Below are 144,179 nucleotides of genomic sequence, written 5' to 3' on the forward strand. Positions count from 1 at the left end.
AGATCGGCAGTGGACCAGGGTTCGATTCCCGGCCTCAGCGGGACTCGGGCTCAAAAATTCCACGGACTCGACAATTCTCGCTCTGGTGCCTACTCGACTCACGGGGTCACACTCTGCAACTCTGGGCAATAGCTTGCTTAATCTCCACTACGGCCCCTCGCGGCGGGATGCCTGGCTTTCACCTTGTGGATACCCTGCCGGGGTATCTCACAGGGGAATACCAGGACGGGTTCCCTAAGCAAGCGCCTTGATGCCTTCGGGTGATACGTGCGCTATATAAGTCTCAATACATTTACATACATTTACATTTACCTCTCAGTGACCAGATGCTTTAGCTTTGGTGTTGATGAGCATTCAAAGTATCCCAGGCAGAAAGACAGGGTTATCATCCTATAGATACTCACAGTCAGGGCAAACAGATTGCCTCTGTTCCTGCAAATGCCCTTCTTAATATCATAGATTGTAAAATATTGGAATATTGCAAGGGACTGGCTGACATGGTTTGTTCTGTCTCTCATCAGGTCTAAGTTGCCGTACCAGACCCATATCAAGAACAGTGCTACAACCTCAATCCTGGTGATTGGGTCATGACCAAGATGCACGTTCGGAACACTTGTCTTGAGCCCAGGTGATCCTGACTATGCACACTGCTGTTAAATGTGCTGGAGTTCCAAAAGGGATTCATGCTTCACACAACAAAAGAGTGAGCAATCTAGAAAAACTACCATAGGTCTATGATCCTGAACGATGAGCCTTGGGCATTGCACCACCAGTTAAGAGACCACCCAGACCGGCAATTCCGTTGGCAGTCCATCAGCAGGAGAAAGAGAGGGGTGAAGATCGGCAAGGAGAGAGACAAGTGCAAGAACCTGAAGTGACTCAGAGTGACAATGAGTTCCTTAACGACAAAGCAGCAGAGATCGAATCACAGAGTCAAAATGCCATCAGAGGGGTGCATGCAGGTGTGAAGAACCCAAGGGAAGTCACAAGCGCTGAAATAAAGAAAACAAATTGACAAGCAGAGTAGCCACAAAGCTATGAGCATATAAATCCCAGTAGAAGTTCTTCAATAACCTGAATCCCAGAGACTATACCTAAAGAAATTGAGTCTAGTGATGAAAGCAGTATAGATCTGAATCAACAAGTTAAGGGACGATCAAAAAGAGCATGGGCGCCCTGTCGCAGATACTTAGCACCTGATTGGTCATACTATGGCAGTACTGCTTTCAATGTCATATTGGAAAATTTATGCAATGTGAATCCTGAAATATCTGAACCCAGCTGAAAATAGAGTAAGTAAGATTCTTGCTAAAGATATTTTTTTTAACTCAATTCAAGATGAATTTGTAGAAAGAAAACCTCTGAACTGTGATTGCTAGACATGTATTATTTTAGTTCTTTGTTTTTTAGAAGAACAACCTAGGCCTGAGGGAAAGATACAGAAGAGATAGGGAAAATATTTCAGAAGAACACAGAGTAGAGAAAGGGATTGTCTTTTAGGAAATAAACTGCTGAAAAGAATAACTAACTACAATAATTGTAGTTGTGTATTGAATCCTACTGCGAGCAACTGAACGTATGTGTTTGGATCTGACTCAATGAGAATGGGTTGTTGTTGGAACTGGCCCTTCTTGCAGGGTCATCCCCAAACTTTTTGCCTCTTCCTCCCCTATTTTTCCTGACCCGTGGCTGTTGCCAATAGGACTCTGCACACTTTACCACTGCTGATCAGTGCTAAAGTGCATATGCTCTCTGTGTAAATTGTTATTCTGATTGGATATACATGTTTGGCATATTTGTATCACCATGAAGTCCCTAGTAAAGTGCACTGGGTGTGCCAGGGCTGGTGATGACAAATGCTACTAGTGGGCCTGCAGCACTGATTGTGCCACCCACAGGAGTAGCCCTAAAATAGTGTCTAAGGCCTGCCACTGCAGTGCCTGTGTGCAGTTTAGAACTGCCATGTCCTCCTGGTCAGTGTCCCCACTGACCAGGCCTAACCCTTCCCTTTTTGTGCACATCAGTCACCACTATGGAAGGCCCAAGGTACCCCCCTGGGCAGGGTGCAGTGTATGTAAAAGGTAGAGCATGTACTAGTGCAGGTGACATGCTCTGGTAGTGAATGGCAGCCATTTTCGTTTTTCAGTACTCTAAGGCTATCTTGCTCCATAGGTTAACATGGGGGATGCTGGCTACAGTGGTTAACAGCATTTCTTCCCATAGGACCAAGATAGGAGATAAGTATCTAGTATCCCTGAACTCAGAATTTAATAACACATCTTTTAGGAAAGGTTGTTTTTAAATCCTGTGTTTGAGAACAGCACTTTTAGAAAGTTGCTGTTCTCTCGTCTGACCGTTCTGTGTGCATGGGCCTGTTTGTGTATTGACTGTCTGGTTTGAGAGTGACAGGGACCGGGGGATTCCCCAGGAGGCTGGATGAGTCAGCACTAGGCTGAATGACTGCATTTGCAACTGGAGTGGTGGGAGGAGTTAGCACCTGGGCCTGAATAGGGCTGTGCCTGCCTTCCACAATGCTGGCTCCACCTCCTGCTGGGCGGCTGAGGACCCTACCCCTCACTCTGAAAGGAAAGATGCAGCCAGCAAAACAAAGTACTCAGGAACCACCCAGAACTGGTTCAGACCGGGCTCAGGGCCCACATGCACCAAGAGAACAAAGACTTTAGGGGTATAAGTACAGGACCCCTGACAACAGAAAATTAGATCATCCTCGAATCAAGAAGGAACCTCTGCCAAGGAGAAAGCTGAAACTGAAGAAGGAAGACTGTCCTGCTGTTGCTCTGCTGGACTGACCTGTTGCTTTGCTGCCAAGGAGAGGGGAAGGACTTTGCTTTGTGCTGTGTCCCCTTGCTTGAAGGAATCTCCAAGGGCCTGAGAAGAGCTGGCTCCCTGTTCTGAAGTCTCAGGAACAAAAGGACTTCACCCCCAACTTCCCTGAACTCTGCTGAGAGAGTTCTGTCCTTCCTAGAGTGCTTGATCCAGTTGTGGGGCCTGTGGAAGTTGTACCTGTGCTGGGAAGCTTGAAACAAAGCTTGAGAGACTTTTGAAACTGAAAAGTGTTGCATCGCTCACTTGCGGAGCACATCCCCGACAGTGTGAGAAGCTTCAGCATTGCAATAAACTGTCTTGCAATTCAGCAAAGTGAAAGGATTGTGATAGGTTTTCTACTTATTGTGTTCAACATTTTGTCACTCAGAGTTTGACAAATAGCAGACTGACCAAGTATGAACCAATAATCATTGCAGCAGACAATGTCTCCATAAAGCACTGCAATGCCTTGAATCCTACCACACCCCTTTTAATGTCTTGTGATGATTCTGATGAAGGAGACTGTGATTGTGACTATGACTGTATCAATGTTACAGAGGTGTGCACGAAACCAAAACCTGAGTTTCAATATGTACACTTGAATTGGCTGAGTTTGTTTGTAGATGGTTCTTGCCTGAGAGGCCTAGAAAGTGTCTCGAGGGCGGCATATGCAGTTTACCCAATTACATACATTATTGAAGCATTGTACTTGTACAATGTAATATCAGCACAAGTTGCGGAATTAATTGTCATTACAAGAGCATAATGAATATGGTTTTGGAGTGGTTTATAACTTTGGACAGCTTTGGTCTCAAAGTTTTTTTTAACTTTCTCTGGTAGCCTTATTGGAAACGGACCAATGATTGTGGATTTACTTAATGCACTGAAGTTGCTTGGAGAATTTGCAGTTGTAAAATGTGCAGCACATACGAGTGGCAATGACATGGTTATTCTTGGCAGCTGAAATGTTGACGTGGTTGCAAAATCCTTTTCTGTTATGTCCAGTACATTAGAAGCACACGAGAAATTTAACTTTGAAAAAGAGAGTGTAAATTGTTTCTTGTCAAAAAGAGTTGAAACTTGGGAAGAGATACAAGTATTATAGAATAAAGTATCTGATGACAAAAAGAGAAAATGGATTTCAGCAAGCTGTGTTAGAGAGTGGTGTTTGGAAGTCACCTGAGGATGAATGTGTCCTGCCAGATCTCATTTTAAGCTATATGGTTAGGTCTTTTTGTGGCCCTCCCAATGCTGGACATAATGCCAATATATGTATCCTTGAAAAATGCTGGTTCAACCCTCATTTCAGAGCTTCAGCTGAAGATTTCTGCCAGTGTTGCATTATTTGTCAGCAGTTAAACATTGGAAAAATGAACTGTAGCGACTTTAAGTCATGTTGGAAAGTTATATTGTCCTGTTACTAGAACGGAAAGAGATTTCTTTGAAATTCCTAAATGTAATGGTTTGTGTTACTTCCTAGTTGCTGTTTGTTTGTTTTAAAGGTAGATAGAAAGATTTCTGACTAGTAGATGTGACAGAAAAACCTTAGGTAAGCTCTTTCTGATGGAGTTGATTGCTAGATTCAATTTGCTGACTTCTGTAGAATCAGATAAAGGGACATATTTAAAAAATGAGTTGAAACTTCTGTGCACCACTTTGAAGATAGTTCAGAGGTTTCATTTTAGTTATTGGTCTGAAGTATCTGGAGTGGTTAAGATAGTAATCTGCACTCGCAAGTCAAAGTTGTCAAAAATCTGATGAGTTTACAAAGCACCACTGATAAAGTGACTGAACTCTCTTTCCATGAGATCCTAATGGGGACAATTATGTACATTACTAGTTTTCCATTTGCAGCACTTGTAAATATTTCAGATGACCTTGTTTTGAACTACTGCAAGGGTTTGGATAATATGGTATTTATTACCAGGTAAAGTCAACAACACTATCAAAAAGAGTGGAGCAGTATGAAAGATATGGTCCCTGGTAAATGAGTTGTGGTGAATAAGCATGTGAGGAACAGCTGCCTTGACCTGAGGTGGCACAAACATTCCAAGTCAACCTTGTAATGAATACTACTGTGAAGTGTGCAGGTTTAGCTCAGTGGATCCACCAACATGTCACACGAAGAGAGTGAAGCTTCCAGATGAAGTTCAAGTACTGATTTTCACAATGTCATACTTGAGTTCACTACATGGATCCAGAAGTGGGACAGGGAAATTGTGGAGAAGAAGCACACAAGAGCAAGCTGAGCAAAATCATTCAGTGTGAGTGCTAACAAAAAGTGTGAGTTTCAACCCCCCCCTTCCACCAGAAAAGATTAGGATGTTCCAGTTGAAAACTGCACCGGTTAATTGCAAGTAAAGACTAAGAAGCTGCTGTTGTCACAAATACAGTGGTCTCCGCTACAAACAATGGATGGTGGGGCTGCTGTAGGGAACATGAGAGGGGAAGCCCGGGGGTGCAGGGTGTTAGAATATAAAAGAAATGTACCTTAAGGTGCCGGTCGCCTCCTGTGTCACCCTTCCTCTTCTCTTCCTTGTCCCAGCAGACATCAAAACCACGTCACAGACTCCCATCCAATCCCCGCACTGCTCTCCTGTTAGGAGATTAGAGTGGGAATTGGCCTGAGTGAGGTTTCCCCAGCCTGGCTGCTCAATAGAACCTGGCTGGAGAAACCTAAGTGCACATGTGTGTTTTGGTCGGCCTGAGACGGCCAGCCAAACACATATGCACACTTAGGGAGTGCACATAGCACTCTTCTTCCCATGCCCCGCCCCACCCTGCACAATCTGGCTCAGAGCAGGCAAATGAAAAATGATACAGTGCCAAAACATAGTTTTATTTTTCATTTGCTGGCTCTGAGCCAGGCAGTGGGATGACGCTCCTCCGCCATTGCGGAGGAGCCACCCCTGCACATATAGGTCTAAAGTTGAAAACAGGCTCCAAGATTGTTGGCGTCAGAGCATGAAAGGGAGAAGAAGACCAACAAAGGAGAGTTGATGAAATAATAGAAGAGACAAAACAAGAAACAGAGCAAGTAGAGACAGATTTGAGTGACAAAGAGTCAGAGCAGCATGTAGTCAGAAGATCTGCAAAACAAGATGTTTTCAGCACTTGAGTCATCCTACAGGCTATGATTGAGCCCGAACAAAGAGACATTGATTTGAGAGACAATCAGTTCACTTTTGAAGAACCACTGCAAATCTTCTTTGAGAGAAGATTTGAAGAGATTGAAGAAAACAAAAATTAATAATTCATTGATGAAGTGCTAAAGAAACAAATATGGACTTCTAAGTTTTATTATCCTTTAGTTAGAGTCTTATTTTTAGCTCTAAAGCAAACTGATTATGTACTCTGCTTTTAGGTATCTAGTCAAAGATGGTACATTTCTTATGAACCACATTTGAAACGTTTCAAGGCTTGAAGACTCTGAAGATATTTGCATCACATATAGTACATATAGAGAATAGAGCCTTGGGTTCTTTGTTTTTTCATTAGATATTTACAGTATGGACCATAGCTGAATTAATGAAGAGCTTTTTTGAAGCTTTGAAAATATTTTCTGTGGTTTTTCTGAAACAAATCTTATTAGCTACCCTGGTTAGCCTCCGTTTTTCAGTATGAAATGTTTCACTTAAGTCTGAAATTGATTCATATGTAGGTACATATGTGTAGATACATACAAGATTAAGAAATGATAAAAAAGGTTTATTAATGATTAATCAGGGAATGCATAACATAGACTTTTGTAGGAATATTTAATGATTAAGAATAAAAAAAAATCTTTAGCATCTACATATGTTCCAGGTTCTGATAGATGGGCTTACTTATAATCAGTTACCTCTCATTTATTGACTTACCAGCAGCATACGTATGTCAATTCTTTGAGAACAAGGGTTGCCGGAGCTAAATGATGTATATATAGATTTTCCATTAGACCAACCATCTATTGTAGGGAGTTTTGATTTTATTTCAGAACATAATTAGAGCAGTAAACCTATTAGTACAACTGGACAATGGAGAGCTGGAAGCAGAAGTTCAGCTGGACAGTTGCAGTAAGGCATCTGAAGCTTGTTGTGTCCTGAAAACTTCAACAGGAGGTCAGCCTACTCCACCCTTAGAATATCTCTGTGTAGCCTGGAATGAAGGCAAGCAGATCCAGCCCTCCTTCTCCTGCATCAAGGCAGTCCTTCAAGCAGCAGGGTTGTCCTCTGGCAGCAGGGCAGTCCTTCTTCTGAATCTTCTATAGGTCCAAGAGTGTTCTGATGAGTGACTTTGGGGATCCAATATTTATACCTGGTGGCAGCCTTTGTGTGAAGGGAGTTCCTGTCCTACACCCTCAACTGGGTTTGGAAAGTTCTTGCCCTTTCCCTGGTCACGGCTCAAACTGTATGGGGTTAACATAAGGCATGGCAGGCCTTGTGGCAGGTTCCTTTGTGTGTGCTGTAAACAAAGCCCATTGAAGTGTAGGTGAGGCTAGGCACAGTTCCTCCCCATCCATGCTGTCCACACCTTAACCCCTTTCAATTACTTTTTGGAAGCAATGCACGAGCCCCAGCAGTAGAGCCATCCACAGTCATGTGATCCAGGAACTGGCAACAGGCACAGATGGTTGGGACAAGAAAATTCGTGCTTTCTAACAGCAGCATTTTCAGAATTCTAACCTAAACTCCGACTGTACCATTAAAGAAGATTTTAGGTTTTAATTGATTTGAGTGTAAACCTCAATTCTCTATCTTCTCCCAATCTAAAGTTAGCACTTAATAACTGTAGTAAGGTAAGTGTTGGTCAATGAGAGAGATAGGCAGTATGACAGTGAAAACGGCTTTAGGGCTTTCCCACTGCTATAACCTTTTAAACTTTAACAAACATGTCCTACTTTTTAAATACCATGTACCATGCCAAATGAGATTTTAGGCCCCATCTTAGGGGTGGTTTATAATTATTAAACAGGAAGGTCTAGGCCTGGCAAAAGGTTTATTGGCTAGATTGGAATTGCAGTTAAAACTGCACTCCAGGCTGAGGGCATGCTTGAGACATGTTTTGCATTGCTACTTTGGTGGGTGGCACAATGAGTGCTGCTGCCCGCTAATAGCATTTAATTTACAGGCCCTGGCTACATGTAGTACCATTTACTAGGGACTTACATGCAAATTAAAAGTTCCTTATAGGTGTAGTCCAACTTTATCATGTTGAAGAAGAGAGCACAATCACTTTAGCACTGGTTAGAAAGAGTAAAGTGCACAGAGTCTTAATACCAACAAAAACGAGTTCAGCAAAAATCAGGGAGTAAAGGCAAAAGGTTTAGGGGAATGACACACCAAGGATGTCAAGTCTAACAGTCACTTAGTAAAACTTTGAGAGATAAATTAAGATTTCACACCCACAGTTTGCATGGAAAGGTGGTAAAGATGGAGATCTCTTGACCTATTTTATTATAAGGATTCATCTTCTGTCTGAGGTTTTAGGCACACAATGCCTTTCTTCAATCTGCCCCAGAATTGTATCAGAAGGACTCAGTACAACTGCGGTAATGCAAACCAGGATTTGCCTGGTTTAGCAAAGCAAATGTAGCTTTCATAAACCCATTGCAGAAAAACATTGTTACTCATTGAACTGGAAGAATATGAGAAAAAGATGAAACGCATGTTTAGCATACCAAACCATCTGGTTCAATATTTGCAGACTGAAAGGAAACTGCATGATTACTAACATCTTATGCTTTGATTTACATTTATTGAAGGGCTGAGAGACTGGCAGCCATAAAGTGAAATTTTATGATGATAAATTAATACAGAAAATAATCTGACAAAACATAGTGTGGAACCAAGCAGTATCTCAAGTTTAATTAACTGATAACAATGTTTCAGACAGAACAGCTATGCCACCAGTTAAACATCTTCAATAAAAAGAGGCTACCAGTGCAAAGAGGGAACACAATAAGACATAGCTAAAAACAGGTGTTCTGGTAGTAGAACCCTTGTAAAGGACTCCAGTAAAAACAGAGACCATGACATGGAGTGTTCCTGTATCGGGCCTCTTTCCATACATACTGGGAGTTTGCGTTCCTAAAAATGCATAAATGAAAGATCTCTTGTTGTATTTAGGCATTCAGAAATGCAAAATGGTGGCTGAGTCTTCTGGGTATCTTAAATCATAACTTCATCTGCACCTGGGAAGTTCATACTGCAGTTCAGCAATAACCACTGAATCCAATGGTTTCCTTAGAGCAGCTTATGCATTATTTTTAAGTGTCATGCAAAATGTGATGGCTTGTTTAAATTATTAATATTTTTCTATTGGAAACAAAAGACAGATGTAGGGCATTCTGTAGCACTGAATATAGGTGTTCTCTATAAAAAAAAAGAAAAGTAGGCACGGTAACATTGGCTTCATTCAGTCAGAGTGTCGCCCTTATTTTACACATTTGTCAATAGGATGAGTGTTGAAGCAGAATCAACCCCAAATCTGAGGCCTGCTGGATCTGCTACTTATTATTGTATTTTATTATTTAAATGATTATGTTTGACACCACTTCTTTAGGAGGGAAGCTGCATCATAGCACTGTTGAAGACTAAAGACTAGTTCTTGAATAGCTGTTCCCTTCCTCTTCCCTGGAATGACAGTATCTATGGAGGGTTTGGAATCAAATGGTGTTCTTAGTTGCAGGCTTCTTTCATGGCCATGCTGCAGACTTCATGGCACTCCTGGCAGACTGGAACTCCCAGCAAGGAAGTTCAGGGAAGCTGGGGGTGAAGTCCTTTTGTGCCTGGGACTTCAGAAACAGGAGGCCAGCTCTTCTCAGGCCCTTGGAGACTTTCATTTCATGACACAGCACACATCGCAGTCCTTTCTTCAAGCAGGGGGCACAGCACACAGCAAAGTCCTTCTCCTTCCTTTGGCAGAAATAGCAACTGCAGGCCAACCCCAGACACACAGCATGGGCAGTACTTCTCCTTCAGCTCTTCAGCTTTTCTCCTAAGCAAAGGTTCCTCCTTGATTCCAAAAGTAGTCTAAAGTTCAGGGGCTTCAGCTCTCATATTTATACCCCAACAGCCTTTGTTCTCTATTTGAGAGGGGTCCTGGACCCAGTCCAAACCAGTTCTGGGTGCACTCTGCCAGTGCACAACTTCTTTCTTTGTCAGTGTGGGCCAGAGTCATCAGACGCACCACAGGAGGTGGAGCAGCATTGTGGACGGCAGGCACAGCCCTATTCAGGCCAAGGTGCTACTCCTCCCACCACTCCAAATGCAGATAGGTCTATTCAGCCTAATGCTGACACACCCAGACTCCTAGAGCCACCCCCAACCCTGTCACTCTCAAACCAGACAGTCAATCCACAAACAGGCAGAGGCACACAGAAAGGTGGAACAAGAAAATAGTCACTTTCTAAAAGTGCTATTTTCAAATCTGAATTTAAAAACCATCCTTCCTAAAAGATGTGTTATTAAATTCTGAGTTCATGGGTACCAGATTCCAATTTTCTATCTTGCTCCTATGGGAAGATGTGCAGGTAAACATGTGACGCAGCATTCCCCATTCTGTCCTATGGTCAACACAGCCTTTCAATAGTAAAAGACGAAATTAGAGGTATTTATTATCGGGAAAAGTTACCCACACTAGTACATGTCCTACCTTTCACATACACTGCACCCTGCCCGGGGGGTACCTTGGGCCTGCCATAGGGGTGTCCAATGTGTAAGAAAAGGGAAGGGTAAGGCCTGGCAAGTGGGTACACTGGCCAGGTTGACATGGCAGTTAGCAAACTGCGCACAGGCACTGCGGTGGCAGGCCTGAGACATATTTTCAGCACTACTCATGTGCTGCAAGCCCACTAGTAGCATTTGTATTACCAGCCCTGGCACACTTAGTGCACTTTACTAGGGACCTACGTGTAAAGCAAATATGCCAATCATGGATAACCAATCAAAATAACAATTTACACAGAGAGCATATGCACTTTAGCACTGATCAGCAGTGGTAAAGTGTCCTGAGCCCTATGGCCAACAACCACAGGTCAGGAAAAACAAAGGAAGAAGAAGCAAAATGTTTGGGGATAACCCTGCAAAAAGGGCAAGTTCCAACATGGGCCATCAGTAAAGTTGTTTTTCACTTATATCCTGGCTGAGTGTAGGTGATAAATGGGGTTCCAAATAATCCTTGAGGCCCAACCCCATTTCTGAGAAAAGACTACACTGCAGATATTTTTACACTTTATGGAGATCAGGATCCCTGTAGTATGTTGGAAACCATGTATTTGACTGCATTTTAAACAAGCATGTACAATGCAATAGGTCTCGGGTTAATTAAGTTTGGCATGCTGCGCTTTAGATGAATATGTTTGAAAGTAAAGTGCGCCATACTGCGATTGCTAGAATAGTTATTTGTGGATGCGTTAACAAGTGATGTGTGCATTGATGGCTGGTCGTGTGTGTGCCTGTAGAAATTGTGCACTGATGGCTGGTGGTGTGTGTGCCTGGAGAAATTGTGCACTGATGGCTGGTGGTGTGTGTGCTTGGTGGAAGTGTGCACTGCCGGCTGGTGGTGTGTGTGCCTGGTGGAAGCGTGTACTGACCGTTGGTGGTGTGTGTACCTGGTTAAAGTGTGCACTGACGGCTGATGGTGTGTGTCTGATGAAAGCGTGCACTGACGGCTGGTGGTGTTTGGGCCCGGTAAAAGCGTGAACTGATGGCTGGTGGTGTTTGTGCCTGGTGTAAGTGTGCACTGACAGCTGGTGGTGTTTGTGCCCAGTGAAAGCGTACACTGACGACTGATGGTGCCTGTGCCTGGTGTAAGTGTGCACTGACAGTGTGGTTGTGTGTGTGGTTGTGTGTGTGTGTGTGTGTGTGTGCGTGTGTGTGTGTGTGTGTGTGTGGCTGTGTGTGCGTGTGTGTGTGTGTGTGGCTGTGTGTGTGTGGTTGTGTGTGTGTGGCTGTGTGTATGTGGCTGTAAGCACTTGAACTTGTTCGCCAGCTACACGTTGTTCAAATCTGCTCCCAAAACTTTGTAGATGTCAGCTGTAAACGAGATCAGAGCCAACGTTAAGTTTTGATCTTAGCAGAGGCGCTCTTTTCAGGAATGCCGGTTAATAGGGTGCAGTTTCTGATTATTGTTGGATTGGTGTTGAAGGCGACAGCCCTGTATTAGTACATCAGTTACTGAGCGATGCACACAAGCAAATGTTCACAACCAGTCCACAATCTGACGCAGATTAACCAGAAGTGCAATGAAAATATACACGCAAAAGTCTGCAGAATCCAGAGCCCTGATTTCATGGTGGCTGGCCAAGACTTGTCAAAATTAAAGTCACTCTCAAACCACACTCCTTACATACCAGCAACTGGAAAGCAACAGAAAATCACCTCTACAAATCAGCCTTCAACTTGACAACCCCTCAACCCGACTGCAAATCTCAGGGTACACACTGCACTCCCTCATCTCTAGCTAATAAAATGTAAATGCCCATAACCCACTGATTTCATTCCACAGATACCAGTGTAGTGCATTACATTGCACCATAAAAAGCTACACTGAACAAATAAGTTGTCTTTGTTTTGATGTACTAACCCTGGGCGTAGTACGCGTAGTCGCGCTACGCGAAGCTACGCGAAGATGTTCTCGCACTACGCGAGCTTCGCGTAGCTTCGCGAGCATGCGTAGTAGCTTGCTGGTCCCGTTCGCGAGACGTTTTTCTTGCACGGGAGCGCGTAGTGCATGGTCGGGGCGCTGTCTGCGTGTTCGGGGGATTGTAGCGTGCGACCTTACACATGTGGTTGGGCTATGGGCGCGGCCATCTTGTTTTTTCAATTGTCCCGCCCGCCCGCGCCCCCTATTTCCTCTTCCGGGTCGCGAATAACGCGTTCGCGCGGTGCACGTCTTGTTCGGGAACACAACTACTTGTTCACACTGAGAAAGTGTGTGTTCGCGTGAAATCGCGCGCGAACTTACCCAAGTGGTCGCGATGGGCGTGGCCATCTTGTTTTTCACACTGTATGCTATGGTTCTGGGCCTAGTTTTCTATCCACCTTATATCTGTTCAATCTTTTACCTATTTTCACAGTTTTTCTTACTTCTCATCTATTTCTCTCTGTCCCTAAGTTTATATTTTGCATTTTATTTCTACTTTTCCACCTTTCTTTTTAGCTTTTCTACTGTTTTATTTTACTTCTTCATTTAAGCTCCTACTTCTTCCCCCTAACTTTTTTCCTTTTGTTCTAACTTTTCTTTTCCACCTCCACCCCAGAACCATGGCAAAGGGGAGCACAACCGGCTCGAAGGGCAAGGCGCCTGCGCCCAAGAAGAGCCGGCTGCCTTGCGGCAGAATGCGACCTGCAGGGGTGCAGGCCCGGAATCTTTTCGGGGAGGCGGAGGTGGCCGCCCTGGTTTTTTTCATGCAGCGCCTTGGCAGCAGGTGGCAGGCCAGGGTCCGGTTACCTCCCAGAGGAGCGTCACCGCCGGTGGGCGAAGGTGCGCTGGGCAGTGTACCGTCGCTCGCAAATCCGGCGCACCCACCAGCAGCTGGCCCACCGGTGGGCAGACATTCTGGACAGGGAGCAGGACCTGTTGGACCTGCTAGGTGTTGAAGTCGTGGGGCTTGGTGAGTAGCTAGTAATATTAATAATTTAATATATATTATAGTAGTATAAGTATTGTGTATAATTCTTGGACGAATAAGTAACACGGTTACTGGTGCGCTTAGTTACATTGCAGATGAATTCCGTCTCAAATTCTTCTGTTATTGTATGACACAGGTGCTGCTCGCCACTTCTCTTACTGGTTTGTAACTTAGCGCTGGCTTGGGCTGCTGAATATTGATGTTAGAGTTTTTAGAGAACTGAAGTTAGTTGATGATATTGCTAGAGTCTAGTCCTTACATTGTCCTTTAGTGAAATAGTGGTGGATGGATAGTATTAGTTCATATTTTTTTAACGGTCTGCATGACGCCTCCTCGGTCACTGAATGCTTAGTTAGTTCTTATTTACCCCACCCCTCCATTGAAACCGGTTTGAGTTTGTTTACTGAGTGGTAGGCTTAGTAGCACAGCAATAGCATGGTCAGGTGAGTCAGTAGCAGTTCTGATGCAAGCAACCAACAATTACGTGTATGTACAAATTTATGCATGTGTCCTCCATCTCACCATCTATTCATGTTTGCGGGCAAAAATAAAATTGCAATGCCGACTTACTGATCAATTGGCCCGTCTGGATTCTTGAATAGGTGTTGTAGGTCAGGTGGTACTGGCTTCCTTAGTATATTCTGCAATCAGAATGTTTATGGCACATTTGATTAGTGTTCTATAAGTAGACGGTCTGTGGATCTTGCAAGCCAGTAGTCATTTATACTTTGAAGTCAATTTTATTGGAATTGTTGTTCCCTAAAATGTTTGAGAGGATTTTTGAATGAGGTCTTTGTTTCACAGCACTTAATGTTTCTCTTTCTTTATTATTTCTTACATGATCAGCACCACCGAAGGGCAAGAAGACGGGGTCCGAGTTGGCGGGACAACCACAAGAGGAGCGCTCCTCTACCGCGGATCCTGCTGCTGGCCCCAGTAAGTCCTACAGTGCTTATATTTAACAATTATATTTCCCTAACTTTTTAACGCACTTTATTTTTTCCAACCGATTAATCCTCCTTCCTAATTCAATGTTAGCAAAACCTTCTTTGGTCTTAAATTTGTTTTCCAAATTTTGGGTCACTAACTATCCAATGCCATCCCTGACTTTCAGTTCCTTCAAACTGCCTCTGCCCCAAGACTCTCTGTGCTACTACTATTAGACTGTGTGTAGCTAAGCTTGCCCTGTGGGCCACTCTTTAGTTAAGGTATTCTTTTGAATAAAGCTGTGATAGAATAGCTGTAGGCACTGGGTCCACTCCACTCCTGTCTTTTGCGTTGTCCTCTGTAATCTCCAGTCTTTGTCAATTCCCACCAACAAAAATGCACAACCAGATGTTTGCCTACTAATTTTTGTTCAGTTAGTATACTTCTACTACTGTTGTGGTTATTATTCTCTGCACATACACATACAGAACTATGCACAAGAAATTAGGATGTTGTTGATGTTGGTGATAGGGAGGTTGGACCTTACCCCCTGGTCACAGAACTCAGTCAGAAGAACCCATAATCCAATGACCGTCTAGTCTACCTACCTAAGTGTCTTGGTCATAGTCATTTATTTGTCCCACTCCCGACCCCCACACGAAGATAGTTAGATATACCCAATGATTTTATTACACAACCCAGAACAGAAGAAGAAGAAGACCCTTTCGCTCACTCACTCGTTTCACTCCACAACACCCCAGACACTGAAAATAATATACCACAGAGTCTACGTGCAAGTTCAAAAACTTTATTTTTTTTAATAACAAGCTTCGTATTGTTGTAACTTGTAAGTATTTCCATGAAAAACATCCTGCTCCACCATGCAAAATGAAGATTAAATACTGTACATTTTGTACATCTAGTGCACGATAGAGAAATGTGTGAATTGTGGGAGACCTCTCACCGTTGAACGTATACTGTAAGTGGGTTACACATGCATCTTTCGAAAGCTCTGCAAATCCCTTGTTTCGTAAAGCAATCTTCTCTTCTCATCTGCCTATGAGAAAAATGTTGCACGTTAGACAGTGAATAAAACTATGCCAGTTTTTAGCAGTCATGGCAAAAAGTGCAACATTACATTATGGATAAGCAACAGGGACTGACAATACTGGTTTGTCAACTGTATGCGACACTCATGTGGCCTCAATGGTGTCTTTCTTACTGTGCAACAAGCTGCGAGGTAACATGGGCAAAGCAGTAGACACGGATCTAAAAATGGTTATATGGCTCAGGCTAACTTTCCAAAGACTAGAGTAGGAGTAGATTAGATGACCCTAGGGACCATCTAATAAATGAAACCGAAACTCTGTCTAATGTGACTGCTGTAGATTAGGACGCAATTTGGACTAGTTACACTGTCACAACGATTCATGTTATACGTAACTGTTTTTTCAATCTTCCTTCCTGGTTAAAAAAGTACAACTAGTAAAATAGGGGGAGGTGTGCAGGCATCTAAAAAGGTGTACTTGATTTCATAGGTGCACAATCAATACTAACAACCAGTGCCGACGGGGCCAGCGGCGAAGAGATTGCCATCCAGGAGGGGACAGAGGATGCGGCACCTGCAGGAGCATCAGTGGGGGAGGAAAGTTCAGCGGTGGGCGGTGGTAAGTTATATTCATTACTTATTTGCATTACTAGGTGGATGGGGGACATTATTTTCCTCACTGTGCTATGAGACTTATTAAGATAGTATGAATTTTAAGTTGTACTGTACAATATACAATGGTTGAAGAAGACACCCTTTGTAGCATTACCAGTTTTAGTTGAGTAAACAAGGCCTCTTCCATCAGACTCCAACTCAGCTGTGAAACTTATGGAGAAGACTAAAAGTCAGATCAGATGACCTTGAGGCATGTGTTGAACAAAAAGGGAAAGAAGTGAACTAGGGTGGAAGGAGGAAGGGAGGACTCAGAGATGTAATAATAAGACTAACTACCATAGAAAGGATACTTTGGAAGGTGCATTCACATGGCTGATATGAATCGGATGCATGGGTTGTTAAAGGAAGGGTAGAACTGTAAGGTCAAAGAAAATGCAGGCCTGGTTGGGCAAAAGAATATGGGTGCATGGATACAGTGGATAGCAAGAATCATGAGCGGAGTTTGTGTCAATGAAACCCAAGGCAAGGAAGGAGTGGACGCATGGGTGGTTGGGTTGCTGGTGAAAGTGAAACCAGCTAAGCCGATAATAAAGAATGATAGACATTTACTTTTAATGGGTGGATGCCCCCTAAATGTATTTGTATTCATCATAGGTGAAGACTGTCACTAGAAGCAGAGTCTTACTTTGAAAAATAAAAGGAGATACAAAAAAGACTTTTGTTCTTATGTATACTCAAGCCCACCCAGTACTAGGGCAAGTATAATGTCGGAAAAAACTTCAACAAATGCTACAGGCAGGGGAAGCAGGAGGACAGATTAGATAGATACTAAAAGTTGACACCAATTGTATGGACTGCGCTTGATAGTGCTACAAAGCCACTATGTACTGTTGAATTCATTATGAAGAGTTTGCTACAATTCTGTTTCTTTTTTTATAGATACGCCTACTCCTTCCTCAAAACCATCACGGAAGGAGTTGGCAGCCAGGGCCCGGCAAAGGAAACTGCAGGCCATTGTGGAGGAGTACCGCAAGCTGGTGGCTGAGGCTGAGGAGGAGGAAGAGGCGGCGGCAGCAGCTGCTGCCTCCAATGCGTGTGGCTCCAGCAAGGCTCCACCTGCAGGAGTACGGCGCCGCGGCCAGGCAGCCGCTCACCGCCGCCAATCAACATCTGCCACCCCCTCACAGCATGGATGCAAATGTAGGTGCCGTGCATTTCGGCAACAACTTCTCCTCCGGGTGGCCAAGCTGGAGGACCAATTAGAGGAGCGTGTAAAGATTTTAGTGGACAAACACCTCAAAGCCCGCCAATTGTAATGGACCCTGTTGATTTGCCCCTTTTTTAATACTTTTGTTGGTGGGTGGGAATTGGGTGTTGGGGTTATTTTTGTGGGACATTCTTTGGACTTGGACTATGGTTGGGGTTAGGGTGGGGATAGGAGGATATTTTTATACATGAATAAATGTTATTTATTTTCAACTAACACAGATATGATATGATGTTGTTTTGTGGTGGGGTTACTGTTGTACGTCACAAGGTTTACTCTAGATGCAGGGCAGCAGCCAGTGTTTGATTGAAATACTTTATTAACTGACCACATGTGTAACATGCAAACAGATAGATGCTGTGCCCCTCACTCAAAGTAACATTTGTCCTATTAGTACTACCAGCCTCTCCTCCATTAGACCTCCCAGCAAACTGCTCTTCTTACCTGTGATTGATGATGATTACGTTTGGCACCGCAAGGGCTGCATGGTTTCCCAAGACAACGGAGAATATGCCGTGGTTGTGTGATAGTAGTCGAGTAGACTCCTAGTCCTAGACACTGGCACTAGCATTGGAAAACAAAAACAAAGAGACAGTCATTTGCCTGAGAAAGAATGTGAGAGAAGTAGAAAATTACAGTACATAATACGGACCAAAAATACAAACAATATTGCAACAGCTAAACGAACTCAAAGAAATCAATGGTGTCGGGGACTGAAAAAGTAGAAGAAGATAACTGTAGTTGCGTTGGAGTCATTAAAACACAATACAAATCGTAAACGTACATGCTCTAAAATTAAATTCAAACAATGCCAGCAATGATTTACATTTATTCGTTGGGTCACTTTGGGAAATGAATTGCCTTGTACACTATTACATAGAGTGAGCTTGGGTGGGCAAGCAGAAGAAGATCCTCGCCCTGCCTCGTTGACTTTTGATTTTATTAGTGTTGGTTTCACCACATCTGCCCCAGCAAGCGTGTGATCAATTGTTGGTGTATATTTAATGTAATAACATCACACCTCAATAAAAACCACACAGCCCGGGGGAAGAGGGTTAGGGTTTGATGAATGGATGGGAACGGGGCTTTGGGGAAAGGTTTGACAAAGAAAAACAGTACGCATGGAGACAACAAGCAAAACAATGAAGACGATGATTGCTGATCCACAATTCCACAATAAATGTAAAGTCAAGTAAGAACAACGAAATGGATGCACGATGAAGGTTTCATTAACTGGATGGTTAATAAGAAGTGGTAATTAATTAACTACTACTACACAATTCAAAGGAAGTACTTCTTATGATATGAATGATATGAGTTTTGCCTAGGCTGTATGCCCTCTGAGAAACCGTAATACCTGTTGTAGCGGGCTGAAAGCTAGCAAACAAAATTGAGATACTTTAAGTGAACAATCAATTACCAAACACAAGCATAAAATAAATGAAGAGGAAAAAGGAATCAAAGAAAAATATGAAAATGATACTAAAGTTAATGTATTATCCAGGGCCAAATGTGTAGTTGTATCTCGTCATTCATTTTTTCCTCCCTTCCATGGACACTGTTGTGACTGATTGATTGATTATATCATCCTTGGGCGCCTCTGGCAGAATGATGAGGAGGATTGGTAAGGTAAGTGTGAGTTGTTGCTCCACGTATATAGTAGCGTTGGGTGAAAGGCCGGCCTGTAAGTGTTGATGAAAGAAGAAATAGGGTATTACAAAATAAGTTAACAGAATGAAAACATAGAAATCAATTACGGTATAGTGCGGAAAAGACAAGACTCGTGAGCGAGAACATTTTCAGACTGAGGCTAATTGGATACATTGATTAACTCTACTCTTCTAGTTGCACATCAGTCATCAGAAAGAACAAAAAGATAGGAGCCAGCACAGAACAGTTACAGGGCCACAACACCGGGACGTGAGTCTGTGGCCCAAAGACAATTTACCTACATTTTTCAGAGTTTCAGACAAAATGCATATACATCAACCTAGTATTTCCAAAGCAAGTGATTAATGTAATTCTAAATCAATGCGCCAATGTCAATCATACCACTATTCCATTCCACCACTGCGCACACATGTAGCCTAGGTCTGCTGTGCTTCTTCTTGGTTGGTTGTGTGTTTACCTTGTATTCCACTTCCTGAACATATACCATCATTCATCTCTGATCAAACTGACTGACATCATCATCCGGTGTGGCACGTGTACGTGTTCTCCAACTGACCAAAAACAGCAACTAAGTATGTATTGAGTGACTACGATTAAGTCCAGACTGCACCTGCAGTAGTAGGAGTACAATTGGATACATATTATTAAACAACATGGAAACATTGACCATCACGCGAGACACAAGCACTTTGAAACTACTCGACTTCATGCACATTTGCTCTGAGTCAGCAAGCAGCCAATGCAATGTATATTTACAACAAGGGGTGGTGAGGGACAGAGTCTCTGAATTAAGCAGAATACTCTCACCCAGTCAAGAGATCAGGGCTAGATCCAACACCGTTTTTTAGCTCACTGCACCATCCCAGTTTCAGAACCTGGCTGTATGCAAATTAGTCTGTTCCTGTCCCAGTGCATGATGGGAACAGGGCAAACCAAACTACAAAAGCCAATTCTTACACTGGGAAGGAAACAAGCTTCCGGGGACCGGTTTCTGGCATTACAGCCGTCTTCGGCCCGGCTTGCTTGAATCCTGATGGTGCAATGAGCAAGGGACTCATGTCTGAGTATACCCTTCCACGCTTAGGGTGGACAAAAATATTTACAACAAGGGGTGGTGAGGGACAGAGTCTCTGAATTAAGCAGAATACTCTCACCCAGTCAAGAGATCAGGGCTAGATCCAACACCGTTTTTTAGCTCACTGCACCATCCCAGTTTCAGAACCTGGCTGTATGCAAATTAGTCTGTTCCTGTCCCAGTGCATGATGGGAACAGGGCAAACCAAACTACAAAAGCCAATTCTTACACTGGGAAGGAAACAAGCTTCCGGGGACCGGTTTCTGGCATTACAGCCGTCTTCGGCCCGGCTTGCTTGAATCCTGATGGTGCAATGAGCAAGGGACTCATGTCTGAGTATACCCTTCCACGCTTAGGGTGGACAAAAATATTTACAACAAGGGGTGGTGAGGGACAGAGTCTCTGAATTAAGCAGAATACTCTCACCCAGTCAAGAGATCAGAGCTAGATCCAACACCGTTTTTTAGCTCACTGCACCATCCCAGTTTCAGAACCTGGCTGTATGCAAATTAGTCTGTTCCTGTCCCAGTGCATGATGGGAACAGGGCAAACCAAACTACAAAAGCCAATTCTTACACTGGGAAAGAAACAAGCTTCCAGGGACCGGTTTCTGGCATTACAGCCGTCTTCGGCCCGGCTTGCTTGAATCCTGATGGTGCAATGAGCAAGGGACTCATGTCTGAGTATACCCTTCCACGCTTAGGGTGGACAAAAATATTTACAACAAGGGGTGGTGAGGGACAGAGTCTCTGAATTAAGCAGAATACTCTCACCCAGTCAAGAGATCAGGGCTAGATCCAACACCGTTTTTTAGCTCACTGCACCATCCCAGTTTCAGAACCTGGCTGTATGCAAATTAGTCTGTTCCTGTCCCAGTGCATGATGGGAACAGGGCAAACCAAACTACAAAAGCCAATTCTTACACTGGGAAGGAAACAAGCTTCCGGGGACCGGTTTCTGGCATTACAGCCGTCTTCGGCCCGGCTTGCTTGAATCCTGATGGTGCAATGAGCAAGGGACTCATGTCTGAGTATACCCTTCCACGCTTAGGGTGGACAAAAATATTTACAACAAGGGGTGGTGAGGGACAGAGTCTCTGAATTAAGCAGAATACTCTCACCCAGTCAAGAGATCAGGGCTAGATCCAACACCGTTTTTTAGCTCACTGCACCATCCCAGTTTCAGAACCTGGCTGTATGCAAATTAGTCTGTTCCTGTCCCAGTGCATGATGGGAACAGGGCAAACCAAACTACAAAAGCCAATTCTTACACTGGGAAGGAAACAAGCTTCCGGGGACCGGTTTCTGGCATTACAGCCGTCTTTGGCCCGGCTTGCTTGAATCCTGATGGTGCAATGAGCAAGGGACTCATGTCTGAGTATACCCTTCCACGCTTAGGGTGGACAAAAATATTTACAACAAGGGGTGGTGAGGGACAGAGTCTCTGAATTAAGCAGAATACTCTCACCCAGTCAAGAGATCAGGGCTAGATCCAACACCGTTTTTTAGCTCACTGCACCATCCCAGTTTCAGAACCTGGCTGTATGCAAATTAGTCTGTTCCTGTCCCAGTGCATGATGGGAACAAGGCAAACCAAACTACAAAAGCCAATTCTTACACTGGGAAGGAAACAAGCTTCCGGGGACCGGTTTCTGGCATTACAGCCGTCTTCGGCCCGGCTTGCTTGAATCCTGAGGGTGCAATGAGCAAGGGACTCATGTCTGAGTATACCCTTCCACGCTTAGGGTGGACAAAAATATTTACAACAAGGGGTGGTGAGGGACAGAGTCTCTGAATTAAGCAGAATACTCTCACCCAGTCAAGAGATCAGGGCTAGATCAAACACCGTTTTTTAGCTCACTGCACCATCCCAGTTTCAGAACCTGGCTGTATGCAAATTAGTCTGTTCCTGTCCCAGTGCATGATGGGAACAGGGCAAACCAAACTACAAAAGCCAATTCTTACACTGGGAAGGAAACAAGCTTCCGGGGACCGGTTTCTGGCATTACAGCCGTCTTCGGCCCGGCTTGCTTGAATCCTGATGGTGCAATGAGCAAGGGACTCATGTCTGAGTATACCCTTCCACGCTTAGGGTGGACAAAAATATTTACAACAAGGGGTGGTGAGGGACAGAGTCTCTGAATTAAGCAGAATACTCTCACCCAGTCAAGAGATCAGGGCTAGATCCAACACCATTTTTTAGCTCACTGCACCATCCCAGTTTCAGAACCTGGCTGTATGCAAATTAGTCTGTTCCTGTCCCAGTGCATGATGGGAACAGGGCAAACCAAACTACAAAAGCCAATTCTTACACTGGGAAGGAAACAAGCTTCCGGGGACCGGTTTCTGGCATTACAGCCGTCTTCGGCCCGGCTTGCTTGAATCCTGATGGTGCAATGAGCAAGGGACTCATGTCTGAGTATACCCTTCCACGCTTAGGGTGGACAAAAATATTTACAACAAGGGGTGGTGAGGGACAGAGTCTCTGAATTAAGCAGAATACTCTCACCCAGTCAAGAGATCAGGGCTAGATCCAACACCGTTTTTTAGCTCACTGCACCATCCCAGTTTCAGAACCTGGCTGTATGCAAATTAGTCTGTTCCTGTCCCAGTGCATGATGGGAACAGAGCAAACCAAACTACAAAAGCCAATTATTACACTGGGAAGGAAACAAGCTTCCGGGGACCGGTTTCTGGCATTACAGCCGTCTTCGGCCCGGCTTGCTTGAATCCTGATGGTGCAATGAGCAAGGGACTCATGTCTGAGTATACCCTTCCACGCTTAGGGTGGACAAAAATATTTACAACAAGGGGTGGTGAGGGACAGAGTCTCTGAATTAAGCAGAATACTCTCACCCAGTCAAGAGATCAGGGCTAGATCCAACACCGTTTTTTAGCTCACTGCACCATCCCAGTTTCAGAACCTGGCTGTATGCAAATTAGTCTGTTCCTGTCCCAGTGCATGATGGGAACAGGGCAAACCAAACTACAAAAGCCAATTCTTACACTGGGAAGGAAACAAGCTTCCGGGGACCGGTTTCTGGCATTACAGCCGTCTTCGGCCCGGCTTGCTTGAATCCTGATGGTGCAATGAGCAAGGGACTCATGTCTGAGTATACCCTTCCACGCTTAGGGTGGACAAAAATATTTACAACAAGGGGTGGTGAGGGACAGAGTCTCTGAATTAAGCAGAATACTCTCACCCAGTCAAGAGATCAGGGCTAGATCCAACACCGTTTTTTAGCTCACTGCACCATCCCAGTTTCAGAACCTGGCTGTATGCAAATTAGTCTGTTCCTGTCCCAGTGCATGATGGGAACAGGGCAAACCAAACTACAAAAGCCAATTCTTACACTGGGAAGGAAACAAGCTTCCGGGGACCGGTTTCTGGCATTACAGCCGTCTTCGGCCCGGCTTGCTTGAATCCTGATGGTGCAATGAGCAAGGGACTCATGTCTGAGTATACCCTTCCACGCTTAGGGTGGACAAAAATATTTACAACAAGGGGTGGTGAGGGACAGAGTCTCTGAATTAAGCAGAATACTCTCACCCAGTCAAGAGATCAGGGCTAGATCCAACACCGTTTTTTAGCTCACTGCACCATCCCAGTTTCAGAACCTGGCTGTATGCAAATTAGTCTGTTCCTGTCCCAGTGCATGATGGGAACAGGGCAAACCAAACTACAAAAGCCAGTGTAAGAATTGGCTTTTGTAGTCTGGTCTGCCCTGTTCCCATGATGCACTGGGCCAGGGACAGACTAATTTGCATACAGCCAGGTTCTGAAACTGGGATGGTGCAATGAGCTAAAAAATGGTGTTGGATCTAGCCCTGATCTCTTGACTGGGTGAGAGTATTCTGATTAATTCAGAGACTCTGTCCATCACCACCCCTTGTTGTAAATGCCAATGCAATGTATGGCATCATTTATTTCATATACCTGTCTGTCTCTTCTTTGTGACTGTCAGATCACAGATGCAGCAGAGCCTTCTGAAAGTGATGACGAGTTTACTTTAATTTTGGAGCCCTGTTCAAGTTCTGACATTGAAGAGTTGTGTATGCCTGCAGACAGAGGTGTAGCCTTAAGACAGTGATGCATTTCAGATTGGAAACAAAACAGAAGATGGCTTTAGTCACGTATGTTTCAATTGTTATGGAGGGACTGTTAGAGGGTACATTATTGCACTATTGTCCATCTCCATCCAAAGTATGGCAAGATGGAAATGTATTTAGGGTGAGTCAGGAAGATGGAGCAGGACTCTGATGAGTGGAGTGCACAGTAAATGTTCAGATGTCCAACTACAATAGGTAATTAAAAGAGAAAGGAAGATGGAGTTGGTTTTCAAGTTTGAGTCAGAAAGACAGATACACACAAATAACTAAGGAAGGGAGAAATAAAGGAAGGGAGAATGTAACAATTTCCAAGCCTAGTTGTCAGGGAAGAGGAGCTCGTCCTCAAACCCTGGTGGCTCTTCTGACAGAAGTAGGTCCTGTAACCCAATACTTATTTCTTCCGACTCGCTCTCCTCTTCCAGCTCTGATTCACGGACTTGGTAGTCTGGTGGTATCAAGTGCTGGTTCATTTTTATCATGGTTAACCTCTCCACGCTTTTGGGCGAGAGACTGGTCCTTCTCACAGTCACAATGGCACCAGCAGCACTGAACACACGCTCAGAAGAGACACTTGCAACAGGGCAAGCTAGATACTTTATCGCCAGCCTGCTGAGCAGTGGCCATTGGCTTCTTGTCCTATACCAATACACCAATGGGCTTTGCTCCATGAACACCTCTGTTGTGTCATCCAGATAGGCCTGGACCATCCGCTCAATTTTCATTGGTGCTCTGGTTTGCTCGTCCTCTTTTTGCTTTGCGACAGCACCGGACTTCCCCATCCCTTTCTGTAGAAACCAAGCAGCTATTTTTTTGCTTGTGTCTGATGAATCAGATCCTGTTGGTGCGGTTGGTGTTATTGTTTGTGTTGGTGACTGCTGGGAAGCAAACGCACTGCTCGCATGCTGGGAAGAAGAACTTGACTCTGTAGGATGCTCAGTAGTACTTGCACTGTCCTGGGCTGGCACTGGCAGGCCTCTAATTGAGAGCCGTTCGTTTTCTAAATCAGTGGCTTCCTTGGCTATTACAGTTTTGTACTTGGAAACATCCTCTTCTGAAAAAGGAATTACTGCATTACTGTTCACAAATAATTTGTACCGTGGATCCAAAATTGTGGCAGTAATGTAATGTTGATCTGACACAATCTTATTTTGAATCCTTGTATTCTCAGATAAGTGGCTTGCTAAGGACTTCGCTAAATTACATGCTTCACGTTTTCCTTCCACACCTTCGTACGTTTCAGACACCTCCTTCAGCTCTTGCTCAAGCATGTACAACAATGGGATTGCTTGGCTCATAGTACAGTCCTCCCTGCTGACTGCACGTGTGAAGACCTCAAAAGGAAGTAGCATCTCAGTCAGGCATTTAATGAGGTCCCATTGCCACATCTCAACGGTCATGGCTTTAACAGCATTATCCCCTGATCTTCTTGTCATGACATAAGCATTAAGTGGTATGTACTGCTCAAACAGCCGTTCGAGCATGTAATACGTAGAGTTCCAACGTGTTGGTACCTCCTGAATGAGTGCTTTGACTGGCATGTTACACTCACGTTGAATGACCCGTAGCTGCTTCTGGGCTTTAAAAGAATGATTGAAATGCGTGCAGATTCTTCTGCAAATGGTCAGTAAGTTGCTGACTTTGCTTTCACTTTTCAGAAAGTCTTGAACCACAATGTTAATGCAGTGTGCAAACACGGGACCCTGAAATAGCGGCCATCTTACATGGCCTTAACTACATTACTGCCATTGTCGGTGGCAACAAAACCAATATTGAGGCCTCTTGGTTGGAGCCATTCAAAGACCTTGCTGTTGAACTCATCCAAAATGTTTGCAGCAGTATGCGATTTCTCCATAGCAAACATGGCTACAGTAGCATGTTTGCGAGTATCATTAAAAATCTCAGTAGTGTCAATGCCTGTAGATATCTTGTCTCTGACACCTGAAAAAGAGATCCAGTGTGCTGTGATGCACATGTAATCTGTGGCTTGACTACTGCTCCACATGTCTGTTGTCAGGTGGATACTATGCACAGCACTCTGCTGCAAGGCTTTTCCAAGCAATTCCAGCACGTCGTGGTGTAGTGCTGGAACAGCAACTCTGGCAAAATAGTAGCGGCTGGGAACATTCCATTTTGGGCAGAGGGTTGACACAAATTCCAGGAAACCCATCCCTTCAACAAAAGAAAAAGGGAGAAGGTCCAGAGCTAACATTTTTGCAAGCTTAGCATTATACAAACGTGCTATTGGGTGGTTGCGCTCGTACTTCCCCTCCTGCCTAAACATGCTAAGAATGGTACGCTGCTTGCTATTTCTTTCAGATATGCCCGATGCAGTACTTCGTGTCGCAGACTTCACACCCGTACTCCTTGGTGTCTCCGGGTTACTCTTACTCTGGTGCCACTGAGATGTTGCTGATCCGGAGGATCTGGGTTCTACCACTGCAGTGCTGGGGAGTGGGACAGGGGTACTTAGTGTACCACTACCAGATAGAATGTCTCCCTCTTCATCCTGTCTGGTTACCCGTGGACCTTCTACTGCTTCCCCACCAACATTAATGGTTCCTGCTTTTATGTTACGTAGGTGGTCCTCCCACTGGATTGGGTGGTGTTTTTTCATATGGGTCATTTGGCCTCCGGTACCATAGTTTGTGCCAAGCTTACCACGACTAACAGAGGAATGACAAATGGAGCATATAGCAATGTTGTCCTCATTTGCGCTAACTGTAAAGAAGTCCCACACTGGGGAGCTTAACTTTTGTCTCCTGCTAGAAGTGCCACTTCCAATGCCGGATGAACTGGAGGTTGTGTGGTGAACTGCACTATGTGGCTGTGCAGTAGTACCACTACCTCCTTCTGCTGAGGTGGAACTTGTGCTGGATGTAGGACGCTGCCGGCTTTGTGCAAATGTAAAAATGGAAGCTGGAGGTAGTTTTGGTGTGGCCTGTGTTGGTGGTATGCGTGCTACTACATCCCTAGTCGCAGCCATTCTTGATAGGTTTAAAATGTTGGTCTCCATGTCCTCAGGGCCAGGAGTAATGCTTGTGATGACTGGGTCTGACTCATCATCACCATCATTATCCGGCTGCTGAACATCGCACTCCATAAGTGGTAGGCTTCCTGGAACCTTCCTTTTCCCTAGCCTGGTCTTCTTGGGATGTCTCTCCCTCTCATGCTCAGATCGTTCTGGCTCCCAAGTGATGTCAAGATCATCAGAAGGGATGCTTGGCAAAGAACCCAATGGACTAACCCTCCTTTTCCTTGGTGGGGATTTGGAAACCAATAGATCTCCTGCATGATGTGCTGCCTCTTCTTGCTCTGCATCAGGCTCAATTTCCTGAACTGCCCCGACTTTGGGAGGAACAACAACTACTATTGCCAGTGGTGGTTCTTGAACAACTATTGCAGGCGGTGGTTGTGGTAGTTGTTTTTGTTGAACATCTACTATTGCGGGCGGTGGTTGTGTAACAACTGCTATTACAGGTGGTGGTTGTGGTTGTTCTTTTCGTTGAGCATCTACTATTGCGGGCGGTGGTTGTTGAACATCTACTATTGCGGGCGCTGGTTGTTCACCACTTTTCTGCTGTGTTCCCTCTTGCGTGGAATGTGTACTACTTTGAGATTGAGATAAGTTCAGGTCAGGCTCAGTATCACTGCTTTCCACCATTAGGCTGGCTACCTCTTCCCCACTCATCGGCTTGGGCCTGGGGTGGTGGCTTGGGCCCACTGATGCGGAGGTGCTGGCCCCAGCTTGGACCCCGGTCACTGCTGCTGCAGGCGTACTTTTTTTTCTCCCAAAAAAGGTTTTCGGGTCAACACCAGACTTAAGTGTCAGTTCCTTCTTCTGTTCTTCCTTCTTCTCAGCAACTTTCTTGGTCTTGGAGGACCTGGTACCTGCTTTCTCTGGGCCCATCTTCCTCAGATGTCAGCAGCAGCACTCAGTTGCTGAGAATGATGTCTGGTCAGGTTAGTCACTCACACCACACGTGACGTAGTACAGAAGGACGTCCGTCTGGCAGTAGAACAGGCGATGAATGATGACAGACACCTCCTCTTCAGTCTTTTGTGCACCTACAAGCAAAGAAGGCAGAACAACATCAGTCGAATATGGATTTTCTTTAGCTTTAATTACTACTAGAAGTATTAGTACATCCAATAAGAGTAAGAATAGCAAAGAATTAAAATGCAAATGTAGTGGAAGTCGAACTTGTTTATCCATAATTTGTGCATCATGGATGCAGCATCAGTGACCTGCAGCAGATAGCAATGGGGATGTGAACAACTAGTAAGCCAACAGGAACAATGGCAAGACACAGGCTAATTTGTCAAAAACAAAACGGCACACTACTACTACCACCACAGCTCCACATGGGCACTCATCACAGGTACATGGGTAAAGGGCAAAGGCCAGAAAAAAATAAACTCAACCATATCCCTCCCTATATGGCCAGAAAAAGGAGGATGCACATACATCACAGCTTAATGCAAAAAAGAAAATCCCCATGGCTACAAGGTTTGAAAGTTACACAACAACACAAACAACAAAGGCATTTGGAGTTTTCCCCCAAACAGTTAACTACAACCCAAACACCACATTTGAAAATTTAATGCATTGTCACCCATGCCCTAAACGATGTTAAATTCAACAGACAAAATGGAAACCGCTACATCAAGCATCCCCGCTGACTATCTCTGGGACTCTAGGCCTACTGGCAGCAAAAATAAAATCACACAACTTTGTAGGCCTGCGGCAAGCCGGCAAACAGGATGGAAGGTCACACAAAATGGCCGCCCCCACATTGCCTGGCCACCCCCAAAAACATAAAAAGAAAGAGAAGACAGACAATACATTCCTATGGCAAAAGGACAATGCTTGGCTTGACAAAATGGCCGCCACCAAGCCGCCCACATGGTCAGGCCACCGTCTAACAACAAGGTACATAGAGGACAGAAACAGTAAGTGGTCCATGCTCCAAAAACAACAAGCAAATGACAACCTGAGGAGTTTCTTTTAGCAAAATGAACAGCATCTACATTTTCGGGAACGTTTTAGGCAACTCGAGAGATATTGCTCGCGAGAATGCAAATTCAGCGTGTTCGGCGGCGCGAACTGAACAAAACGTCGTGATCGCGCCCCCGAGCACGCACATTGAACGCGCGAAGACAACAAAAACTGTAAGGTCGCGTTGCTGCACTGTGCAAACTTACCAAAACTACGCGAGCTGAATTCTAGGGTTACCTAGTGCGCAGGAAAAAGCCATATTATTCAACACAACCAAAACCTGCAATTCAACACCAAAGACACATTTTTCTAATTAATCCAAAGCCATCCACGACCCACATGATGTTACACTTACAACTTAAACACCCCTATAACAGTTGAACAACTTTCATGCACCCATGATGAGGAGGACTCTAGTAGTACCCTTGGACCTACCTACTGGCACAGTAGGCCACAAGCTTGGAGGCCTATGGCAAAAACACAGAGGCTGCTACTAGTACCTGAAATTAAAATGGCCGCCCCCACATGGCCTGGCCACCCCCAAAAACATAAAAAGAAAGAGAAGACAGACAAAACATTCCTATGGCAAAAGGACAATGCTTGGCTTGACAAAATGGCCGCCACCAAGCCGCCCACATGGTCAGGCCACCGTCTAACAACAAGGTACATAGAGGACAGAAACAGTAAGTGATCCATGCTCCAAAAACTACAAGCAAATGACAACCTGAGGAGTTTCTTTTAGCAAAATGAACAGCATCTACATTTTCGGGAACGTTTTAGGCAACTCGAGAGATATTGCTCGCGAGAATGCAAATTCAGCGTGTTCGGCGGCGCGAACTGAACAAAACGTCGTGATCGCGCCCCCGAGCACGCACATTGAGCGCGCGAAGACGACAAAAACTGTAAGGTCGCGTTGCTGCACTGTGCAAACTTACCAAAACTATGCGAGCTGAATTCTAGGGTTACCTAGTGCGCAGGAAAAAGCCATATTATTCAACACAACCAAAACCTGCAATTCAACACCAAAGACACATTTTGCTAATTAATCCAAAGCCATCCATGACCTACATGATGTTACACTTACAACTTAAACACCCCTCTAACAATTGAACAACTTTCATGCACCCATGATGAGGAGGACTCTAGTAGCTTGGAGGCCTATGGCAAAAACACAGAGGCTGCTACTAGTACCAGGAATTAAAATGGCCGCCCTCCACATGGAAAATGGCCGCTCCACATGGCCTGGCCACCCCCAAAAACATGAAAAGAAAGAGAAGACAGACAATTAGACAATACATTCCTATGGCAAAAGGACAATGTGCTTGTCTTGACAAAATGGCCGCCACCAAGCCGCCCACATGGTCAGGCCACCCTCAAACAACAAGGTACATAGAGGACAGAAACAGTAAGTGGTCCATGTTCCAAAAACTACAAGCAAATGACAACCTGAGGAGTTTCTTTTAGCAAAAAAAACAGCATCTACATTTTCGGGAATGTTTTAGGCAACTCGAGAGATATTGCTCGCGAGAATGCAAATTCGGCGTGTTCGGCCGCGCGAACTGTACAAAACTTCGTGATCGCACCCCCGAGCACGCACATTGAGCGCGCGAAGATGATAAAAACTGTAAGGTCGCGTTGCAGCACTGTGCAAACATGCCAAAACAGTACAGGCCTCCCCCAAAAAGAATATTTAGGAAAGATTAAGAAGCACAGAAAACTGTAGTTAAAAAAAAAAAAAAAAAAAATAACCATTTATACAGTAAAACAATTCTCAATTCTCAAACTTACTTGTGAAAGAAAAGTTCAAATCCAAATTTCCTCAATAAATCCAATTAAATGCTATGATGCAGCAGACAAACACAAAGAGTGATCCTTCCAGCTCCAATTCCAAATGAAAGTGAACACCACATGGACAAAGCACTGGGAGGAGCCTGGTGGACAGGAACAGGAAGCTGGAGACTCAGGGGCACTTCCTTTCTCTTGAAAAAAAGAGTAGAAACAAAAAGAAGACTCCTAGTCCCAAAAAATACAGCCAAATCACAATCTGAGGGGTTAAATGAACATTTTGGAGAAGATTTTAACATGCTCTGGAGATATTCTGTGCCAGAATGCAGTTTCTGCGTGTTCGGAAACGCGAACTTACCAACATGGGAGGATCGCACGTCCCAATGACATGTTCGCGCGCTCAAAGTCGCATAGGATTGTGCGGCCGGATTCCAAACATAGTAGCGAACGCGACCGGGAGAGAAAAGCGAGAAAGCGAACGCAGAACCACGGTAAGTCATTATCGCGCACGCGAGAATGCTATTGAGCGCGCGAGGAAGAAAAACTACTACGCTACGCTGTAGATTGCGAAGTAGGCGACAGCTTCGCGCTCTCCGCGTAGTGCGAAGTTGCTGAAACTTCGCAAACACCGCGAACGGAGCGTAGTTCTCCGCCCAGGCTTAGTACTAATGCACAAATCGCCAAAAGACAAATTGCTTTCATATTGTTCTCAGTCACGACTCTAGGTTGAGACTACGTCCTCTCCTGATTTTTCCATGTCTGATGCTTCCTTACTATAAGGCCAGATTGGAGAGAAAACCCACAGCGGTTGTACTTGTCCCTCGAGCTAAAATAATTCAACAATTGGGGCGGCAAGGGCCTTTCCTATCACATAGGGAGAGAAGAAACCCCCGCAATGGATTAGAGGTGCTGTGTATTATACAGGGGGTTTCAGACAACACAGCAAAAGAAGCGATGTAAGAGGAAATTAATATTACGTGTGTTATCACATACACGTAAGAGTTCAAACAGGTGCCCCATATGCTATAAAGCCATTGAGGTGCTGACCCCATCTTAAATGCCCCTGCGTACCACTAAAGCAGAAACTGCGTAAAGGTCCCTACTGCCATCAAACTAAATAAGACTTATCAATGCAACCCTTACAATAAGCGATTTTAGAATATAAATTAAGAGCATACGATAATTAGGACCTTCCCTTACATTAAAAGAATTCAAAAGGCAGTATTCCAAATCGTATGGGGGCTGTAAGTGTGGAGACATGTTATAAATGCTGATTATAGTGGGGATAATGAAGAGGCGTTTTAAGTTTCCATATCAAACTCAATAAAAATATGACAAAAGTGTGCGCCCAAAAGCCTTTTCTCCTGTGGGGTTAGCAAAGTACATTTCTGTTAATGGCGTACCGTCCTGCTAGACACACCTTTCGCACCCCCGGTAATTGCGGGGGAGATGCAACTTGTAAGTGAAGTAGTAGTTAGACGAGGAGACTGCAGGGGGAGAGAGGCAGTTGCTTCCCATTAACAAAGGCGCCCAACGGATGACATCGGTACTCGTAATTGTATCAGAGGTGCTGTCACCGAGGATTACATTACAGCCCATAGCCCAACCTTTTGAGTCTCCAATAAAGTATAGCCAGTAAAGTATAGCCGGGAGGCCGCGGGCCAGCGCAGTCTAGGCCTGAGTCTGACTGGGAGTGACCGACGACAAGTGAGTGACTGTACTGTCACTCACTGACACTGACGGTCGGTCCCGAGTCGACTCCCGACTGAGGCAGGCCAGGCTGGCAGCCAAAGGAGGAGGCTGTGGCGAAGCTTAAACATTACATTAATGAAGAGAGACACACCTGAGGTCGAGGCGAGGTGGTACCATCCGGACTCCAGAGCAAGTCTGCTGCACGGCCTGCGCTGAGAGGTGCCTGCCAGACGGCTGGATGTGCAGAGCGCCCTCTGACAAGCGAGTGCCACTGCTTGCTGACTGAGTCACAGACACTGGGTGACCAGTGGGCGGCAGTGACTTGTCTTCCTTGCTTGTGGCCTACGTGACCATGATGCACTGGGCAGCCAGTGGGCCAGCAGTGACTGGAGTGTTGACGAGGGCAGCAGAGATGAGGAGATCGACGAGATGAGGACCACCAACAGTTGTCGAGAGACACAGGCAGCACTAATCCGACCACTGGCCAGCCGAAAAGAGAGTGTCACATCACGTCACCTCCCCCACCCCCAGCATATATGAAACCGTGCAGGGCTTGGCAAAAAATGATGCCCAGGGCCGTCATTGGTAGCGCTTCAGCACGCTACAAGATTGGCGGCCCTGGGGACCCCCCCCCCATCAGCCCGCACACATTATATTAACAAGCTAGGTGGTGAGCTGTGATGCAAGCACTGTGCGCATGTGCAAGGTGCGCTTGCACTTACACTTACAATGTTACACAATCATGTGTCGCTCGTGATGGATCTATGCATATTTTGCTTAGACTATATGGGCGGGGTCATCATGTGCTCACAGGCAGGTCCTCATCGGTCCTCCTCCAATGAGCAATTGATGTGCTAACTCACGCATCCGTGCTCTTTTGCCACTGGACCTTCACGCCACTGCCTCATCATGGTCGGCGCCGCCCACAGCCAGTAAATTGCGCACACTACTCTTAATACCGCCCAAAAAGTAGCCCCCGCCAGGTATGGGTTTTTCCTGCACAATTTGGAAAAATGTCGCCCAATTGTGCGGGAAATAGACAGCGCGAGCACAGACTCGACTGCAATACACATGATGTCATAACGAACTCGTGCCGCGTGCGTGCAGGGACACAGCAGTGCTACTTACATAGATGAGGTGCTCCATGAATCGCTTTCGGATGTTTTCAATGAACGCTGCTTCGCTGGTGAAGTTCTCCAGCAGGACGAAGTCTTGAACTCCGACCCGGTCCCGGGCTGTCAGGGCGACGGGCCCGGTGGACTTAAACTCCAGCTCTGTTCCTAACCCACCAAAGTATTATAACATGTGGAGAGGCCGCATCTTATCCATGCAAGCCTGCACACTTGGGTGTTAGGCAGTGCTTAATTTGTAAAATATGAAGTGCAGGTGCTCAAATGTTTGTCAGAGGCCACACCTACTTTTTTCCGGCTCCACCCACTTCATCCACTGGCTCCACCCACTTACTGTATTAGCTCAACCAACATTCTCAACTGGCTCTGCTAAAAGTCAAATATAATACCCGATCTGAATTTCGTTAAGGGAGCCTTCCTCATAATAAGGTTGTGATAGGAGATTCCCCTGCCCTGTGAACATTTTGAAAAAGATTAAACCAAAAGTGCATTTAAAGGACAATTTTGGAATAAATTAGCTAAAATCGCTAATCCATTGAAAAAGGACAATTCCAGGGCTCTATGTGCCGATTTGGGAAAAGGACAGTCCTGGGGTATCATTACAAGGTACCGAGACATCCCTCTCCAGGCAGGTGCAGTAACAGGACATGTTGCCATTGCATTGTGAAAAGTGAAACAGCTACTTTAGTCAGCTGGTCCAATTTATTCCCTAATGTGCGGCTCCATAGCAGGTGTGAGGTCACGGATGCCCGGGTAGAGGGGCAGCGCTTTATCTATGCACTGACCAAGTCTGCACCTGGAGCACTCACTTAACGAGGCCAGGCTCCTTCACTGGAATATTCGGCTGTAGTTTAAATCCCATCTATTTCTAAGTTAATCAGATGCTGATGCTCTTATATCACTCCTTTTCTGGTCGCATGCTCGTGCCAAGTATAAATCTTGCTCTCAGTCTCACTGGCTATGCTGCAGCCCCACATTACCTCTTTGAGACACACTTGTGCATTTTCAGGTTCAACAGATGCTAAATGACTGCTCACAGAGGTAGACCCTGTCAGTGCTAGTGCTCCTACCCTTTAGTCCAACTACAGTTTGTGTTCGGTTACTGCCTACTCATGCAGATGACGGAAATGTCATGATGCAATCTTCATGGGGCTTTTTCTTCACTAAAAATGTTAGCACACTTTGTTTATACCAGCTCAAAACAAGCTCCATCAACTACTGAGCAATAGTAAAATGGGCAGCGAGTGTTGTTCGGATTATAAAAAGTACAAGCAGAGGTCATGAATGTGGAATTAAACACGTGATCAGCCATATAAAGAAACAGTGTGTGGAACGGTCACATATACATGCGTGCTTTTTCAAAACAGAATTCTGTTCCTATTCAATTTATGAATTTGAATGTAATTTGAAAACTATTAACTGGAATATTACAGAAATATATGGTTTAAGTTTAATCGAGTTAGGATAACTTGTCAGTAACATAGAAAGCCACTGGACCATTCCTAAATATACTTTGAGAGCTGCAGTGGGAAATGTTTTCCTTGCAGATCACTCATCACAGCAGACCTTTGACGGATCCTTTAGAAATGTGTTCTTCACTGTGCAAACACTGCTTGAATGACAAAGCAATTTTTTGGGATTCGTCAGGGATCCCAGCCAGCATTTCTTCCCCATGATAACTAATCCTAAATTACATGACAAAACTACATGAAAGGGAAACTGCGCAGCACCTTTGCACACCATCACATAGTCTGCAATGCCATGCAATTCACATTCTTTTAGGTCCTAGTAGGGCCCCAGGCACCGCACAGGCTGCAGAGGTCTCCATCGCGTGCCTGTAACACAGATCATACTGCTATAAAGCAGCACACTGTAGCACAAAAAAACAAGACAGCATCAGCACATCAAATGTGTGACACATTACTCTACATCCAGATTCTTGTTTCCATTAGAAGGTGGTAATTTGGTAAAAGATGTGCACACCAAACACAGCCTCAGTAATCATCCAGTAGACATATACCTGGACAAAAGCACCAAACGATCTCATGGCGCAGCTCTTACCCTCGGCCACTTCGGATCACTCAGATTAATCTTAGACGGCCATTAAATTACTCTCATCTCATAATAGCAGGCACTCAAAATTATCTTTCACCTCTAACGGAAATTTCAGGAACACTTTCCTTACCACAATCCCGTTGCAAAGTGTGCATGACGGGTGAAAAACATCCCTCCGCAGAAGAATCTGGCATCAACTCTCCTAATGAGAAACTCAAACAAATCAGATGATATCAGACCCGTACCACCAGCTTCCACTGGCTATCATCCCGAGGCCAAGATCATCGTTAATATGTGCTTTATAGTCTATAGGGTCTTAGGTTTTAGGTTTTAATCAGCCACCAAACTTGGAGAACAAACTATCCATAGTAGGATCCCACCCCAGCCAAGATGTTCGATGCTGCAGAGCAGACGGTTTAAGACTCACGATTGCTTTGACTAAGAAAAGGGATCGTACTTCCCCAGCACTAAACTCCCATCTTTCGGCAACAATCCATAATACTCATCATATCTGTAGACTTGTGGCCATTATAATATTCATAGATGACAATTGTACAAATCAAACGTTATGTTTAACAAAACTGCACTGTATAACTTGTATGCAGCCTGGGCTTAAAATCCCCTCATGCAAATAGTTTGTATGTATAAATCCAAGGCTGGTTAACAGCGTTACAAGGCATGTGGCCATCTGTCAACAACACATACTAATGCATCAATTCCTACTTTGATTTGAAGGCCCGACTATCTGATCTGCACTCTAGAAACACTACCAATTAAAACGAGGGAGAACACACGTAATCGGTTTAAAAACAGTGCTGTGAGTTGCACCACCACACAGAAGCAATAAAACAGTAAATAATACAAAGGCTTATCCTGTCAACCCGTCCAGACAGCCACTAGTGCTGTCGAAACGAAAGAAAGCACTTATATGTACACTCGATAGAGGGTTGTACCGGTGCACACATGTAAAGTTCGTGGAGTATGGCCTGCTCTCTGATCTGTAATCCAGTTAGTGTTGAGGCGGCACCCGCCCTCGTCTCAGTGCTCTGGCCAGTAACAGACTCCAGCTGCTGGACCCGGTCGCTGACACTAACTTTTACACTTAGCTGAGCAGAATGCCCTCAGCCCACCCCATCAGGGAGGCCTGAGGAGAGCAGTGACGGTACACGCTCAGGCTGACCCTATAAAATTAAATATATTTACACTGCAAGGTGAGTAATTACAGACCTGTATTTGTGAGCCCCGTGGGGATAACCTGTTTCCAGCAGCCCCGTCCGTTTGAGGGCGGCATGGTGATGGGTAGCAGGGGGAGGTTGGTATCATGACAGGCAGTGGTGGCGCTGGCTGCAAAAGCTTCAGAATCATAACTGCCACCTCATTTGCGCCCTGGGCGGTGCAGCCACGTCCACTAAGTCAAGTCTGGCAGGCAAACAGAAGTGAAGTGAAGTGAAGTGAAGGAGTTTTATAGAGCGCGACTGTTGCCCGAGGGCGTCCAAGCGCTAAAAGTAGGAAAGAAGCTCTGAGGGGTGGGAGAAGGAGGGAAAAGGATGAGGAGAAGGTTAATTTCTAAATAAGAATGTTTTCAGTTCTTTGCGGAAAAGCGGGAGAGTAGGGTTAGACCTTAGCGAAAGGGGGAGAGAGTTCCAGAGCCTAGCAGAGTTGAGCGAGAAGGACCTGCCTCCTGCTCTGGACCTTATGATTCTTGGGACTGCAGCGAGAAATGCATTTGTGGATCGAATGGGTTTACCGGGACAGTAAGGGGAGAGAAGTGAGTGATTAATCTCCGGGCTCGCTCTATGGAATGCTTGGTGCGATATACAGAGAGTTTTGAATTTTATTCTCTCTCTGACAGGGAGCCAGTGGAGAGATCTGATCCCTGCCTTGACTGACTGTCTGCGCGGGATCTGGAGAAGGGTGCGGGCAGCACAGTTCTGTGTTCGCTGCAGTTTCTCACACACGTACTCAGGGGCTCCTAGATACAGAGCGTTGTTAAAGTCTAGCCTAGATTGTATGAGGCCCTGAATGACCACCTGCTTGGCTTCAAAGGGTAGTATCGGCAGGATTTTTTTCAACATTCGGATAATCCCGAAGCAGGTCGCAGCTGTTTTTGTTGCCTGAGTGTTGAAGGTGAGTGTCTTGTCTAGCCATACTCCTAGGCTTTTAATGTCTTCTTTCGGAGTTGGAGGTGGGCCTAAACTTGCGGGCCATAGCTGGTCATGGGTGATTAGAGGAGGAGGGCCGAGGATCATTATCTCGGTCTTATCACCGTTGAGTTTTAAGGATGACATTGTCATCCATCTTCTGACATCCTCCATGCAGGCTGCCAGATTGGATTGGGGGAGCCCGCTGTTTTTCTGTGTCAGGGAGACCACCAGCTGGGTGTCGTCCGCATACGAGATGATTTTGATACCGTATTTTCGGACGACCTCAGCCAGTGGCCTCATGTACACGCTAAACAGCGTGGGGCTCAGCGAGGATCCCTGGGGCACGCCGCAGTTTAGGGGTAGGCTCCTAGAGTATGAGTCGCCATCAAAGACCTGAAAGGTTCTTTCGCTGAGAAAGGAGCTCAGCCAGTCGAGGGCGTTTCCTGAGATGCCAAGATCGAGTAATCGGGACAGCAGGGTTTTGTGGCATACAGTGTCGAACGCGGCGCTTAGATCGAGGAGGACCACTGCCACTGACCCTCCTCGATCCAAGATCCTCCTGGCTTCTTCCATGACGGCTAGCATGGCTGTTTCTGTGCCGTGTTTGGGGCGAAACCCTGTTTGGGTGGCGTCTAATAGAAGGTTCTCCTCAAGGTAGTTGGTGAGATGGAGGTTGATGTACTTCTCCAAAATTTTGCTTGCCCATGGTAGCAGGGAAATTGGGCGGTAGTTATTAGGGTCTGAGGGGTTAAGGTTAGTTTTTTTTAACAATGCTCTCACCATTGCTTGTTTCCAGACGGGGGGGCACCACTCCTGTTAATATGGAACTGTTGAGTAGGTCCATGAGAGTGGGAAGAATGGTCTGATTGGCCATGTTCATCATCTTTGGGGGTACTGGGTCGAGGGGGGAGCCAGATTTTACCTGAAGTGCGAGAGATTTGAGTGATTCCAGGTCTAGTAGCGGAAAAGTATTCAGGTAAGCTTGCGCAAGGTGTTCTATGGCGCTCGGGGGTTGTGATATGACAGCCTCTGGGATGGGGGCTGTAAATGATGAGTACATTTTGTTTATTTTTTGGAAGAAAAAGTCAGTCAATTCATTGCAGCAGGAGATGTGATCGTGGTTTGTGGTTGTTAGTGGGGGGATTTTGGAAAGGGTTTTAACTACCTGGTATATTTCTTTAGGTTTGGATCGAGCAGCCATGATTTTCTCACTATAGTAGTTAGTTTGAGCAGAGTTTATTTCTATTTTATAGGCTCTGATGTTTTCTCTGTATCTTTCTTTGTTGGTGGAGGCGTATCCCAGGCGCCACTTCCTTTCCATTTTTCTGCACTGTCGTTTCAATTCCCTGAGTTTATCCGAGTACCAGTGGGCAGTTTCTCGAGCTCTTTTTAGTCTCGTTTTTCTGGCGGGGAGGATGGTGCCAACAGAGTCCTCTAGCCATTTGTTGAAAGTTCTGCTGTCTTGTTCAGGGTTTTTGGAGAGGATGGGTTTGGAAGTGGAGAGAAGATTAGACCACAGCTCTAGCAGAAGTTTCGACCAGTTTCTCATCTTCCGTGTGTTGGGGGGCGGGGGCGGCATGGCTTTCCCCGTAGACCAGTTAAGGGGAATTAGGTGGTGATCCGTCCAAGGTAGAGGAGTAATGGCTCCGACTGTTAGAGTGGGGCAGTTGGTAAAGACTGGGTCGAGCAAGTGACCTTTGTCGTGGGTAGGCGACCTGATTAGTTGTTGTAATTGAATCGCGGCTAGACTAGAGACTAGTTCATTGGCGGTGCAATCGGTGCTGACATCAAAATGAATATTGAAGTCACCCAGCAGCGTGAAATTAGAGGAGGACATGGCGGATTCTGCCGCGAGTGAAGGTAGGGAGGAAGGAAAGTGATTCAGTGGGCCTGGCGGACGGTATATAAGAGCCCCTGTTAGACTGTCGTTCGGAGTAAGTTTGAGGCAAAAAGACATGCTTTCACAGTCCAGAATTGGGTCAGAGGTGCAGTAACATTGATAGATAGATTTATAAATGATAGCAAGGCCTCCTCCTTTCCCACGTGAGCGGTCCTTGCGTTCGATTTGGTAGCCTGGTGGCAGGGCTTGAATTACATCTGGGTCGCAGTCTGGGGTTAACCAGGTCTCGGTTAGGAAGAGGGCATCAGGGGATCGTTCATCTAAGAGAAGCGAGATTTCTGCATTGTGTTTTGGCAGAGACCTGCAGTTTAGGAGCAGTAAGGTAAAATTTTGCTGTGGCTGTTTGAATTGAGCCGTTAGCAAGTTGATATTGCAGTGCTGACAGTAGGTGGGAAGGTTCAGAGGATGGTGTTGATGAAGGCAGCTGTCCTTCGTGGGGGGTTTAAATGCAAAAAGGGTAGCAGAATTGTATTGCGTCCTTTGGGGGGGACCGGGGGGGGTGGCCCCTGTCCCTGGCCGGACGCGGACGGGCGCAGACGGGCTGCGCGTACGGGGAAAGCACATTCTTTATAAGGAGATAGGCTGCGAGGGGCGTGGCCTAGTGATTGTGGGCGTAGCCTCAGGAGGATGGCGGCGAGCAGGTTAGAGCCCGCTGCAGCTAAGTAGTCTGCTGCGTGGGAAAGCCCAGAGCGGAATGTCAATCCCCAGGAGAGGGAGGTATGTGATTTAAAAGCACAATCAGTTAAACAGTTTTTAAGACAAGGTTAAAATCCTACCATCTCCCGGCTTCCGCCTCAGGAGTGGAGTTAGCTTCTGAATGGCGCTCGTATTCAGCGCGGTTTAAAGCCCTCGTCGGGGGGCGTGGCCTAGTGATTGTGGGCGTGGCCTCAGGAGGATGGCGGCGAGCAGGTTAGAGCACAATCAATCAATGTCAATCCCCAGGAGAGGGAGGTATGTGATTTAAAAGCACAATCAATTAAACAGTTTTTAAAACAAGGTTAAAATCCTACCATCTCCCGGCTTCCGCCTCAGGAGTGGAGTTAGCTTCTGAATGGCGCTCGTATTCAGCGCGATTTAAAGCCCTCGTCGGGGGGGGGGGCGTGGCCTAGTGATTGTGGGCGTGGCCTCAGGAGGATGGCGGCGAGCAGGTTAGAGCCCGCTGCAGCTAAGTAGTCTGCTGCGCGGGAAAGCCCAGAGCGGAATGTCAATCCCCAGGAGAGGGAGGTATGTGATTTAAAAGCACAATCAATTAAACAGTTTTTAAGACAAGGTTAAAATCCTACCACCTCCCGGCTTCCGCCTCAGGAGTGGAGTTAGCTTCTGAATGGCGCTCGTATTCAGCGCGATTTTAAGCCCTCGTCGGGAGGCGTGGCCTAGTGATTGTGGGCGTGGCCTCAGGAGGATGGCGGCGAGCAGGTTAGAGCCCGCTGCAGCTAAGTAGTCTGCTGCGCGGGAAAGCCCAGAGCGGAATGTCAATTCCCAGGAGAGGGAGGTATGTGATTTAAAAGCACAATCAATTAAACAGTTTTTAAGACAAGGTTAAAATCCTACCACCTCCCGGCTTCCGCCTCAGGAGTGGAGTTAGCTTCTGAATGGCGCTCGTATTCAGCGCGATTTAAAGCCCTCGTCGGGAGGCGTGGCCTAGTGATTGTGGGCGTGGCCTCAGGAGGATGGCGGCGAGCAGGTTAGAGCACAATCAATCAATGTCAATCCCCAGGAGAGGGAGGTATGTGATTTAAAAGCACAATCAATTAAACAGTTTTTAAAACAAGGTTAAAATCCTACCATCTCCCGGCTTCCGCCTCAGGAGTGGAGTTGGCTTCTGAATGGCGCTCGTATTCAGCGCGGTTTAAAGCCCTTGTCGCGGGGCGTGGCCTAGTGATTGTGGGCGTGGCCTCAGGAGGATGGCGGCAAGCAGACAATGGTGCAGTCCTCCTAAGCCATGAATTCACGTTACTGCTGCCGGTAATGCTGCCGGATGCCAGGACGTGAAGAGCACACCACTCACTCGAGTCGGGTCCAGCAACTTTTTGAATATCCGACCTCACTTCCTTCCAGAGCAGGACGTGAGGTCACAGTCACGACACACATAACCACTGCCCGGGTCTCCATACTATTGGGCAGTGAGTCAGTGACGTGACATCCACGCCACGAGGGTGCGGTATTTCAATTAATGCAGCCAGCAGGGGTAAAAAGAGTAAATATTGTAGCACTAAGCAGCAGCGCCACGGGAGCAGCAGAGCCGGCGCTCAGGCGTCGCTCTTCTTCACCGGGAGTCGGGAGACATCCAGAACAACAGTCAGTGAGGTAATAAATAGCATGTGAATAAATGTGAAATGCAGTAGACACGTAGACCCGGCCCTGATAAGTAAGTGCCGGTGCTAAGCACCGGAAAGCACGGGCACAATTAGCAAAGCAACCCGCTTCTCCCCACGTACCAGCGACCTTAGGCCTGCTGCCTCAGATGCGGGGGCGCGCGCGCAGCCGTGGACAGCGGCTGCGTGCGAGCACTGGCACGCAATCTGAGAGGCTGGGACGGCACGCGACTGGGGCAAGCCTGGTGTGTCCTGTTGAAAGAGGGTGCCCCTCCTTAGACGCTTGGTGACTTGTTGGGGGCCTGTAGACGACTGTGCACCTGCCCGTCCTTGTGCAAGACAGTCTGTCCAGTGCTCACCCTCATTTGGCGAACGTCACCATGGAGCGCGAAGACACGCCGAGATGAGGTAGGAAGGGGGGAGTCTCTGTGTGTGCGTGCGTGTGTGTATGCGCGGCGGCGGGGGGGTGTTCTGTATGTGTGTGTGTGAGTGTGTGTATGCGCGGGGGGGTCTGTATGTGTGTGTGTGTGTGTGCGTGTGAGTCTGCTTCCAAGGAGCCATGGGAGACAGGAAGCGCGCGCGACCTGATCCCAGTTCCAAGGTTGCGCGTGCACCTCACTTGTCTCCTGTCTCCCTTGACTCCTTGAAAGCAAGAATGATTGCAATAGAGTCTCGGAGCGACAGATCGCTTTGCGATCTGTTCGCAGTTCCGAGACCTAAAAATGGATAACTGAACATAACTTCAGTGTTTAATTGTTATATATGTTTAGAGGTGGCAATTATTGTAATATAATTATGAAAATAAAATGTGTTTTTGGGGAGCACCAATGAGGGAGTATGGCTTCAAAATGCTTAAGTTCTTACTCTCTCTCTCTGCTTTCTTGACTGGGTGGGCTGAGGCTTTCTTGACACGTGGGGGTATCCATTAAATGAAGAGCATGCAGTGTTGAGAATAGGCTGGGCAACAAATCCTCACCGAAAGAGACTATTTATCATTTTCAGGTTTATTTTGCATCATGCATCCTGCAAAAGACATCCCATCATGAAGCAGCTGCTTGAAACAGATTGTGTATTTTTTACATTTTTCCAGGTTTACTGAAAGATACAAAAGAAACTTTATATAGTAGTTTTTCCACTGGATTCTTATCCAAAAGTCTGCCACTGGCTGCCAGTCCACAAAAGGGCAGAGTTTAAAGCACTCACCCTGGCTCATCGAGCAATCAAGGGAAAGGGATCCGCCTATCTCTCTTCCTGCCTCCGCCCCTATAGTAATGCCAGACATCTCCGATCCAATTCGAAATGCCTATTGTCCACCCCCAGATTTAAAAAAGCCCGATCTGGGGGGAAAACTTTTCAGGTATGTGCTTCCTCACAGTGGAACAATCTTCCTATCTCCATCCGAATGATTCAGGATGAGTTATCTTTCCGCAAAGCGTTGAAAATCTTCCTCTTTTGTTAACCACCTTGGACAAGATCCAGTATCTGAGCAGGAGCGCCGGGACACCCCATTGGGGTAGCTGCGCGCTATATAAAACACACAAATAATAATAATAATAAAGTCTGATTCACCAAAGGGAGAAAATATCAGTATCATTAAAGGTTTGCATGATATAAATTAAAGAAATATTAGTGAGTGGTACTAGACATATAATTCGATTTTAATTGTACAACATAGGAATGCGAAGTATCCTAGAAGTTCAAGATGACTGCCACCAACTAGGCAGAAAATGAATTTCAATTAATAGTAAATAGAAAAATCTAATAATTTTTATTTCTGAAAATGAATTTCATAATATAAACACTTTATATTACTTGTCATGTTTCTGTTATCCCCTGCCTGTTGCCACCATGAATTCCAGAGCCATGCTGGCTTTTTTGTCCCTTTTTGGGTCTCGCCTAGCGACGCAGCGCATACGCTGTCGCTTGAGAGATCTATTGTCATCGGTTTTGCTTTGGAAGCGCCCCTGCTTTTCATTGGCGTCATCTCACTTTGTGCAAAAGCCTCACTTTCTATTGAAAGCTAGGCTTTTTGGTGACCGCCCTGTGTCCTGTAGGCCCCGCCCTTTCGGACTCATACATGCCACCGTCAAGCAGGATCCGGACTGCACTGCAACGTCACTTATTACCGCAGTGGTGCTTTTTGGTGCGTGCATGGATGGCTCTCCAAAGCAAGTGCATAGAAGAAATATTGTCCTTGTGAGAAACATTTGGTTAGGTGAACAGCTGCATGCTAGAATCTGAGCCCGCACATGGGGGGAACAAATACCAACGTGTTCTAAAATAATTAGCACTCCTAGGCTGGCCTGGTAGGGAGTATTTCATCCTGCAGTGCGGACAGAGGGTATCTGTTGATTCTGTCCCGGATGAGCGTGTTGTTCACATTCTCTGCCTCAGCATGCGCTCTTGATGTCCTCCCGGTACACTCCCAGCAGATGCAAGCTCCCAACTGATAATGGGATTGCCCAGCGGGGGAGAGGTGTGACCTATGCATATCTCCGCCTGCAGCGTGCTGCTCCACAAGCTCAGCTGAGAGGAATAAAGAGCAGGTGCTCCAGGGGTCCTAGTGCGATGCTCGTAGGGAAAATTAAACTCCTTCTCTGTCAGGATGATTCCATGGACTAAGATTCCTTGCTGAGACTTGCTGAGACTTTCTGCAGGTACAGCAACTTCTTTACATTTCTACTGCATTTCTTCAATGCAATAGTAAACAGACAGAGTGAAAGCTATTCGAAATGTCTTCCTCTGCCGATGTCCCCCTCCCAGGGACTCATCAACAACCATTGGGCTAAACAAGCTTCAACCCAGCCCCATCTCTTCCTCGTCAGCTGGGCTGCCAGACTGGAGGTAATGCTCCGGCCCTTTCAAATCCTTAAAAGCTGTGTTTATTGTATCATAGCTTTCTGTGCCTCCTGCGCCCCACTTTCAACCTGGTCAATCTCCTTGCCAAATAACTATGTGCAAAAGAGCTGAAAGACAAAAGAAAAGCGACACAGTGCCCTGCAAGGTCTGTGTCTAACCAGAAATACAAGCTCTCATGGGTTTGTAAATACATCAACACTGTTTGTCTTTGAAAGTAAACAAAGAATATGACATTAGAAAGTACATGTTGAGAGGAGTTTGCTTTCTGTACCTAGTGCTTTGAAGAGGTTCATAACACAAGGCATGATGTGGTGAATTCTGACGTCAGAGTCTCTTGCTCTCATTGGTGCATATGATAAACGTGTTTAAACTGCTTGGTATTTGAAGGCATTGTGAAAGTAGGAGAAACAATATTAATTATGTACTGCTATAATTGAGACGTTCACCACTAACATCTTAATTGTAGCAGTGCATACCTATAGCTTTATTTTCTCCTAGCTTTCATTGGTCGTGACAGCATTGTAGGCTGCATAGGGTGCAGGTGCAACATTTGTTATGCAATAGTTCTTGTATTTGCGAGAGTTTAAGCTATTTGGCATTGTAAATAACAATGCCTTTAATTTATCTGTTAAAAAAAAAAAACAATGTAATTTACAATGCCAATAACTGACTCCTGGTGGACCGCTCACAACTCTTACCTCCACAGGCCACTCCTGGTGGAGACCCTAGAGCAGGGGTACTCATAGTACGGCTCGCGGGCCGCTGGCAGCCCGGCAAGCCTTCCCTGGCGGCCCGTGGACATTGCAGACATCGTACCCGAGTTTTTTTATTTTTTAAGAGTGTCTGCAACCAGAGCGCGACTCAGACTCTGCTGCAGGGGCGCTGAGAGGTGAACAAAGCATCATTAACATACCAATGGTCTTTTAAAGACCTGTGAAGTGCACAGGTGCAGCTGTGTGTGTGTGCCCCCAGAAGCCGTCCCAGCCGCGGCAAACACAGGCAGGGTGAGGAGGGAGAGCGAGGGAGGGAGGGAGAGCAAGCGAGGGAGCGAGGGAGAGTGAGGGAGGGAGAGGGAGGGAGGTCGAGCAAGCGGGGGAGAGCGAGGGAGAGCAAGCGAGGGAGGGAGGGAGAGCAAGCGAGGGAGAGCGAGGGAGGGAGAGTGAGGGAGGGAGAGCGAAGGAGGGAGAGCAAGCGAGGGAGGGAGAGCAAGCGAGGGAGGGAGGGAGGGAGAGAGAGCAAGCGAGGGAGGCAGAGCAAGCGAGGGAGAGCGAAGGAGGGAGAGCGAGGGAGCGAGGGAGAGCAAGCGAGGGAGCAAGGGAGGGAGAGCAAGTGAGGGAGCGAGGGAGAGCAAGCGAGGGAGGGAGCGAGGGAGAGGGAGCGAGGGAGCGAGAGAGGGAGGGAGAGCAAGCGAGGGAGGGAGAGTGAGGGAGGGAGGAGAGCAAGCAAGGGAGAGAGGGAGAGCAAGAGTGAGGGAGGGAGGGGGAGCGAGGGAGGGAGGGAGAGCGAGGGAGGGAGAGTGAGGGAGGGAGAGTGAGGGAGGGAGTGAGGTAGAGTGAGGGAGGGAGGGAGAGCGAGGGAGACAGAGCGAGGGAGAGAGAGGGAGGAAGACAGGAGAGAGAGGAGACCTCAGAGAGAGGGAGACCTCAGAGTGAGGGGGAGGGAACGAGAGAGAGGGAGACCTTAGAGTGAGGGAGACAGAGGAAAGGAGAGAGGGGGAGACCTCAGAGTGAGGGAGGCAGAGGGAGGGAGACCTCAGAGTGAGGGAGAGGGAAGGAGAGAGAGGGAGACCTCAGGGAGAGGGAGAGCTTAGAGTGAGGGGGAGGGAAGGAGAGTGAGGGAGACCTCCGAGTGAGGGAGAGCTCCGAGTGAGGGAGACCTCAAAGTGAGGGAGAGGGAAGGAGAGAGAGGGAGGCAGAGAGAATGAGGGAGAGGGAAGGAGAGAGAGGGAGACAGAGGGAAGGAGGGAGAGGGAAATAGAGTGAGGGAGCGGGAAATAGAGTGAGGGAGAGGGAAATAAAGAGAGAGGGAGACAGAGGGAATGAGGGAGAGGGAGACAGAGGGAAGGAGGGAGAGGGAAGGAGAGAGAGGGAAATAGAATGAGGGAGAGGGAAATAGAGTGAGGGAGAGGGAAATAGAGTGAAGGAGAGGGAAATAGAGTGATGGAGAAGGAAACAGAGAGAGAGGGAGACAGAGAGAGAGAGAGAGAGAGAGAGTGAGACAGTCAGGGTGAGTGAGACAGAGGAAGAGAGGGAGTGAGACAGTCAGAGTGAATGAGACAGAGGGAGAGAGGGAGTGAGAGAGTCAGAGTGAGTGAGACAGAGGGAGACAGAGAGACAGAGGGAGAAAGGGAGAGAGAGGGAGGGAGAGAGGGGGAGAGAGAGGGAGGGAGAGTGAGAAAGAGAGGGAGGGAGAGAGAGAGAGAGAGAGAGAGAGAGAGAGAGAGAGAGAGAGAGAGAGATGTGTGTATGCCGGGTCTGGTGGCTCAGTGGACAAAGGCGTCGGCTGCAGGGACCTGTGATCAACCTCAGGGTCACAGGATTTTTTTGCTCTAGCCCCACCCCCTTCCTCACTGACCCTGATCCCACCGGTGTGGCCCTCGGACACAAACCACACTGTAAATGTGGCCCCCGAGAGAAAGTTTGTGAGTACCCATGCCCTAGAGGGAGAGTCTCTGTACTCAGCGGAATCTCCGCAATGATAATTGTCATTGCAAATTTTCTGCCTTGAGTGCGGAGGCACCCCTACTACTGTGGGGCTTTTGCAAATAAAGCCCCAAAACAAGGCAGGACCACTATCCAAACATTTTGCCAGTGAGGCACTAGTCTCTCTCTCTCTGTGTTATGGCTTATGTGGTTGCTGTTGTTACTTTTAACCAAAGATAAAGAAATGAAGGAAACATAAATCAGTTAACAGCCCACACGTGGCACATATACTAAACAAAAATCAACCCATGCTGAACCTGCACCCTAGGAAAGACTGAATGAAATACACAGGTCATACATTACAACTGATTCTTCCTGAATATTCATGTTTGGGATTATTCTGTATTCCTATCTTTCACAACATCTTATGTTCAAAACCTACACTAGTAAATGCACAAGAAACCTTTTTAACTTGCTGAAAGAAAAATACTTCTTGTTTGGTTTTAACTTATATTTGCAGTCTTCCAATATCATCACAAATAGGCCTGCATTTGATCTAGCAAGTATTTGGTTTGTTAGGGTAAATATGTTTAAAAGTAGGAATTCCTTAGTTTTTTCCACTGTAGTGGAAAACATAGAACATTATTACCACTAGCATGTTGTCTTAGTGGAATTCATTCAATACAGAGTGGCTTACTTACAAGCTCCTTGCACCGCCGCTATATCACGTTGCATGAATCGCCGGTGGCACAACCTGCTGCCCGATATTTACAAGGACATGATGTGTGCTGGTAAATATTGCCCCTTCTCACGCAACACTTTGCGTGTTAAGGGCGTGACATGGCTTTGCTGCGGGTGTTCCCACACAACACCCATGTTTTCTGATGTATTTCCAGATTTACTTGAAATCATAAACCTGGAAATGCATAAGAATGCTAAGCCACCCCTTGTATGTCGTGGCTAGGCGCAACGAGGAAAAATATTTCTCCTCGTTTTTTTCCTCTTTCAATGCGTGCTGCATTCTACAGCACACATATAAAGAGGAAATCACCCCGATTTATTATTTTTGTGCAGGAAGTGGTCCATTCTTGCACAAAAAACAATCTCACCACGACGCAGGCATCCTTGCACCATGGTGCAAGGGTGCCTGCACCGGTGCATGACAGCCGACTGTGGGCCAGCACAGGGAAAGCACAGGGATGTGGCTTATTGTTGTAAATATGTTGCATCCCTGGGCTTTGAAATCGACTCAGTGCAACGCAGTCACATGGCTTGCGGCACGCACTGAGTAACTTTCATTGTAAATATGGCCCTGACTTAAGAGGGCATGCAAATATGTGATCTTAATTCAGTATTAGGAAATGCTCAAAAGCCAGAGATTGGCATTTGGCAACTGAGTATTATACATTCTTCTCTCTACTGGATGCCTAAAAAATTATTAGAAAACATAAAACTACAGAATGTTAGTGTTAAACAGTATCACAGTTGCTATGATGTTTGAAAAATATTATTATATAATTCATGGGAGGCTGCAATCCTTGTATAAAAGCCCCTCTGTAATTTTCTTATTGTAATCGAGTTGTGACTACCAATAAGGACGTGGCTGAACGGCTAAAATGTATTACTATAGCTGAGTGTTACTGTTATAATGCCAGCAGTTAAGAAGAAAAACAGGCCAGAGAGTATCATTGGAACGGAACGTAAAACAAAAAAAAACGGACTTTTCCTTCTTTTGACCTGTTTTTCTAAAAGGAACAGTGACCAGCAGAAATGAGCTACTTTTGGTAACTTTTACTTTTTTGCTTAATATATGAGATAAAGTGCCTGCTTTCATATATTATAAGGATATTGTTAGTCACCAAGGAGTTCCATGGCCCGGTAGAAGAAAGAGGATGATGACTGAGCTCCTATGGAAGGTCATAAAACTCTGAGGAGATCTCCAGGTGGAAACCTTCCCCAAAAGGGGTATGGTCAAAATTTGACCCTACATTTACTAATAGGAGCTTTACACTTATAGTTCTTTTTTTTATTTCTTTTGTTTTTACCACCTTCAATTGTGTCATAGGAAGCAGAGACTTATAAATCCTAGTACTAGGCAGAGATTTCTGCCTGGAATTGGTGAATACCATCCATGTGGAACTCCCAGCCGAGGTCTAGGAGTAACTATATGTTTGCTGAGAACTCAGCACATAGATTTCCCTTCTCTTAAAGAGAAGAAAAGTAACCTATTTTGAAATGTATTATGGCTCCAAAAGAGACACTTGTTAAGGAAATGCTATCTAGTTTATACAAAAAATGGCACCTGTTTAAAACATCTTCTATTATTGGATTAAAACATATGCTAAAATTACTTTCTGTTCTAGTTGCATCCTTCTTAGGAACCTTAGCGAGATATCATTCACTTTAACTAAATATAGCAAAAAAGGGCAAATTAACAGTCTTTTGCCAAATCTGAAACCTTTATTTTTAGATCATTTTATGTCTTGTTTTTATGGACACACTTACACAAACAAGCTGTATTTCAACATGGTGAATAGGAAATTATTGGAAACGCAATGTATATACAAGGTTACGATCATTCAAAACCTAGCACAGTTCACCACATTAAAAACTATGGGGGTCAGCCCTCTGCGGGCCCCCAAATGCAATCCCCGACAGCCTGTGAGTGGCGGTATCTCCTCCGTCCACCGGCTGGTGGGGAGGCAGCATCGTAATATGGTGGACGGTGCCTGCTAGGCACCGCCACCATATTGTTTATGCAGAGATGGCCCACCAGGCAATCGTAATGATTTCCTATGGCGGACGGACTTTGCGTCAACCATCATTCTGCCCGCTATTGTAATTTGGGGGGTGGAGATGTGCTTAACGAAAGTGGTGAAACCGCCACCAGCAGGTTGCTGGTGTAAGTTTCACCGCCATTGTAATGAGCCCCTATGTTCCTGATTCACAAAATGCATTTTTTGTACTACAGTAGTATGACTTACTTACCACAAAATGCTTCAGATGAAAATCTCAAAGCTATAGGTATAATTTACCATTATAATTTGTGCCACACTCAAAAGGTACTATAACTGGTGTACCTCTGTACACAGTGTTGTCAACTCGCTAGCCTCACTACATTACCTATAACTTGGCCCTTCCCTATGCACTGCTTTTACCCTCTTATAATTACTTACAGCATGTTAAATGATAGCACTCAGAACAGGACTCATGACATCTCAACTGATGCAGTGCGAAGCTTACCAAATTTATTTTGACCCTAAAACAACTTTTTCTCACTAGGCCTATTTCATTAACACACCATTGTCGTCCAATGGATCTTTTTGTTGAACAGACAGGGTCTGGAATACTAAGAAATGCGAGCAAATATTTTATGAGGACCTGGAATAAAATATTTGTTACCTCAAACCAAATCTAAGCACTTTCTCAGCCACAGATGCAAATACCTTGAGACAAGAAATATGACCAAAATAAAGAGACAAAATCAATAAAGATAACTCCTGATAAACATTTATCTAAAGCCTCGCATTGAATGGAGAAGTCAAGAAAATACATTTCAATTCAGATTTAATGAAAAGATTATTATTACAAGTAGCCTCACAACATTAAACAGAACATTATTATACAGCTGGAAAATCCTCTGTAGAGAGAAACATGATAACATTTGAGGTTCAGTACCTTCTTATAAATCAAAGCAAAGTTGATTGGTTAAAGTTTGTCATCAAGTAGATCTGGTCAAGTCTGATCTGCAGCACCATATGCAACAGCTAGAGTCACATTACCTCTCAGCCGAAAGGTTATTTTCCTGCACACTTTACCAGCCTGCAAAGGACAGGATTCGAGGTTGCAGTTAGGTATTGTTCAGTTCATAAAAGTCAATTCCACTCAGTGTGGAAAGAAAAGGCATAAGAAAGATAATAGGGATCAAAAGGCTGTCTGACAGCATGCCAGGCAGGAAAGGAAAATGATAGCCAGCCCTGACTCCTCCTCCGAGGAGTAATTATACTTCTAATGTTCCAGGTTTACACCCCTTATTGTAGCCATTCCATCAGTCCATGGGGTTCACATTGGTCACTCATAGTGGTCTGTTGTGGGGTTGTTAGGTAAACACACAAATCCAAGAGAATTAAGTAATCCTTTAGCAAATTTCATTAAGTTCCATTAAGTAGTTTTGTGTTCCCAGTTCGTCATTTCCCTGGAAGTAGGTGGAGCTTTACTTTGCTTACAGTCCGTCCATTCTAAGATACTTTTCCCTGGGTTTGCAACAATACCTTTACACTTCTATCAAATATGCTTCTTAGTGAGAAGTGAGTCCTTTGTTAGCAAATACTGAAATTAAACCCCACAGAAAGTTCTCACAGGGCTTAGATGACTGTCTCACATGATTTTTCAATAACGCAGAGTAAAGGAAGCATTTAAAACCTACTTGAAAATGTAGCTGAATCACTACCGCTTAAGTCTATTAAAAAAAAATCACACATTTCACAAATGCATTTCGATTCTCTCCATTATAGCAGTTACATTTTCTTTCAGGTACTACATCTCAATTTTAGATACTACAAAAAAAAAATCAAAAGCATTAATACTATGTTATCTTTTATCAACTCATATTATTAATGTGTCACTCTCAATACATGTGTTATTAGGTAGACGTTACAGAAGCTCAGATTTGAACTATGTCAAATCTCTCTGGTTTACACAATTTTTAATTTCAAGAACTCTACTATGCGTATATATATTTTCAGTTACAATGCACATTTGACTGTTATTATCACACAACTCTCTATGTTAACAATGTTTTATTTTTTCACAACTCATAAATACGTTCATGTGTAAGTTCTCATGTTACTTTTTTTATTTTGTTTACATTTTCGTATTAGAACACTTGACATGCTTTTACGATGCAGTAGTTTTTCTTCACGTTTTTCAACTTAGCATGTTAACATGTCCTCATCAGGAAATATTTGTTATAATGATCTTTTACAGGTGAGAATTGATAAAGGTAGACATCAGCTAATATCTACGCTCCATCACAACTGACATTATTTATGAAACAGTGTGCTTGGTAGAGGGCACAGTTATAGTTCATGTAGTGTGGCTAATGAGTTAAAAACACTGTTTATGGAGGTATGCGAGTTATAGTATAAATTTTGGCCGGGGCAAAAATCATGACTGTAAGTTCTAACTATAACTTTGGAATTTCTAATATTTGTGACTTAAGTTCGCTTTTCATACAAAAAATTATTAACATTTTCCTAACTAGAACTTATCTTTAACCTTTAGTTATTTCACAGAATTTCTGTTTTAAAAAAAAAAAATGTGTTTCAAATCGTGAAGTGTTGTTGTGTGGAGTGTCATCAAGCGGAGTGGAGTGGCGTGGAGTGTAATTGGCTAGAATATTGTGGAGTGGCATATAGCGGTGTAGAGTATTGTAGAGTGGAGTGTCATAAAATATAGTAGAGTAGAGTAGAGTGGAGTGTTATCATGTGGAGTGTCATAGAATAGAGTGGAGGAGAGTATTGTTGAGTCTAGTCTCATGGAGAGTCGTAGACTGGCATGTCAGAGAGTGGAGTAGAGAGGCGTAGAGTGGAGGGGTTTAGAGTGGAGTAGAGTGTACTATACTGGAGTGGCATAGAGTGAAGTGGCATGTTGTAGAGTACAGTAGAGTGGTATAGAATGGAGCGGAGTGTCATAGAGTGGAGGTCGTATAGAGGAGAGTTGTACAGTGGAGTGTCGTCGAGTGGAGTGTTGTCGAGTGGAGTGCCATAGAGTGGCATAGAGTGGAGTAGAGTGCTGTACAGTGGAGTGGAACAAAGTGGAGTGGAATGTAGTGTGGTAGGTAGAAGTTTCATCAAGAGGTGTGTTGTACAGTAGAGTGGAAGAGAGTGTTTTACAATTGTAGCATTGTACAGTGGAATGTCAAAGAGAGGTGTATCACATTGTGGGGTAGAGTGTAATGGATTAGAGTGTCGTAGAGTTGAGGGGCAAACAGTGGAGTAGAGTGTTCTACAGTGGAATGGCATAGAATGGAGTGCCATCTTCTAGAGTACTGTGGAGTGGCATACAGTAAAGTGGAGTGTCATGGAGTGGAGTGTCATAGAGTGGAGTGTCGTAGAGTGGCAGAGAGTGGAGTAGAGTGTTGTAAAGTGGAATGGTTAGAGTGTCGTAGAGTTAGGTGTCATAAAGGGCAGTATCATGAGTAGATTGGCACAGAGAGGAGTGCTTTACAGTTGAGTGTTGTAGAGTGGACTGGCATAGCGTGGAGTACATTGTTGTAGAGCTGAGTTGTGTAGAGTGTAGTAGAGTATCATAGAGTGTGGTAGATTGGAGTGGCGTAGAGTATGGTAGAATGGAGTGGCAAAGAGTGTCATAGAGTGGACTGGCATCTAGTGGACTTCTGTACAGTGTTGTACAGTCGAGTAGTGTCATAGAGCTGTATAGATGGAGCAGTGTGGAATAGAGTGGAGTAAAGTGTTATAGAGTGACGTGTTGTACAGTGCAGTGGAGTGGCATATAGTGGAGTGGCGTATCGTAGAGTCTGAATGTGGGGAATATCATAGAGTTGAGTGGCATGTTATTGAAAGGAGGGTCAATGAGTGGATTGTCATCCAGTGGAGTGCCAATTAGTGGAGTGTCGTACAGTGACACACAGTGGCATAAAGTGTTCTAGAATGGAGTGGAATACACTGAAGTGGCATAGAGTGGTATTTTGTGGAGTGGAATGGCATGTCGTAGAGTGGATTTGCATGTTGTAGAGTGGAATGGTGTGGAGTGTTGTAGAGTGGAGTGGAGTGGTGTATGGTAGACTGGGTTGGAGTGTCATACAGTGGAGTGGTGTGTGGTACAGTAGAGTGGAGTGGAACGGAGTGGCATGTCATTGAGTGATGTCACGGCATAGAGTGGAGTTGCATAGAGTGGAATGGTATGTCAAGGAGTGGAGTCATACAGTGGAGTGGGGTGCGTACAGTGTTGTAGAGTGGAGTACAATGTTTTACAGTGGCATAGAGTGCAGTAGAGTGTTGTAGAGTGACAAACAATGGAGTAGAATATCATGGAGTGGAGGAGCATAGGGTGCCATAGAGTGGTGTACAGTGGAGTAGCTTGGAGTTGTGTATCATACAGTAGAGTGGAGTGGTGTAGAGTAGAGTGGAGTGGCATGTCATGGTTTGGTGTGTCATAGAGTGTTGTAGAGTGGAGGGGCACAGAGTGGCATGGCATAGAGTGTAGTGGCATGTTGTACAGTGGAGTGGAGTGCTTTAAAGTGGACTGGCATGTTGTACAGTGGATTGGCATGTCATAGAGTGGAGTAGTATAGAGTGTAGTGGAGTGTGTAGGATGGAGTGGCGTAGAGTGAGATGGCATATTGTAGAGTGGAGTGGTGTCTGGTAGAATGGAGTGGCATGTCATAAAGTGGAGTGTGTGTCATAGGGTGGAGAAGTACACAGTGTCATAGTGTGGAGTGGAGTGTTGCACAGTGGCATACAGTGGAGTGGGTTAGTGTTACGTGTCATAGAGTAGAGTGGAGTGATGTGTCATAGAGGGGTATGTCACAGATTGTCTTAGAGTGAACGGATGTGGAATGGCGTACAGTGGACTGGCATGTCATACAGAGGATTGGTGTGTTGTAAAGTGGAGTGGTGTGTGTTAGACTGGAGTGGCATAGACTGGGATAGAGGGCCATGGACTGGCGTGTAGTAGAATGGAATTGCGCACCATAGATTGGAGTGGCGTGCCGTACAATACAGTGGAGTGACATGGCATGTCATAAAGTGGAGTGTTGTAGAGTATCTTGGTGTGGAGGGATGATGAGGGAAGTACCATAGAGTGGAGTGGCAGGTCATAGAGTTGAATGATGTCTGGTAGACTGGAGTGGCATTGAGTGGAGTGTCGTAGAGCAGAATGGCATGTCGTAGACTAGAGTAGCATGTTATATAGTGGATTGGTGTGTCATACAGTGAAGTGCAGTAGCGTGTCATAGAGTAATGTAAATTGGAGTACAGTGGCGTACCGAGGAAGGGCATAGAGTGGAGTAGAGTGGAGAGGTGTAGAGTGGAGTGACTTAGAGTGGAGTGTCATAGAGTAGAGTGGCATGCAGTGATGTAGAGTGGAGTGCCATGTTGTAGAGCGTCGTAGAGTGGTGTAGAGTGAAGGTGCATATAGTGGAATAGAGTGTTGTAGCCTGGAATGGTGTAAAGTGGTGTTCTGCATCGTACAGTAGAGTGGAGTGGCGTGTCATAGTAGTGTATCGTACAGCATCCTAGAGTGTAGGGGTGTAGAGTGGAGTGACATAAAGTGGATGGGCATAGAGGGCAGTACAATGTCATAGAGTGGAATGGCATAGAATGGAGCTCCGTATTATATAGTAGAGTGGAGTGGCGTCATACAGTGTCATGCCGTACAGTATGTTAGAGTGGAGGAGTGTATGTTAGAGGGACGTAGAGTGGAGTGGCATGCTGTATAGTGGAGTGGTGTTGGTTAGAGTAGAGTACGTGTCATAGAGTGCAGTGGCGGGCCGCATCATATAGTGGAATGGAAAGGCATAGAGTGTACTAGTGTGGTGTACTGTAGAGTGGACTGGTGTGAGTGGCATATCACACAATGTGTAAGAATGAAGAGTGCAAAGTGGAGTGGCATAGAGTGGAGTGGAGCGGCATGTCATAGTGTGGAGTGGCATGCAATTGAGTGGTGTGGTTTGTCGTAGAGCGGAGTGGTGTTTCATTTTGTGCAGTGGGGTATCATAGAGTGGAGAAGCGGATCTTATAGTGTTGTAGAGTGGCTTAGGGTGGAGTGGCGTGTCGTACAGTGGAGTGGAGTGGCTTGGTGTGCAGTGTCTTTTATTATATGTAATATTGTTTTTGATTTCCATAGGTACCGCAGTACTTTTGTGAAAATACTATCGTACCCCGTGAACTTTAAAAGAAATATATACATTAGTAAAAATAATGTTCCCTACCTCTACATACCTTGCTAAACTGCCTCACATATTCATATACATTTCCAAACCATGAATAATCTACATTTCACATTAAAACCCACAACAAAAGCAAAGGGCCTGATTTAGATATTTGCGGATGGGTTAACCCGTCACAACAGTGACGGATAACCCATCCGCTGATATATATAAATCCCATTATTTCTTATGGGATTTATATTTCGGCTGACGGGACATCCGTCACCGTTGTGATGGAGTACCCCGTCTGCCAAAATTTAAATCAGGCCCAAAGTGTGGTTTAAACAATATGGTTGCCTTTTTATTTTGTAAGGGTTTTCATTAGCCAATAATACTGGGCTTTGTCATCGCCCTGTACTGTGGTACACCAGGAAATTACTGCAGTATAAAGTGGCCAAATTGCTGCTAAACCAATTCACACCTAACAACAAAAAAGGATCTATTTTACACCATAATCTACATTCTTGCATATTTTTATCTAAATCTATTCAGCCATTTTGTCACTACATCTGAGAAAAAAATCTATGGAAAATGCATTGGTGGAAAAATGTGTTTTGGGACCCTCCTTTTGTCTTTGCGCCCTCTTAATGAATCACTGTATAATTTTGCATCATCAGCCAATGTAGAAAAAAGAATAGATCTCCAACGTTTTTGGGCTGTTGTCAAATGGTGGCATAGTTATTAGCAAGCACAAATCTGAAGGAATTCCTATCTCTGGAAATCCTAACTATAACTACAGAGTGGCAATCGCAACTCTGTAATATAGTAATATAGTGTGTGTGTGTGTGTGTGTGTGTGGATAATTAGGACTTAGTTATCATAAGAAGGGTGCCATGTCATAGGGTATAGTGGCATCTGTTTGAGCGAAGTGGCATGTCATAGAGTGGTGGCTTGTCATAGAGTGAAGTGGTGTGTAGTAAAGTGCAGTAGTGTGTCCCTATAAGTCATCTATGAAGTATGAAATATGATTTCTTGGTGTCCTTTGCCAGTCTAGTTCGACATAAGTCACACATTTCCAGAAACCATTACTATGCATCATGTTTATCCTCCTGGCTTAGCTTATGTAATAAAGCTACATTGTGAACTGATAGACATAAAATAACAATCTCCAAGCATCCTTCTTTACAATCATCCTTTGAATGTACCTTGGATTACATAAATGACATATCATTTTTTTTTCTGTTCCTTTTTGATTACATATATTATGTAAAACCGCCACAAATGTTGTTTTCACATTGATGCATTTTGTTATTTCACTTGCAATTATTATCTACTGCCTTTCAATGACTGCAAGTGTAAGAAATGTTGGCAAGCATTGCAGCTGATTGGTCTGTGAGATCTTGCTTCTAAGTGTTTGTCAAGTGGTGACCATTTTTCACTAATTAAGAAACCCGTTCATAAGATGAGGATCCCAGTTACATTTAGAGTGGAGATGTGTTTGTCACATCACATACAGAAAGTGCTAGGAGGGTGGAGAAGATAAGTTGTTGATTTTCATGTTTCTAGAAATTATAAGTGACTCCTTATTCTCATTACAACCCAGCCCAGGGGGAAATACAAGAAATTACACAGGTAAAGGGAGGGATTAATGACACAAAATGTGCAAATTGATTCAGTTTTTCATGAAGTTTCACGAACATTTTATGAAAATCCACGTTTTGTTTAGTTCAAAATATGGTTTGCCGGTATCTTGCCTACTTTTTTATCGCTCATTGGCATTTTCCAAGTAAAAAAGTTACAAGATTGAACCAATTCACTGGTTCTATGAGAAAATATATTGGTCAATAAACAGTTTTAATTCTTTCATCTTCCAGTACTAGTGTTAATAGTCATATCCGCAGCAAAATATCAAGGGGCATATTATCAAGAGAAGTATTGCCGCTTTTCCGGCACATATTTTCAAAAAAGCTTCTATTTTTCTATTGCACTATTAGCAAGGACTCGCTAACAAGCATTAGCGCTTGTTACCTTGAGTTACCAACCGTTTTTTTGCTACTTTGCATGTCAGTGATATTTATCGCTAATGACATGCAAAGTGGGCGTTCCTTCACACAACGTCATGACAAACACTCGCTAAGACAGCTTCGGCATATTAACAAGGCTGCAACGGACCCGCGATGCGAGAATGAAAGCCGAGCTAAGCCCCTTTATCGCAGGTTTTTAACTCCTGCTAAAAATACGACATCTTTTACATGGGAGGTAGATTGCAAGGCTAAGTCCAAACCTGCCTATTAGCAAGGTTTTCAGTATTGCAGGAAAATTATCTCTTGTTTTCTCACGATAAAGCATGTTCTCACAGCGATAGCTGGCGATCATTATCGCAATCTGTTGATAATATGCCCCAAAGTTCCAAACAGATACGATCCTGGAGGGGCTCGACCCAACTTTTGAACAAATGAGAACAAAAAGAAAGACTTTGGTCTCAGTGTGTTACAAGTGGCAAAGTGTAAGGTTATTATAAATAACCAGTCGACTAGCTTCATATTATCGGCCAATAGACAAAATTAGCTATATGACACTATCTGAGCATGGCAACTTAAGTCTTTAGATCCGAGTTAAATATTCTGTAACGTTCTTCATCATGGTACATAAAATTGTGATAAATGTAAACCTCATTAAAATGTCATGTAAGTGCTAATCAAATAAACTATGTGGAAGAAATGACAGCAAATCAATTGAACAACTTTTTCACTAACAGTCATCTACGTAGAAAAATTTTTAATCAATTAATTTCTTTGTAGCATGCACCTTTGTTTATCTGAAATAGTATTTCACAAAAGTATTCAAACACTTCACTTACACAAAGCATTCCTAATTCAAGAGCTAATACTCTGTCCATTAGAGTAAATTTATCAGTGACAGAAAAATGCTCAGTTTTTTTCTAATTCTTTTAAAAGGTGGGTTGCATTCCTTCAATACTTTTAGCTGATCTTAATGTTACTTCTTGAGATGAACACAGAGTGATTTCTAGGCGTGGTCCTGACAACAGTGGCCCATGAGGAGTGACGCTCTCTTAGGTACAGGGAGGCATAGGACATCCTAGCTCCTGCTGCATGCCGAGAAGGGAGAGCAGCAGAACTAGGAGTGACTCTGAGCTTCCCCAGCCCTTCACTGACAGTGAAAGTGTCCCAGTGCATGGGGATCAACCGGACGGTTTAGAGTCTGCGTGTATGCATATATGTATAGCATTTATTAATTGCACAAATACCTCAGTAAGAAATGTCCTGCTGCAAAAAGGTATGCAATAGCAGTGGAAAACAATCAAATACTATAAAAAAAGGTTTAACGATGGCCAATTCTTAGGAAACCGCTGTGGATTAAATGAGCACGCTGTAAGACCTTGAGGGTCTTAACCTCTTCCGTGCTCAACACGGTGGGCGTGTGCGCACGACGTCCGGGGGCTGTCTGAATCACGCCCAAGAATGGAATGTCCAGCACCGCAGCGGAATTCGTGCAGTAGCCAATGTGTTAACAAAATGTGCATATGTTGTACTTGGCGATGTCCCAGAAGGAGCAGGGGCGCCCCAAGAATGATCCGTCTGTGCTTGGAGCCTAATTAGAGAGCTCCAGGCCCCCTCAAGGAGCCCCACATAATACTAAATTGTGTCAGCCTCTTGGGATCGAAAAAAGTGGCCCCAGGAGAAATGCGCTTATGTCTAGAATGCCTGGAGCTAAAAAAAATTCTCAGAGGTTCCGTTGTGTGCGGATCTTTGTTTTGGGGTTATCTGTAATTGCTAGGTAGCATTATTAAAGATATAGACAAGACTCTTCAATTAAATTTTACTGTTTAGTTCTGTTTATGAATGTCTCAAAGCCCATGAAAAAAAACATGGTAATAATGGAAGGTAAAGAGAGTTTATATTTCTCATAGCATTTGAAATGTTTTACTTTTATTGAAATCCTTGATTGAAACTGAGGGAGGTTTATGTTCTGGTTTTGAATTGTATGGTGACACCCTTGATAAAAGCCAGTATGTCTGAGTTTTTATTAATCCATTTTTCATGATTGCTTTAGGCAAATGTCGGGTATTAGGCACTTAGGGTGGGGAGAATTAAGGTCCACTGGTACATCATTTTATTAGGTTACTGTGATCTTTTCCTAATGTGGCCTCCATAGTTTGTGAACTCTTTAGAAGCTATCCAAAAGGCATTTCCCCATGTCAGCCATGTAAGTTGATACTAAGTTCCAAGTCTCTAGGCACACTTCTCCTGAGCAAGACTTGAACTGCCATGCCTTGCTCTCCTCAGAATCAATTGATAAAAAGTGTACTTGGGTCCCAGTTTGGGTTCCACAATACAAGGGCCCTAGGACATTAGAAATTAATGACCCCATTTGTTACAGTTGGGACAAATACCTTCTGACTGCTAGGAGATCCTCCAAACCGGATTTTTCACGTGAATGGATATACTTACAACCAGTTACCATATTATGGGACACATTCACTAAAGTATCTAGGAAAACTTTGGACTTTAAAGTGGAAAACTGCCCTGGGTCAGACCACCCAGATGCTGACAGTCTATCCAGGTTCTTCACCATAGTGGTAAGAACTCAAGGAGGTTGGGTATTTCTTTCCACTTTGAGCTTGGGGGACACATCTTGGACCTGTCAATCTTAGGGTGGTCTTCCCCCACATTTTTTGCCTACTCCTTTATTTTTGCTGATCTTGTTTTTGTTGGCCTTTGGACGCTGTGCACTTTACCACTACAAATCAGTGCTAAAGTGTTTGTGCTCACTCCCTGAAGCATGGTTATATTGGCTTACACCAAATTGGCACATTAAATTGGCTTATACGTCTCTAGTGAAGGGGCACTGTATGCACACAGGGCCTGTATATTAGCTGCTACTAGCGGGCCTCTAGCATTGATTGTGCCTCCCACATATGTAGCCATTTTAAACATGCCTCAAGCCTGCCATTGCAGCCTGTGTGTGCAGTGTAAACTGTGGTTTCAACCTGGAAAAATAAACCTTTCACCAGCCCTAAACCCTCCTTTTTAAAGCATATATAATAATAATAATAAATCACTGCTAGGGTGGGCCTAAGCGGCCCATAGGGCAGGGTGCAATGTATTAAAAAAGTTGGACATGTACTTTAAACTTTTGCACTTCATTGTAGTTAAAAACTCTCACATTTGTTTTTCACATCACATGATGATAAACTTGTCTGCTGGCAAGCATTGACAGTGCATCAGATGCTGTGGACGGTACCTGTAATCCAGTCTGGATCTTCCAGAGAGCCTGTAGCCATTGTTGTGCTGTCGAAGCTGTGGCAGGGAAGGAGGCCGCCACTCTCCGCCCACTTCAAAGCTTTAACGCCGACATTTTCAACTCGCCGAGTACACGTGGAAGCGAGAGGCCATCACCCCTTGCTCGTTGTTCCTAGCTCCTTGACACGATACAACACACCAGAACTTACGGAAACTCGCAGGAGCTTACCGCAAGCCGCTGGAGATCAGTGGTTGGCAATCAAAGATTAACTACGGCGGCAAATTACCATGGTAGACAGCGGCAGCAGGATCGAGGAGAGTGTGAGCCGCTGTAGATGCAGCAGCAGCGGTAGTGGTCCAGGAAAAACTATAGTGGCAGACTGAAGCAGTGGAACCACAGAGTGAACATGCAGCAGCTGGGCAGACCCGCCTGCAGTAGAGGCTGTGTAAAGCTGGTGACAGTGTTTTTTGTGGCATTTGGGCAGTGAGTGAGGGGATGGTCAGACTCTCTTGCTAGGCCTTTAAAAACCCAGAACAGCATGGTCCCACTGACCCCACTGGTCACATGTCTGCCTGTCCGTCAGCTCTTTGTCGTCTGTTGCACGCTCCAGTCATCGAGCCGACAGTTGTGCTGTGCCCTGTTTGTGCTGCCACCCCCCTCCCCCTCAAAATTTAAGCCAATGGACTGGATTTGTCATGTTGTGTTCTGCTGCCTCCTCGCCAAACGCCAAGAATCAGCGGTACGAGACACGGGTGGTCAGACGTCGAGCAAGGAAACAGTATTCGGCTCACCCTGAGCTCAGTGCAGCTTGCAGGAGGGTCTGGTTTCCGTATACATCTGAGCCTGGAGGGTATTACCATCAAATTGTGTCCCCTCTACGGCCTAGTATGAAAGCGGCATCAGATGGTAGCAGTGGATGGCAAATTGAGTGAACAGTTGATGCGGCGGGAGGAAGAGGCTAAAGTAGAAAAACAAGGAGTAAATAGAACCAAGCGTGACAAGAGCATCTAGAGCACCAAACAAAATATCCATGGAATGAGGCGCCACAATGCGCTTGGGTAAAAAACGATGGATTTGGGCCCAGATTTGGGCCCAGATCTTTTGACTGGGGTGAATGTGTGACATTGATCCACATTCTGTCCATCATTGTTGTGTTTGCAGTAACCGCTCTAAGTGTACTGGGGATGCTCAGACGTGAGTCCCAGGCACTCCACACCACTGGAAGCAAGCTAGCCGGGCTGATGAGAGGTGTTACCTCGAAACCGGGCCGGTCCTCGGATGCTTGTTTCCGTTCTGGGAAGGACATGGCTTTTGTAGTTCGGTCTGGACTGTTCCCATGGGGCACAGGGTCAGCGCTGATTTGCATATCGCCATTGTCTAACCCAGGGTGGTGTGGAGTGGAAAAACGATGGATTTGGGCCCAGATATTTTGACTGGGGTGAATGTGTGACATTGATCCACATTCTGTCCATCATTGTTGTGTTTGCAGTAACCGCTCTAAGTGTACTGGGGATGCTCAGACGTGAGTCCCAGGCACTCCACACCACTGGAAGCAAGCTAGCCGGGCTGATGAGAGGTGTTACCTCGAAACCGGGCCGGTCCTCGGATGCTTGTTTCCGTTCTGGGAAGGACATGGCTTTTGTAGTTCGGACTGGACTGTTCCCATGGGGCACAGGGTCAGCGCTGATTTGCATATCGCCATTGTCTAACCCAGGGTGGTGTGGAGTGGAAAAACGATGGATTTGGGCCCAGATCTTTTGACTGGGGTGAATGTGTGACATTGATCCACATTCTGTCCATCATTGTTGTGTTTGCAGTAACCGCTCTAAGTGTACTGGGGATGCTCAGACGTGAGTCCCAGGCACTCCACACCACTGGAAGCAAGCTAGCCGGGCTGATGAGAGGTGTTACCTCGAAACCGGGCCGGTCCTCGGATGCTTGTTTCCGTTCTGGGAAGGACATGGCTTTTGTAGTTCGGACTGGACTGTTCCCATGGGGCACAGGGTCAGCGCTGATTTGCATATCGCCATTGTCTAACCCAGGGTGGTGTGGAGTGGAAAAACGATGGATTTGGGCCCAGATCTTTTGACTGGGGTGAATGTGTGACATTGATCCACATTCTGTCCATCATTGTTGTGTTTTGGGTAAAAACACAGCAGCACAGGGACAGGGAAAAAAGCACGGAAGTAAGGTATTGAGACAAGACTCAATCAAACTGCATTTCCCTAAGCCCTTTGTGCCTGTAAAAAAAGCAAGAACATCTGAAAATAAAAGAAAAGCGGGGTACAAGATGACGTACTTAATAACAACTGAGATAGTAAATACAAAAAAAGCCAGCACAAGTAACATCAGTCTCTCATCACAGACACAAGCAATAAATCACGGAGAGGCTTCCCCGCTCTTGAAACCGGACTGTGAAACAGCGGAAGAGCTCCAACAAGTACCTGATGATGTTCTTATGAGATTTGGGCAGGACTGAGAAAGTCAAGAGGACTTGGAAGATGTGATAGTCCAGAAGAAGCCTGTCAAAATACATATGGCAAATACATTCATAACTGAAGTAGAAGTTCACAATCACATTTCATATGAAGCTCTTTTTTGTTAAACCTTAGCTGTTGGGAAGAACAGAAACAGATACCCGAACAGATATACAAGACAGCTCAATTAAAGTATTCATCATGTCCTCCAGAATTGGGGGGGGTCAGGAACAATCATTAGTTGAATTATTAGAATGTACAACTCCTGTATTGCTCATAGGTACACAAAGTCTGGCCCAGCCAAGGACGTCCTCTGTAACCTCGAATGGAGCATTTGGAACAGTTAAGAGCATATTAGCGATGGCGTCAGATCAGAGCAAGGGTAAGAGGTACCTGTAATATGGACAAAAATACATAATTGAATATGAATACTCCGATATAAAAACACGCCAGGGAAAGTGAAATTAATCTGCTCTCGCCAGAGAATCAAATAGAAAATATTTGATCAAAATTCATAACGATATCAAAGATGTAGTGGACAGAGTTCCCTCAAGCACATGGGGTGTTTTATTTACGACTCTGGATTCAATCTCGTCAGAAATCTCCCATCTGACCTTCAAGTGGATCTTTTGACTATTATGGGTACCTACATTGTAGGAATCAATAAAAGGTTACAGTCTCTCAATGATCTCATTATGAGAGCCCAGCAGTATAAGTACACGCAGCAAATCAATTGTCATTGTTTACTGCAAGGAGAGAACCAGGAAAGTTTAACATCAAATTTGACAGATATTTTGAGGGAAATAGGAGCACAGGCAGGAAGGTCAGAGACAAGTTATAACTTGGACAAATCCAAGAAAAGTATTCAAAATATTAAAGCCCCATGTGAAAACCCCCAAATAAAGGAGAGCAGTTTTTCAACCAACCGGACCTCTACCATGGAACCTTCAAAGTCAACAAAAACACCAGATAGCCCTCTTAATAATCAAGACAAAAAAAACTGTTCTTCATTAAATCCATCCTGTTGTGTAGACAATCCTCAAGCAATAGGAACATTAGACAGTGTTTTGGATAGTCAAGCCAAACGACTGATCTTCAGAAAATAGAGGAAGAGGAAAAGATGGAGATAGTAGAAATAAAGCCGGGGGTCGCTAAAAGGGAAAGAATTGATAGCAAAAAAATGCAAACTGAAGGAAAATCATCACAACAAATGAAAATATGGCAATTATTCTCTCAACACAAAAATGAAAGGCCTTCTCGTCAGGAAAACGTACATAAGGAGGATTTAGATTCAGTAAGCAAGCAGCACAAAAGTCCAGAAATAGTTTCTAAAAGGAAGGATAACACAATAGTCCCACTTGACTCAAATATAGGTATAGTTCTACAGAGTGGGTCTACAGTCCACCACAAGCCAGTTCCCAACAATCAAATATTAAAAACACCTATGTCAGCAGATTCTCTATACCACAATTTGGTAGGAGAAAATAGTCCTGAGGCTGAAGTGCACAGGAATCCATCAACTAGAGAAACTACATTTCAGTTGCAGAAACAGAGCTATTTATACAAACATCAAGGTGATGGAATATGGTCAAGGCAAAACAAAATACAAATTGGGTCTTTGAGGATCGCACATTGCAAAATGACAGTAAGTTATTTCAGAAGTCTGACCCATATCAAAGGTTCACAACAAATGAAAAACATTCAAATCAGTTAGTATTTCTGTCCAATTAGACCTCAAAATGGAACTTTGACATCTTAAATAGAGGCACAATCATTAAACTGATAAAGGAAATAAGGGATATAGCACCTATTGAATATACCAATTTGTTATCAGTTAAATTTAAAAATCCCCCATTGCTGACAAACAGAGATGCTACAGTAACAAGCTGGTCCTCACCAGACATAGCAGATCAGATCATGACTCATCAACATTGGTTTAAGTCCTGGGGGATTGAGCTACAAAAGTTTGAGGTACTATGCTACCCAGGGCCTCTTATTCCTGTAAAACAAAGAGGAGGATCTATCTTAAGGGGAGCTATTGGTGCAGGACCAAATCAAAAATAATATGAGAACCTAAAAATTACTAGGCCCTTAAGCACAAGTACCCAAGGAGTAATTATACATGGTAACAACAATACCGATTGGGGAGCGGACAACAAATGGATGGGTTCATTCAAACGCCCAGCATACACACAAACCTGAGTACATATGACAACCGTCAAGAAAGTCCTAAAACTCTTAATATCTGCTCCTGGAATACTCATGGGTTAGAAAACCTACTAGAAAACAATAATTTTGATGCAAGAAACATGGAGCGTCAAACCCCTGCCAATCTTAGGCTATACGGATTGCCATATACCGGCAGTAAAATCAGCAAGATTTGGCCATCCACAGGGAGTTTGACTATTTATATCTCTACCAAACTGGACTGGTCTATGGAAGAACATCCATCGGGGACCAAATGGATCCTTGTAATAAAATTGGATACTCAAAAGACTAACATGACACTGACAATAATAATTTTAATAAATATCTATATCCAGCCAATAAAAGTGGCAAAAGAGGCACACATAAATGCCCTGATTAAATTGATAAAAAAAACAATGCAGATAAAATATGTGCAAGCACAGTTCCTTGTCACAGGTGACTTTAACACAAATTTATGCAAAAACGTCAGGAACCATCATCAAATGGGTAATCGATTTAGAAGATGGCTAGAATCCCTAGGTTTAAAACATTTGAATGGGAACACCAAAGAGGACTCTCCGGCATCAATTACCTTTCTGAGTGGGAATAAGAGCTCAACTATTGACCACACTTTTGTGAGTGAAAATGTAAGGCACAAATTTCAGATTATTCAATTCACGGAGAGTGATCATTTTCCACAATCAATACAATTGGAACAAAGATTTGCCTGTCTGATGCCACTAAATGATTTAATCACCTCGCCCTTCGTATATAACCTAAATAGACTGAGATGGAGAGGAAAAGGGACAGAGAATGTAGTGGTTGAGGAATATCTTCAAGTAGGAACAAAAGAAGAAATCTAGAAGGGAACTGGGATGCAAGAAATCGACTATCGGTAAATAGAGAAAGAGTAGAGGCTTGGGTCTCCTTATTCGCCATCTTATTGGAAAAATTCCCACATAAAGGAAAGCAAGAGCAGCACATCTCACACAGGAAGTACATTTTGACAAACAAACATCAACCCTGGTACAGCATGAAACTGGAAAGGCAAAAACGCCAAATTCTGAGGGAAATCTGAATAGTTGCAAAGCAGTTAAAACAGGGAGTAATACCAGACAAACGTAAGCTTAAAAAACTAAGAGCTCAATATAAGAGGAGCTGCCGCGAAGCTAAAATAAAACATCATGCGCTTATTTGGAATAAACCACTAGTGGCAAGTGAACAACCTAACACAAACGAATTTTGGCAAGTGATAAACATGCTGACACTGGGAAAATCCATAACATGAAAAACCTCTGAACCAGAGATCAAGAGCCTAGCTATATTTTTATGATAATATTCTCAACGCTCACTGGGGTTGGAATTGAAATCAATGTATTTTTTTTTGTAGAAAAATATAAAGTGTTCTTTTTCTTAGTGTCCCCTCACTCACCAGGGTTGCCCCACGGTGACATGCTTCATCATAGTGGCCATCCCAGCCCTCTACGGACTGGGGCGTGCTACGACTTGCGAACCACGTAGGAGCACTTAATTCAGGCTATGTGTGGTGCGAGAACTGTGATGTGATGGAGTGGGATAAGTGTAAGTGATTTAAAATACCTGCCTAGTAAGCGACAATAGTTTTATTCTTGCTCCTAGGGGTTAGGGCTTAAAACGGGGTATAAAAATAGGGTGCCTAAAGAACAATGGGTTTAGGTGTACCTATTCATTCCTATCTGTCAACATGTTTCGAGCATCCCCCAAGCTCTTCCTCAGGACTACACAGGGACCAGCCCTGTGTTTGCCACTCCTAACAATGCTCAAATGAGCTAATAATGGAAATAAAGAATCAATTTAATGCTGCAAAAAATATTTTAAGCATGCATCCAGTACCTATGCAAGGGAATAATCACATGGTATCTGTAAGAAAAAACACATGTATTGTGGTTATGGGGTAGCAAGTCCCCTATAGATATGCACATATTTTACACACACACAACATATAATATATGTGTCTCTCTGTCCATAGAAGCCCGATGGCGTGTCAGTTTAAAAAACGTTTTGCTGGAAAAAACGTGTTTTTTTTACACATCGTGAAACATTCAAGCATACTTCTTTCATACAGCGCAGTTCTATTTAAAATCCAGACATCATACCGTAGGTATCAACGCAGACATGTGGGCAGCCTATGTGCAAGCAATGCTTGTCAACAGCAACATTGGAGACATTAACGCGTCAGGATACTGAGACGCCGAATTGGGGATATCTGAATTGACCCTATAGGCAACTGCCGTAAGGAGATAGAGGTGGGACCTTTTGACCATATTCAATGATCGTCCGAACATACGAGGTTAATGCCTTGTACTATTTTAATGCATAAAATTTGGACCGCTATCTGGAAACTATTTGATATATTAAGATCTTCGGGCCCACCATATTAGGATAATTCAAAACAGAATACTCAGGAATACGAAATACATTGGAAAAAGCATCGCGTCTTTGAAATACTAAACGCCTTATACATCGATTGCGCCCTGAAGAAGTTCTGGTGACAGAACGAAACGCGTTGGCTGGTGTCTTGTCTATAAGTGGATTATTAAAAGAACATTGAACGTTGTACATCATGACTCAGCGTCTTTATAAAAGGATATCTTAAGGACTAATTGATCTCCTATGATTGGAGGAGACTCACTTTCGTAGCGGTGCTTTTTCATTTATGACGAAAACTTGTCAACAGCAACGTCGATAGCCACAGAAACTCAAGAAAAATTGTTATGAATAAACATCAAAGCAAAAATATCCTTGAACTTACAGAGACAGAAAAATTAACAAAAATCATGAAGGAATTAAAAACAGAGAGTGCAACAGGACCAAATGGTATACCAAATACTCTCTTTAAGGGAGAGCCTGAGTACTGGGCAGTTTATCTTACACCACTGTTTAAGGAGCTGTTTCTGACAAATAAAATCCCAGAATCATGGAGGGGAAGCATTTTCAACCAATCTTTAAAGGTGGAAATCAGTCACTGCCCAGCTACTACAGACTCAGCACTTTAACAGATGTTGAAGCTAAGCTATACGCTACCTGTCTGCTAGAACAGCTCACAAAATGGTCAGACGACACAAAACGAATACCTCGGTCTCAAACCAGGTTCAGGGTAGGGGCAGGCACACTAACTTATGTTTCAGCTATAACGCTACTAATCGAAAATGCCAAACATCAGAACAAGCGGATATTTGCATGCTTTGTGGACTCAAAGTCAGCTTTGGATCGTGTGCCCCGAAAACAATTATGGAGAAAACTGGCGATGAGGGGCATTTCAAATAATTTACTGAATGCCATCAAAGAACTGTACAGTGATACCTGAACCCAGGTGAAAATAGGCGATGGCAGTTGAATAACAAAGAAAATAAGTACCCACAATCACAATGGATTAAAACAGGGGTGTGTGTTAGCCACAAACCTCTTTAATCTGTATTTAGCTGATCTTGATGAAGCACTTACTGGAATAAACAGCCATCCACCAACATTAGCCAAAGAGGAGATCAGGTACTTGCAGTATGCTGACGACATAGTGCTTCTCAGCCAAACTCCAATTGGGCTACAACACAGCATGAGTACACTACCAAAGTATATGGATCTGCATGGGTTAGAATTAAAATGTATCTAAAACAAAGGTAGTGCGGTTAGTGGATGCCAAATACAAAAAACACATGTGGCTTTTGGACAGAAAAAAAGCTGAGGCCATTGCCTCATATAAATATCTGGGGTTTAAAATCGAGAGTAACCTGAGTTATAAGCATCAGCTTCTAGAAATGAGGGATAAAGCCTAAAATCTTATCTAAGTCTTAAATTTATTAAAAAAGAAATTAAATTGTCCATCGTACAGCCACCTACTATCCGTATGCCAGTTAATGCCTTCTGTCACATATGGTAACGGAATTATGAGGTGTCGTGAAACATCAATCCTAAATAGTATCCAAACGAAGGTTTATAAAAAATTCTTCTTCATTCAGAAAACAGCATCACCGACTCAAGTTCATTTAGAATTTGGTTTGACCAATCATGCAGCCACAATTGATTCTATTGAGAATTTGAGCTGGAAAGAAATAGAAGCTCAGAGAGAGAAGAAAACACAAGGTTCTTGGGGATGTTACTTAGCACAGGTTATAGAGGATCTTTGCGTTCAAGAAATTTGGATCTCAGACATGGGGAAACAGGCCCGTAATAAACCATTAAATCTGTCAACAAAAGTCCTGTTTAACATAACAGATGAAAATAGCTTATTACAAAGACGTCACGCCTGGACGGTGATTAACTTATATAGCACCAGGAAACCACAGGTTTATTTATCAGCACATTTCTCAAAATTTTAAAGGACCAATTTATGAATTTACGCTTTGGTAGGTGGGAAACAATGGATTTGATCCCCTCCTGAAAAATCCAGCACCAAAATCAAGACTGTGGATAGTGCAACTACAAAAATGAATCCCTATCACATATTCTTTGGGCATTTCCGAAGTTATTAAAAGATAGAAAAATACTTTTAAAATAAAAATTTATCAATATGAACATTTGAACATGCAGAGAAGCTGTAACCACCTGGTTAGGTGGGTCTTCGATTCCGCTGGTCTGCAGGAGGGTTAACTTCATAAATTTGTACCTAAAGGAATTAGGAAGAATTGCAGAAGAAATCAAATAATTTAACATACAGTTTTATGGATTTATATAGTTTTGAAAGATGATGTCGATGTTAGGATGCAGCACTTTATGGACAATATTATCGGGTCTTTGATTTTACGAAGTGTAGAACAATGAATGAAGATTGTATTATTTTATTAATGTTCTCTTTTTACATATAGGATACTATGAGTAATGCAAATGATATTATATAGTGTAATGGTTTTGAAAGACTGAACATTTGAATAAAACATTTGAACACTGGTACAAGTTGTACCTCATTACATTTAATAAGTGCAAACTTTCAATTGGGAAAAGGAAGGAATGTTACCTTTGATGTCTAGAGAACTGTACTCGAAAAACCTCTTTAATGGCAAAACGGATTTTAAGTCACAATTATGAAAATGCTACTTTTAGAAAGTAGTTGTTTTCTTTTCCTAACCATTTCCTGCAGCCTGTATCCTGGGTCACATGAGAAGGTGTAGCTGGAAGTTGGACTTTGAGTGTTACTCCCAGACAGTGAGACAAAGAGGGACTAGGTGATGGCATGATGGGTCATCTCTGACTTGATGAGGGAAAGGAGCTGTCACCTACCACACTTGCACATCGCAAAGGCTCTGCCTCAGCACACTCACAAAAGGGTCTCACACCAGTTTATTGTGCCCGCAGACAAGCTGGGGCCAGGACACAGAGGCAGGAAATCCCAAATATCTCTGGGGGTGGAAACCTCCAGAATCCTTTCCTACTTCAAGGCTGCCACCAAGTTTTGTTTTGTTTTAATACTTTATTTGGTACGGCTTTCAATCATAAAAGTACAAGAGACATAGTAAAAAATCAATACAAATTACCTTGTGGAAACATTAACAACTCAAACAACAAATGACATCACAAGTACAAAGTTAAGAACAGTATAAAAATATATTTGAATTCACACTTCATTCACACTAAACTAAAGACCATAGCTGCTGGATGCCTCCTGAGACATAGGATATCACAATGCCCAACTAGTCTCTGTAGAACATAGGAGCAATATGTACAATAATACAGAATAATAAGAACTAGTAATAAACAGACCATACACATCTTCAGTAATACCATATTAAAAATAGAGAGCCCTAGAGGTGCAATTGCTTTTGCTCTGACAGACCAACTCCATTGGAGATATTTGGATACTGAGCACACAATCGTCGGGTTAGATTCTGTGCACATTAGTCTCAAGGCATCCTGATGCTTTCTACGGCCCAACTGTCTTCACAGAGTGATAATCCATCTCTTTCTTGGGCAAACACAAGAAGGAATTAAAAAAGAAAAAATGAGACAGGAATGTGGGACATGTGAGTACTCAGAAAGCTCTGTGGATTCCATTTCGCTTGAAGCGTCTGTAGCGGTAAGGTGCCATATCGAAACTTCAGATAGATCTTCTAAGCGATACATAGTTTTAAAAAGGCTCAAAACTCACATTGCTCTTAAAATCAAAAAAATCAGCTACGAGCTGATCCCACTGACAAATTCCTAAGCTCCTCGGTGTATTTAACGTTCCAAAATGCCTTCTTAAGTGCAGACTTCGGAAGATGCTTGGTAGTGGGAATAGAAGACCAAAGCTCACCAAGACCAATCTGAAATAACATGCTTCTGACATTAGAAAGCCATTTGATTTTAGAAGATGTATCACTAGAGATTACATCCAAAAAGGAGGTGTAATAATCTTCCAGCTCTGGTGAATTCTTAAGCCTGTGCCAGAAAAGAAGTGGATTACATTGGGCCTTGTATAGGGAAGAGGAAGATGGCGGATTGAGTCCGCTGTGGGAGGACGCCGACTGCTACTTCTCCTCAGGGTCCGGCTGAGCCGACGTGACTCCCGTATGTCGCTGCCGTCATTTGCGCCTGGGGAAGCGGTAGGGATTTACCGATGAGGAGGCTGTATTCAGAGAAACCCTAGAGAATCCCAGACAAACTTACGAGGATAATCTGTGAAATCTTATATCCAAAGCGAAACAGCTAAACGCCTGCTGCCGCGACCGGCTTTCTTCTCACAGCTGGATGTGTCGGATCATACAGCTCAGAAGCGTGGTTTATGGCGGCCCCTAATACCCTCACCTTGGCAATTTCAGATTGTGGGCAGTACTGGTTGTCATAGAAGGTCTTCAAGTGGGGTCTCCATTTTGAGAGGGGGATGGCGCCACCACGTACAACACGCCGTGGACAAGAGGAGGAGCTGTTAGAAGCAGGGGCTCCTGTGGAAGCTGTGGCTACTCTGGAGGCACAGGAGAGCAGGGGAATCCCTCTTGGAGAGGAGGTGGTAAGCAACTCGGCTCCCCTAGACACCCTTAATTTAGGCAATTCAGGTTTCTGTACCTCGTCTGTCCCCAAGGTGGGGAAACCAATTTAGAAACTTCTGCGGTGCGGGAGGGCAACAGTACTCCTCCATTCCTGTGGCTCAGAGACTGCGATCCCTGGCTTTCAAATGACTGAGTTCCTAAATGCTGGGGTAGATGAGGGCTGGGGAACTGATGATTTTGATGTACCTACAGCGCACCCTGCCTCTTCCAAACTAAATCTTGGCAGTAGCAGCTGGTCCCCTGCAACAATTCAAGAATTAACTGTGATAGAGTCTGCTTGTCAGGCTCCGTATCCTATACTCCTCGGGGCTGCGATGAAAGTCCGATACCCGCACACCCACAACAACCCCGAAGTCTGATAATATAACACAGACCCCAGAATGGTTCCGAGAGCGCGGGAAAGGAAGGGGACAGCAGGGAGGGAGATCTGGAATGACAAAGACAGTTTGTTTAGAACAACATACCCCACCCCTTGGTATCTTCCAACATTAAATCCCCTCACTTCCTCTATACTCGTCTAAATGGATTTCTAGACCCCTACCTGAAAAGGAAGATAATAGGATCTTTAAACACAGGAGCACAGGCACAGGGTAATACCAGGGGCGGTCACCAGCTAGAAGAAAATAAGGAATACCTTACTACCCAGCTATAGCTCTTAAATGAGAGAAAGAAATGTATGCACCAAAGATCATAAATGACATACCACAATATAGCTGTGTGCTAATCTTGGTCACACGCTCCCTCTGATCATGTACCCCCTGTTGAGTCTCTCCTGATGAAAACAATAACGATGTGCAGATAAGGCAAATAAAAATATGTGCGGTTGAAATCACCAAATCACTGTTCCTTCCCTTAAATAATAAAGAGTCTTTTCACTCCTAAATAAGTGTATTAGTCATTAAACATATTGATGTAACCAGTAGGGACTTTGCCCAACGTTCTGAGCCCAAAAGCGTTATCAGTCTCCAACTGCTCGTGTAATTCAGTCTTAACCAAGCATATACATCAATAGTTTTTTTGTTTATCCAAAGATCGTTTGGCCCCCAAAAATAGCGTTTCCCTCCTGCACTGAGAAAGCGTCTCTTTCTCCTCCAACAGGAAAGAAACTAAACGTATATTTTGCCAAGTCAGGAAATCCAACAATGTTTATACAGCTTACACGCAGCCGCGTGTCTTCCAATTGCCAACAATACGACACCCACTCCTTTCACCGTCCAAGAGCGAGTGTCGTCTATACCACAGTTTCTGTACTCACGATTTCCCAGATAAACTGCTTACCGACCAGGACACCAAACACAGAAGGAATAATCGGCACCGTCCTTCCTTGCCGTCGGTACTAGTTCCTGGATCAGCGCGATGACATCATCAGGCTCTTTTGCCGCTAGGGACCATGGGCAACGTAGTTCTCGATCCTCGGGGCATGGATCTGCCACGCATCTCGCGGACAGCGGCCCCGCATTGCTCCGATCCTGACAGTACATCCCCCCTCACAAGGGGCGCTGACCGGCAGCAGGTTTGGATGGAAACCTGGAATGGAACCGAGCCACGAGCCGAGGCGCGTGAACCGAACCCACCGGCTCCCAGGAGTTTTCCTCCGAACCAAACCCCTTCCAAGCAATCAAATACTGGAAATGCCCCCTCACCCACCTGGAATCAAGGATCCTGCGTACTTCATACTCCTGATCATGCTGTACCCAAATAGGTAGTGGGGCCCTACGTACAGGTGCTAATGAGGGTTTTAACAAAGATACGTGAAAAACAGGATGTATTTTGAAGTGAGTAGGCAGACGCAATCTTACAGACACAGGAGATACTCTAGACACCACCCGATAGGGGCCGATAAACCGTGGGTTGAACACACTATATCTCCTGAATTTAATGTGTTTCGTGGACAACCATACGAGGTCCCCTTTCTTATACTCAGGGCACTGTCTACGATGTTTATCGGCCTGTGCCTTGTACCTCACTTTAGCTTGAGCTAGATTATTCCGCGTCGCCAGAAGTATTCGGCGTATGCGTAACAATCGAGCCCGGACGTCTGGCAGCTTGACTGTATCGTTCGGGAGTACCAAGGGATTCACCCTAGGATGATACCCGTACGAACTGAAGAAAGGCGAGTGTTGAGTGGAAGAATGCTGAGTACTATTATAAGCCATTTCCGCCACCCACAGCCAATCCACCCACGAATCTGTATCGGCCTGCACATAGCACCGGAGATACTGTTTCAGTGATTGGTTTAACCTCTCCGTTTGGCCATCCGTTTGGGGGTGAAAGCTAGTGGACAAAGATGAAGTGACTTGTAAAGCAGAACACCAAACTTTCCAGAAGTGAGCAGTAAATTGTGCGCCCCTATCCGACACTATCACCCTCGGGAGGCCATGTAACCTTACCACATGTACTAACAGCAGCTGGGCTAAGCGACCTGCCGTTGGAACCTGATCACATGCGATAAAGTGTCCCATCTTTGTGAGATAGTCCACCACCACTAGGATGGTGGTCATGCCCTGATCTTTAGGAAGTCCCACTATAAAATCAACAGAAAAGCTTTCCCAAGGCTCTCCGGGTGTGGGCAAAGGTTGCAGATACCCCTGGGGCTGTTGCCGGTCTGATTTCATTCTGGCACACTGCATGCAGTTTTTTCCCCATTGACGCAAGTCAAGTCGTATAGAGGGCCACCAGAATTGTCTCAATGCTTTCTCAAGAGTCTTCATGTATCCCATATGCCCAGCACTAGGCATCTCGTGACACCAAGAAAAGACAGTTCGTTGCAGGGATTTTGTTGGTACCAACACTTGCGTTCCTTTCATGGCCACTCCATGTTTCGTTTTCCACTCTGGGTGATGACGAAGCCAAGTTCTCCACACACAGGACTGAATACCAGTTTGTACAGCTTGCAGAAAGTCTTTTGATTGAGCAACACACACCACTTTCTTGGGTTCAATGATGGAGCTGTAGTGTAGTTCCTATTATCCCAATAGGCTCTGCGCATTGGAATAATACCTTCAATAGTATAGGCCTAGACCAGACGTTAACTAGGTCTACTACTGTCGATATTAGACTTAAAGTTTTGGGTTTGCCAGCTAGCTCAGAGTTCACTAGAAACTTTCTCGAATAGGCAAGGAGGAGTTGAACCTCCCTGGATAGACAAGAAGGGATTTAGTTTCTGACAACCATAGAACATGACAACTTTGCTCTCCCCTAATCAAGAGTGTATCTCGAGAGTCGTGTGAACAAAAGGCAATTTATTTTACTCAGTCAGTACGTGCATTCTTAGTCTCATCAGTTTGTAGAGAAAAGGAAGAGACGGGCGTGTTCAATAAAAGATGTTATTTATTGATCAGTCTCTTTTCTCATACAAGAGAAATGGATCGATATTATTGCAATACTTATGGTAAAGTAAAGTGCATACATTAAAAGCAGAAGTATAAAATAATACTGTAAAAACATTGATATGGTTTCTAAGCCATATGAAGGTTTAAAATGAATAAAATATATTACATACACATATACATTTGGTTAATCGTACTCAACTGGTGTTTCTAGCTACGCCTACCCCGTGTATCTGACCTAAGCCTAATACGTGGGCGGGAATAGAAAGTTACAGTTTACGTTAAGTTTGTTTTGCCAAGTGACTGACTAAAGAATTCTCTGTGAGGGGTTATTCAGTTCTGTACCTGGAATCTAGGATGGATGAGGGATGGTATCTCTCGTCTCTGGTCTCGATATTCCAGGCTGCCTGCGAGGGCTACCCGGAAGCGCCGGAGCTGGATTTCTCGGCAGGAGAAATAGGCAGCTGCTCGTTCTCAGTGCGTCAGGAAGGCGGGGCTGCGCCAGCGGGGTCTGCTCTGCTCTGGGCTTCGGCAAGTCTGGCTGCTCCGTTCTCGTCACCACCGCGTGTGTTTGCATAGGGCAATATCGGTAATATTTATACCTTTAAGGTGCCGAGATTGACGTAAGGATGGACATAGATACGTCAATAAGGATGTCATACGACCAGGTCATTAGCACATTCTTTTGCTGAAGTTCTCGGTGAAATCAAAACAATGGCCGCAGGGTTTTTCCCAGGTCTGTCATAGGTTTGATTTGTTTTGAGAACTCCGTATGCCTTATCAGGGACTGGAGGAATATCGCTTGTCTAATTAGATGGCAAGCGTTATGACCTAATCAGATAACACGTTCCTGTGCCGTAGTGTGGCTTTATCAGATAACGGTTCCTGCATCATGGGGGTTTTCTGCCTCATGAGATGGCTGCTAGTTAACCTGTTAGTTTGCTAACCAGAATAGGGTCAGGAATAGGGGGATCGATACAGAATCTATCGGAATACATCACAGAGCGAGTCTGTGTCGTAGAATGCAGAGCAGGATTTTCTTGCCTAGTCAAGGCGTCCGCTTTTTTGTTGTTGACACCAGGTCTAAACGTAATCACAAACCGGAATTCTTCAAAAAACAACATCCAGCATAGCTGCCGGGGAGTAAGATGACGAGCTGATCGCATAAACTGTAAATTGCGATGGTCTGTGTAGACCATAACTACATGCAAGGCTCCCAATAACCAATGCCTCCATTCTACAAATGCATCTCGTATAGCCAGTAGCTCTTTCTCAGCTATGGTGTAATTTATTTCGGCTGGGCTGAGTTTCCTTGACATAAATGCGATAGGATGCATATTTCCGGTGGCTTCATTCCATTGTGATAATACAGCTCCTAACGCCACTTCAGAGGCATCCGCCTCCACCAAGAAGGGTAGATCTGGATTAGCATGCACTAGAACAGGGGCACAGGTAAACGCTTTCTTTAGTCCATCAAAGGCATCCTGCGCTTCGGTTCCCCATATAAATGGTACGTTCTTCCTAGTAAGATGCGTAAGCGGAGTTACCAAAGCCGAAACCCCCCTTATAAAGCGCCTATAAAAATTGGCAAAACCCATGAGGCACTGTATGTCTTTGATACTGCAAGGACGGGGCCAGTTCTTGATAGCTTTTACTTTTCTTTCTGCATCACCTGACCTGATGGCGTAAGCATCACTCCAAGAAATTCGACTGTAGTCACATGGAACTCGCATTTCGTGATTTTACAGAAAAGACGATGAAGAAGTAGGGCCTGTAACACCTGGCTCACATGTGATGGATGTTCCTCCGTTGAGTCTGAGTACACCAAAATATCGTCGATGTACACGACTACGAAACGGTCCAAAAACTCTCTCAGCACCTCATTCAGAAAATATTGGAAGGCTGCGGGGGCGTTACACAGCCCAAAGGGCATCACTAGATATTCAAATAGCCCATACCGCGTCTTGAAAGCTGTCTTCCATTCATCACCAGATTTTATTCGGACGAGGTGGTACGCGCCTCTCAAGTCCAGCTTTGTATACACCTTGGCAGATCTTACCTGTTCTAACAAAACAGGGATCAGTGGTAGCGGATATTGATTCTTGATGGTAATAGAATTCAAGGCACGGTAATCGATACAGCACCTCTTGTCACCTTTGGCCTTCGGAATAAAAAATAAAGGCGACGATGCAGGAGATCTTGAAGGCCTTATATACCCTATAGCCAGATATTTATCCAGATATGCCCGTAGGTATTCATTCTCGGGCACCGTGAGGGCATAGAGTCTTCCGTTGGGAATAACCGATCCAGGGGTAAGGTCAATCCGGCAATCATAGGGTCGATGTGGTGGAAGAGTTTCGGCTTGTGTATCACTGAACACCTTCTCAAATGTCTTGTAACAGGAAGGCAATACCACCTTCTCCTTCGCTGTAGCAATATGATGTAAGGAGGCTAAGGCTCGTGACGGGTCTTCAGACTTCAACAGACACTGCTCGTTACAAAAATCAGACACAAAACTAATGGTCTGAGAAGACCAATGTATGTGTGGTTCAGGATCCTTAAGCCATGGCAGACCCAATATGATCCCATATTGCGGAGCCTGAATAATGTTAAACGATAACATCTCCTGATGTAGCCCCTGATACACGAGCAGATATTCCGGCGTGTGGAACTTTATAGGCCCAGCTAGCAATTCGCTGCCATCCACTGCATATACCATTTCTGGTTTCATTTTGGTAATGAGCGGGATCCCCAGCCTTTTGGCTTCTGCATAATCCATGAAACAACCGGTCGCCCCAGAGTCCACCATCGCATTCACTTCCTTTTCTTCATTTCCCATGAACAGAGACATCACCAGGAATACATGGCTCTTCTCCTGATCGCCTCCAGGTGTAATGGAAGGGATTATTATCCTACTTGAGGGGGCCCCTTCGTTCATCCTCAAGCATGGGAGTTTTCCGACGTCTTATCAGCCGCTCCAACTGCTGCCTGTCCGATTTTGTATTTTCCTGGTTTAGGCTTCACTGGGCAGTCTCTCAAATAGTGACCTTTTTTGCCACAATACAGGCAAAGACCGTTCTTCCTCCGATATTCTTTTCCGCTAAACGATAAAGAAGCTCTCACCGCTCCGATCTCCATGGCGTCTTGGGCTGAAGCTGATTTCTCTCCCCCTCTGTCATAAGCCATCACAGGCGTTTCTTTTTTCTTATGATCACCCCTCCTTTCTTTGATTCGATGATCTAGACGCAGTGCAAGTTCAATCAGCGCGGAGCAGGTACGAGGCTGTGGGTCAAGGTGCACTAAGACGTCTTTCATCTCATCATTCAATCCTTGATAGAACAATGCAGATTGTTTGGCTTCTGTCCAATCAGTCTCAGCCACCAGGCGGCGGAAACTATTCAAGAAAGTCACAAGTTCAGTGTTGCCATGTTTTAGCACTAATAATTCTCTATCTGCTGAGAATGTCTCTGCCCTGCGGTCAAATGTTTTTTCAAATTCTGCTAGAAACTCGTCCCAATCATGGAGTAGAGGATCATCCCGTCTAACAACAGGAACCGCCCATTGTGCTGCTTCCCCCCCTAAATAAGATATCAGGAAAGCCACCCGAGCCTGGTTGGTTGTGAACATCTTTGGCTTGCACATAAAATGCAACAACACTTGGGTCATGAACACCTGGACCTTCTTATTATCCCCATAAAACCTTTCTGGAGGGGCGAGTGGTATTTGCGTTGGCATTTCTACCACCAGAGAGGGGGGAGATGTCGAACTAGTTCCTGCATTGAAAGGGTTCTCTTGCAAACCATCCACCCTGGCCCTCAATTGCGCGGTTTCTACTCGAGAAGCCGCCACCTCTCTATTGGAGGCCGCTAACTCCGTTTGTACTAAAGCCAGAGCTGCCAACACATCATCTAATGTTGCCATTCCTAATTCAACACAGCCAAGAGGAGAACAGTATTCGTGGGCCGATTATTCTGTCAGGCTCCGTATCCTATACTCCTCGGGGCTGCGATGAAAGTCCGAAATCCGCACACCCACAACAACCCCGAAGTCTGATAATATAACACAGACCCCAGAATGGTTCCGAGAGCGCGGGAAAGGAAGGGGACAGCAGGGAGGAGATCTGGAATGACAAAGACAGTTTGTTTAGAACAACATACCCCACCCCTTGGTATCTTCCAACATTAAATCCCCTCACTTCCTCTATACTCGTCTAAATGGATTTCTAGACCCCTACCTGAAAAGGAAGATAATAGGATCTTTAAACACAGGAGCACAGGCACAGGGTAATACCAGGGGCGGTCACCAGCTAGAAGAAAATAAGGAATACCTTACTGCCCAGCTATAGCTCTTAATTGAGAGAAAGAAATGTATGCACCAAAGATCATAAATGACATACCACAATATAGCTGTGTGCTAATCTTGGTCACACGCTCCCTCTGATCATGTACCCCCTGTTGAGTCTCTCCTGATGAAAACAATAACGATGTGCAGATAAGGCAAATAAAAATACGTGCGGTTGAAATCACCAAATCACTGTTCCTTCCCTTAAATAATAAAGAGTCTTTTCACACCTAAATAAGTGTATTAGTCATTAAACATATTGATGTAACCAGTAGGGACTTTGCCCAACGTTCTGAGCCCAAAAGCGTTATCAGTCTCCAACTGCTCGTGTAATTCAGTCTTAACCAAGCATATACATCAATAGTTTTTTTGTTTATCCAAAGATCGTTTGGCCCCCGAAAATAGCGTTTCCCTCCTGCACTGAGAAAGCGTCTCTTTCTCCTCCAACAGGAAAGAAACTAAACGTATATTTTGCCAAGTCAGGAAATCCAACAATGTTTATACAGCTTACACGCAGCCGCGTGTCTTCCAATTGCCAACAATACGACACCCACTCCTTTCACCGTCCAAGAGCGAGTGTCGTCTATACCACAGTTTCTGTACTCACGATTTCCCAGATAAACTGCTTACCGACCAGGACACCAAACACAGAAGGAATAATCGGCACCGTCCTTCCTTGCAGTCGGTACTAGTTCCTGGATCAGCGCGATGACATCATCACGCTCTTTTGCCGCTAGGGACCATGGGCAACGTAGTTCTCGATCCTCGGGGCATGGATCTGCCACGCATCTCGCGGACAGCGGCCCCGCATTGCTCCGATCCTGACACTGCTCATGAGAAAGTGCTCGATAAAGTGTTCTTTCCTGTGGATACTGCTGACACTGCTATGATTTTTATAGATCAGGCTTTTGGGTCCTGCGGATCGGCTGGTCGGGATTCACAAGCAAAATTGAACCAGCAAAACGTCAATTCTTTGAGTACTGGTCGTGGCAAGGTGGGCATTGGTGACATCGATAACTGTGCAAATAGTAACCTTGAGGGACAGATCAGGGCTACCGTTGGCAGCGCGAGCATTATAACCATTGAATCCAGACAGCTCGAGTGCCCTGACTTCTCTTCCAGCGATCACACACAGCGGCATGATACCCTGTCTAGTCCTAATAGCGACTTTACCACCTCCAGTAGAATCAAAAGCAACACCCTGGAGGGGGGGAGAGGTGCCAAAGAGAATGGTCCCAAACCAGCCAGGGCAGCCAAAGGAAACGGTGGCAAAGGTCGGGGGTCGGACACAAGGCAGAGGTGACAGAGGTGCTAGGCTTAAGGGTTCAGCAAATGCAGCGAAGATCGGCTCTGGGGTAAGCCCTTTGCGGAAGTGGATCTCTTCTAAAGGTGAAGTTAAGATTATTATCTCTAGATTATCGAATCAAGAGGACCCTGGGAATATTTTAATGGCTACCTTGTATAATGGGCGTCCGGATCTAGCAGCAAGTATTTCTACAAATGCCCTCGAGGCTCCTCTGGCTGCTGACAGGGGCAATGAGGACTTTCATCCCAGGACAGTTCTCAAACTGGGGCAAATGATGGAGGTCAAGACTCTTTATTGATGCCAACAGCAATGGGGACAGAAGTGGGGTCTACATTTTCTTTACCTACTTCTATACCTCCATCTTTGTCCTCATCCTTGCCTCCCACGCCTCCGTCAGTGTACTCATCAATTTTGCCTGTAAAAGCACCAGGAAGTACGAGCAACATTCAGCATATTCACCGGGTCAGTCGGGAAGGTGAGGATGATGAACCTTCACTCACCGGAATTATGCAGGCGCTCTCCTTCCAGAGAGCGGAAGCACAGGACTACTATCAGTAGGCTAAGCTTTGTCAGAAGTGACGGTTAAGGTGTCCCACTTAACCTCTGTTGTGTGTGATCTTCAACAACAGGTGGCAGCCGTGGAAGAGATTGATACTCAAACGGTGACCTTGGCTAAATCCCATGACACCCAATTGTCTATCATGCAACTCAAGAACGATGATCTTGAAATTCGGCAACTGCGGCAGAATCTGAGGATTTTTGGAATTCCGGAAGGCAGAGAAGGCTCTGACCCAGGGGCATTTATTGTAAATTTGCTTCAAAAGGCCTTCCCTGACTTAGAAGATTGGTTTATGGACACACAAGTCCAACGAGCACATAGATTACCTCTATTTCTTCCACAGAGTAGTCAAGCCAAACCAAATTTTGCTAGGCCCATCCTTTGTGTTTTTGGGGAATTTTTTGCTTCGTCAAAGGATTTTCTTTAAGGCACGCCCTACAGCACCTGGTAAAATAGACACTATGTCTGCTTATTTGTTCGCTCAGACTTGTGTAAATCAACTATGGAGCTGGCAGCTTCGTCAACTCATGGATCAATTCAAAGCTATTTGCACGCAGGTTTTTACAGGAGCCAGCTCGATTAAAAGTCATTAAGAATGGTCGCACACATTTTATTTTTTGCAAACAAGAGACTAAAAAAGGTGCTCTCTAAGTGGCAATCTACCCCCAAAGACTGCTTGATTCTAGCGATAGCTTTAAAGGTGATGATCAAAAAAATCGGGATGATCAATAATCAGCAATTAATTTTCTAGCATGCTCGTTCAAAACTTTTTGCTAGAAGCTACACTTGGCATTGCTAATTTCGTTTTTTTCTGGGGGGGTTCTCGTTTTTCATTTTTTGTGCTTTCTCTTAGTGTTATGTTATGTCTAGTTGACGGTAGTGTGGCTGGGACATGGTGGGCTCGGGAGGGCTCCTGGGGGGGTGGCAGGGCTGGCTGTCTTCTGCATGCTGTCAGTTCAGGACATCAAGGAAGGGGATGATTCCTTTTCTAAGATACGGGTGGGGGTTGGTTTGGGGAGGGAGGTGTGGTGATTGTGGTTTTGTTAAAATGTGTCACTTCTTTTGGGTTTGTAGGTGGAGGGGGCAGCAGGGAAGGGGGGGCAAATAGCCAAGTCATAGATAAAAATGCACAGATAGAGCACAGGACTGAGGGATTGAAATATTGGTTGATGAAGATAGGTCTGAATATACAAAACTTGCACAATGCCCTGAGTTACATTTATGAGTTGGAACATCTCTGGGCTTAATCAGGCCAGTAAAAGACGTTTGGTCGCAGAAGAACGTAAGTTGTTTAAGCCTCATATAGTTGGGCTTGCTGAAACGCACCTGGCTTTTAAGGAAAGAACCCTTTTTAAACAACTTGGATATGATGTGATTGTTTGCACTTCACAGACAGCATCTATTCGGGGGGTGTCTTTATTAAAGTCTAAAGAGGCTAACATTTATTAAGCTAACATCTATTAAGCTAACATATGTACAAAGTGGTTTTAAGCTTCCAGATTGTAAAGCTTATTTCTGGGCCGCTTTTGTAAATCGGATTCAGAGTTTGCTTAAAGGGCCAGACGCGGGTAGGAGCTGGTTAGCGTATCAGCTGGCCTGTGGCCTAAACACTGGGTTTTTGTTGTACAAAATGGCCAACCCAAATTATTATAAAAGGGTCCGCTTTCTGATAATGTGATAGTGATAATATCCTCAGTATCAGAGCAGACAAACTCCAAGATATGTGGCAGGTCCGCCATAAGATAGTCAGACATATTGCCTGGATTTGGCAAGATATATGCAAAGCTTGTGCAATACCAGAACTGCACAAATGTACTTTTCTTTGGGGTAACCCACGACTGTCTGATATATTTCTTGATTCTGTAGGGAGAGGGTGTCAACGCTGCGGCATAACATAGCTCGGGCAGCTGTACAATGAGCAAGGTTTTAGATCATTTGTATCATTGAAAGAAGAATTTTGGCTTGCACATAATTCGTTTTTAAATACCTACAAGTCAAGGATTATTTTATTCATGGAGAGGGCTTATCAGTCCCACCCTGTCCATCGGAGGTATTATGTGTAATCTTTCAGATTTTTGGGCGGGGCTGTATTGGCAAAGTATACCAGAGATTCTTATTGGCTGCCAAAGACGATAGCTTACAGATTGTAGCCAAATTAAATTGGATTTTTGCAACTGATATTACAAAGGAGGAGCTACATGAATCATTGGCTATAGTGAACACTGCAGTTACCTCTATCAATATAAAGCTGCAACAACATCGGGTTATGTTTATGCTGTACTATACCCCAGAGGTCATCTTTAAGTGGGCTACGACTCACGTCTCTTCTAAATCATGCTGGCGAAGTGTAATGAATATGCCTCCGAACTCCGACACATGTTTATTACATGTTCAAAGTTGAATCTGTTCTGGGTTGAGGTTACCCGCAAGCTGAGTAAGTTATTAGATAATGGCATTACTTTAACCGAGAAAGAAATCTTATTGGAGACAGTAGCTGATCCGGGCAATCTAACGAAGCTTATGGTCTTGATTATTATAGTATGTGCTTGCTTGTGCATTGCCAGGTCATGGATCCAAACACAGAGTCCTAAAATTGCTGGATTTTGGGTATTGTTGAGGGGGGTATATGAAATGGAATTGGCCTTAGGAAAAGCTAGGGGTCCACACTCAAGGGCCAAATTCGAAAGGGTTTGGTCATGTCTCCAGTAGGACTAGTTCTAATGTGGTCTACAACAGATTATGTGATGTCAATAGTTGCAAAGTGTTTGTAATATCTTTTCTTTGTTTATTAAGGGCATTGTATTTCTTATTACTCTCTTTTATTATGCTTTTTTTTCACCCTTTTTTATTTTGTGTTTTGAAGACGATATATATAGTTTTTTCTGTTCTATGTATCTCAAATGTATTTAACTGATGGCTAATAAAAACCTTTAAAAAAATTAGGAGATATACACCTAACACTAGAGGCCCTGAACAGTCTTAAAAAAGCTGCATAATGCTGCGTAAGGTTGAGGCTTCTAAGGTCAACCTGGGGGGCCCAAGACATAGAGTTGGCTTAATCTCCAGGTAGACAAAGTCAGTCACCCTATCTTGTGGGGATTGATGGCCATAAACTTTATCTTGTAGTGAATAATTGCCAAGATGTGCTCACTACAAAAAGACAAACCTATCCACTAGAATTTGAAATCACCACTTGGTTTTTGATATTAAAAGAGTAACATCTTCAAATAGCAGGAGGAGAATCTTGTGTCCAGCCAACCGGAGAGCATCATTTGGGGTGTCCTCTAAAGAAAGCACTACATTTTTTAGATATAAAGAAAACAGAGTCGGAGCGAGGACGCACCCCTGTCGGCACCAAGTATAATTATTGGACCATCAAACCCAACTCTAGGTACACCTCTGGACCTGTGGAAGACTCTAAAGAACTGCTGTGATGCTCTGCTGCAAAAAGGATTACTGCTCTGCTGCCTTGCTACTCAGCTGCCTTGCTGCCTGCTGACCTGTGTACTGAATGAAAAGGACTGGATCTGCATCTTGATCCCAGGACCACCAGAGGGACTTCAAGGTCTAGCTGGCTGGCTTCTTAATCAGAGTGTGAGTGACCACCTTGAACCCAGCACCTGGGTTCTCCCTGCTGTGAGTCTTGCCTCCCAAGTGATCCCATTCCAGTTCTGAACCCTTGGAAGTGGACTTGAAGGTGCTCTTCCAGCCTATCTGTGGTCTCTTGGGCAGAACCAACGCAGCACAATGCATCTCCTAAAGACCCACATAAGAAACGCTGCAGCACAGTGCATCCCTGATGCAGGGCCTCACATTGCAGCCTTCATTTCATTGGAACCTCCACTGTGTGATACATCCCCGATGCAGGAGTACTAATTGCAAGCCTTATCAATGGCTCCATCAGAACCACAGCTGCATGACACATCCTCAACACACGATCTGGCAGTGCTTCGCAACCAGGATTTAAGGTAATTTGTTCACCAGGCCTAATTGATTACCTGTATCTGGCTCATGCTCCACTGTGGTAAGTCTGAGCATGTGACTTTATCCTGCACAACCAGAAAACCACAGTTGACACTGTGTGCTTTCAGGCACTATTTTTACTCAGATCTTTAAAATTACATTTTTGGTTCTACTGATTGGATTTTTTCTCATTTTAGGCTCAAATAATGTATTACATTTTACTCTGTCTAAATTGCTGTTGGATTTTCCTGTGTTGTGTTTTCACTTTATTACTGTTTGAAATGTTGCATAAATACTTTACACATTGCCTCTAAGTTTAGCCTGACCACTTTTTTACGAAGCTACCAGAGGGTTCAGCACAGGTAAATTTGGTGTTTCGTTGTGACTTCACCCTGACCAGAGTTGTGGTTTCTACTAGCGCAGGGTTCCACCCCAACAACCAGTAACCCAATTTCCTACAGGGTGAACTTGTGACTACTCAATGAAGCCGCTCAGGAGAGACAGAAAACGGATCCTGAAAGCCCTTTTAAGCACTCAGACAAAACTATGGCGAGCCCATATCCTGTAATGTAACCAAAACACATTATTATGTAACCAGTAAAATGCTGTACGAGGTTGTTAGGAGTGACAGAAGATATGTATTGGGAAGCACCGTCAACCAGTGAATACTATACAGAGTCACAAAGGAATGACAGAGATTCATTTAGGAGTGGAAATGCTGTGAGACTGTAGCAGCTAGAAACACCATTCTTAGATAGGTCTATGGAATTCTCCCTGGAGAAGGGACTCTAGGATCCATACAGGAGAGGAGATGTTATGACACATTAGAAACAGGAACACCATTCTTGCTTCTGTCTATGGTATCAATTCATGAGGAATGGGTGAATGAGCCATGCAGTACCACAAACAGTGCAGTATTTAGTCTGTGGAGTCCACCATGTAGAGGTGGAGACACATCTCAGGAATTAATGTTACTAAAGAAATTCCAGTAGCTAAATATTAAAGAGTGTTCTTTGCAAAGACGTTGTGATTAGCTGGCTTTGGCTGAACGAGAATGCTTCAAGAAAGAGAGAGGAGAAAGGAAGGTGGAATAGGGTAATATGAGGGATGGAATCATTCCCCCCAAGGCTACACCCTACCAAATCCAAACAGGGATGATGGCTATCGAAGTAATCCTTAACCTCTCTGCCTTTCACTTAGACACAATGGAAGGAGAGGTTAAGTACTTTGTTCGGAGAGAAGAGAGGGGAGGTGCTTCATGATCATATGAACGAGAGTGCAAGCAGGAAATTAAGAAATACTAAGACAGTACAGTAGCGACTGCTACTGAATAGGGGTGGTGGAAATAAAAAAAATAAAAGCACTTACCTTGGTACTGTAGAGGGGGGCCTCAGCCAGGCCTACCAGTGCTAGGGGTTTGCCCTTCTCTGAAAGCAAGTACTCGGACAAGTAAATAGAAGTTGGCACGGAAGCTGAAAGGTTAAAAGATATATTTATTAAACCTCATGAGGTGGATTTACCTTCACACAACACCCTTCGGTAGTGTATGAAGTAGCACAAGAAACAGAAGAACCATGGGTCTTTTATACCCACACAGGTTCTCAAAAGAGGGCGGTATAAGCACACATAGGAGAGTTACATACATAGATGGTCATATAGAAATGCACAGTCAACAGTAAAGGAGGAGTCAGCAGCTGCTGATCCCGGTAAAAGCAACCTGACAGTTACAGACTAAAACATATGTATGGACAGTTACAGATTCCCCTGCGCATGTGCAGAGTAGCAGAGTCTAAGTATAGCCAGTTTTCTAAACAGAACACAAGGGTAAACGACAGTGAAGAAGGGAACAGCACGTGGTGAGCACATGGCAGACAAAATGGCTGCCAGAAACAAGATGGCTTCAGCTAAATTCTAACACCGATCGCTGTTAATTTTCCACTGACAACCTTTTAACATTATCTGAAGACATTTATGATCTAGGAGAATCTGCGTATACATCTTGTATATCAATTCGCATTATATTTTTGATTTCTTTATCTACTATTTTCTGGGCATTCATTTGTGTGACATTACATTTAGCAGGTATACATGCAATAATACAGGTGGAGCAAAGCATTGGACCACATTGTATACAGAAGCAGCATGTCAGCAAAATTACAAATATGATACCCAAGATGGTCAGTAACTTCCAGCCCCAGTTAACAAGTAGTGTCCAGAACCAACTGGCAAAAGTCCATGTGCCAGTATCTGGGTGAATCTCAGCAGCAATTTTGTGCAGTTTAGAGATCGCATCAAAAACTGAAGGGGAATGATCTGGAATTTAAACAGAATAGCTACTTCCGATGATGCGACATGCACCACCTCGATCGGCTAAGATTACATCTAGGACCATTCGGTTTTGGAGCACCACCATCCTTTCAATTTGCAGTTCCTCTGTAATGTTCCCAAGTGCCATAGCTGTCTGGTTGGTAACAGCTTCCACAACACGAGTCAATCGTCTGATTTTCCTACTGTTTAGAGCAGCACCAACAAAGAACAGCCCCAAATTGAAATTGACATATTGCTGTAATGCAGTATCAGTCTGGTCCACCTCCTCATTGCTTAGTGTTCTCTTATATCTGTTCTTAGAGATATCATTAAATAGTCGATAGTCTTTGTGATATGACTGGTGCCGAAAACACAGGAGGCAACAAAAAGGATACGTAGCATATTCCAGACCATCCAACAGGTAGATGGTTATAACCCTTATTACCGCAGACAAAGTAGGTGTTATGCGAAGATGTGAAACTACTATTATTGAATCCCTTCAATCGTCAAAACTAGAGTGCATTTGCTTCTTCCTACTGGGATTCTCCCAACACTGCTTATACACAAGTCCGCTCGGGCTCTAGTAACAGATATTAAAAATGGTCCATTAGCCTTGATAGGTCGCATATTTGGGAAAACATAAAGCGTAGAAGCATTTCAGGGTAGATACTCCTCCCATTCCCATTTAGTCCCTTTAGCCTAGGGATTTCCATCTTCATCTGGGTAACACACTTTATTAAGATGATAGTTTATTCTCCCTATAGTCATTCTAGTAATATTAGCTCTTTCAGAAGCGATTAAAGTGCAAACCAGGCTTGACAAGGACCATTATGGGAAAAGGGAAGAGGAATGAAAGGTGTTCCTCCCTTTTTCTGGTGAGCAGGTATCATCCCACACACCCAACAGTCAGTAGCGTTCGTAGCATTGAAGAATCTCCTTCAAGCTCCTGATCCACGCACACAAGGCACTCCACAAGACCGGACCAGCCTTTCTCAACAGTCGACTCTCCTTCTACGTACCCAACAGGAAACTCCGCTCTGCTGACGACGCCCTGGCCACGGTCCCGAGCATCCATAGAACCACTTCCGGAGGCAGGTCCTTCTTCCACTGCACCACCAAGACCTGGAACACCCTCCCCCTCTACCTACGACAAACCGAAGATCTGCGGACCTTCAGGAGACAACTCAAGACCTGGCTTTTCAACCAGTAGCAGCAGCACCCCCCCAGCGCCTTGAAAACCTCACGGGTAAGTAGTGCGCTTTACAAATGTAATGATTGATTGATTGATTGATAAAAGTTTGCAAACACCGAATCTAGGGTAGAATTCTTTCAGAAGCACCTTTGCTGTAGTGAGAGCTGTATTATCTTTCATAGGGTACACCTCTATCCACTTACTGAAGGCACACACCACTACTAAAACATACTTTAAGTTGTTACAGCGCTCAAGCTGGATATAATCCATTTGTAAAACTTCAAAAGGCGCCATTGGTGTAGCAAACCGTCCTGTAGGAGTCCGTGTCCCTTTACCAGGATTGTACTGAAGACAAATCAGACCAGACTGTGCCATCTTTTTATCTGTGCCTGCAATTTCTGGATGCTCCAAAGCTTGCATGAGCAGTTTCATTATTGCAGAGGCTCCAACATCTGCCCGCCCATGTGCCATATGAACCATAGACTATAAATAGGCTGCGGGCAATTTCCACTTGGTCATCTCTTTATTCCTCCAGCAGCCCTCATCATCCAATGTTCCCTCCTGAGACCATTGCTCAATTATTTCTGCAGAAGCAGATCTCTGCATGTCTAACACTTCCTGTCTGGTATCACGCCAACGTTCAGCCTGTGACTTCACTACATACATAGACGTGGTGCTTCGCTGCATTGCAGTTTCACGGCTGTGTAGTCTGCAAAAGCATTGCCTTGTCCTACCTCATCAGTTACTTTCTTGTGTGCACTACATTTAACAATTGCTATTTTCTTTGGGTATGTCAAGGCAGTCAAAAGGTTGTGTACTAATTCTCCGTGTATTATTTTCATCCAGTGGGATGTAAGAAAGCCTCTCTCCTTCCAGAGCAACCCAAACTCATGAGCCACTCCAAAGGCATAGCGGCTATCTGTATAAATGTTCACAGACAAGTCAGTACTAAGTTCACACGCTCGTGTCAAAGCTATTAGCTTAGCTGCCTGAGCTGACTTCTGTGAAGAACGAGCTGTCTCAACTACCGTCTGAAGTGTTGTATTTGCATATGCAGCTGATGTTGTGCCATCTGGTAACTTCAAACAGGACCCATCAACCCATAACTCCCCATCAACGATTGAGAGAGGCGTGTCTTGCAAATCAACGTGACCCTTTGTCTGTTCCTCAGTAAGGAATATACAATCATGAGGCTGAGACTGAGTCCCTGGGTACGGCAACAAAGTAGCTGGGTTCAAGGTTGAACATCTTTTCAAAGTGATATGAGGGGCCAAGAGTGTTAATTCATATCCTGTCAAATGAGCACTAGTTAAGTGTTGTGTTTTGGTTTGGTTCAGAAGGGTGTCAACTGCATTGGGCACTAACACCAATAGTCTGTGTGACAAAACTATCCCTTCATTCTGACGTATAGTCACATCTGTCGCTGCAACAGAGGGGAAACACACAGGCAATGCACGGGCAACTGAATCAAGAACAGCATATGTACAAGGACGATGCTTATCGCCGTGTGTTTGTACTAACACTAAAAGTGCGCAACTATTCCTCTTGTGTACATAGAGTGTAAAACCCTTAGCGTAATCCGGAGTGCCTGAAACTGGTGCAGAACAAAGGGTTTGTTTCAATTGCTGGAAAGCATTCTGGCATTCAGACGTCCATGGAAGGGGCATTGGAGTGTCTTTAGTCAAAAGAGCCAACAAGGGTTTAACAATGTGTGAAAAACCTAATATCCTTTGCCAGCAAAAAGAAGTAAGCCCAATGAATGCACATCTTTCTGAGTACGAGGCACTGGTGCATCTAAAGTAGCTTGAATGCAGTCTGGTGTGAGTGCACGCCCCTCCTTAGACAGAAGGTGACCTAAATAAGTCACCTTCGGTCTGCAATACTGCAACTTTTTCCATGAAACTGTGATGGTGTTATGCAAGGAATGAAAGCAGAGACAGTGTGCCTTCTTCACACTGTTCAGGCGTATCAGCTGCCAACAAGATGTCATCAACATATTGTATGAGAGCCACTCCCTTGGGTAAAGGGAATGAATCCAACTGTCTTTTCAATGCTTGACTATAAATACTAGGACTCTCTGTGTACCCCTGAGGAACTCTACAGAACCTATAGGAACGATTATTCAAAGTGAAGCCGAACAAATATCGGCTGTCAGGATGAACAGGAATTGAAAAGAAGTTTTTCTTTAAATCAATCACGCTAAAGGTGGTTGCTGACGGAGGAACCATGGTAAGGAGTGTCGTGATATTAGAAACCAACGGGTATTGTGGAACCACAATCTTGTTAACCTCTCGTAAATCAATGATAAACCTGTAGATTTTAGTGTCGGTATCTTTCTTCAAAATAGGAAGGATAGGGCTATTACACAAATTATAAGGAACTTCTTCCACAACCCCCACTTCAATCAGATCATGACCAATACGTACAAGTGCTTCTTCACCGAGAAATTTTACATTGAGGCAATCATGACAATGAAGCTCCCTCCTTGACACTAATATGCACTGGTGGAATAACCATTTGCCCTACATCAGTGTCCGAAATGGCCCACAAAGTACTAGGGAGTGAAGCCAATGTAATATCTTCTCTAATAAGACATGTCTTTTCAATCACTGGATAGTTATCATTCAAAATAACACGCACACCTTCTGGGGTGCAACGTATCGTAGCCCTAAAATACTTAAGCATATCAAGACCCACAATATTGTCCGGTGTGTTTTGGGAAAGCAGAAATGGACATGGAGAAGTAAATTTATCAACATGGAATGCAAGTGGTTGTGACAGTGGGCTAAGGGAAGGTGTCCCATTGAAACCTATTGATGTAATAGTTAAGCCAGACAGGGGAGCCCTTGGAACCAATTGTTTAGACAAGGTGCTACGAGTAGCTCCTGTATCAACCAGAAACCAATCAGTAGAACCCAAAACATTTGTTTGAACATAGGGACCCTTCTGATCTACTGGGACTTCAACTGATTCCTTACCCCATCCTAGGCATTCCTATGAAGAAGCGGAGTCCTGCAAATCCGAAGTTAAATAGTCAGATATTTGATATTGACTATGCCTATCAAACGAATTTGAAGAATTCGAAGGATGCCCACCAGTTTGAAATCTAGCACGATCACCCATACCTCCCCTATATCCTGGGATCCCAGGCGGCCTCTCATTTGCCCCCGACCATGCTGATACTGTGAAGAACACCTATGAGGACACTCATAAGCCCAATGTCCAATCTCCCTGCAGTAAGCGCACTGATCAGCAGACAAAGTAGCTCAGGAAAAAGGGGGTACACCCGGCGGTCATTGCACGTCCGTCTCGACTACTATCTCCGTAAGAGGGACCATAAACTTGAGAATTCATAACCTTTGTTTTCAACTCCTTCTTTTTCTTATCCTCATTTCTGTTGGCTTCCAATTCCTGTTGTTCGTAATACTGAGCCATAGTCAAAAGAGAAACTGGAGAGGACGTAGTCCATGAACTTTCGCTGGCCTTCAGGCGACTAGCTATTCCTGGTAACATGTTTGCGACAAATTTATCGACAAACAGATGCCTGCCGTTGTCATCTGTCAATGACTGGCTACTAAAGTCGTGGAATGCCTCCTCAAAATGCATAAAGAAACCAGAGACCGATTCATCTGGTTTTTGCTTACAGGATGTTAATGTAGTCCAATCTCTCTTTTTAGGAGGAATAAGAGTTTTAAATGTAACTTCAATGGCTTTTGGAAGATCTAAAATTTGCTTTTGCAGTTTCTGTGTGGGTTCCCTTTCCGCATCAATCCTTTCCAGATCCTTCCAAACATCCCCAAAAAGTTGTATGGTCATCGACTCTACGAATAGTTCGCCACATATCAGGGGGTAAAATAAGCCCCAAAAACATATCAATATCAGACAAAGTCATGCTACAAGAACTAATAGCTCCCTCAACTTCTTCATAAAAAGGGGCCAGATTTTTCCGCGGGTCGGGCAAAGCAGCCTTAAGAGCCATAACATCTGCTTTGCTCCAAGGAGTATAAACCCAAATTTAATTAAAATAACCCTTCGCAACCACAAAAATTTTATTGGCATCTGTTCCCGTACCCTTAGGAGGGACATACAAAGGTGCGGCTTCCCGCATAACCTTCCAATGAACTACAGCGTCAGCATGCAACTCGGTGGTCCGGAGTGTTTGTCCAGCTGCAGCAGCTACCTTTTTCTCTTCCCGCAAATGGAATGCATCAGCATGTAGTTTAACCGAACATCTAATTAAGTCAGCCACCTGAGAGGAGACAAAAAGACTTTCACACAATTGTTTATAATCCTTTGCTATATCATCAGGCTCCAACTCTATGGAATGCCTTCTAAACCGTTCAATTACCTCTGTGGCAAACATTTCCGTGAAATATACTTGTTCCCTGTCCTGCCATCGCTGCACGTCATCTAAAATATTATTAGGAGCAACTTTACGAGCAATAGATCTAAGATCGGCCGCACACTCAGCGGTCAGCATAGTGCGAGTCTCTGGCAACTTATCCTGATCTGAAGGAGAATCATCATCATCAGAATCATGGGCGTGAGCAGAGGGAAAAGGATATGGAGGCGGAGAACAATCTAGCAAAATGGAATCAACCTGTGGTTTATTAAGGAGAGGCTAGAGAGGGCGCCAGATAGGGCATTGGCCATTTACTAAATGACTCTCCCTATCCTCCCTTTCTTTTATTTCCTGCTTCTCTTTGTTTTTAAGTTCAAGCGCTTTCGCTTGAATACTTTTGTGTTGTTCTATGTATATCAAAGCTTGCTCTCTTCTCACTTGTTCACGTGCTTCTTTCTCCCACATTCGTACACAGTCAAACATGCCTTGTCTACTTTTACGTTTAAACATACATTACTCTACATACTGGATCTTATTAGGACTGAATGACCCATGCATAGGCCAGCGCAACTCAGGATCCTTGCTATTATATGTATTCCATAACGTGCTGTACATTATAGAAGAAATAACATTTTTAATATACATGTCCCTATTAGGCGTCCCCTCAGGGGGAGCCAACTGATTTCTCCCTAAACTCACTTTGGTATCAGCACAGAAGCAACACATTCTACGAAGTGTGCTTGAAACAGGCATGTCCATGGGTATTGTAAGATATACAACACTGTATAGCAGTGGCACTTAACACAGAATGTGCCATTACATATAATTCATAAATTAGAGAAAAATATCTGCATTACCTGCCTATATAAATTGCAATTTATATATATATATATATACTCCCATATATTCTCATTACTTTATCACTTGGTACACTATGGGGACATGAGTCATTCCCAGGAGTTTTTTTAAAGTATCCGTGGGACAATACATATCAATGACAGAAGAAGGCGAACCGTCATTATGTTTACCCGTTAGTTATTTGCTTGGAGACATTACTCGCTGGAAGCAAAGCCTTCTTTTTCGCCTTAAATCGGGTACAATAAAATATCTGCTGTGTTTTCCCTTAGGATATCAATCCAATATCGATGATCAGGCTTGCCCATGTGGTAAGTTAGGGACACAGTCCATGCTGCATTTTTTGTTTTTCTGTACTTTTTATCAAAAATATAGCATGCAGTTATTGATACCGTTTTTTAGGTCAAAGGGGATATCAGACTTTAAGGTTGCTTATAAAATAATTCTGCAGGTTAAAAATTATGATTTAATATACTGAGTATGCACCTTTTTGAGAATAGCTATCTGCTCATGCTCCTCCATGAATTCTTGAATGTTGGACCAGGTCGCACTTTATATATACTTTTGGATTGTATATTTAAATAGGGGTATATGTAATACAATTAATATGCGGGTGCATAGAGTACCTTGTTTAGATTTTAATTTCTGATACAATTTTTCTTGTTTTTGCACACTGGCACTTTTACAAAATGCTGCTTTTTGTAACTTTAATGTGATCTATTAATCTGCCTCCTCTCTGCATATTTGCACATCACACTTTGGCACTTTAGTACTGAAGCGGCAATTGACTATATGTGATATCCTTGTAATATTTTATCGATTAGTTGTAGAATTGAATTTGGTTTTAAAATTTTATTGTTGAAGGATTATGTAATTGACTATGAGAAATGTTTAAACGATAAGTTGGTAATATAATCAATGTCTAGTGATAACTTTTATTGACGATGGACTATGTGAAACGTGTACACTTTTATGGATAACATATATCCGAATAAAGATCAATGATACAAGGATCACTTGGTATCCCTTTATATCACGTTATATCACTTTGTATCACTATATCACTTTGTATCTCCCTATATCACTGTAAATCACTATATCACTTTGTATTGCACTATATGACTGTATATCACTATATCACTTTGTATCTCACTGTATATATCTCACTTTTTATATCTCATGTTGTATATCTCACTTTATATATCTCACTTTGTATATCTCACTTTATATATCTCACTTTGTATATCTTACTTTAAATATCTCACTGGTTATATCTCACTTAATATCACTTTTTATATCTCACTTTGCAGCTGGCGCATTTCTCTCACTGTCTCACAAATGACCTTACCAAGCATAGGTCTCCAGATTCCAACTGCCAAGTTCTGAATCAACCAAATGGTCCCTGCACGGCGAATACCAGAAGAGATCTCAGTCGAGGATCGGCACCACCGGAGGGTCAGAGCAGGAAGAGAGGAAAAAATGCCGTGGATGCCAAGACGTGGGTCTCCTTGGGCATCGATCCTCTGCAGCGAAATTCCAATCCTCTGTTTCGACCACTCCCTCGGGCATCCGAGACGCCGATGACCCCCACTGGTTGGGCGCCAATCTGTAGAGGGGGTCTCAGCCAGGCCTAACAGTGCTAGGGGTTCGCCCTTCTCTGTACGCATGTCCTCAGACAAGTAAATAGAAGTTGGCACGGAAGCTGAAAGGTTAAAAGATATGTTTATTAAACCTCATGAGGTGGAAGTACCTTCACACAACACCCTTCGGTAGTGTATGAACTAGCACAAGGAACAGAAAAACTATGGGTCATTTTATACCCACACAGGGGCTTAGAAGAGGGCGGTACAAGCACACATAGGAGAGCTACATACATAGCTGGTCATACAGAAATGCACAGTCAACAGTAAAGGAGGAGTCAGCAGTTGCTGATCTCGGTAAAAGCAACCTGACAGTTTCAGACTAAAACATATGTATGGACAGTTACAGATTCCTCTGCGCATGTGCAGAGTAGTAGAGTCTAAGTATAGCCAGTCCTCTAACCAGAACACAAGGGAAAACGACAGTGAAGAAGGGAACAGCACGTGGTGAGCACATGGCAGACAAAATGGCTGCCGGAAACAAGATGGCTTCAGCTAAATGCTAACATCGATCGCTGTCAATTTTCCACAATACGGCCGGCAGCAGCCTTTCCTCCGTCCTCTTCAGTTCTCCAGTCAGCAGGAAGCACACAGGTTCCCAAAATCCCCTAGCTAATCATGACGCTGCATGACAGAAGTGTTGTGATTGGTATGGGCGCCATGGTTCAGCACTCGGATAGGGGCTGGGAGGCTGGGCATGTTCTCCACCCAAGCTGTGCAATACAGCGTGGTGGAGACAATGCTGAGAGCGCATTACGGTTTGGCCAGCCTTCTTGGGCAGGCCAGTCATGCGCATTTAGAAAGTGCCCACCACTACTCCCCTTGCTCTGAACAGCCCAGCTCCGCCCTCCAAACAACTGAGCCAGTACGGTAAAATAAAATGATAATAACATTATGTAATTACCATTTTATTTTTCCGTTTTGAACTGCTCAGTAAGCAGTTGGGTGACGCTTCTCTGCCTTATTGGAGGAGCCGCTGCAGAGACAATTGCACCTGTATTTCAATATATTGCAATAATAGTTTTACCATATTTAAAGTTTTTTCAAGCCTTCAATTGTACGCATGAAGAGCTTAAAGCAAAAAACACGCTGTTACTTAGAGCAAATGGTCAGGTTGGAGACTGCAGCTGGCTTCTTCTCCCCAGATGCAACTAATTTCAGAAGTAGACAGCATTGTTCTGGAGTGTGGCTTTGACTCCAGTAGCAAAAATAACAGGTGATGGACAGAATGCAGAACAATGTCATACATTCACCCCAGTACAGAGATCTGGGCCTAAATCCATCGTTTTTTTGCTCACCATGCCATTCCAGTGTGAACCCAGCCATATGCAAATCAGTCTTGACCCTGTGCCCCATGGGAACAGTCCAGCCCGAACTGCCAAGCAATGTCCTCCCTGGACTGGAAACAAGCATCCAAGGAACGGTTTCGGGCTTTCAGCCCTCATTAGCCGGGATAGCTTGATCACAGTGGCATGGAGAGCATGGCACTCATGTCTGAGCATACACGTCCCACTCGGGGTGACAAATGCAAAAACAACAGGTGATGGACAGAATGCAGAACAATGTCATACATTCACCCCAGTACAGAGATCTGGGCCTAAATCTATTGTTTTTTTGCTCACCATGCCATTTCAGTTTGAACCCAGCCAAATGCAAATCAGTCTTGACCCTGTGCCTCATGGGAACAGTCCAGCACGAACTGCCAAGCGAGGTCCACCCTGGACTGGAAAAAAGCATACAAGGACCGGTTTTGGGCTTTCAGCCCTCATCAGCCTGAATAGCTTGATTCCAGTGGCATGGAGAGCACCGGACTCAAGTCTGAGCATACCTGTCACACTCGGGGTGACAAATGCAAAAACAGCAGGTGATGGACAGAATGCAGAACAATGTAATATATTCACCCCAGTACAGAGATCTGGGCCTAAATCCATCGGTTTTTTGCTCACCATGCTATTCCAGATTGAACCCAGCCAAATGCAAATCAGTCTTGACCCTGTGCCCCATGGGAAGAATCCAGCCCGAACTGCCAAGCCAGGTCCTTCCTGGACGGGAAACAAGCATCCAAGGACCGGTTTCGGGCTTTCAGCCTTCATCAACCTTTATAGCTTGATTACAGTGGCATGCAGAGCACGGGACTCACGTCTGAGCATACCCGTGCCACTCTGGGTGACAAATGCAAAAAACAACAGGTGATGGACAGAATGCAGAACAATGTCATACATTCACCCCAGTACAGAGATCTGGGCCTAAATCTATTGTTTTTTGCTTACCATGCCATTCTAGTTTGAACCCAGCCATATGCCAATCAGTCTTGACCTTGTGTCCCATGGGAACAGTCCAGCCCGAACTGCCAAGCGAGATCCACCCTGTACTGGAAGCAAGCATCCAAGGACCAGTTTTGGGCTTTCAGCCTTCATCAGTGTGGATAGCTTGATTCCAGTGGCATGGAGAGCACGGGACTCACGTCTGAGCATACCTGTCCCACTCAGGGTGACAAATGCAAAAACAACAGGTGATGGGCAGAATGCAGAACAATGTCATATATTCACCCCAGTACAGAGATCTGGGCCTAAATCCATCTTTTTTTGCTCACCATGCCATTCCATTTTGAACCCAGCCATATGCAAATCAGTCTTGACCCAGTGCCGCTTGGGAACAGTCCAGCCCGAACTGCCAAGCGAGGTCCACCCTGGACTGGAAACAAGCATCCAAGGACCGGTTTCGGGCTTTCAGCCCTCATCAGCCTGGATAGCTTGATTGCAGTGTCATGGAGAGCATGGGACTCACGTCTGAGCATACATGTCACCCTTGGGGTGACAAATGCAAAGACAACAGGTGATGGACAGAATGCAGAACAATGTAATATATTCACCCCAGTACAGAGGTCTGGGCCTAAATCCATCGTTTTTTTGCTCACCATGCCATTCCAGATTGAACCCAGCCAAATGCAAATCAGTTTGACCCTGTGCCCCATGGGAACAGTCTATCCCGAACTGCCAAGCAAGGTCCTCCCTGGACGGGAAACAAGCATCCAAGGACCGGTTTCGGGCTTTCAGCCCTCATCAGCCTTTATAACTTGATTCCAGTGGCATGCAGAGCACGGGAATCACGTCAGAGCATACCCGTCCCACTCTGGGTGACAAATGCAAAAACAACAGGTGATGGACAGAATGCAGAACAATGTCATACATTCACCCCAGTACAGAGATCTGGGCCTAAATCCATTGTTTTTTTGCTCACCATGCCATTCCAGTTTGAACCCAGCCATATGCAAATCAGTCTTGACCCTGTGCCCCATGGGAACAGTCCAGCCCGCACTTCCAAGCGAGATCCACCCTGGACTGGAAACAAGCATCCAAGGACCAGTTTTGGGCTTTCAGCCCTCATCAGCCTGGATAGCTTGATTCCAGTGGCATGGAGAGAACAGGACTCACGTCTGAGCATACCTGTCCCACTCGGGGTGACAAATGCAAAAACAACAGGTGATGGGCAGAATGCAGAACAATGTCATACATTCATCCCAGAACAGAGATCTGGGCCTAAATCCATCGTTTTTTTGCTCACCATGCCATTCCAGTTTGAACCCAGCCATATGCAAATCAGTCTTGGCCCTGTGCCCCATGGGAACAGTTCAGCCCGAACTGCCAAGTGTCGCGATCTCTCTCGCCACCACAGCCAGAATAAAGACACGTCGAATAGGGCGTCCTTTCCAGACGGACTACATGTCCCAGAGGGCAATGCGGCGTTGGAAGGCTGGAAAACGGGCTGATCCTATATAGGCTCCTCCCCTGTAACAGAAAGGTGCTTGACAATTGTTTTTGAGCTCTTGGTGATGGCGGAAGGTGTTGTCCCCGCTGGATTTATTGCCTAGAAGCCCAGCGCCGACGAAGAGCCTGCGAGGTCAGAGTGTTAATGCCAAGCGCCGACGAAGAGCCTGCGAGGTCAGAGGAGAAGCTGTTTTCCTGCTGCAAGTCGCAAGTATTTGTAAGGAAGAACGGGCTCGTTCTTCTTTCAAAACCTTTTACTTTATTAATTCCAAACCGCTCGGGGCGCATCCTATGTTTCATTATCGCACCAGAGTTTCCCGACTTGAGAAATCACGTATTTGATCCGTATGTCGTATACCTGCCCTTGATACTTTGGCCATCTTTTGTTCCCAAGAAGTATTGTGGGCAAAACGAGACGGGCAAGAAACGCCACGTTTCTGTAACAAAAAGTACCTTTCAGAGCCGGAGGGTAGAAACGTCTCTCTGGAATCAACGATCTCTATTGAGGGAAGTGACTATAACTTTCCTTTACATGTATCCAGTTATCTTGGATTAGGGTACAGCACCATAATGTTGCACGAACCATACAGTGGTGCCTTTGGTAAGTGTAGTAACCGAAGGGTAGGGGGCAGTGACGCTAGTCAGGTGAGGTACTTACACATGCTCTCTGTCTCCCCACGCTGCAGTACATTCCTCAACCGAGATCTCGTGGATAACTCAGACCAGACCCGGAAGAGAGTGCAGCAAACCTTGATCATACTATCACCTTATCACCTCCCGGCTTCTTACTATACACGCTCAGGAAGTGGATATAACTTCACTGCTGGGTGTTGTGTTGGGAAAAGTCGAGGGGACTTTTCGTCCGATCGTCTCTGCTGGTCATCTGAATAAGGTTAGTCGCGCGCGTTATTTCTTGCGCTGCTTACAATCACGACAGATTGTCAAGCCCAAGAATACCGCCCAGCCCAGACGATGGATACCAATACTATCCTTGCTTCATTATTGGATAGTTTCTCGGAATTGCAACAGGAGGTCCACACCTCTCGTGCAGAGAACCAAGCGTTATATCAAGAAGTTTCCCTGATGCGCAAGGAGTTGTCTGATTTGGCGCATAAGGAACCAGGGGTGAGACCCTTACTCAAGCCTGCCACATTGCCCCCACCTATTTCGTCTCGGCCAGGGGGGTTTTTTGTGCCCACGTCCACTCCACCTCCCCTGCTTCCTCGCCGATGTTTTTCATAGCCAAGAAGGACTGCGATGAGCTAAGACCCTGTATAGATTACCGCGCCATCAACAAAGTGACAATAAAGAAACGTTATCCTCTCCCCCTGATTGCAGTCCTGATGGATCAATTGAAAGGAGCACGTTACTTCACGAAGCGCGATCTCCGGGGAGCGTACCATCTTGTAAGAGTACAGAAAGGGGACGAGTGGAAGACGGCGTTCAGGACCAAATTCGGCCTTTTTGAGTATAGGGTAATGCCCTTTGGTCTCTGCAACGCCCCGGCCGCCTTTCAATTCTTCATGGACGAGGTGCTAAGAGGGTGTTTGGAGTCATTTTGTGTGGTCTACATCAATGATATTTTGATTTATTCATCAACTCTTCTAGATCATATCACCCATGTGAAGACCGTGTTGAGAAAGCTCCAACAAAGTTTGTTGTATGCTAAGTTGGAAAAGTTCCTCTTCCATGTCCAAGAAGTCGCCTTCTTGGGGTACGTTATAGATGCCCAAGGGTTCAGGATGGACATGAGCAAGGTTGAAGCTATTCTTAACTGGAAGACTCCGCTGAACGTTAAAGCTGTGCAAAGTTTTCTTGGCTTTGCCAACTATTATCGGCGCTTCATTCAGGACTTCTCCAAGACCATACATCCCATCACAGCCCTCTTAAGGAAGAACGTACCTTTCCTATGGGGAGCAGAAGCAGAAGCATCCTTTCGGCTCCTGAAGGAGAGGTTCACTCAAGCCCCCATTCTCAGACATCCGGATCCTCAGTTGCCATTCATCCTAGAGACCGACGAATCCCAGTTTGCCCTCGGAGGGGTCTTATCCCAACGGCATCCCACCACAGGGCAGCTCCACCAGGTGGCCTACTATTCGAGGAAACTCACACCCTGTGAGGTAAACTACACCATCACTGATAAAGAGCTCCTAGCCATCAAAAGAGCGTGTGAAGAGTGGCGACACTATCTCTTGGGGGCTTTGCATACTGTTGAAATCATTACAGATCATCGGAACTTGTTGTTCCTAAAGACGGCTAAGGCTTTGACTCCACGGCAGCTTAGATGGACCCTGTTCTTCTCCGACTTCGACTTCGTGATCAAATACAGACCTGGATCACGTAATGGAAAAGCAGACGCTTTATCCCGCCTGGGAGAAGAGGAGACAGTCGAACCTGAGGAACCCCCTTATATCCTTAAGGAAGCAGAGTGTCCAATGACATCGATTGCCCTGATCGCTTCTAAAGACTTTTTGGAAGATATTAGAGTTGCACTATCTGATATTGATATCCCCTCATGGATACAGGAGGCACCAGAACATCGACACAAAAAAGAAGACCTGGCATACCATTATCATGCGTTGTATATACCCTTGACTGTGTTACCACAACAGGTGTTGAAGTGGGCACACGATTCCGTACTGGGAGGACACATGGGCATATACAAGACCACAGCTAACGTGGAACGTTCCTTTTGGTGGAAGGGTGTACGAACCGATGTAAAGGAATATGTTAAGAACTGTGCGATTTGTGCCCAAGGCAAATCCGTCCACACTAAACCATCGGGCTTACTCCATCCATTGCCCATCCCTCCTAAACCATGGCATAGACTGTCTATGGATTTTATTGTGGAGATGCCTCCCTGCGTCAATCAGACGGTCATTTTGGTAGTAGTAGACCACCTCACTAAAATGGGACATTTTATAGCATTACCTGGTCTACCAACGTCTGTGGAGTTGGCTACAGTGTTTCTCCAACACATTGTGCGGGCGCATGGATTACCGAGTGTGCTGATAACTGATCGCGGTACGCAATTCACGTCCCACTTTTGGAAGGCTCTCTGTGTCATTTTGCAGATTGACGCGCGACTATCATCCAGCTACCATCCCCAGACAGACGGTAAAACCGAACGTCTGAATCAGACATTAGAATAATATCTCCGCTGTTTTGCCTTGCAAAATACCACGGAATGGACCACCCTTTTGTGGTTAGCTGAATTCACATATAACAATGCTGTTCACACCACTTTGGGGTGTTCTCCCTTCTTCTGCCTCTACGGTTTCCATCCGAACATGCTTCCATTCGACTGGCCTGCGGAATCCTTGGTTCCTACCATACACGAGCATCATGCTCATTTAAGAGCTATTCTGATCGATGCTCGGAATAGTTTGGAAACCGCCCAAGCTGCTCACAAACTCTTTGCTGATAGGAGGAGGTCCGAGGAACCAGCTTATAAAGTAGGGGACAAGGTGTGGCTTTCCACACGCAACGTACACCTGAAAGGGGTTAACAAACTGAAGCCTAAGTTTATCGGTCCATATGGGATCTGTGAAGTTGTGAATCCCGTAGCAATGAAGCTATCCCTGCCTGTCTCTTGGTTTATCCATCCTGTATTCCATGTGTCCCTCCTCCGGCCCTGTCCGCTGAGTAATAGTATGCGTTTGCCGGAGCGTCCTCAAGCTCTGGAGGTAGAAGGTCAGGAAGAGTATGAGGTTCAGGGGGTTCGGGGGGTTTGGGATTCTCGTATGGTGCGTGGCAGGATCCAGTACCTGGTCGATTGGAAAGGGTATGGACCCGAGGATCGGACATGGGAACCCGTGGATAATTTGCATTGCCCAGAACTGGTCGCTCAATTCCACGAGCGGTACCCTGGTAAGCCGGGTCGACCGCCGGGACGGCTGTCCTCGAGAGGGGGTACTGTCGCGATCTCTCTCGCCACCACAGCCAGAATAAAGATACGTCGAATAGGGCGTCCTTTCCAGACGGACTACATGTCCCAGAGGGCAATGCGGCGTTGGAAGGCTGGAAAACAGGCTGATCCTATATAGGCTCCTCCCCTGTAACAGAAAGGTGCTTGACAATTGTTTTTGCAGTCTTGGTGATGGCGCAAGGTGTTGTCCCCGCCGGATTTATTGCCTAGAAGCCCAGCGCCGACGAAGAGCCTGCGAGGTCAGAGTGTTAATGCCAAGCGCCGACGATGAGCCTGCGAGGTCAGAGTTGTGTTTCCCCGCGTCGACAAAGAGCCTGCGAGGTCAGAGGAGAAGCTGTTTTCCTGCTGCAAGTCGCAAGTATTTGTACGGATGAACGGGCTTGTTCTTCTTTCAAAACCTTTTACTTTATTAATTCCAAACCGCGCGGGGCGCATCCTATGTTTCATTATCGCACCAGAGTTTCCCGACTTGAGAAATCACGTATTTGATCCGTATGTCGTATACCTGCCCTTGATACTTTGGCCATCTTTTGTTCCCAAGAAGTATTGTGGGCAAAACGAGACGGGCAAGAAACGCCACATTTCTGTAACAAAAAGTACCTTTCAGAGCCGGAGGGTAGAAACGTCTCCCTGGAATCAACGATCTCTATTGAGGGAAGTGACTATAACTTTCCTTTACATGTATCCAGTTATTTTGGATTAGGGTACAGCACCATAACGTTGCACGAACCATACAGTGGTGCCTTTGGTAAGTGTAGTAACCGAGGGGTAGGGGGCAGTGACGCTAGTCAGGTGAGGTACTTACACATGCTCTCTGTCTCCCCACGCTGCTGTACATTCCTCAACCGAGATCTCGTGGATAACTCAGACCAGACCCGGAAGATAGTGCAGCAAACCTTGATCATACTATCACCTTATCACCTCCCGGCTTCTTGCTATACACGCTCAGGAAGTGGATATAACTTCACTGCTGGGTGTTGTGTTGGGAAAAGTCGAGGGGACTTTTCGTCCGATCGTCTCTGCTGGTCATCTGAATAAGGTTAGTGGCGCGCGTTATTTCTTGCGCTGCTTACAATCACGACACCAAGCCATGTTCTCCATGGACTGGAAACAAGCATCCAAGGACAGGTTTCGGGCTTTCAGCCCTCATCAGCCTGGATAGCTTGATTCCAGTGGCATGCAGAGCACTGGACTCACGTCTGAGCATACCCGTCCCACTCTGGTTGACAAATGTAAAAACAGCAGGTGATGGACAGAATGCAGAACAATGTCATACATTCACCCCAGTACAGAGATCTGGGCCTAAATCCATCGTTTTTTTGCTCACCATGCCATTCCAGTTTGAACCCAGCCATACGCAAATCAGTCTTTACCCTGTGCCCCATGGGAACAGTCCAGCCTGAACTGCCAAGGCAGGTCCTCCCCGGACTGGAAACAAGCATCCAAGGACCGGTTTTGGACTTTCAGCCCTCATCAGCCTGGATAGCTTGATTCCAGTGGCATGAAGAGCACAGGACTCAAGTCTGAGCATACCCTTCCCACTCGGGGTGACAAATGCAAAAACAACATGTGATTGACAAAATGCAAAACAATGTCATACATTCTCCCCAGTACAGAGATCTGGGCCTAAATCCACAGTTTTTTTGCTCACCATGCCATTCCAGTTTGAACCCAGCCAAATGCAAATCAGTCTTGACCCTGTGCCCCATGGGAACAGTTCAGCCCGAACTGCCGAGCGAGGTCCACGTGGACTGGAAAAAAGTATCCAAGGACCGGTTTTGGGCTTTTAGCCCTCATCAGCCTGGATAGCTTGATTCCAGTGGCATGGAGAGCACGGGACTCACGTCTGAGCATACCTGTCACACTCGGGGTGACAAATGCAAAAACAGCAGGTGATGGACAGAATGCAGAACAATGTAATATATTCACCCCAGTACAGAGATCTGGGCCTAAATCCATCGGTTTTTTGCTCACCATGCCATTCCAGATTGAACCCAGCCAAATGCAAATCAGTCTTGACCCTGTGCACTATGGGAACAGTCCAGCCCGAACTGCCAAGCCAGGTCCTCCCTGGACGGGAAACAAGCATCCAAGGACCGGTTTCGGGCTTTCAGCCCTCATCAGCCTTTATAGCTTGATTCCAGTGGCATGCAGAGCACGGGACTCACATCTGAGCATACCCGTCCCACTCTGAGTGACAAATGCAAAAACAACAGGTGATGGACAGAATGCAGAACAATGTCATACATTCACCCCAGTACAGAGACCTGGACCTAAATCTATCGTTTTTTGCTCACCATGCCATTCCAGTTTAAACCCAGCCATATGCCAATCAGTCTTGACCCTGTGCCCCATGGGAACAGTCCAGCCCGAACTGCCAAGCGAGATCCACCCTGGACTGGAAACAAGCATCCAAGGACCAGTTTTGGGCTTTCAGCCCTCATCAGCCTGGATAGCTTGATTCCAGTGGCATGGAGAGCACGGGACTCCCGTCTGAGCATACCTGTCACACTCGGGGTGACAAATGCAAAAAAAGCAGGTGATGGACAGAATGCAGAACAATGTAATATATTCACCCCAGTACAGAGATCTGGGCCTAAATCCATCGTTTTTTGCTCACCATGCCATTCCAGTTTGAACCCAGCCATATACAAATCAGTCTTGACCCTGTGCCGCATGGGAACAGTCCATCCCGAACTGCCAAGCGAGGTCCACCCTGGACTGGAAACAAGCATCCAAGGACCGGTTTCGGGCTTTCAGCCCTCATCAGCCTGGATAGCTTGATTGCAGTGGCATGGAGAGCACAAGACTCACGTCTGAGCATACCTGTCACCCTCGGGGTGACAAATGCAAAAACAACAGGTGATGGATAGAATGCAGAACAATGTAATATATTCACACCAGTACAGAGATCTGGGCCTAAATCCATCGTTTTTTTGCTCACCATGCCATTCCAGATTGAACCCAGCCAAACGCAAATCAGTCTTGACCCTGTGCCCCATGGGAACAGTCCAGCCCGAACTGCCAAGCGAGATCCATCCTGGACTGGAAACAAGCATCCAAGGACCAGTTTTGGGCTTTCAGCCCTCATCAGCCTGGATAGCTTGATTCCAGTGGCATGGAGAGCACGGGACTCCCGTCTGAGCATACCTGTCACACTCGGGGTGACAAATGCAAAAAAAGCAGGTGATGGACAGAATGCAGAACAATGTAATATATTCACCCCAGTACAGAGATCTGGGCCTAAATCCATCGTTTTTTGCTCACCATGCCATTCCAGTTTGAACCCAGCCATATACAAATCAGTCTTGACCCTGTGCCGCATGGGAACAGTCCATCCCGAACTGCCAAGCGAGGTCCACCCTGGACTGGAAACAAGCATCCAAGGACCGGTTTCGGGCTTTCAGCCCTCATCAGCCTGGATAGCTTGATTGCAGTGGCATGGAGAGCACAAGACTCACGTCTGAGCATACCTGTCACCCTCGGGGTGACAAATGCAAAAACAACAGGTGATGGATAGAATGCAGAACAATGTAATATATTCACACCAGTACAGAGATCTGGGCCTAAATCCATCGTTTTTTTGCTCACCATGCCATTCCAGATTGAACCCAGCCAAACGCAAATCAGTCTTGACCCTGTGCCCCATGGGAACAGTCCAGCCCGAACTGCCAAGCCAGGTCCTCCCTGGACGGGAAACAAGCATCCAAGGACCGGTTTCGGGCTTTCAGCCCTCATCAGCCTTTATAGCTTGATTCCAGTGGCATGCAGAGCATGGGAATCACGTCAGAGCATACCCGTCCCACTCTGGGTGACAAATTCAAAAACATCAGGTGATGGACAGAATGCAGAACAATGTCATACATTCACCCCAGTACAGAGATCTGGGCCTAAATCCATCGTTTTTTTGCTCACCATGCCATTCCAGTTTGAACCCAGCCATATGCAAATCAGTCTTGACCCTGTGCCCCATGGGAACAGTCCAGCCCGGACTGTCAAGCGAGATCTACCCTGGACTGGAAACAACCATCCAAGGACCAGTTTTGGGCTTTCAGCCTTCATCAGCCTGGATAGCTTGATTCCAGTGGCATGGAGAGCGCGGGACTCACGTCTGAGCATACTTGTCCCACTCGGGGTGACAAATGCAAAAACAACAGGTGATGGGCAGAATGCAGAACAATGTCATACATTCACCCCAGTACACAGATCTGGGCCTAAATCCATTGTTTTTTTGCTCACCATGCCATTCCAGTTTGAACCCAGCCAAATGCAAATCAGTCTTGACCCTGTGCCGCATGGGAACAGTCCATCCCGAACTGCCAAGCGAGGTCCACCCTGGACTGGAAACAAGCATCCAAGGACCGGTTTCGGGCTTTCAGCCCTCATCAGCCTGGATAGCTTGATTGCAGTGGCATGGAGAGCACAAGACTCACGTCTGAGCATACCTGTCACCCTCGGGGTGACAAATGCAAAAACAACAGGTGATGGATAGAATGCAGAACAATGTAATATATTCACACCAGTACAGAGATCTGGGCCTAAATCCATCGTTTTTTTGCTCACCATGCCATTCCAGATTGAACCCAGCCAAACGCAAATCAGTCTTGACCCTGTGCCCCATGGGAACAGTCCAGCCCGAACTGCCAAGCCAGGTCCTCCCTGGACGGGAAACAAGCATCCAAGGACCGGTTTCGGGCGTTTAGCCCTCATCAGCCTTTATAGCTTGATTCCAGTGGCATGCAGAGCATGGGAATCACGTCAGAGCATACCCGTCCCACTCTGGGTGACAAATTCAAAAACATCAGGTGATGGACAGAATGCAGAACAATGTCATACATTCACCCCAGTACAGAGATCTGGGCCTAAATCCATCGTTTTTTTGCTCACCATGCCATTCCAGTTTGAACCCAGCCATATGCAAATCAGTCTTGACCCTGTGCCCCATGGGAACAGTCCAGCCCGGACTGTCAAGCGAGATCTACCCTGGACTGGAAACAACCATCCAAGGACCAGTTTTGGGCTTTCAGCCTTCATCAGCCTGGATAGCTTGATTCCAGTGGCATGGAGAGCGCGGGACTCACGTCTGAGCATACTTGTCCCACTCGGGGTGACAAATGCAAAAACAACAGGTGATGGGCAGAATGCAGAACAATGTCATACATTCACCCCAGTACACAGATCTGGGCCTAAATCCATTGTTTTTTTGCTCACCATGCCATTCCAGTTTGAACCCAGCCAAATGCAAATCAGTCTTGACCCTGTGCCCCATGGGAACAGTTCAGCCCGAACTGTCAAGCGAGGTCCACTCTTTGACTGGAAACAAGTATCCAAGGACCGGTTTTGGGCTTTCAGCTGTCATCAGCCTGGATAGCTTGATTCCAGTGGCATAGGGAGCACGGGACTCACGTCTGAGCATATCTGTCCCACTCGGGGTGACAAATGCAAAAACAACAGGTGATGGACAGAATGTAGAACAATGTCATACATTCACCCCAGTACAGAGATCTGGGCCTAAATCCATCGTTTTTTTGCTCACCATGCCATCCAGATGGAACCCAGCCAAATGCAAATCAGTCTTGACCCTGTGCCACACTGGAACAGTCCAACCTGAACTGCCAAGCCAGGTCCTTCCTGGACTGGAAACAAGCATCCAAGGACCGGTTTCGGGCTTTCAGCCATCATCAGCCTGGATAGCTTGATCCCAGTGGCATGCAGAGCACGGGACTCACGTCTGAGCATACCCGTCCCACTCTGGGTGACAAATGCAAAAACAACAGGTGATGGAAAGACTGCACAACAATGTCATACATTCACCCCAGTACAGAGATCTGGGCCTAAATCCATCGTTTTTTTGCTCACCATGCCATTCCAGTTTGAACCCAGCCATATGGAAACCAGTCTTGACCCTGTGCCCCATGGGAAAAGTCCAGCCCGTACTGCCAAGCCAGGTCCTCCCTGGACTGGAAAGAAGCATCCAAGGACCGGTTTCAGGCTTTCAGCCCTCATCAGCCTGGTTAGCTTGATTCCAGTGGCATGGAGAGCACGGGACTCACGTTTGAGCATACCCGTCCCACTCGGGTGACAAATGCAAAAACAGCAGGTGATGGACAGAATGTAGATCAATGTCATACATTCACCCCAGTACAGAGATCTGGGCCTAAATCCATCGTTTTTTGCTCACCATGCCATTCCAGTTTGAACCCAGCCATATGCAAATCATTCTTGACCCTGTGCCCCATGGGAACAGTCCAGCCCGAACTGCCAAGCCAGGTCCTCCCTGGACTGGAAACAAGCATCCAAGGACCGGTTTAGGGCTTTCAGACCTCATCAGGCTGGATAGCTTGATTCCAGTGGCATGGAGAGCACGGGACTCACGTTTGAGAATGCGCTTCTCACTCGGGGTGACAAATGCAAAAACAACAGGTGCTCACTACGCCACTGGAGTCAAGCTATCCTGGCAGATGACGGCTGATAGCCAGAAACCAGTCCTAGGATGCTTTATTCTGGTCCAGGGTAGACATGGCTTGGCAGTTCGGTCTGGACTGTTCCCATGAGGCACAGGGTCAAGACTGATTTGCATATGGCCATGCCTGAACTGGGGTGGATTGGTGAGCAAAATAACGATGGATTAAACCCAGATATGTGACTGGGGGTGAATGTTTTGCCATTGTGCAACATTCCGTCCATCATCAAGGGTGTTTTGCTGTTCACCCTATGTGGGAAGAGTATGCCCAGATGTGTGTCCCATGCTACTACGCCACTGGAGTCAAGCTATCCTGGCTGATGGAGGCTAATAGCCAGAAACCAGTCCTAAGCTGCTTGATTCCGGTCCAGGGAATACATGGATTGGCAGTTCGGTCTGTACTGTTCCCATGAGGCACAGGGTCAAGAATGATTTGCATATGGCCATGTCTGAACTGGGGTGGCTTGGTGAGCAAAATAACGATGGATTAAACCCAGATCTGTGACTGGGGGTGAATGTTTTGCCATTGTGTAGCATCCTGTCTGTCATCTTGTGTGTTTTGCTGTTCAACCTATGTGGGAAGAGTATGCCCAGATGTGTGTCCCGTGCTCACTACACCACTGGAGTCAAGCTATCCTGGCTGATGACGGCTAATAGCCAGAAACCGGTCCTAGGCTGCTTTATTCCGGTCCAGGGAAGACATGGCTTGGCAGTTCGGTCTGGACTGTTCCCAAGAAGCACAGGGTCAAGACTGATTTGCATATGGCCAAGTCTGAACTGGGGTGGCTTGGTGAGCAAAATAACAATGGATTAAACCCAGAGATGTGACTGGGGGTGAATGTTTTGCCATTGTGCAACATTCCGTACATCATCTGTGTTTTGCTTTGACTCCAGTATGCCATTTGGAAGGTGCATAGGTTTATGAAAATATTTTCTTCAGCTAGAACTGGGGAACTCATGTGATAGGGCTTCTTTTTTATAGAATCAAACTGTTTAGGTTTATTAAACATAATATATTGATCGACATTAATAAAAAATATCGATCAGTGTGCATTAATATAGTACAACCTCACTTGTCTAGTTTGGAAACAAAATATAATTGTCAGGCCAAACTTAACATAAACATGCAATGTGAAAGGAACAAAAAGAGAGTAGTCATTCATGCTGCCGACTCTAGGATGCAGGATAAAAGGACCCATACTGGTGATAGTAGGCCCAATCATAAAAAATCCAAATATTTGCTTTGGATGTTTCTAGAAAGCAAGGGTTCTAATTACGCTTTGACCTAACACCATCAGTCAAGCCATCAATGTTTAACCTACAGACGCTGTTCTAGTCTCTTAGCATAATAATCTGCTCATGTTTGTATTGTGTATAGCTTTATCTACATTTTTCAATATAAATATATTTTTCTTATTGACAAAGGCAAAGTTCAAAGTGCACCAGCCCAACACAGGAATGGATCATAAAGGAAGAGGCGATGGTGTTTAGCATTGATATTGCTGGTGAAGAAATGAGTGAATAAGCAAGGCAGGATAGTGAGTCACAGAAATTGAAACGTCCCGCAGACAGTGCAGATGAACAAATATGCCAATGGGAAAGCTTGTGAGTTAAAAATCTAGGGACACATATGGGGAGAAATATATGAAAAATAGACTCAGGAAGCATGATATGGGATGTACTCTACAAATGATGCTTGTACTGTCCATGATTGTTGCATTGTCACCTGAAAGAGCGGGGGCCGGCGTTTTTTGCGTTGCTGCATGAAAGAGCTGGGGTGGAGGGCGCTGCCCTCCAAAATTAATGCCGCATGAGGCGGACCGCCCACTCCCCTTTCTACGCCACTGCCTATCTTGCATCAAGAGGGATTCTGAGTTTCTTTCTTACTGTAGCAGTTGTTTCCTTCTTTTGCTTTTGCTGTAACTGTCTTATTTATGTAGTGCAATAGCGGCAAAAACAGATACTTGAGTGATGTTTGTGTTGCGTCAGTGTCTGCAATAGAGTTTCCTTCTCAAGTCGGTGTGGTTCACCGATCGAGTTTCACTATGAGTAATCTGTTGGTCGGTCAGTAGCTATCTGGCTAGCTGCAATTTTCTGAAGTGTTATTACTGTTAGTGGGCAAGCAACATTGTTATGTCTTTGGTTGGAGCAGAGTCAACAAACGGGATAAAATAAGTTCTTTTAGAGATATCACTAAATCAAATCTCTAAAAACGTTTGGTCCGGACTTACTAAGATTTCATACAGTGCTGAAAAACAAGTTGCTGCCATGTTTTGCATAAAAGGGAGAAAGCAGAACTGTGCCATATTTAGAAAGATCTGGCGCAGTTCAGCTCTCTCCCTTTGCTGGTACACTTTGGTCTGCCTAGAGTCAACGTAGGCACCCTTGTGCCTTGGCCCAAGGGTACCTGTGTTAAGGTCAGGATAGTTATTGTGCAGGAAGTGGCAGTATATTAATCAAACCCAGGTTTCTAAGCCTATATTCATGCGCTTGCATCAAAATAAATGCGTGGTTGCACGGGAAATCTTTTTTATTTTTGTTTTTACTATGTAATGCAAATCAGGCTTGGAGTGGCCTTGTAAATACTGTAATAGATTTTACATTGGGGCTGCCCCCAAAAAAATGATGCAGCCACGATGCAAAATCCTAGTAAATCTGGCCCCCAATGTTCATGATAGAGCAGAAGATCATTGACCAAAAGGACTCTGGACCCAAGCAGAAAAAAGCATATGTTCACTGGTGGTTTCCACTTCATAACCTTGCTAGTAAGCTGCTGTGTGAGAAACCAGCCTGGTGTAGTTTTCTGATAGGACACAGCAATCTGTGGAACATAAGGTTTATTCACTGTGTGATCAATGCTGACTTGGGACATCTGGTCCTTCTCTTCCAAACCTTACCTTGTATTTGCTCAGCGTGCGGAAAATCTTCCCCTTGATGTAGCAGTTTGGCGAAAGAGTGATTTGGCAGACTTTGACATATTTATCTTGCTGCCGGCTGCCTGCCACGCCGAATCTGCTTTCCTGTAAACCCCTGGTGGGACGAGGGTTCCAGGGGCTACGCCGTCTCTTCAGCGCTACCTGCACCTGCCATACACACTCTGGGGTGGACTGCAATCCCCAGAGTGCACCGCTCCTTCCTGCAGCTGCCGCGAGTGAGGGGGAGGCGTGTCCAACGCGCTTATAGCACAGCCTCTCCCACCGCGGCACGGGACGCTCGCGGGACAAAGCCCTGGCACAGCCCGGACAAAGCCCGGACCAAGGATGGGCCCCTCTGAGCCCGTCCGAGACTGACAGAGGCCGGGCCGGGCCATCTCTCTTGGCTGCTGTCTTTTAATTCATTGGTCGATATCTGGACAGCTGGCCATTAAATCCCTGTACCTTGTACCACCACCCACCTTATTGTCACTGCCCGGATGCTTACTATAGTCACTGGTATCCAAATTTCTTGACAGGGAGGAAGTTGCCCTGGACTAAGCGCTGGGCCTATCCCACAACACAACACAAGGAAGAGATATTTCCCTATTTCATAGTTGTATACATGCTGTTTAATTCTATCTCTAATTTATCACTGCTTGTATCTGGTTTAAGTTAGTAGCGGTATCACTGAAGCCACTTAAAAGTTATGGGGAGGCGAAAGGGTCAGACGGAGACTGCTGGGGTTAAACCGGCTGTTAGCTCATCTACTACTGTTACCAAAATGGACTACTTCCTGCACACAGCTGCTGCTGTTATTGTTAAAGAGATCGAACTTGTGAATAGGCGCCTTTCTAGGTCACCCTCCAACCGTGTGCATCTACGGACACTTAGATCTAGTGTGCCCCCGGTTGAATCCCCTCCCGCCTGCTCTGACAGCTGTCAGAGGTCGCCCACAGTCTCTTTTATCCCTGAAGGATTACCATCTGCAAATGAAGCTCCCTCTCCAGCTCCCTCCCCGACCCCGCATAGGTCTCTGTCCCCAGTTGTCATAATTGAAAGAAGAGGAAGTATTGTTCCATCTCAAGGGAAGGTCGGTACTAACACTTTGCATCCTATGACCACCCACTCGCTCTTCCAGCATAGTCAACCTATTGCCCAGAGGGGGGTTAACACCCAGGGGAGCATAAAACGGAAAATTCAAACCATAGGGGGTAGAGCAAAAAGATCAAAGCTGACCCTAGTTACTAAGCGCTCCAATAAAACTTCGGTGCCCAAATCAATAACTACAAATTTAGATACGCTGACTACCAAGGTCTTCCTAGATATAATGACTACGTTGTTGGACACCAAATTGAGTCCTATTTTGGAGAGGTTGACAGTAATTGAGAAAAGTCTTGCCGGGGGGGGGCTCAAACTGACATTCGTATACATCGCGGGGCTTCAAGTGAGATCCTTGAACCAGAATCAGCAGCCAAATTTGGCTCAGGCATGCCTAAAAACCCTACCAAAACACATGAAGAGCAGCAGCATGTACAACGACATGTAGTGCAGTCAGCTCATTGGGAAGCAAACGGCCAAAGGGGTGGTCAGACACTCAGCATACCACTGGTAGTTCCTTTGCATAGGCGGGACCCTCAAACAACTGTGAGCCAGTCGGACGGCCCGTGACGCCACCAGGGGAGGCCTGCCAACGCCCGAACACTATTCATCTTCCCCCAGAATCCACACCTTATGTAGTGGTCTTGGGGAATGTCCCACCTCTTCGCCTAAATATAAACGTGGATTATAATAATCTAAAGAACAAGGTACTCTACTAGTCAACAACTAATACCCCTGCGGGTCCTGGTGTGGAATGTAGTATTATCATGGTACGTCGAATGGAATGGATAGGCAGCTCTAAAAAGACGGGAGGGGGTGACTGCGTTATAGGTAATTTTAATAGGGCCTCTGTAGCCGAAAGAATCCTGTCAGGTAATATTCGTGTTAGTCAGCCATTTCATGGGTCCATAATACACACACTTCCATTGGGTTTCTTTTACAGAGCTGAATCTCATGGGCACATATCAGGGAATAAGGATAGGGAACTCTCACAACCTAGACGGCCTTATAAAAACTCAATAGGCAACAACCATGGGTTCCCACAATCATCGTACAGTACAAGTTACCAATGGGGGCCTCGTTCTGTCTCTGCCGCGCCTCCTACCCTAGCATTAGCATATAGATTTTTTATGCTATCTGGGTTGGAGGATTGCGACTGACTGGATAACAGTGATGCGACTGTAGTTGAGCTAATGCACCAACAGAGGGCCCTCTTAACTCCGACAATTGAGATAGAGAAATTGCAAATGGTTCCCCTTTCTTCATCTCAAACAGCGGTGACACCCCCTGACGTGGACAGTAATGTTCTATCATGGAATATAGCAGGCTTGGCAGACAAGTTCCATGATCCATTATGCCAACAACTTTATAGGCAATTCTTAGTAGTTTGCCTTCAAGAAACCTGGTTAGTGGACTGTAACTTGTTCCTGGAGGGTTTTAAAGCTTATTTTGTCCCTGCCTCCCCGTCAACAAGTGGTAGAGCTAAGGGAGGGTTGGTCATCTATATCTCCTTGACTGTTGAATGCCAAGTACAAACTCGTCCATTTTCTGGCCAGGGCCTACAGGCCATCACACTCAAGAAGGGGAATAACATAATGACCCTTATTAATTTTTACAACACACCTAATAGTAAAAAGGGGGAAGGTAACATCATACAGCTGAGACGCTTTCTAAGGAAGCTAAGTGACCTTGATGGAGGTGGGAGATTTTAATACCCATCCCTGTGGCGACCCTAAGATCACTAATATGTCCGACATGGGATGTCACAGAATGAGGGGGTTTCACTTTGATCACTCAATGCAGGGGGAGGACTTAATAATTTAGTCAACAAATTTGACCTACTGCTCCTAATGTCCCTTTCTGCTCCAAATTGTAAAACCTTGACTCCTACTTTTAAAGGAAGAGGTACCGGGTCTTTTACAGATCACATCTTAATCTCTCCCTCCTCTCAATCCCTTTTTCAGAGGTTTACCTTCCAGGATAGTGGTTTAAGCAATCACAATCCCCTTTGTGTACACCTCTGTGGTGTTTTTCTTCCCAGTAAATCTAGGGAAAGGGTACTGGGAACTACGAGATCTACAGACGGTGGGCGCCACCTTAAATGGTCCCAGATTTGACCCTGATGCCTTCCAAGGGATGTTCTTGGTGCTTTTAGCTCCATCTCACGCAAAGCAGGGGAACTTTTGAGGGCTCCGGCGCTCAAGGCATCTAACTCAAACTCAAACCCAAGATGGTTTGATTCCTCCTGCTCCCAGGCGGCACGCAAGTTAGAGGAGGGCTTGAAAGTTGTTCCGAGAAACCCCCCATATACACCGGTATGTCTCAAGGGATACAAGCAGGTCCTAGCTACCCGCAAGAGAGCTCTGACGGAGGAGGCATGGAAGGAGTTGCTCGAGCCTAGTACATCAAGGTCTGGTACACGGTTTTGGGGTATTGTCAACAGACCCCAGTTCTCTGATGATCCAGGCAACACCCTAGGCTCCCATATTACGGAAGAGGAATGGGTGACCCACTTTCAATCCATGTTTAAGGGTTCCCCGGGTCCCTAAGATTAGTCACCGTGGGCAATTAACACCGACCATCTGGTCTTTGAGTTAACAGAGGTAGATTCGGGCCTTACAGGCCTAACTAGTAATAAGGCACCCGGACCGGTTGGAATTCCGCCGGATCTTTACAAATCAGATCCATCTTTCTGGGTGCCAATCCTGGCGGCTGCACTTAATGCAGCGGCCAGGGATGGTAGCCCTGAAACCTGGGCTATTTCTACTATCGTGCCAGTTTTCAAAAAGGGGGACCGAAATAGCACGCACTGCTACCAACCCATTTCTCTCATTGACTCTGTAGTTAAGGTGGTGGGAGGGGTACTATTGTAAAGATTATCATCATGGGCAGAGGAGCACAATATCATTGCTGACACTCAATACAGGTTTCGTGCGGGGATGTCTACGGTGGCCCAATGTTTAAATCTTTATTTGATCCTTGGCAAGTACACGATGGCCCACCCAGGTACAATCTACATGGCCTTCATGGACCTACCTTCGGTGTTTCACCGTATTAATTGGGTCAAATTGTGGCAGTCCATGAGGGCCATGGGGGTGGAGGCCCCTATCTTGGACTTTCTAATGGATCTGCATAGGGACACAAAGGCAAACATTAGATATGTGTAGGATCTTCAGGTTTCCAAGGAATTTAATATTGAAAGAGGGGTGAGGCAGGGTTGCATTTTGGCACGCTTTCTGTTTAACCTATATATTAATGATCTTGAAGGAGCACTGGTAGCTACTGTTTTCCGCATGTGGGTCGTCGGGGTCTCCCTGTTTTCCTAGATGGGGATGACGCTGTCCTGATAGCAGGCTCAATCTCTATTAGATGCATTCCTGAACTTCATGGGGTCCCGTGATCTAACGATCTACAATGCAAAATCTTATGTCCTGAAGGTAGGGGCTCGTCCCACGAAAAAGTACCCCTTCTCCGTAGGTCCTGCAAAGGTCACCAAAACGCCAGTTTTTTCATATCTGGGGGTCCTGTTGGATGATTGCTTGAAGTGGGGGCCGCTCATTCAAAAGAAAAAGGGGGAGCTCAATCGAATAACTGCCGCAATTTTCAGCTTTGCTGCATGGATGGGCAAGCGCTCAATTTCAGCCACGCTGAAAATTTATCAGGCAAATGGTGTGTCAACCGCAAGCTATGGTAGCGAAGTTTGGGGGTATTTCACAGCAGGTGGCTGAGAATAACTTCTTAAAGCGCCTTCCGAGAATGCCAAACCATTTATCAAACCTGATAACCCACGAAGAACTAAGGGCTCCTTTTTCATGCGATACTCTGGGCTTGCGTCCCTTTGTGTTTTGGCTCAAACGTTGGCCAAAAAAGGAGCTAAAGCCAAACAAGGAGCTAAAGCTTACCCAGGAGATGATAGCGGATTGCATGACCCTGGAACATATGTCCAGAATTTCATGGCTGAAGTATGTCAGAGGTCGCTTTACAGAGTTGGGTCGCCCTGAACTCTTTTGAAAAACCCTCAACTATAACAAAAAAGGGTGTGGAACCATTCAAAAAAGCCTTTATCTGTACAAGGAAGCTAGAAAGAGATGAACAGGAATCATGTAAACCAAGTGTCCATAAATTTCTGACCTTAAAAACCCATCCACTGACTGAGCCTTATCTTTTGGGAACACTGAACACCTACGAGCATTTTTTATTGTCCAGGTTTCGCCTCGACTTTTTCCATCTTTTAATTGCTGTTCCAAAAGGGTGTAGCAGAGGACAGGTGTTAGCTCCCTGTGGCTGTGACAAGTTGTCGCCACAGGATCTGCTACACTTTATGTTCCTCTGCAAATTTTACGAAGTACCGCAGAGAAAGTTTTTACTCCTCCTTTTAAAGAGACTCAATTTTAATCAGGTCCGCCCAGCACTTTTGTGTCTGCAGCTGTTGAAACCAGACTGCATAATTTTTTATTATAGGCTATCTAAAAATGTGTGGTGAGAACCAGGGCCTGTCTGGAATAGCAGCTATTTTAGAGGGAGGAGGCACCTATAGTCTTAACCGCATGCGCGCTAGCGGTTTTCCCGCTGCGCGCTGCGATTTAAAAAAACCCGCATTATGTGACGAGCTCAGCTCGTCATCCGCGTAGCGCAGGTTACGCCCATGACGAGCTGAGCTCGTCATGAGCGTAGAAGGGGTTAAGGTATGTCCCTTGTGTGTGTTTTCTATTTTTAGCTTAGAAATACATTTTCGGTTCCCGCCATCTTTTATCTGTAACTCTTCCTGTTTTATGGCTATGCATTGTGAACCATTTAAAGTACTTCTTGTATGAGATGTGTATATTTACTGTGACTTTTATGGTTTTCACTCTGTAAAACCGAATAAAGTTTTATGATGATGATGATGACATATTTACATATGTCTGGACATGTTGGTGGTTTAACGGGATATGCTTGATTTGTTTCTGTTTCCAATCTTGTCTGAATCTTGTCAGTTTGTTCACAGTTCTAAACACATTTTATGAAATTGCTTAGTACTGGATCTTTTCTGTGATGTTTTTGATGTCTAGAAAAGTCACAATGGTGTCATCCTTAACTATTTGTTAACAGTATGGAATACACTACTCAGGTAAGTGTTCCAGCAGGGATACGGAGTAGCTTATTTCGAATTGCTTTTAAGTCAAGCAGATTTTTTGAGTCATTAGTTTTGCCAAAGATTGCCATATTTGTTTATTATCTTCACGGTGGACCTGGGTATTATAGGGTCAGATTGTGTTTTCTAATTTTAACTGTGTGGTTATTTTATGTACCCTCATACGCTAACATGTAGTGCTGCCCATGATCTTTCATTATGTACCTTTGTAATTACTCTGAGATCATGCACATGTCCTGCTGAGGGGGGCCAGGAGGATGTCTGTGTGAACCATGTACAATTGGTACATTTTATTAAGCCGTGCAACCCCACTAGCCGTGTTTCGGTGCAGCAGTTCCCTCAACCTATGTTAACCATTAATCGCCATAATTTTTGACGATGTGCAAGTGTTACTGTATCACAAGGCAAGTTTGTTTCATTAAGGCAGAGAGGCAGCAGGCATGCATTTAGGAGCCTGTTATAAGATGGCTACATTTTTACATTAACCTGCTAATGTTATTCTTCCACAGCCCGTCTTCACTGTTTGTATCACTGTCACGTGATTTTTAGCACTAAGGTGAATCTATACTTGAATGGTTTCAACATTTCCTGACCCGAGATCAAGGAGACCAGATTTCCGTAATGCGTCAGGCCTGTATTATTGCATTTTTTTGCCATTTTCTGCTGGTTATAATTTCTGGATTGCAGCTGGTAATTTTTAAACCCCCTAGCCTTGAGGTGACCTTATAGAAGACCCAAAGTTTGATGTTTTGGGGTTTGCGATCTTTTTCCTAATTTTTCACAGGTCCAGCAGTGTTCTAAGTGGAGTACTGGAAATGCCCCTTTTATGCGCAGTGCTAACCTGTGGGTGGGAAAATATCTTGGCCGCTCCCTAATGAATGGGGCAAAGATTTCCAGGGGTGACCCTACCCACTTTTGCAGCATTCCCTGTGTGTCTTAAAGTAAGCAGTCCCTAGGTGTCCTTCTCGATCTAGATCCAACATGGCAGAACCATTCTTCCCCTGGGCAGAGCTCCCAGTGCCCGCACACATGTGTAGCTATGATAACTAGCAAACCCTCCCTTGTGGTCACCACAAATCAGTTCTGGGACATCTCTCCCTCTCCCGACTCGGTTTGGAGCTATGCACACTATAAAACAAAGGGAGCCAGGCCTAGATGGGAGCTACAGCTGCCAATGACAGTGTAGGCACCCTTTGAAGCTCATGAATTCTGTAGGCACAACCCACTAGGCCGTACTGCTGAAGAGAGGAAAACACCTCTACATTCCCAAGTCTTTTGTCCACTGTCTAGGAGGAATTCACATCTCATCACAGGGGAGTCATTTACCAGGAAGGCAGCACATGACACTGGCTGAAAGGCACATTTGGCTTAAGCAGGAAAATGACAACTTTCTTAAAGTGGCATTTTCAAAATAGCTAAATGAAATTTGACTATTATTAAGTTGGATTTAAAATTATTCTTAAAATGAGCCCTTGAATCATTATTTGAACTGCTCCCCAGGAAATTAAGGACACTTAGAAAAAAAGCAGTAGGGGACCGCATTGAAGGAAACGTCAACAACTGCAAGGAGATCTACTCTATGGTTAAAGATTTCACCTCACTCTCAGCCACTGTCCACAACATCGCTGCCTCCCAACAACTGTGCGACAACCTATCCAACTTTTTCCACAGCAAAATTGCAAATATCCACAGCACCTTCACACAACAACCCAACCCCCTATAGATAACTCATTGATAACCTACCCACCTCTAACTAAGAAGGCCTCCTGACAGAAATGGACAAGCCTCACAATGAACGACACAGTGGCAACCATGCAGACCATCAACTCAGGGGCCCCTGGGAACATCCCCAATAAGCACCACCCAAACCTACATAATCAACACCTCCATCATGTCCACCACTTTCCTGGATGTAAGGAAACTTGCATAAATCAATGCCCATAGCTAACTTAAATCAACTTAGCAACTTCTGACCATCTCCCAGCTCCCCTATCCACCCAAAGTGATTGAGAAGGCCATCAAAAGCAACTCACAACCCACTTTGAGCTTTACCATCTTCCAGACAACACTCAATCGTGATTCAGAAAGAACCATAGCATTGCAACAGCACCAATCGTGGCCACCAACGACATTTGAATCAGCCTAGACCAAGGAGTAACAGCGGATTTCATCCTACTAAAATTCTCTGTGGCCATTGAGACTTTCTCCCATAACACCCTCATTAGAAGACTCCACAAGATTAGCATACAAGTATCCACTTTCAAATGGGTATGTTCCTTCCTCATGGGAATACCCACCAAAGGCATATGCTTAGGCTGCAACCCTTCACATCATAAACGAATAAACTGATATGTGGAGTTCCAAAGGGATTGCCCCTCAACACTGCCCTTTTCAACATATTCATGACACCACTTACCAATATCATCAAATCACAAGACATCACCATCATCTCCGATGCTGATGACATGCAACTCATCCTCTCTCTGATGGACAAGAAAACCAGCACCAACTTCACCAAATGCATGACCATGGAAGCAGACTGGGCGCTAACCAGCTGCCTGAAGCTCAACTCTGACAAGACGGAAGTACTGGTCTTCCGCAACAAGACCTACCCATGGGACTCCACCTGGTGGCCATCGGAGCTAGGACAAATACCCACACCCACAGACCATGCAAGAAATCTAGTGATCATCCTAGATGACAAGCTCAACATAACGCTCATGTAAATTCAGTCTGTATCTCCTGCTTTCACATCCTCTGCAAGCTGTGAAAGACCTTCAATTGGTTGCCTAGAAAATACTAGCTGTAACACTCATCACCAGCAGGCTGACCAATGCCAGCATCTCAAAACAACTCCTACATAGACTCCAGACCACAGCCACAAGACTGATACTACAACTCCCACACCACACCTCACCCACATCACACCACACCTCAGGAAACCTTCACTGTCTCCCCATTCACAAGCGTAGTCAAATCAAGCTTTTCATGCACATGTACAAAAGCTCTACACAATGCCAGATGAGCAAAACTGGAAGCGGTTCATTTGACATTGCACCCAAGACATGGAATGACCTCCCTCAACACATCAGAGCCTCTCCCTGACTTCCTGTGTTATGCAAGAAGCTGAAGACCTAGCTCTTCATATAGTTACCTTGAGGACCACACACCTAAACTCCTACCTAAGTGCCTGGATTCCCTCTCTGATGATTAGTACGCTATACAAATCGGCATATCATAATATCACTCCCAAACCGAAATCAAGCGTTATAAGATGTTATAATGTAACCTAGTATTTCTTTGGGGGGTAGCCAGCCTTGTTACTTTGGAGGTTTCACTGGCAAGATTTTTCAAACTTTAAATATACATGCCCTACTTTTTAGATATCGTGCACTCTGCCCTGTAGACATTTAGGGACTAGAATAGGGGTGAATTATGCATGTTAAAAATGAAAGTCAAGGCCTGGCAAAAGGTTTATTATGCCAGATCGAAATAACAGTTTAATACTGCTCACCCTGTTTGCAATGGCAGACCTATAGACGTATTTTACAGTGATACCTTGTTAGATGACATGGCACAATGAGTGCTGCAGTCCATTAGTAGCATATAATTTACAGGCCCTGTGTAGAAGTTGTCCCATATACTAGGGACTTACAAGTACGTTGAATGTGCCAATCAGTTGTAGGCCAAATTCACCTTGTTATAGGGAGAAAGCACAAGCACTTTAGGACTGGTTAGTAACGGTAAAGTGCAGAGTGCTAAGGCCAACAAAAACGAATTCTGCAACAAATATGAGGGATGAAGGCAAAAATGTTTGGGAACAAACATATTACACATAATTTCATATAGTTTCAGATTATGAAATATGAAACTAAATAGTCTAAAGAGAGATTTAAGATTAGCTTGCATGTGTTGCTTAGGATATAAAAACTGAATTTTAATGTGAATCATAATGTTGTGAGTTTCGAAAGAGGGGGTCCGATTAAAGAAACAGCCACTCGTTTTGACAAGTGTGGCCTATGTTTACGCTTGGTTATAGTTCACGACTTGCTTATACTAGAGTCTATCTGACATGGTATTGACAAATATTATTGACTGATGCCTACTTTTCTAATTCTCCAAGTGTGAAGTCTGTCCATCAAGTTTCTGGAGATGTGAGGGTGAGGGAAATGTGTAAGCTATTGCATTTGATGCAATTGTCCATTTTGTGTGGATTAAAATCCTTTCTGCTTTAAAATGTCCGTGTTTCCCTCGCGCCATGTAAGGAATGGTGATGCATTGCCCTATGGTTTCTCTACCACTTATGCTTAGATGAAACAGTTAATGTGCAGATTTAAGTGCAGATGCGCAGAGAAGTGGGCAACTTCATTGCCAAATTACATCAGAGTGCTCATCTCATTTGCATTGCATTACCCTGACAACTGTACTGAAGACCCTCTGGGAAAGTCCCACAAATCCATGGGGAATATACAAATGCACTTACTTCATGTACAGTAGGTAACACCCATAAATAGATGAATGATCAGACAGAAAGATATGCTTGTGTGAAGTTATGTCTTTTTTGAGAAGTAAGTCACAGCAATTATAAAAAAAAAAGAAAAAGATGTGTGAATTGCGCACCAAGGGCATATTTACTGTACTTTTGTGGCAGTGTTCCCCTGCCATAAAGCATTGCTGTGCAACCCAAAACGGACCAAATGGCACAGTGATGGACATTCTCACAACTGATTTTTTAAAGTTGACATGAGCGCCCTGCAAAATGACTTTGTTTCACTTTTTGCCAAACTTGTGCTAATGTAGGCAAAGAGGGCAGAACGTGGCGGAAAAGTGCACTCACGCCTAAAATTCCACGTAAGGTCAGGTCTACTAAAGTAGCACGACTTGTTGCATGAAGTTCTGGTTCCAAATAAAAACAGGTGCAACAAAGGGTAAAACGAAAATCACTTTATTTTCCTGCACATAAAACATTTAGGGGCACATTGACAATTATTTCCCGCAACAGGCAAAGCAGCGGAACTTGCTGCACTGCGTTGAATGAAAGGGAGAGATCAGAAATGCTCCATATTTACAAAGCTATTAGGCATTTACACTTTTTCCTTGCACTGGCACGCTGTGTGCTGCCAACGCAGGCACCCTTCCACCACAGCGCAACAGCGTCTGAGTTATGGGTAGGATTGTTTTTGTGCAGGAAGTTGCAACTTCCTGCACAAAACGTGAGCCTTATCACTCACTTCGTACACCCTCCTCTGGGTGGCGAAAGCAACTCTACATGCCAAATTCTCTGCCATATCTCTATATTCCTTTTGCTTAAGCCAAAGCCAATGATGTTGCTTCAGCGCAAGGGGAGCTCCCACATTGGTCTCCAGGTCTAGTATCTCCTCCTCTAATCTATCAGCCCACTCCCTTTTTCCCCTTTTTCCACAAGATTTCAACGGCATGGCCTGTCCCCTTAGGACTGTCTAATAGGCCTCACACAGTGTAACTACAGAATTTGATGTGCCCATATTTTCCTGTACAGTTTGGTGCCTTTCCTAATACTATCCACGATCTCTTCCTTCCTCAAGTACCAGGGGTCTAGTGTCCATCTGCACCTTGTCCCCGAGACTGGACCCTGGAATTCCACCTATATAGGTGCTTGGCCCAATATGATGCATGCCATAATCCTGGCATCCCAAAACCAGCCAGGGAGATATATTTGGTAAGGAAGTAATCTATTCTTGTGGAGGTGTGGTGAGACCTGACTGGTAAGTGAACTGTTTCTTCCCAGGGTTAAGATCCATCCAAATGTTTTCCAGTCTGAAGGCTTCAAGAAAGGCACGTAGCAGTTCTCACTCCCCCAGGGGTCATGGTCCTATATGGTTAAAGTCCCCCTATCACAAAAGCCCCTTTTGGGAACTGTAGCAGGAGATCCACCAAACCCCTTTGGGTCTGTTCCTTCAATGTTGGTGGAACATGCACCACACACATTTAAGGTAATTTCATTCCATGTACCAGTCTGGGCCACATATCTCCCAGCACCATTCACTCAAGTATGCAGTGGAGTGAATGGGGTAGATTTTTTCAGTAAGATCCCCACCTCTCTCAAATCCGAGATGAATCCTGTGTGAGCAGACATTCTATAACTTTGTCTGTTTAACATCTTAAATTCAGTCCCTCTCAGGTGAGTTTTTTGCAGCATCGTAATGTCCACTCCATTGCAGTCCAACCTCAGCATAACAATCCCTCTCTTAAACTTACTATGCAGGCCGTTGACATTCCAGGCCACAAAGGTCAGTGTGACATCCCACACATTTTGTGGGGGCATAGCTAAAATAGGCACTGAAATGGAAGTACACAGAGTCCCGGGCAACCAGTCCCATCACAGGCCTGCATTGAATCCAGAGCTGTAGGACCCAATATGCCAAAGACATGGCAACTCTAACTCCCCCCTCCCAACTACCCCTGTTCCAACCACCCTGCCAGAGATGCTTCAAACTATACATCAACCCCAATGTGTGGGGTGACTGTTGCCAAAAGGTCAACACACCCCTTATGCTAACAAGAGTTCTTTCTCATGGCCAGTTTGAACTCTTCAACGATGATCCCCTTTAGGAACTACAGTTACAGTGCTGGCAGCCATCCCCTCATTATGTTGGGCATTAAACCTGCAGGGTACTTACAGAGGTCAGCCATTTGTCCATAATACCAGTCAGAAGAACACGTAGTCCTAGTCTGTGGCCTGGGGTGCTCAGCTACATCATGTACCCCCATCAGAGAAGAATGGGGCCATCTTATTCCTGTTCCCTTCCACCATCATATCAACCTCCTCCCTATAGACCTCTACAACTTCTCCATCTGTGTCAGGGAGACTCAGAGCTGCAAATCTACCACCTTCCAGCCATGCTCCCATCTGAGAGCTCTCTCCTCCATTGCGCCCTCATCCCATGGCCCCAGATCAGTCGGGCATTGTTCTTTTCTGGTATCCTCAGCTCACCAGCCCTCGAGCCAGTCCCACGCCTCCTTGGGCATTCCAAAGGTCAAGGATTTGCCCTCGTGGAGTACCTTGAGGCATGAAGAGAACAGCATCATGTACTTTGCTTCCTGCTCGCACAGTTTTCTCTTCACCTCCCAAAATCTCTGTCTCTGTTGCTGGAGTTTAAGGGTGACATTAGGGTAAATTTGAATCAGTGCATCTTCGAAATGAAGAGTTTCCCTGGTACATGTGGCTTAGTTGCGCCTTGACCACTGCACTTTCCTTCTGCAGTTGGTCCACCTTGGCTTTAAGCAATTTTGATTCTTCTTTGAGTTGGGCAAGAGTGTTTTTTGTTTGTGTGGTTCACTCACCGACTTTTTACACGTCAGCCCATAGTAGGGTGACCTCCATACCAACAGTGTCTATTTTGGACTTTAGGGGCCCCAACATCACCTGGATGCCATGGATGTCTTCCATAATGTTCTGAGAGAGGGCTCCATATCACCATCCCGGACCTCTGTCTCCACTCACATCTCTCCGATCAAGGAGTCACCTTCCTATCAGCTGCCACGATGAGTGGCATACTTATCCATCTTGGTCTGTTTCTTCTGCCTGTTGCTGAGTCCTCCTCTAGTCATGGCCGCTCCAAAGATAAGGCTCCCACAAGCTGGTCTTCTTATGCCGGTCACTTCGCACCTGCCTTTGCAAGATGAATTCTTCCCCTGCCGTGTGCTGTTGGAAAATGTTATCTCCAACACTGCTACATTACAAAGATACCAATGGGGTGAACATCTACAAGATCTGCCCCATTAGCTTTTCTACACAGCCAAGGACTTGATCTATGCAGTACTACTTTGCAAAGAACTAGATCAATGTAACAGTCGATCTCCTTTATTTCCTGTAGACTAGGCCATCCAGCTCATTCATTTTTCAACTATACTTCTCTTTACAGTTCCCCATTCGGCATCCTCTTTCCATAACTGAAACCAAGTTGGATGGTTTGCTGCTTCAAAATTGGGATGCAAAATGCTAACCTTTCTTTTCAGGACAATCTGTGCAGTTTTCCCTATTTACACCACTAAAAAGACTCTCTTGCTTCTCTGCTACCAGACATGTGTGGTCAGTCACCCTACTTACCACAGCAAACCCTTGTGTGCAAATCCAAGTTCTGTTCCTTCAATTCCCTGAGTTCCTTACATGGAACTAATTGCCAGATTAGCTGTGGCCAATTGCTTCTCTTAACAGCATTAAAGGCCAATCTAAAATAACAAACCCTTCAGTTGGATTGCCATGCCAAATCAACCCTTCTTCCAAAACACGTCACCATAAATGTTTGTCTTGCTGGTACAAGGATTTTTGCTAACCTGGTAAAAATGTCACTTTCCCTCCCTTCCTTACTAATGAGATCACATGTGATACTTTTAAAGACAACACAGTGCTCTTCTGCAGGTGGTGCTCTAGCCTTTCATGTATAATTGCCTTATGGAGAACCAGAGCTGGCGAAAAAATGCACAAACTACCCATGACTTGGACCATAAATGTTGGATAACAAAGGGTGAGTCATAGCTACAGTTGTCTTTTGTAAATAATGCCACATGCCACTTTATGCTACTCACCCAGAGGAAATCGAAAAAGGGCATGTTATGTGGAGGCCCTTCCCACTTTCACTTGCGAAATCATCAGCTCAGAGATATCAGTGGTTCGCTGGCTCCTAACCAGCGTTCTGAGGACATGCTATAGTGGGAAGTAATTTTTAACTTGATTTGATTATTATTAAGTGTCGTACTTTTATTGTATATAACAAAAACCCAGTTGTTTCAATGGTCCATGAAAAAGGAGGTACAAAGAAAATGTGAATGATGATAGCAGAAGTAGAGAGAAGACATGTTTCATGTCTATATGGGTAATTATACTATTGATAGCTTTAGCTTTTATAAAGCACACAATGCACAGAATTATTTTTGACACTTTATAATATTATTGGAGAACTAAATGGTATTCGTGGAATAAATAGATGAAGAACTAAGCTCTACAAGGGTTTGAACTTACCACACAGAAATAACACGGACATGTTTGTAGTAGGTTTAAACCCAATAAATAACTTATCAGGCTCAGCACAGGTAACTTGTATGTTATACAAAGACATCTATAAGTGCATGAACCCAATGAGGTCAGGAATTGCACTTGTGAACTACAGGTTACAGGAAGACATTCTAGAAGGTGCATTAACATTGCTAGTAACTGTATGAGTGTGACAAAAGTTTTAATGACAAACAATAGTCATGCATTCACTACACACTGAATATGGGATCCTAGAGGAACAATGTACAGTAGCTTAATGGCTAGTAACAGATATCTGGGGGCCAGCAGAGCAGGTCTGAGGGACATTGAGGAATGGATGACTGGCTAAGATCCAAGGAACACAGACTCAGAGACACAAGAGACTTGAAGGTTTCAGCTTTGAGTTGTCACCTGTTAGGAAAGGCCTAGTAAGAAAGACTGCAATTTAGATAGTCACGATTCTTATGTTGGCTTTCCTTTCTTACATGCTGACTTTTCACATACATTTGCGTGTGTGATAATGCAGGATTACATCCTCTGAATCGGCATTGCTTACATTTCTACTTTGTAGGCATTCTATCATGACAGTTTGAACATTCAGTACAAGGGATAAAGTTCACTTCGCAAATGTCATCATTGTTATTGGCCGGTAGGCAACGATACAATCAATCTAGAATAAACAATTGCGACCTGACAGGGGTGGCGACATAGCCTCATGGGGGCTGTTTATTATAAATACAGAACCACTTCCTTGTTGAGGGAGAGGAGCACCCAGTGTCAGGGCGATTTGTAATCAGCAACTGAGGTCAAATGTATGCAGCAGAGTTGACTAAAACATGTAACAATGCAGCAGGAAAAGCAACATTTTGTGGTATTATATGTAGTTAGTCATTTTAACACACAGTGACCAAAATGGATACAATAGCAATAAAATATGCACGTTTCCTAAGAAAGAATATCATATTAAGAAGAAACTACTAAAGCGGTTATTCACCAGAAATGTATTGATGAGGTCTTGTATGAAGTAGAGGGATAACATCCTAAAAACACTTTATTTTTAACTCTCTGGAGTGTGGTAGACTGTGTAAAACATATTCAATGTTGCACTGAGCAGAAGACAAGCTTATATGCAGACTTCTCCTAGAGGGTGTCATGGTATATTCGAGTTATTCATGTAATGACTTAAAATTTGAATTTTGTTTTGGATTTTTCCCTTTCTTCACACATTAGATCTCTGTAACCACCACTTTCACTTAAGAAATAGCCCTGCAGGGAAGTACTGTGCATTTCGTATTAGTTATCTATATGTCTCATGCGAAAGCCGTGGGATATATCGTTTACAATGACGTCTAAACCAGGAATGCCATTACAACAAAGGCTTTACGCTTTTGGTTTCAAGTCATCATGCTTTTAAAACATATTTGGGAATTTTACAAAAGCTGACCACCTAGTTGAAATAGTTGCTGCTTTTCAAACATGTTCTCTGCCTTAAACATGATTTTGCATCACTATCGAAGCAAAGCAAGTTAAAATAAAGAAGGCGCCGTACGTTCCACCCTGCTTATATTGCAGTTAATTATATAAGGTTGTTATCTGCTACAGACAAACTCCCTTCCAACAATTAGGAATGTTAACAACAGATCGTCAAAGCTGAATACTCTTTAAATGCTTGAATGTAGCAAACAACAGACTTAGATGTACCTAGTAATATTTTACCAAGTGTAGCATTGCACACCGTCTACATTTCTTTTGATGCAACTGAGCTATAATAATTTTTAATCCGCAAAATTCAAGTTATGCAGTAGATTATGGATTATGTCGCACATAAAGCAGTTCCAAGTTTACTAAGAAAACATTGCTACTAAGGAATTGCAAAATACTTAAGACCCACTTCAAAATGTTTTAAACAATGTACAACATACTATTCTCATCCGTTATTTGATGCAAATATTATCACCACCGCAAGGATGACGGTTGCATGCACCTTAACATTTGAAACAACATCCTTAACTAGTTGCAACACTTCTCTCTTTATCTATTGCATTTCTGTACAACCGATTTTAGGGACCAGATACATAAATAATCATGACAAATTTAAACATTCCAAATTCAGCATTTTCGACCATTAAAATGATTTTTCCTATGCACTAATCCCTTTTTAGAAGTCGGAAAAGAGTTTTGGATTCTTCAATGGGATTGTGAATGGATACTGTCAAGTCAAGGTACGCTTTATTAGAGTAAAATATACGTAATCATAAAAGCACAAAACATATAAAAAACGGCATTCATACAACAATGTAAAACTATAAAATGCAATAACAGCTGATTAAAAATTACGAACTGATCCATTGGGATAGCTTAGGTTAAAATGTTACAATCAATACCATAGCCGCACATTAATATGCAACCCTAGCATAAGTAAACTAGTACTCAGTTAAAATTAAGTTGGGCCTTGCTTTGTTTTCCTGGTTCTGACCACCCCTTTCAGCTATTCTGCGATGTGGTCAGTAACAATTTCATCATCCAGAAACAACAACTTAATGAAAGCGGGTCGACAGAGTCTCAGGCCTTGCTGTTTCAAATGAAGCAAAATCCACCTTTTCCTGAGTGAAGTATAAAATTTGCAGAAAAATATGATGTGGATTGTAGACTGTGCTACAGTGTCATCACGGGGGCATGGGCAGAGATACCGTGACCAATCATTTGGCAGGGGAAAGGTAACTAGATTATGAAAATTGCCTAGGTGCAAGCGCGTCAGTAATAACCTATCATAAATACCATGGATAAATAATAAATAGGGTTGTATCCCCGCCTTAATCAAAAGCAATTGATTGGCCCGGACCAATGGTTTCATAATATTCGAGGACAGCCTGATTGACTCTAGGCATGAGACTCCCAGGTATGAGAAGTGATCAGTGAAATTAAGTTTCTCACTATTTATAAAGATTTCACAGCACTTAACGCTGGGCTTGCTACATTTCATAATAAATGTTTTAGAGATGTTAACTTTTAGATCAAGATTTGACATATAGGAAACAAAATGTGGCACTATTCTTGGTAGGCCAGTTGAAATGCAGGCTAACAAGACTGCATTATCAGCATATAGCAGCATACCAATTGACCTTTTGCCAATCCTGGGTAAGTCAAGGCAGTACCTGGATAAGGTGTCACCAAGACTGTTGATGTAGAGGGTAAAGAGAAGGAGGGCCAAGACACACCCCTGTCCACCTGTCTTACCCCCTTGCCAACAGGAACGCTGTCACTGAGCTCACCAGTTCTGCCATAACAACCCCTTGCCTCCAAATAAGAGTGTTTAAAAATATTAATTAATTGAGTTTCCACCCCCATATCCTCTAGAATATGCCAAAGTTTCTGATGATTGACGCAGTCAAACGCCGGACTCCAGTCAGCAAAGCACATAAAGAGACTCCCTTTTTTTGCTCGGGTGTATTTTCCCAATATGATGCTCAGGTTCAGGCCCTGTTCCACGGTGTCTATGCCTTTGCGGAATCCGTACTGGACCTCTGATATGATGCCTGAGTCCTCCACCCATGACAACAGTCTATTTAAAACAACACGCCCGGCCACTTTCACTAGGGAGTCTACCAAAGAAATCGGTCTATAACAGGCCGGGTCCTTTCTGTCATCTTTCTTGAAGATAGGGACAAATGTGGACTCTATCCAGGTGGGGTGAAGCAATGTGTGCAACAGGCCCTTAGATCCAGAGTTAAAAGTGGGCCCCAAAGCAAAGGGCAATATTTGTAAAGGTCCACTGGTATACTGTCTTGGCCTGGAGCTTTTCCACCTACTCTTGTTTTAATAGCCAGGATCACCTCATCCACATTAAAATCAATGCGAATTGGAAGATAGCCATCAGGACCTGAGCTAGGTTCCGCGCAAGTAATGGGGGTAGCATTACTACAATAGAGTGGTGTGGCTCACTGGTTAGAGGTGGCAGACCCGGAAGCAGAGGACGGCCCGGGACCAGGGTTCTATTCCCGACGCGGCAGGGTCGAGGACCAGGGTCAGCGGACTCGATAATTCTCGCCTTGGTGCCTACTCTAACCAGGGATCACACTCGGCAACTCTGGGCATTAGCTTGCCTCATCTCCACAACGGCCCCCCACATACGCTGGGGATGCCTGGTTTCACCTTGGAGATATCCAGTAGGGACCATCTCACAGGGAAAGCCAGGACGGGTTCCCCAGCGGTCTACAGGGCAGAGATACTCCTTCGGGAGTCGATTCTAGCGCTTTAGAAACCCACAATTAATTAATTAATTAATAGACGCATGAAAAATGGGACTCCCATTTGTCTTCCCCAATTGCATTTTCAAAACAAGGTGTATTTTTGGGGGCCATAAAAGGGGCATTCACTGCCTTCCAAAATCCTTTCAGATCCTTTAAGGTAGATGCTTGCTTAAGGGCCTGCCACAGTTCTAATGTAATGGCATCTATACGTTTTTTGATAGACAACTTGTACACCACCCTGGCCCTTTAATTGCTTCTTGGTCCCTCCTTGAATCATTCAATAAGGATTTAAGGGCAGCATGTGACTTGCTACACTGCGAATCAAACCAGCCTAGCTTACCCTTGGGGGTCCTTTTGGATTTTTTTGTCAAATTGTTTTGAATAGCTAGTCAGATATTACAATATGAATTGCAGATATTTATATCTGATGCCTTCTCATTTAGGCAGGTTAAGAAGTCGGAGTTATACTTTGTTATGAGTAGCTTAGTTAATTGCAATGGATACTGATTTAGCATCAGGAAGGGGCATCTTGCAGGTGTCCCTTCCAAATACAAAATCAGTAGCTAATGTTGATACATTAACTACCAATTTTGGATTTGGAAGGGATTTTGCAACCAAATCTGATTGCAAAACATTGATATGACAAACAAACAAAAAGTACACTTGCCCTTTTAAATGCAGTCCTGATTCCTTTAAGGAAAATGGTATGCATTTGAAAAACAGTTTTCTTTATTGCAAGGCAATGGACTCCAGGCAGGCACCATTCTTGGGATGTTTTCCAATTGCAGTAAGTAGCAATTTGCAACCTACTTCATTAAAATTCATAAAGTAGGTCAGATTGCGATTCACTGCAATTCAGATCTTTAAGACTTGACATTCCAATCAAATTATTACATTGGTTGGTTTCTGAAAATCTTTATTGTTCGTAATTGGCAACCAGTATTTTGCAACCACAAATTCACACAACTTGCACCTAATTCTTTTTTTTTTTTAAATAATTTTTATTGAAAATTTTGATACAATGTTACCCCCCCCCACCCCCCTCCCCCACAGAACATTTCCATTTCTTTACGGACAGGAACAGACATTATAAACATCCCATTAGAGTACAGATCACTTAGAATAACATTTCATAGAGAAAATAAATATAAAGAGTACGAAGGAAAAATAAGGATGAGACAAAATACTAAATAGACCGGAAGGGGAGGCAATGAGCAATGAGCGAGAACACATAAGAATAAAACAATCGAGGCTCTGCCTAAAAAAACAGAAAAAGTTTTTAACCCACCCCTTCCCTCCATTTATTAATTGGAGCCCATATTTGTTGCCCCTTTACTCTCCCCTTTTTCCCCCGCCTGGCATAGATCGCGTTTTCTAAATTACAGCTATGCAAAAGCCTGGCTACCCATTGCTGCATCGATGGTGGTGTTCTATCTTTCCAGGCTGTCGCTATACACAGACTGAAGACTGCCATAGATACAAATAGAAAATATTCCTGGCTCCGGCAAGGAGTCTCACTTGAGACCCCTAACATAACTAGCTCTGGGGTTAGCTTAACTTGCAGTTTCAATGCCCTGTCCAGAAATACCTCCATAGCTTCTATTAAAGGCCGCAGATCTGGACAGGTAGCAAACATATGCATTATATCGCCCTCATTGCTGTCACACCTGGGGTAAGTAATTGCCTGAGTTCCCCCCCATTGAGCTATTTTTGCGGGGGTATAGTACAGTGTATACAGTGTTTTATAATGCTGTGCTTGCAAAGTTGACGAACAAAGAATTTCACATCCATACTTTAGTGATTTCTCAAACACCCCCGCTCTATCCCCAATCTATTTGTCCATTTCAGCTCTACCTTTTCTAGATCATCATCTCTATTCTTAATTAATTCTGCATACAGTCTGCCAATTGTACAATCTTGCCCCTCCTCAATAATCTGCAATATTAAATTATTATCAAAACCTCTAGCTCCACCTGTCTTACCTAACAAAAATCTTCTTGCCAGCAGATATTTAAAAAAACTTCTTGAGCTTAACCCAAATACCCCTTGAAGTACCGAGAATTGAAGCATACCCTCAGAGCCCATAATATCCCCCACCTTCTTAATCCCTAGCCTTTCCCACTCCCCGAAGATTACATCCCCGAATATATCCTGTGGGAGTGTGGGATTCCTCGCCAATCTGGTATGGGCGTTGAATCTACCCAGGCAAAAGCTCTTCTGAAACGCCCTCCAGATCTTGTATGCCGCCTCTACTGTTTTGGATTTCGTTTTTTTAAAGAAGCTCGGCTCCGTTTGTTTCAGAAGGACATTCTCTGCCTCCTCTCCTAAAATCAAACCGTAGATCTCCATAGACCCTGTATGTTGTACTGCTTCCATTTCAGCCCCTCCCAGAAGACTTGATATTTGCTGTAACACTGCTGCCCAATAGTACAGCTTTAAATTGGGCATGGCTCAGCCCCATCGCTCCCGTGGTAGCGACATGAATCTCAGCGCCCTCCTGGTTTTGCCGTGGGCCCAAATAAAGCGATTAAACATTTGCTCTATTAATCTAAACCAACCAACATTAAAGAATAAGGGAATTGACCTAAATAAATACAAAAACTTTGGGAGGAGGTTCATTCTAACATAATTCACTCGGCCTACTATTGACATATGGATATTATGTACCCTATCCAAATCTCTTTTAGCCTTACTTAATATTGGGCTAATGTTTATTTCAACCAACTGGTCTAGGTTTGCAGTAATAGACACTCCCAGATACACCCCCTCTGTCACCACCCGGGAGTCTGTACATTCTGTTCTTATATTGTGTATAATTTGTGTCTTGGCTTTGTTTAAAGCGTACCCCGCAACCCGTCCGAACTTATCTGCCTCAATTTCTATCTCCCTGATAGCCTCTGTTGGCGTCGGTATAATATGTGCCAAGTCGTCCGCGTACGCTAATACTTTACATGGGCCCATCTTTGTTACCAGCGGTTGTATCTGTACATTATGTTCTAACTTATCAATTAATGGGTCAATATACAATGCGAACAACAGGGGAGAGCACGGACACCCCTGCCTGGTGCCGCGCGAGATTTCAATAAAGCTTGACAGTTCCGCGTTCACCCTTATACATGCCGTTGGATTCTTATACAATGATTGTATTGATTTCAGAAACCTTTCCCCACATCCTACTTTCTTCATTACTGCCCACAAGAACTCCCAAGCCACGCGGTCGAAAGCCTTCTCAGCGTCTAATAGGAGGACTGCCATGGGTCCCCCTACCCCCTCTTGTGCTATCCCCTGGGCATCAAATAAAGTAATTACTTTCCTAATGTGTTGTGTCGTCCCCCTATTTGGGATAAATCCATGCTGATTCTTGCTAACTAGTCCTCCAATTAACCCTGATAACCTGATAGCTAGTGATTTAGACAACATTTTAGCGTCCGAGTTAATTAAAGTTATAGGATGATATGACCCAGGGTCGCTCGGTATTTTGCCCTACTTGAGAAATATAATTATGTCATCCCCCGCCCAGCTTGTAGGAATTGATACTCCTTCCTGAGCCGCAACTATCATATTCATTAGATCGGTTTTAAGTGTCCTAAAAAAGACCTTGTAAAATTCTCCTGGAATCATATCCGGCCCAGCAGCTTTACCAGAGGGCAGGCTGAGCATAGCCTCCGAAAATTTCCTCTTCACCCAGTGGGGCCCCCAACACCTCCTTATCTCTCTCTAGTAATAATCTACTTGGAATATCCCCTAAGTAACCCCATATGTCCTCCGGTATCCTAACCTGTTCCTCTGTATACAGTTTGTTATAAAATTGCCTAAAAACCTCCAAAATCTCTTTCTCTTCTGAAACTATATTACCTCTTGTGTCCCTTATTTCCCTAATTTCCCTCTTGCAACTCTCTGCCTTGTTCTAACTGCTAGGGTGTGGCCCACTTTTTCGTTGTATTCGTAGCAGTTTTCCCTTCTCGTATTAAAGATCTTGGCGGCCCTCTTCGCTAAGCTCTCTTCCGCTGCCGCCTTGACTAGCATAACCTGTTTGTTTGCGGCAACCCACCGTACAGGAGGCGTTTATGGCATCAGCAGCATCGACAGCTTCCTTGGACGGATCAGCGGGGAACAGACCGGGAGATGCGGCTGAGAATCTCGTGGCTCATGGCGCTGCAGCGAAGCATCCCACAGAGACAGCTGACCCATAGGCTCACTCCAGAGAGGTGCGTGCGCAGGATGCGGAGCACACCCCTTGCATAGAGGTGCCGTTCCCAGAGCTGCCCAAACTAACAGGGAAGGTATCAGTGGACCCGGAGGCTCTTGCAGTCAGCAACAACGTGAGCAGGAACCAGGGCTTAGAGGTGCTGGGTGCTGGCGGCAATGGAGCGGTTGGAGCACCTGGAGCGGCCGTAGAGGTCCCGGGAGGCTTGGGAGTCACGGAGGCACTAGAGGTAAGCCGCGACATAGGTGCGGCCGACCGCACTGAGTTTTCAAATGGTCTTCAAGGCACTGTGATAGAACACTCGTTGGTACCTCTGACAGGAAGAAAAGACAGTGAGTTACTGCCAGCCAGCGGTGCCAATGCGGGGCCTGATTCAAGTATAGCTAAGCCGCTCTATGACTTGAGCATTGACGGAGATGGGGGGTTCGCCAGGACCCTATAGCTAATTGTGAGCAGGCTAATGTAGAGGCAGAGGCCAACGCAGAGCAGCAGCTGTCTCCAGGGACGCCAACTGATGATTGTTTCTACTCAGTAAATGATGAAACGGGCGTCTCAGAGACCTCAGAGGGTGCCTTGACCAAGAGTGAGTCTGACGGAAGCCTGGACGATAACCCCTCTTTAAGGAATTAATCAGACTTGGTGTCCTCAGGCTCAGGATCAAGCTCAGGCTCAGAGAAGTCGGTCCAGCAGGTATCTATAACTCAAAAAAAGAAGCGTCAGCAGAGGAGTCGCCATCGATATAAACGGCATGATCCTGTCAGTCCAACACACAGGGAGGTCACCAAAAAACTAGACTGGGACTACTCAGCTACCTCGAGTATGTATCAGGAAGACGACTTGGCTCAGGGAGGCTCCAGAGGCTCGAGAGGCCAACATAGGAGCCAGCAAGGGGACGCCCCGACAATCGGGTTGTTATACACCACCCTGAAACAGATGCAAGGGGAAATGAGGACAGAAAGCAAGAGAACAAAGCAGGCGAACAAAAAAATACAGAGTTCTCTTAGCAAGATGAATAATCTATATGCTGAGATGGCAGGTAGTGTCACAGAGGTTGAGGAAAGGACCGGGAAAATGGAGGATGAGGTTTCTAGGTGCCAGGAGTTCAAGGAGGCACAAGTCAAGACCACAGAGGACTTGAGCTGGAAACTCGAGGAAATTGAAAATAGACAAAGGCGAAACAACATTAGGCTCCTGGGGATACAGGAAGGAATGGAAGGGCAGGACCCGAGGGCCTTCGTAGCCACACTCTTCAAGGAGACCTTTCCAGAGATGGTGAAATGGGACTGGGATACGGAGGTGCAGAGGGCACACAGATTCCCTTTAACACAAAAAAAGTCTTACCACGGCTCGCAGAAAGACAAGTCAAGAGCTTTGCTGGTATTCATGGGGAATTTTTTGGCCAGGCAAGATATTATGGACAGGGCTAGGCAACAGGACCGCTGTATGTTTAAAGGGGTAACCTCCTTTGCACGACCCGACTTCTGCCATGTTACAGTGGAAAGGAGATGGAGGTTACTCCAGATGATCGATCCTTTTCAGAAACAAGGGTGCAAGGCTTATCTGCTTTTTCCGGCCAGACTTAAAATAATTGTGGAAGGGCGGACAAGGATGTTCTTCTCGGAGATCAAGGCGCAAGCCTTCCTGGAGGAAATCAAAGAGAAAGAGGGGGGTCTCGGATGGGTAATCAAATCCCCTGAACATACTGAAGACATAAGATAATGGAACTTGGTCTTTTTTTCTGGACATAAAAGGAAGGTGAATTGTGATGTAACAAACGGGAGGGAGGTCTTCTCTTCTTCTCTTTTTTTTTTTCTTCTCTTTCTTGGGCGGTTCATGGGAGATGTATTAGGTAATAAAAGCACACTTCATGGAACTTAGTAAGGTTATTGAGTTGGGAGAGAGGGGGTTGCGTCACTTTGACGGGCTAGGAAGCAGCCATACATAGGTCAGCACTGACCTATTTGCCTGTAAGGGGGGGGTTGGGGACAGGGGTACACAGGACACGGGACAGGGGTAGGATCTTTTTGGAACAAGGGCAGGCGCATACACCAAAGGGGCATGGGGGAATCTAAGAGAGCAGTTAAGAATGCAATAAGAGACGTATGGGAAAGTAGGATTATTGTGAATACTTGCAGCTGTAATGGGCACTAACAATATAAATAACACGGATATCAAGCTAGTCACACTTAACGTGTGTGGTATCAACGATAAATGCAAAAGCAAAAAGTGGCTGTGCTGCTTAAAGAGACAAGGGCAGATTTTATCTTTTTGCAGGAGACCCATATAGAAGGGAACAAGTTGTTTTTACTGGAGCAATTAGGGTTTCGTGTGTTAGCCTATTCCAAACAAGGAGCTAAGAAAAGGAGGGTGGCCATTCTTACAAAGAGGTTTGATATACAGACTAGGAAGAAACTAGAAGACCAGTGGGGTAGGTGGTCTTTGATAGAATGTTGGATTGGGGATGAGTGGGTTACATTAGGATCAGTATACAGCTCCACTCAGGATGATCCGGAGATATTCGACTTCTTGGACATAGAGTTGGCAAATTGGGCACCTAAAATAATCTTAGCCGGCGATTTTAATATAAATGGTGCTGATGGGCTAGGTTTGGGCACAAACGGTCATTACGCAGGTAGGAAAAAAAGAGTCTGCCGGGCAATTCGCAGGATGGTTGGAAATAATTCACTATGTGATGTATGGGGACAGTTAAAACCCTCGGAACCTGGATATACCTATTATTCAGCTCCACATGAGATCTGTGTTAGATTAGACTATAATTCCTCTTCCGGCTTTTCTCATACTAACCTGCATATCGAGAGATTACCACGCATAGTATCTGACGATAACCCTCTTATCCTGACAGTTTGTGGAGATGGCTTTAGGAGAAAAACAAGGGCTTGGTCGTTTGAAAGAGAGCTCCTGGTAGATCCAGTTTATGTAGAACGCATGCATGCATGGATCAAGGATTTTTGGGACATCAATAGGGGTAGTACTGCAATAGGGAATGCATGGGCTGCTTTTAAAGCAGGGATTCGCGGCGAGACCCTGAGTTACAGTGTGGCTAGACAGAAAAAAGTAAAGGAAACCTCAGATCAACTAAATAGAGCAGTGTTAGCAGCAGAGCAGGAACTGGAACTTGCACCTAATTCTTATCAACAGTGGAGTAATGTATTTTCACACTTTTGAAGTGTAACATTACTCTGTAGATTTTTAAAGCATATGATGCTCCTTAATACTATTGCGGCTAGCATTTATTTGCATGGTGTGTACTTCATTTAGTGTTACAATTGAGGCCTGATGTAATATTCAAATATGACACCTCTTAAGCTATTACTGAAAAAGAATTTAGCACGAGTTTCAAAATCATTTTCACATCAAAGTTGAATTTGATTATGATTATAGCAGATTTTGGTGACTGCAAAGGAAAATATTACTCTTTGTAGAAAAATGTATTCCCTGTGGAGAAAAAACATGAAAAGGTTTTCAAGTGGCAATTTAGTTACACATGCATAAATGTACATCTGTTACATTTGGAGAGTACATGAAGTTTAAACAAAAAGTCCAGAAAAAACCACAGGGAAACTCTACTGTACATACCATTCCAGTACCACTCCTGGAATTATCTATAAATATCTTAGAAATTGACTGCAACTGTAGGCATGATTTTACAGAAATTACTTTCTGTCTTATTGAAGAATTCCATCCATAGACTGGAAAACTGTATGTGGGAATGTATTTGGAGTTTTATTTACTCTTTGTGCATGTATGCCTATATGCATGTCTGTGACATATTTACAGAAAAAAAGCAAAGGTTAAGGTGAAGATATAGTTAGGTCTTGAAATAAGGTAAACCAGATTTTTTTAAAACTCTGAAATTCATCAATTATAGCTCACTGTGCTAACTATAACCTGAGCCTCCACCTTGCACTGCTTATGACCTGACATTTTATGCCACTCATGATATGTGGTGACATCATTGATGCAATCACTGATGACACCTGAAATGAGATCAATGCTGACATCACAGAATCATTGTGACTCTGTCCTAAAGGGTTGAAGACTTGAAGTCAATGGAGTAGCTAGCCCTCTGGCTGCCCGTGGTGTTCCCTGCATTTGGGGGGGGGGGGGGGGGGGGGGGTGCTGGTGAGTCTTTTCAAATGCATTGAGGAGTGAGGGGATGCTTGATTCCTGAGACTGCAAGTAAGATTGGGGGAGGCCGCTGCTCCCAAAACTCATGCTACCTAGGGCTGACCACCCCCATACCCCTCTAGCTATGCCACTGCTTGAAGTAGTTGAAAATACACACACCTGTGCACAATTTTCTTTTCACCTTACTGGGATTAGCTTCTTAAAGACGTCATATGGCATGCAGTTTTAAGTCACAAGGTTGACATGTATACATTTGCTTTGTAGAGACACATTCTGTCAGGCTATATCAACACCACGTCATAGTTTAGTCAAATACAGTACACATATTCCTGAGATGGGCATAGTGGCATACAACCTTAGCGCCATGCTTATAGCACCACTTCCTCTTACATTATTGGATAATATGCAATGCCTCAAAATTTTAGTGAAGTTCTGGAAATAGAAATGTGAAGCTTATAGAATTTGTTTAGGCTGGTATATTACAACTATTTAACATGGACATGTGCCTAAATATGCTGTTGTTAATGTTTTGAGAGAGCTACTTTGGACTATCATACATATTCTTTAGAACAAGCTTTGACTTTAAGCTGAAACCAGCTTTCAAACATGCCACTGGAACTCACACCATATACCCTAAACGTTTACCATGTTTAATATAGAGTAGTTCTTCCTCCCCAAATTGAAGTGATTTGAAAATTGTTCACCATATAACTTTAAAAACAATGCACAATTACACTTGTGTTCATGGTTTACTCTATATCCATGCTATCAACTCACATGTGTACACTCATTAGTTTATGTTCTATATGACTATGGTGTTATCATTGTTGTCATCCATCATGTCATCAATGAGTTATATGAGATGTCATGAGTGACACCCTGACTAGGTGTGTGAGTACCTCTAAGGATGAGTGGCAGTGTGTGAGTGTCGATATAGGTGTATGACTGCATATGATAGTCCTGTACTGAGTGACCACAAGTATGAGTTACTGTACAGATGAGTGAGTGGATGTGTGTGTAAACCTAAGAATCAGTGAGTGAGTATGTAGTTATTGGTGTTGGAGTGTCTATGGTTTTGAGAATGGCAGTCTGTAACTTAGAGTGGGTATATCAGAGGTTATATTAGGGTGTGAGAAGATGCAATAAATTATCACATGGATGATGTCCTCAGTGATGTCATTTGAGATGTCATCAGTGATGTCATCAGTGATGCCACTGACCATTTCATGAGTGCAAATGCGCCCAGTGGCACATTTAAACTTGGGGGATAAAGTCCCCTTGAATCCTGGGGGTCCCTACACCAGGGACATAGCTGTTTCCTTTTGCTTGATGGGAGCTTTAGAAAAAGCAAACACTCTGGCTCCAGTGGGCAGGAGCTGTTAAAGTGTTCCTGGCGGCTGGAAATTGAGCAATCATCTTTTTCCCTGCCCGCAGAAATGCAGGCAGGGAAAGAGATGAAACTATTCCTCCTGCATGCAGAGTTCTGCATTAACAGCATTGCATTTTGTCTGGTCCCCGAAGATGGGGTCCCAGAGGCTGAAATCAGCACTGGGAGGGAGCCAGACTCCCCTCCCCATTGGATTAGGGTCGGGCCTCAGGGGATGGGGTCCTTCCGTGCCAAAATCAGCCCAGGAGGGGGGCCACATGGCCCCTTGCCCATTACATTGTGGGGTTGCGTGCATGAGACAAAAGGAATATATGACAACAAAAGAGTTCCAGAGGGTCAAAAACAGAGTGTGAATCTACAATGAGCAGAGAACAATCAGAAACTGAATGACCCCAAACCGATTATTGAGGCGGTTCACAATGACAACCTAGTGGATAATCAAGAATACAGTGGATGCTTGAAAATACCCATCAGTCACCACTCGAGACCGCCCTTCATCATTTGGGATTTTTTTGAAACCATCCATATAAATAGTGTCCAAAAACG

Source organism: Lissotriton helveticus, chromosome 8 (assembly GCF_964261635.1).
Source record: "Lissotriton helveticus chromosome 8, aLisHel1.1, whole genome shotgun sequence".
In the NCBI taxonomy this organism is placed as follows: Eukaryota; Metazoa; Chordata; class Amphibia; order Caudata; family Salamandridae; genus Lissotriton; species Lissotriton helveticus.